The 142753-nt window shown below is 36.4% G+C and overlaps 3 protein-coding genes and 4 long non-coding RNA genes across 8 annotated transcripts in view; 4 read left to right on the forward strand and 3 right to left on the reverse strand.

Moving 5' to 3' along the window:
- LOC126830119 (uncharacterized) overlaps positions 1 to 4606 on the reverse strand; it is a 6982-nt gene extending 2376 nt beyond the window's left edge. The window contains exons 1-2 of the long non-coding RNA XR_007683722.2: positions 4508 to 4606; positions 492 to 729 (exon numbers count right to left, since the gene is read on the reverse strand). This is a non-coding gene — a long non-coding RNA (uncharacterized LOC126830119). The remainder of the gene's footprint in view (positions 1 to 491; positions 730 to 4507) is intronic.
- A 3151-nt stretch (positions 4607 to 7757) lies between these two features.
- On the reverse strand, positions 7758 to 13818 carry LOC126830111 (uncharacterized). The gene is made up of 3 exons (XR_007683716.2): positions 13579 to 13818; positions 10642 to 10868; positions 7758 to 8071 (listed from the first exon to the last, which is right to left on the reverse strand). It is a non-coding gene; the product is annotated as an uncharacterized LOC126830111 (long non-coding RNA).
- Positions 13819 to 24149: 10331 nt separating this feature from the next.
- LOC126830101 (uncharacterized) lies at positions 24150 to 44588 on the reverse strand. Its single transcript, XM_050560376.2, has 4 exons — positions 44276 to 44588; positions 43356 to 43745; positions 25121 to 25450; positions 24150 to 24377 (listed from the first exon to the last, which is right to left on the reverse strand). The coding sequence occupies exons 1-4, from the start codon at positions 44322 to 44324 to the stop codon at positions 24241 to 24243; spliced, it is 906 nt and encodes a 301-aa protein (XP_050416333.1). The 5' UTR covers positions 44325 to 44588; the 3' UTR covers positions 24150 to 24240.
- Positions 44589 to 46867: 2279 nt separating this feature from the next.
- On the forward strand, positions 46868 to 87576 carry LOC126830091 (uncharacterized). Of its 2 annotated transcripts, none has more exons than XM_056102884.1 (7): positions 46868 to 47130; positions 55435 to 55833; positions 75604 to 75933; positions 79715 to 80113; positions 84492 to 84890; positions 86374 to 86467; positions 87274 to 87576. In XM_056102884.1, exons 1-6 carry the CDS (start codon positions 47076 to 47078, stop codon positions 86451 to 86453), a joined length of 1662 nt encoding a protein of 553 aa, XP_055958859.1. In that variant the 5' UTR covers positions 46868 to 47075; the 3' UTR covers positions 86454 to 86467; positions 87274 to 87576. The 2 variants fall into 2 exon arrangements, with proteins under 2 accessions (XP_055958859.1, XP_055958858.1); XM_056102883.1 differs by lacking the exons at positions 46868 to 47130; positions 55435 to 55833 and adding exons at positions 65410 to 65888; positions 67702 to 68100.
- Positions 59910 to 61814, forward strand: LOC126830108 (uncharacterized). Its single transcript, XR_007683713.2, has 3 exons — positions 59910 to 60128; positions 60727 to 60841; positions 61489 to 61814. It is a non-coding gene; the product is annotated as an uncharacterized LOC126830108 (long non-coding RNA).
- A 687-nt stretch (positions 87577 to 88263) lies between the features above and the next one.
- Positions 88264 to 93844, forward strand: LOC130014054 (uncharacterized). Its single transcript, XR_008789012.1, has 5 exons — positions 88264 to 88891; positions 90183 to 90230; positions 90728 to 90775; positions 91269 to 91392; positions 92926 to 93844. It is a non-coding gene; the product is annotated as an uncharacterized LOC130014054 (long non-coding RNA).
- Positions 93845 to 112013: 18169 nt separating this feature from the next.
- Positions 112014 to 121895, forward strand: LOC126830098 (scavenger receptor cysteine-rich type 1 protein M130). The gene is made up of 7 exons (XM_050560374.2): positions 112014 to 112433; positions 114355 to 114672; positions 115153 to 115461; positions 116735 to 117052; positions 118890 to 119207; positions 120343 to 120477; positions 121736 to 121895. Exons 1-7 carry the CDS (start codon positions 112250 to 112252, stop codon positions 121864 to 121866), a joined length of 1713 nt encoding a protein of 570 aa, XP_050416331.2. The 5' UTR covers positions 112014 to 112249; the 3' UTR covers positions 121867 to 121895.
- The last annotated feature ends 20858 nt before the right edge of the window (positions 121896 to 142753 follow it).

Below are 142753 nucleotides of genomic sequence, written 5' to 3' on the forward strand. Positions count from 1 at the left end.
TTCTGTAGTTTTGTAATCGGAGTTCAGCATTAAGTTAATTATTTCGAAGATCATCTAGACGCTCTTTTATTCTGACGATGTGGATACAGAATATCCGACTCCAAATACCTTCGGACCAATAAGCCCCGGACCCATAGGTAGACACCAAAAGTCGTTACTTAATTATTTAATCTTAATTAAAATTATTAAATTAAAAGTCTTTCCTTATTGGATTTATATCATCGTGAGTAAACGTGATTAATAAAATATTTAATACTGTTAAATTAACAATATTAAATCAAAAATCTTCCTTCTCCGTCGGACCAACCGGCGGACCACGAACGTGATTAATGAAACATATTTAATATGTTATTAAAGTTAAAATATTAAATTAAAAAATGATTTTTAAAGATTTTTTTTACTGGAACGTATGGGTATTCACGAGACAGGAGTATGATTGCTCTATCCAAAAGACAAGATAACACTTTCTATAGTCTTGATCACTGACTTACCATCAGTGTCCAACTCTTTAACTATATCTTTAAATTCTTGAGACTCGGGATCCAATCCCAATGAATCGGCCAAGTCAATCAGATCAACGTCGGCCTGTCGACCAACAACCTTGCTTATAGCGGTTTTGATAACCGCTGGCTTAACGTATCGTCTCCATACTCGCCGCCCACGCCAGCTCTCAGTAGGTACTATCAGTGCTGTCACAACAACTATTAGTAAGGCAAATACTAACTTCATCTGGGAAAATGAAACAAAAGAAGTAGAGATATAAACATATTGCAAGTTTCAAACGTGCGCATTGTCCCAGATATATTTAAATTAATAAAAAAACAAAAAGCACTTTGCTATGATAAATCCTAACGCATTCCACATAATCGAGTGACGAGATTTCTACCCCAATCCTGTGTGTGAAAAGATTGAGGTCATCCCTCCCCCCACTACAGACACCTATATACAAGCGAATTATTGATATAACAAATATGTACCATGTATTAGTCCCGAAATGCGTTAGTTTGTATCCAGTTGAAGTTAAACCCCAAAACCTTGTTGCGTAGCCAAAAAGGTGTAGGGTCGTCCGTCCAATCTCGTGCGTTTTATCCGGGTCCTCCAGCTTCCCTACGCGCAAGCGAATTATTGAAATAAAATTGAACGATATGTTAGTCCCGAAATGACCTGGTTTGTGTCGAGTGGACGTTAAACCCCACTTCTCGTCCTCTATTGTAACCAGAAGTATGTTGACCAATACTTGATCAAAGTACACACTATAAATTAACTAAAAATCAATGTCAGCATTTATTCAATTTTAAAAATAGCAAACATAGCAAGGTTTTGAGCTCATATTCCAAGAACACCAGCTCTAATACATATTGCTAGAACAGAGACATAAATAGGTGCTCAGTGTCGCTTGTTTTACAATGGTGGTTGTAATGGCTGACCGTTACATTTAAAGGTACATTATGTAAGAGCCAATTCTGCCTATTGCAGTTCTATCTTTTGGCCTCTTATGTCATAAAAATTATTCATTAGACATTTATTCTCATAATCAACTCTAAAAAACATCGGATTGTGGTGTTTTTTTATTGGACTGAAACATTTTCTTTTTTAAAACTATTTTAGCGAGAACTGTCGGCTCGATCTAAATTTGGGACTCTAGATTCAAACATTTCTCGGAGGGAGAAGTCCATCCCAGAAATACTTATTCCAGCATTTTTGGCTTACCGGTTACTGGGTTGTAGTCATTTGAGTAATGGCGGCCACGCACATTTTGGGCGAAATTCCCAAAATTGGATGGACCGTATCTCAGGAACTATTAGTCGGATCAAGCTAAAATTGGGAATATCAGCTTTTTCAACCATAATAAACATATAAACCAAATTTCAGCAGAATCGAAGGGGGTGCGGTTTAACTCATTGGATGATAATTGACATGGAATGACCCAAACATGGACATTGAAAAAATCGAAAAAATTTTGAGATGACATGCGACAAGAATGGTTTTAACATATGCTAGAGACATTAGTACAAATTATAATTCCCCAAGTTTCAGATTTTTTAGATGCTTATCTACCGGGTTCTATCGGCTCGAGAATATGATTATTTACATAGATTGACCCAAATCACAGATTTTGAAAAAAAAAAATCGAAAAAATAAGTAAACGGCATGGGACAAGAATGGCTTTAACATATGTTGGAGACACTAGTACAAACTATTATCACACAAAGTTTCAGATTTTTAGGTGCTCATTTACTGGGTTCTATCGGCTCGAAAATACGAGGCAATATTCGAAAATTTCTGTCTCAAACCATATTCCAGGGCAATTGTCTGGGAATTTAGTGAAGACTGTTGGCGTTTTCATATGTTTTTCATGTAGTACTACCGGCAATCTCTGAATAGGCGAAGATTTGGGTCTATATCTATTACTTAGTATCTCCTGGGGCACTACAAAATCCAGAAAATAACCAATCACACCACATTTTTGTCGGTTTTTATGACAAAGTAGCATGCAAACCATACTACTCACATTGATACATATTTTGTTACGAAAACTCATCGGTAACTCATGGAACTCAAATGCCCGTATCTCAGTCACTTTCAGCATTGCACAGTTTGTAGTTTTTTACATGTACAATAACATATATTTTTTCCAGATTTTCCACCCTTGGCCCACTTGACATGTATTGACCCAACTATAAGAATATTATACTGATTTTCTATAAGACATAAAGTAAGTATTTAAAAAGATGGTTTTTGCCATGAACAAATCTGACTAATAGTACATTTTTTAATATGTTATTTTGAAAAGCCAAACGGTATGCGAAGGATTTTAGCGCCCTACTGGGCTAATAAAGCAATTGAACGATGTTTAACTTCCTACTGTTGCTCCGAATTGGCTAATGAAGAAAGGAATACGCTATGCGGTGTGCTATGAGGGATAATTTGCCCAGGCAGCGGCCTATCCTTATTTAGTTTACGTACAGCGGTCTACTCTTATTTTCTTTAGGCACGACTGACAAGGAGAAGTCACGCCCGAACATCCCTAGGAAATGTCCCCGCCAACACAGGGATCGAGCAAGCGCCTTACTCACCGAGCTACCGCGACTCTTGTTTTATCCGACACCACCTGCAAGAGGACTGGCATTATTGTCACAAAACCTGCGACGAGAACAGTAGTCTCCACCCTATACACTCGAGTGAATTATTGGAAGGGTTACCATTCGGAACACAGTGTTTTGCGTTCCCAGTCGTTTTTCGCGTAATATGTTTAAGGTGGACATAGAGATGAACATCCACTCGATACAAACTAGGTTATTTCGGACTACATATGGTTCAATTTTATTTTAATAATGCGTTTGCGCATAACGGTCTTTAGCAGAAGGGGGAAACCGGCAGACCCGGAGAAAACCCACGGGGTTAGGCATGCTACCCTACTCCTTGCCACGCGCAAGTCTTAGATCGAGAGCCGATTTGCATACAGGGCAATATTTGTAATACAAGCCAATAGTGAGGCTGATGTCCCCCGCCGAAATCCCAAAATAAATAGATGACACATATTAATTAATCGCACATTTATTTTTTACAAAAGTATCAAGAAATCAAACTGATTATCAACTATACACTAAGTTTCACCACACTCTATCAGATAGAATCAAGTTATCTTGTCTCAAAGCATCGGTCAATGAAACTGCTTAGCTCTGTTAATCATTGAACTTAGTCAAGACATCCACCTAATGAACATCTACATCAAGTTTAAACATTTACCTCAATTAAAAGCAGAGTTGTTGTGTTCCAAAGTCTTGGCGAATCAAATTGCTTATTATTCCTTAGCCTAAGCAGAAAATCCCCATCATCGAACTTAGTCATGGTAATGATATAATGAATCTATACTCGGAGTTTCATCAATCCCAAAGCATAAACCAATTAGATTGCTTATCTATGCTTACAGTAAGCAGACAATATTTATCATCGAACTCCACCAAGGCATTCACCTAATGAACGCCTACACCAAGTTTGAACATTCTACCTCAATTAGAAGGAGAGTTATTGTATTCCAAAGTCTCGACCAACCAAATTGTTTCTCGGTCTGCTTACCCAGCGCAGAAAGTTCTTATTATCAAACTTAGTCAAGGTATTGATGCGATAAAACCATATACCAAGTGTCCTCACTCTCACTTAATTAGGACTAAAGTTATCGTGTCCCAAAGCATCAACCAATCAAATTGCTTATCTCTGCTTACCCGAAGCAGAAAATTCTCATCTTCGAACTCATTCAAGGCATTCACCTAATAAACACCTATGCCAAGACTGAACATTCTAGCTCAATTAGGAGAGTTATTGTGTCCCAAAAAGTGTGACGGACGGACGGACGGACGGACAGAAATACAGAGAGACAGACGGACGAACACAATTTAATAGTCCCCTGCTTTCTTCGAAAGGCGGAGGACAAAAACAAAAAGTACTATGGTGTATGGCATAATAAATAAATCTGAATACGGAATATATTATAATACTGACTCACCTTGTGGATGTCTTCTTCCCTCTTTGTACGATAAGGTAACTGCTGTAAAATGGACGATTTCAGATGATCTTATATAGATCACAACTTGCTAAATAATTGCTGTTTTAATTATGAAAAAAAAAACCATCACAGGTTTCTTGTTTGTTTTGCAGCTGTTTGATAGAATATTTGTGTAACAGATTGTATTTTTATTTTTAAATTCACCATTTTATTAAACAAACAGGACACAAACACGAAATTTGACAGGGACACGCCTACAGTTTTCATTTTAAGTGTGAGAACCTAGGGCAATATTGTTACCACGTGTGTATGTGTTATATGCGTTTTATATTTTTCTCGATTGCCAACAACAAAAGAGTAAGAATGGACGAAATGATGTAAAATGCCACGGCAGCACCAACCTGGTCAAACATACAGTGACGAGCTAATTGTAATCACAAAATATTTTATATACATAAATAAAAACAAATATCATAGACTATTAAAGATGCATTATGTAAGATTTAGATAAAGAGCTGACCATTCGTGCTATAATTGTTCCCAAATAGATAATTCAAAATTAATACATTGAAAATTTCATTCAAATTCCTTTAATCTGAGCGATGTTATCACCGTTTGAAATTCTGGCTTAGATTGTCTATTATTGTTACCTGTTAATATTGGCTCAGTCACGTTGCTCCATTTCTAAATTAAATCATTAAATATCTATCTATCGTAATCTGTTTACATTGCAAGTTCCTATGGTCGCATGTCGTGTAAATATAATTACGGTCTAAATAATATTTCATATATCATTTGAAGCCAAAATAATAATAAAAAAAAATAGGTAGATTTGGCTCTTACATAATGCATCTTTAAATAAAATTTCAAACACATATCACATTATTTTAGGTATATAAATATTACAAATCGAAAAAATGAAAAACAGCGACCTCTACCGCAGCAGCAATTCCTGGACGGAGTAGGATCTCAGACTAGACAGCCCACAGACGGCTACGTGGAACCGGATTACGAGCCAGACGTCCCGTTAATTTGAAATACTCCGACACCGTCAAATCCGACTTCAATGGGTTCAGGCATACAGGGTATGGCCACAGCAACGCTGGAGAACAGTTTGGTTCAGCGAAGAGTCGCGGTTCCTGTTGCAACGAGGCAATGGTAGAGCGAGTGTATACCGACGACGAAATGTCACTATGCGTTTCTTTTTTTTTTTTGAAGAGTATACAAATGTAGCAGGGTTTCCTTAAGCAATGATGGAAACGCCTGTTGGGGTTTTAGCAGGTGGATCTATTAAAAAAGGATAATTATCACAAGTATACACTCTGCAATATACAAAGAAAGATGCAAATAGCTTGCATATGGAATATTATGGAATTAATAAGAAATGTGATCATACAACTCCTGTTTTATATAATTTAACTTTATACGGCTGGTCGAACTACTACATTCCCGAGTACACATTGGCGTGCACGTAAAAGATCCATTGACAGTTGGAATTCGATATGAAGAGTAGACCGTAGTGCCGCTGTCCGGGCAAAATTTCCCTCATAGCACACTGTATGGCGTATGCCCGTCTTCATTAGCCCAGTTCGGTGCAAAACAGTAGGACGTTAAACCCCATTTCATTTCGAACATTACGTACATCGGATAAACTATTTATAAAGCTCACAAATGTTCAACTACTCTCTTATGATCAGCGATCTTTTAGTTTCCAAGCACCTGGTTTTATGGAATAATCTACCTTTAGCTTAAAGGCGCAATACCACTCTTGTTGTAACTGAATAATGTGTCCCAATCTTTATTCTGGTCAACAAATTGTACTATTTTAGAATATTTCAATTAATTGATGATACAAATTTCATCTTAACACACCTTATTTAAAAATTTGGAAAAATTCAACATAATGGTTTGAATCGTCTAACGTAAACCTTTTCAAATGAAACTTCGATTTAAAAATATTTTCGAACCCTCTGGACAAGTAAAATAGGATGTAATGGATAATTTACACAACAGGTAGGACACTTAAACATCTAGTACTTAGATAGAGATATTATTTATTTTCTGGAGCTTTCAAGCCAGCAAGAGTGTTATTGTCCCTTTAACGATGCTTTACAACTTTATATTCTTTTAACTGATTGTGTGTATACAGCATTTAATATGTCCATAATTTTTCTTTATTTTTTTAAATTGTCTATTTTATGATTATATTGTCACTTTGTACAGCGCCATTGAACACGTGATGTGAAAGGGCGCACTAAGAAAACGGATAGATTAAAGTAACAGAAAATGGCGACCCAGTTCCCATGAGAGGGGCACGGAATCTAGCTGGGGCTGGAGGTGTGCCAAGTAATGTTTTTTTAAAATAAACAATTGTTAGTACAAGTACATTGTTAGTACAATTTTATTTCAATAAATCGCATTTATTTCAATAAATCGCATTTATTTCAATAAATCGCATTTATTTCAATAAATCGCATTTATTTCAATAATTCGCGTCCCATCTCCTTGTCACGTACAAACGGGGAATCGAAACCGCGCCACTTGACTCAATGTCAGGCCTTATGATACAAGGCGCACACGTTAATCATTCGGCCACACATTTTTACAATAAGCTCCATTACTGATAGAGTATATTATTATATTACAGTAATACACGATTATGATGCGCTGTTCTTTGTAACAAGGTTAGCTGGCATGTGAAGTTTGAAAAAGAAACGGAGTTTAGTGAGACCATAACTTTTATAAATACACTAACAGATCAAAATCGTCACTTTATATACATAATGTGTATGTATCGGTTAAAATTGTTAGTAATAAGGCAGTAGTCATTTAGTAAGTGTTTTGTCACTAAGATGTTTGAATGATATACACCACTATTGTCCAAATTTGTGTATTCAATATTGATGGGTGTTATAATTAGTCACGCTTTTACACTAGTAGTGACATCTTTTACAGCTAGTTATACACACCTGCCAATTAATGACAACTGTATAATTCTTAACCACTTTCTATACATACTAATCATTAGTTTATAATCATGGCCACTTATATGATTTAAATAATGACAAGAATTGTCATTACTAAAAGACCCAGTTTCATAAGTCAATGGTATCAGATTAGCAGTGATATAAGACTTGCTTCTGTGAAGAAATGAGTAACTAACGTAAGATCGGTTGGTCGAGAAACCATAAACATGGGTATATTTTATTTTATTCTGATTTAATTTCAAAACTGTAACAATTTCCCATTTTACATATTCTATGTGTCATTCGTCATCCTGTATGACGTTCACTAACCGATATTACATTCCTTATCATCTTTCAACAGCTTCAAAAACCTGGTTGCCTGGATCTACCAATGAGAGGTCCGCATTCAATAAAGGTGTTATTAACTGGCAATTGTCATATTTGTGTAAGGTATTATACACGTAACCAATACATGTTTGATACTTTACACATTCAATTTGACAGGTTATTCGATTTCGAGCCGTATACACCTCGTAAAGTTCACCATCATTGAATAGTTGATTGGGTCGACGAGCAAAGGTTACTTGTACTACTGGAACTGGAACAGAAACACACATCATTAAATAAATATACATGTATATATATACTATTCAAAAAAAGTAGGGGATATTTGATTTTTAAGTGTTATTAAAGTCACCTAATGAAACTGACGAAGAAACAAATGACAAAATGAAATGAAGTTCACATTCATCGATTTATTCCAAATGATCGTTAGACTAAGTAAGGCACAGACTGACCATTATAAGGGTAAAATGATACCCGGGGTCAAACAGCAAAGTTACCACAGCATCACAACCAAGTCAGTAACGGGTAAATCCTCCTCTGTTTGCCAAACAAGCATTGATCCGACGTGGCATACTCCTAATGAGACGTCTAAGGTCATTTTGGTCCAGATTGTCATATTCCTGTTGCAACGCAGCAGCAAGTTCTTGGACATTGGCAGGACGTTGTTGACGTTGACGTAACCTCTGTCCATGCATGTCCCAGACATGCTCGATGGGGGAGAGGTCGGGACTCAGTGCTGGCCAAGGTAATGTGGTGATGTTCTGTTGTTGGAGGTAACCTGTAACGATCCTGGCCCTGTGACATCTTGCGTTGTCATCCTGGAAGATGAAACGGCGGCCATGACGTCGTGCGAACGGCACAACATGGACTGCCAAGATGTTGTCCCGGTAGTACTGGCCTGTAACACGCCCTGCAACAACATGTAAAGCCGTTCTTCCAGCAACAGTGATGCCTCCCCACACCATAACAGAACCACCCCCAAATCGATCATGTCTGATGATGTTAACGTCTTGGAAGCGCTCGTTTCGACGACGCCACACCCTCCTACGTCTGTCCAAAAAATCAACAGTGAACCTTGACTCATCTGAAAACATCACATTGCTCCAGCGTCGATTATCCCAGTGTTGACGATCCCTACACCAACGACGTCTTGCCTGAATGTGATGATCTCTCAAACAAGGGATCACGCGAGGACGTCGGGCGCGAAGGTGACCCCTATGCAGTCGATTCCGAATCGTCTGGCCACTCACTCTCACACCAGTGTCTGTTTGAAGACGAGCGCTGATCTGATTTGCTGTGATGACACGATTTCTCAAGGCCAAGGTACGGATAAATCGATCCTGGGCTTGAGTTGTCGCCCTTGGTCGACCTGAGCGTGGTCTGTCCTGTACAGATTGTGTATCACGGTATCTGGACCATAGCCTGGTTATGACAGACTGAGAAACATTCATCGTCCGCGCCACAACCGCCTGTGTTGTGCCGATCTGTAGCATGCCAAGGGCACGTAACCTTTCATTTTGGGTAAGCCGACGCATATCAAAATTTGTTTTCTGGTCACTAAAACAATTAAACTGATGTTTCCACCCTGGAATTCAATGCCACAATGACTGTAACATTCAAAGTCAGAGTCGTGCAAATCTTGGGTTGGACCCCCATGATGATCCCAAGCATCACCTGCATTCCATGCGGTAGCTATTGGTGCGTTTGGGCGTCACATGTAACTGGAAATGTTTCTTCTGTTAGGTTTTATAGTGACTTTTTTCGTAGTCATTTGCATATTTTAGTATTATGCCCCCAAAATCAAATATCCCCTACTTTTTTTGAATAGTATATGTTCAATAAAAGTATATTGACTAAATGAACTCCTAGAGTGGGGAGTGGCATCACATGTTTATTCAGTCCTAATGCAAATATCAAAGCTGATAGAGAAATTCTATGAAGTCTAGATGAACTCCTCGAATAAGAAGTGACATCAGATGTTAATTCAGCCCCAAAAGAAAATATCAAAACAATGTAATCAATCTAAACGAAGAAACATATGTTTAGATTTACACACCAAACCGGGATTAATTTCTAAAAGTTTATTTACATGTTAATATTGTGCTGTGGTAAATAGGTCTATTACCATTGCACGATTTAGCTATATAGCTTGGCAGCATGGAACCTGGGGCCTCAAGATCTAGGGGACCCCCGTTTAAGGTGTATAGCAGAAATGAAAAGGAGTTGAACGTCCTACTTTTCTGTAAGAATAGGGCCAACGTGTAGATGAGGCTTCGGTTTTCGTATCATCCGAACGACTAGACACTGTTCCTTACCACATGGTAAGCCTCTTCTCCTGCTACTCGGCTCGAAAGAACCAGAGACAGTACCCCATGTAGCAGTACTTAATTGACAATCAATACTGGTATTAAATCCAAATTAGCAACAACCTTGCATTAGGAATGACACAGTCTTACAAATGGTAAGCCATACCCTGACAGTTTTATTTAAGATGCATTATGCAAGATAAATCTGTCTAATGCAGGTCTTTTTCGGACTGCAAAATTTAATGTTATATCAATTATTATCAACTCTTTAGATCATCGGATGGCTGAGATATTGTATGGATTAAACCATCCGTGTCATGTAATCGGTTAACGTTAAAATGACTGTCAATCGTGACCTCGTTTATAATGGCAATGGCACTTAACAAAAAGTCGATGCAAATTTACCTCATAGCACATTGTATGGCGTAAGCCCGTCTTCATTAGTCGAGTCGATGCAGAAAAGTAGGACGTAAAACCCCGTTAACATTTCATTTAATGAACAAAAATGCACACTGACGTGTTTGATAAAGCTGACAGATATAGTTCTCTCTGTTGTAACACTCATCATCGTGCCACAATTTATCTTCTGTCATATGGACACAAGGTTGATCGTTTAAATTTATATCATCATTCGGTTGTTTTTTGGTTGAGTACCAATAAAAATATGTAGCAGCACTGCCATCGGGATTCATAAACACACGTGAGGTTTCCTGATCATTAATACCAATCCAGTATTTCACCGACCTATTAATATACAATATTGAATATAATAAAATGAGGTTTAACGTGATAAACGCGATCTTTGTAATATAATGTACGGGGGTATGTGAGAGAGAGAGAGATAGAGAGAGAGAGAGAGAGAGAGAGAGTGAGAGATAGAGAGAGAGAGGAGGTTTAACGTCCACTCGACACAAACTTGGTCATTTCGTGACTAACATATGGTTCACCTTTATTTTAATAATTCGCTTGCGCGTAGGGATCTTTAGTCATGAGACGAAACCGGAGGACCCGGAGAAAACCCACGAAGATGGACAGGCGACCCGACTCTTTGTCACATACAACCGGGGGAATCGAAACCACGCCAGTTAACTCAATGGCAAACCTTATGATACAGCGCACACGCGCTAATCATTCAGCCATCCAACTCTCTCCCCCCCCCCAAACTATTGACATACAATGTTGACTACGACGTATATTAGTTTACTAGTATTTCACCGAGCTATACACAATCTTGACCATAGTAGGTTATTATAGAATATTGACTATAGCAGTTTATTAGTATTTCACCAACTTATTACAAACAATATTGGCTATATTAGTTTATTAGTATTTCACCAAGTTAATAATATACGATCTTGACTATAGTAGTTTATTAGTATTTCGCCAAACTAATAATATACAATCTTGACTATAGTAGTTTATTAGTATTTCACCAAGTTAATAATATACAATCTTGACTATAGTAGTTTATTAGTATTTCACGAACTAGTAATATACAATATTAACAGTAGTAGTACATTTATATGACATAGACCTACTCAGATACAATATTTTACCCAATCCAGAAAGATATATCAAAGTTATTTGCATTTTTTCGGAAGATATCAATTTGTCCATGCTAAAATTGAATATTTTACTAAAGAAATTAAAATAACAAGGGCAGATAATATCCCAGCTTAGATTTAATTGGTTTAAAAAGGGGACCATCAAAGAAATTGCAACGAAGATCATAGGTGGCTTATTACGGTGCTACCGGGATCCCCTTTCCGGCTAGAACAGTGAATAAAAATGTAATAAGTGTAAGAGGAACGCACTACACGCAAACAAAGCTGATAAGAAAAACCTGTAAACAGGGCAAACCACAAAGACATTGCCAGAAATATACAACAAATATCAAATGAATTGAATGGATCTGATGACCACCCGTACGCGTACACGTCGCGGTATGAATGCGTTTAAACGAAATATTAACGCGTTTAAACGAATTAGTTGTTTCGTTTTAACTAAATAATAAATTCGTTTAAACGAAATAATTAATTCGTGATAAGGAAATATTAATTGGCTTTAACGAAATATTAACTCGTTTTAACGAAATGTTAATTCGTTTTAACGAAATATTAACTCGTTTTAACGAATATTAACTCGTATTAACGAAAACTTAATTCGTTTTAGCAAAATATTAATTCGTTTTAGCGAAATATTAATTCGTTTTAGCGAAATATTAATTCGTTTTAGCGAAATATTAATTCGTTTTAGCGAAATATTGATTCATTTTAACAAAATACTTATTCGCGATGTTCGCGATTTTTAATGGATTAAAACACGATTACCATTTTGGTTTGTTTTGCCAAAATTTACAGACCTAATTATTAACAAAAAGTGGGTGGGTGTAACACCCCTCCCCCACCGCAGGGTGTCGGGGCATGCACCAAAATAAATAGTTGCTGTCTTTACGGTATAAGAAATAAACATGCCAAGTTCCAAGAAGATTCATTCAGAATTGCTGTCTGTAGACAATAAACACAAATATTGGGTGTGGCTCTAACCCTGGGTGTTGGAGATGGAACAATATAAATAAGTACAACCCTGTTATTGAAGCGATTGTTATGCTGAATTTGAACACAATCTGTTCATAATTGCAACCTGTAGAGTATTTACAGGGTCGGGCATGAACCAAAAATAAAAGAGGTTATCTCTAGGGTATAAGGAATAAGTATGAAAGGTTTTCAAGATGATCCTTTAATAATTCCAGCCTGTAGGCGACACAAAGAAAACAATGGGCGTGGCTCTGCCCCTGGGGTCGGGCATTCACCACAATAGGGATCATACATAGGGTATAAGGAATAAGTATGCAAAGTTTCAAAAGGATCTTTTAAGAATTGTGGTCTGTAGGCGATACACAGACTCACACAAATATCCCAGGGGATCGGGCATGCATCAATAATAATAGATGTCATCCTTAGAGTATAAAGAATAAGTATGGAAAGTCTTCAAGACGGTCAATTAAGAATAGCGGCCTGTAGGAGACACACAAAAAAATGGGCGTGACTCTGCGCCAAGGTCGAATGCATAAGTGTGCAAAGTTTCAAGTGAATCCGTTAAGAAATGAGACGTGTGCGTGGCTCTGCCCCTGGGGCTCGGCCATGCACCAACAACAATAGGGATCAGTTAAGAATTGTTGCCTGTAGTCGACACATAGACACGCTCACACACACACCCCCACACACACACACCTACACACACATTATCGTAGCAATGGTATTTGCCACCCGTGACTACATAATTTGATGGACATTTTCAATACATGTATATTCAATTTTGAACTATCATAGCAAGAAGGGCGAGCTCTTTCCTTAATATTACATAATGCATCCTTAATCTTAAATGAACAATGTCGTAAACATTAGAGTTGTTATACGACTTCTCTTACATATATTTGTAAAATGAAACTTACTTTGTGTTTGTATTCAAGAAAGTCTGTTCTGATTCACTGTTTACAATAGCTAGAATAGAACCCATGTTTTCACAATTTCTCTCGGCTACATCTCTCTGTACATTTTTATTTCTGATGATGTAGCATTTACCATTGACAGCATCGTGGATAGTACCTTGTAAACACGATGGCGGGGACAACGCACGTAAACCTTTTAAGAAACAACATGTATATATACAGCAATATTTCACAGCTTCCCGATAGAAAACACGTTTTTGGTAATTAATTGAATTAGTAAATCAAGGGGGTTATATTGTATTAAATTTACTTTCCCACGAAATTATTTATAGGGTAGTCATGTCCGGTAAAAGTATTTCAAATTTGGTATATATATATGGAAAGCAGAGACGCTCATGGGGCACCCACAGGACAGACATCTGAGGATTTCGCTAACCGGTCACCAATCTCCTCGAGTATGCGATATTTTGTATATTTGGAATATAGAGAAACTCAATCTTACTAGAATTAAGATATCTACACAAAACGTGGAAATACACCCACACCAGTTGAACTTATCCGAAAGGCACACCTAAAGTCGCAGAACTTAATATCGAAAGGGTTCATCCTCTCATAACCACAATGCTGTACACCAAATTTGAAAAGAATACACCAAAATCAGTAGCCTCTATCGAGCCAATTGTTGACGTATGGACCCGCGAACCGACGGACAGAGTGACGACATAATGGTTACAGTGATAAGTTTTAATATTTAAATAAGCGACATTAGTGCATTACCGAGACAATCTATTTTTACAAGTCGCTAAAAGCTGCACTGGAACCTAAAACGTCCACGCCTCATAAAACTACAGTTATCGGAAGCCGATAAGTAACCCTTCCATCCTGCTCGCGTTCCTGTTAACTAAATGCGAACCGAAGCCAAGAAGCCGCGACAAATGGTTTTAATCTCGCTCCGTCGCACCTTCACTTCGCTATGAGTTTCTGCGCGAAGGCGAGAAGACAGAACGTCGCGAATCTGCGACGGAGTGCAATTAGGACCAATTGTCGCCGCGGCGTCTTAGCTTCACCTTCGCACTTATTTAATGGTGAAGCATGAAGGAGCGGAAGGCTACTTTGCAGAAAAGGGGCCCCCATCTCCCCTGTATTTAAATACAAGTACAACAAAATAACAATCGATGATAGAGAGATTTAGTCCATAATACATAATTACTCCACATACAAATTATATATTTAATCCTTCTATTACAATTAAATACATACTATTACCCCGCATATAAATTATATCTTTAATTCTTTCATTAAAATAACATACATGCCATCCAGCGTCATGTAGTTAATCCTTCTATTACAATTAAATTCATACTTACACGCATATAAAATATATCTTTATATGCTTATCAAATATATAAATCATCTTTAATCCTGCTATTACAATATAATACATACTTTCCCTGTATTTACATTATGTCATTAATCCTAAAATTACAATATAATATATACTTAACCTGTATATCTTTAATCCGGCTATTACAATATAATACATACTTGCCCTGTATTTACATTATGTCTTTAATCCTAAAATTACAATATACCATACTACCCTGCATATAAATCATATCTTTAATCCCGCTATTACAATATAATATATATTTACCCTGTGTATAATTTATACCTTTAATCCTAAAGTTACAACCAAAATCATACTTACCCTGTAAATAATTTATAAATTATATCTTTGTCTATACTTACCCTGCACATAGATAGCAAGAACCAATACGGAAAAAACGAACATATTCAACAGCGACTGAACCCAATTAGAAACTGATAATTTTATACGAGTTTGTTTGAAACAGTTAATGTGTGTTTGGGGCATTTCTTGCTTCTGCGCGCTAGATGTAAATAAAGACATTTGAATAATTAATGAATTAAAAAGGACTAGAATTACTATAGTAATGCTTAAATATCGACTGAATACATTCCATAGCTAGGTAATGATCCAACAATTGACTTACACATTGATTAAAAATAATGATTAACAATGCATCAATATACATTATTATTATTAAAGCTGTGTTCCTGCGGTAAAACTTACGCGGTACCGGTTGGTAATGGTAACCAAAGTGAAGCGCACAACTGTTAATTCATTTAAAGATACATTACGTAAGACCTAAATTTACCCGTTGTAGGTTTTTTTTTCCTGGCTTCAAATTTTATATTAAGCATTATTTACAAGGGCTGGCTGAAAAGTTCTAAGTCTGAAAGGGATAGAAATAAGCTTTTGCCACCAATAAGTACAATCATTGAATGAATCATTCACATAAGACTCCAACTGTGGTGTTACTATTGTCTTCGTACTAGACCATCAGGTGAACCTACCCATTGAAATCATTAAAAATGGACAAAACTGGTTATATGGCAGTCATCAAGTACCTGCAACCGAAAAAACTAACCCCAACACGTTAGGGGAAGGCACCCCTTCTTTTTCACAATAAAGAAGTGTGCTGCGAAATTTAAGCGTGGCAGATGGGGCCTTTGCGATGTAACTATGATCAGATATGTTTCAATAAATGAAAAAGGAACTATCCGTTCATCATTGTCCTAGTAATGATGTCGCCATGTCAGCTGTGATCGATATTTTTTAGGGTGGCTGAAGAAAATTTCTTCCTGAACGGCATCCAGGCCATGCAACATTGTTGACAAAAGTGTGTACTCCTTAGAACTATTCCGCCAGCCCCATGACTGTGTTATTAAATGCATTATTCGATACGAATAAACTATTTTGAACGAAATATTCAATACATTTATCATTATATACTTTTAAACCGTTAATAGCGAGAACTGTCAGCTCGTTTTTTTTTTTCAATCTTACATAATGCATCTTTAAGTACATGTAGATATACTTCAGGGCGATCTAAGTGATATAGAATGGTGCCATAGTTTCCAGGGAGACTAACGGCAAATGAAACGTCAGGTTGGTATGTAACTCTGAATAGACGCATTGCATAAAATTTGCCAAATGTTTTTACTGAATATTTGTGACCACATCTCCAACTTTACCTGAGGAATAAGGCTCGTTCCCAAACACATAATTGAACCCAGGAAATGTTCTTAAAAACGCAACCTGACTTCTGCTATAGTAATGTGTTCTCCATGATTTTCATGTAACTCATGCTGCACGTGCTGTTCACCGGGAGCAGCCCTATAAAATGCACCCACATCCCTGGTTGAATCATTCACACTACAACGTCAGCGGCATTCCACGACTCACTACAGCTCAGAGGAACCAGGCGCTTAGAAGACTTGACGCTGGGCACACTGCCCAAGCTGTTGCCAATCACTTCCCGGTCAGTGTTCGGATCATCTACAGGCTTCAGCAACGCTTTCGGGCCACCAAAACCACGGATGATCGTCCCCGAACTGGTAGACCAAGGGTTACCACAAGGCGACAAGACCGCCATGTTGTGCGACAGCACGTGCAGAATCCCTTCACACAGGCATCTGAGACAGCACGTCAGACAGTGGGAACACACAGAAGACCCATCAGTACCGATACTGTGCGCCGACGTCTCACCAGAGAGAACATCCATTGCCGTAGATCTTACCGTGGACCTATCCTCACCCCTCGCCATCGAAGTGAACGTCTACAGTTTGCCCAACAACACCAGAACATGCGACACAGGCAATGGAGAGCTGTTCTGTTCACAGATGAGAGTCGGTATTGCGTACCAACTGCAGATGACAGGACCAGAATATGGCGTCGACGTGGCCAGCGTTAATCTGACCATTGAGCCATGGAGAGGAGGCGGCATAACAGCAGTGCGTCATCGAAACAACGTTTTCCAGCATGACAACGCCCGTGCTCATACCGCCAGAGTTACTCGGGACTTTCTACACCAGAACTGTGTCAACGTTATGCACTGGCCAGCCCTTAGTCCGGACTTAAACCCGATTGAACATCTTTGGGATGAAATTCTGAAGAGACTTATTAACGTCGTACCGAGACCAAACACAGCCGATGGATTGCGCAAGGCTTTTCTGAAGTGTGGTTCCAGGTGCCAATGGCGTTCATCAATCGTCTGGTCCACTCCATGTACAGACACTGCGCTGCTGTTATTGACACTCGTGGTGGACACCAGATACTGATGTATAGACTGTGTACAGACTCTAAACCTTCTCGAAATGACTTGGAATTGTGATAAATTAATCACTATAATGTGTCAACATACTGTTCACAAAAAATTCCTTTGTTTCATTTTCTAGAATGATTTGATTAAAGTGCCTCTCTGATCTTGAAATCGTACTGACGTTTTTTTGATGTTTAGTATATAATAATTATCCTTTTCTGAGTCTACTAGATAGTTATATTTATTGATATCACATATTCGTGACGAGTGGGATCAGTGATCACTATAAGTATTACTATATTTGTTGAGAGGTATAGCAAGTTCGATTGTACTACATGTATATGGACCAAAAACCGTTATTGTCATCACCATCTTGGAATTGTAACGTCTTATTGCCAAATGAACAGGAATGCCAAGTTTATTATCAAACCTTTAGTCTCTGTCTCCAAGAACGCCCTAGTCTTCAACGTAAGGGGGTCTGTGGATTTATAAAAAAACATAGATGTGATCATTGAAGACACAAAGAGTGTTGGATATTGAACAGGCAATGCAAACAGTTTTTTCGGAAATGAGAGTTCTTAAATTAATTTCATGGGCGTTGACATCTTCTTTAGGGTCAGTTACCCCCCCCCCCCCCTTAGACTTTCTATAAGCTAGCCAATGACCCAGTTATTCTCAAATGTTGACAACCCATACAGACTATTCGTATAATATTTGTCTGAATGACCACGGAGCCTTGTTGTCGGTGTGAAATCATGAGAAACCAATGTAAACTTCAAATACCTATAAGCTAAAGTCAGAATGGAATAAATGATGACATGTTGGATGTGTTATACGTACTAGCATTCTGCCTGCACTCGACACTGATCGAGGTCAAGTAATTATTATAAATAATTGACGAATACGATACTTCAAAAGAATCTATAACTTCCTTGTCTTTATTATCCATCGGTTTTGTAAAATGAAAGAAAGCAATATTGCGATCAATAAGTATTGTTATGGATATCGAAGATTATCTGTTTGTGGAACGGGTAGTATGACACATCTTATACATATTTAATATCGGGTAACTGAGAACAAAATGAGTACACAATTTAAAGTGGAATAATTAACAAAGTATGTTGTACCATATGGATGTTTTTAATAATGTTACGACCACAAGGCTCCTGTCCACATGGCCTACTCTTTCGTAACTCGTAGGGGTGTTACATGTTAACCGGAACCAGAGAATAATGATATAAATATAAAACAACATGATAACATTTCATCCCCATCTTTATTAGAGTCTACTCCACGTGCTACCCAAAATACAAGAGACTTGACAATCTCGACTAACATGGGAGGTTACTACAATAATGGACTTAGGTAATCAGACCAATATTTTCATACCGCGTTAGTATTTAAAGGAGAGAGAACTCAAACCAGCGGTGGCCTAAAAAAAAGTAGCAAAATTTATAAAACCTTCGGAATTTCTACCATAACCATCGGCATTTCCACCATAAGCTTCGGCATTTCCACCATATGTTACGACCACAGGGCTCCTGTTCACATGGCCCACTCTTTCGTAACTCGTAGGGGTGTTACAGGTTAACCGTAACCAGAGAATAATGATATAAATATAAAACAACATGATAACAGCTCATCCCCATCTTTATTAGCGTCTACTCCACGTGCTTCCCAAATACAAGAGACTTGACAATCTCGACTAACAAGGGAGGTTACTACAATAATGGACTTCGGTAATCAGACCAATATATTCATACAGCGTTAGTATTTAAAGGAGAGAGAACCATAACAATAAATGTAAACCAGAACTAAACTATGCAAGGTGTGTCGACTTGACATCGCTACATCACCCTCGCCTCAAAATTATGAGTTACACCCGAATGACGAAGCTGTAAGACAGTCGTTCGTTTCAAAGCCTGGAAATGGCATTCATTTTGATCAGGCATAAAGTGCAAATAACAGGTCTAACAATATCTCATATGATGTGATAAGTATCGATACAAAATAACGTATAAAGTAGAAACAATGAACGTGATAACATTCACAATAATTTTAGGATTCAAGGGGTTAATATTAACATATCAGAACTATAAAGAGTTAAACTTAACACTTTCAAATAATATAACATACAAAATCAACTATTAACATTTTTACGGTGTATCTACAGCGGGTGACAGTTATATTATAACAGGTTGTGGCTTACTATAAACCAGTGGAATAATGGGTTATCCAAGAATCCTACAGAGTACACAAGTTATGCCATCATCCCTTTACGTCTCATAATACTACTACACTACATTGTATGTTCATTCTAATTTTCACAAATATCAACCTGTACAGTGTGCATAGTTAAATGTTATTTTCACAACTAACATTGTAAACATTATCAGATTAACAAGTAGAGCTTATTTGGGCACTTTATATTTAGATATAATTTCGAAGTTTTTGTAAATTTATGATCAAATTATCACTTAATATCATAAATAAAGCTTGTGAAGTACTCAACTTGAACAATCATAAATAGCACATGTAACATCAAAACCATTCTTCAAATAACATAGGCCTCCCTAAAACATCATTTACAACGTATTTTAAATTAACAGTACAATACAAGACATTAGGAACACAAAACAATTTTCATCCATCGTCTTTTCCAGATAGGTATTTTATCATGGGTTTCTGTCACAAGCTTTCGTTTTGAAATAGAAAAAAAGTCTCAAGAAAAGATCACGCTTTGCTAAAAGCGCCGGGAATATATACTTGGTTACGATTCGCGAGATAACTCCTGGTGTCCGTCACGTTTGTGGTGCAATTTCACATGTACTCTACATTACAGAGTTTTTCGGTTTTTTTGGGGTTTTTTTAAAACTATATAATACGTACCAGGCCAAGGCCTAAGTAGCCATCTAGTCTGTCCAACTAAAAGTTTTAAAACATGTTTTTAGAAAAATACCGTGTCACCAACTAAAAATGTTGGGGCAACAGCTCCCAATTTAAATTTCTCTTCCTCCATAATCTGATTTTGATCCCGAAGCGTTGGTATCGAAGCCTTTCAAGCACTTTGAATTTATGTCAATAATGTTAAGTTTCTAAGTTCTCTTGATCACGCATGGTTCGACACCATAACTGCTGTTCAATCAACCATGAACTAGCTGTCTGTCTCGCAATAAAATGTTCCATAAAATGGTGATAGACACGAGCAGAATTTAATTTCACCTGTTCGGCCAAACCATTGAACCACAGCGGCGCTTCTCCCTGGAGTAACATTAGTAACAACATCATTGCAGCACCGATTAGTTCATTTCGGATACTTTGTAAAACGACCCATGCCTGGAATCGGTTCAGCCATATTCGAGCATCTTCATTTGGCGTTCCAAAAAACTCTCAATCTTTATATTTCCACCGGTAGCCAATTTGTTATCACTCAAACCAGCGGTGGCCTCAAAAAAAGTAGCAAAATTTATAAAACCATCGTAATTTCTACCATAACCATCGGCATTTCCACCATAACCTTCGGCATTTCCACCATATGTTACGACCACAGGGCTCCTGTCCACATGGTCCACTCTTTCGTAACTCGTATCGGTGTTACAGGTTAACCGGACCCAGAGAATAATGATATAAATATAAAACAACATGATAACAGTTCATCCCCATCTTTATTAGCGTCTACTCCACGTGCTACCTAAATACAAGAGACTTGACAATCTCGACTAACAAGGGAGGTTACTACAATAATGGACATCGGTAATCAGACCAATATATTCAAACCGCGTTAGTATTTAAAGCTGAACTCCGATTACAAAACTACAGAAATAATTAAATAAAAAAAATTAACACCTTAAATAATCGCCATACTTGTTTTCAAGTTGTAGAACAATCATGGACGATTGTACGGCGTACAAAAACAAGAGGCAGGCCACGGCCACACCCAGTTCATGCCTTGTCAACCACACTGTCCACATCCGGCTAGCAATATCTCAGCTGACTGATTGAAGTTTTTTCACTATCAGTTTACTGAAAATATTATTGCGACACAATTATTATGTCTGATCAGGTAGATATTATTTTACTAATTAGACAAAATAAGTAAACCACTGTGTGTTTTTGCTCTAAAAAATATGAGAAAAACTGCCTTACCCCAAACAATAACAAAATTACCAACACAAACAATTTTTTTCTTATTTCTTGAAATGTTTTGTACAACAGCGTGGAAACACCATATAATTTCTAGTATTATAAAGTCTAGTATTATCGTTCAAAAATGTATCCAAAGCAGCAATAAAACTGCTGTTCTCTCCATCAAAGAAGAATGTTTTCACTTCAAAATATTCACCATCTTGTGAAGTAGTTATGTCCCTTGATGTTATGTCAACAACATAGAATTCGTTGATGTTGTTGGTAGATTTGTTGTTATTTGGGGTAAGGTAGTTGTTTCTTATTTTTAGAGCAAAAGTGCACAGTGGTTTACTTATTTCGTCTAATTAGTAAAATAATATGCATCTGATCAGATATAATAATTAGGTAGCAATAATACTTTCAGTAAACTGTTAGTGCAAATACGCCAATCAGTCAGGAGGTAATTGGCAGTTGAAATATTGCTAGCCGGATGTGGACAGTGTGGTTGACAAGGCGTGAACTGGATGGGAGCGTGGCCTGCCTCTTGTTTTTGTGCGCCTTAAATCGTCCATGATTGTTCTACAACTTGAAAACAAGTATGGCGATTATTTAGGGTGTTAATTTTTTTTATTTGATTATTTCTGTAGTTATGTAATCGGAGTTCAGCTTTAAAGCAGAGAGAACCATAACAATAAATGTAAACCAGAACTAAACTATGCAAGGCGTGTCGACTTGACATCGCTACAATAGCTCAGCATTTTGAAACAAACATATGGTTCAATTATATTTCAATAATTCGCTTTAGTACTGAAAAAACCGGAGGACCCGGAGAAAACCCACGAGGTTCCCTCAAATTAGGAGCAATCAAAGTGTTTATCTCTGCCTAGACATGTTTGAAGGACTTAGGATTGGTTTATATTTTCTGAACAAGAAATATGAATGCCGCGATGCCTTAAATTAAAGTAAAAATGCGTGGGTTGCCTTATTACAAAGCGAACAGCATAAATCGATTAAAATTAATGAAATGGGGTTTAACGTCTCATTGTTCCCCTCCGACTGGGCTAATGAAGATGGGCATACACCATACAATATGCTATGAGGGAAATTTTGCCTGGGCAGCGACACTATGGCCTCGTCTTATATCGAATTCCAACTGCCAGGGGATCTTTTACTTGACGTCAATGTGTACACGAGACCCCGGTGTCCCTCCACGATTGACGTAGGGATCGATTCTTATGTGTTGATGTAATTGCTAACGGTTGTGAGAACATTGAGATAATTAACCGACCAGTAGACTCTGCGTTTAAACGGCGGGAAAATGAGTTAGCAGAGGATAATCCAGGAATTTACTTCGATATTTATGGTAAACGGATATCGACTAACGACAAATAAAGCTCACAATTGATTCACCCCCGATCAAGTCACGTGGAAAACGAGGTTGATAAAAAAACAATATATTCTCGCGTCAGGGAGTGTTTTTTTTTCGGCTTAAAACTTGTTTAGGGTGATATGAAGAAAACATTTGAGAAATATTAGTTTAAATAGTGTTTTAGTCCAAATATATCAGCAAATCACACAGTTTGTACGTGGAAAGGCATCTTTTCCTTGAGAGAGAGACACACAAACTAGGTCATTTTGGGCCTAACATATGGATAAATTTTTATTTCAATAATTCGCTTGCGCGTAGGGGGTCTTTAGCAGTAGGAGGAAATCGGAGGACCCGGTGAAAACCCACGAGAATGGACAGGCGACCTTACTCCTTGACACGGACAAACCGCGCCAGTTGACTCAATGACAGAAATGAAATGAAATGGAGTTTAACGTCCTACTGTTCTGCTCCTAACCTGGGCTAATGAAGACGGGCATACGCCATACAGTGTGCTATGAGGGAAATTTTGCCCGGACAGCGGCACTACGGCCTACTCTTATATCGAATTCCAACTGCCAAGGGATCCTTTACGTGCACGCCAATGTGTACACGGAACCTCGGTTTTTCGTCGCATCCGAACGACTAGACAGCTTTCCTTGTCAGCCCCTCCGTCCTGCATCACTGACAAGGGAGAACCACGCCGGAAAATCTGGATGAACTTTCTCGGCCAATGCAAGGATCGAACACCCGACCTCCAGGCTAGCGAGCTAGCGTCTTACCCACTTAGCCACGTGATCCCCAACGCAATGACAGACCATGTGATACAGCGCGCACGTGCTAACCATTCGGCAATAACCCCCCCACTCCCTTTTTCTTTTTTTCTTGAGGAACCAGGTAGATATTTAGGTAGTAATTGCCCCAGCTGTAGGAATATGTGTAAATAATTGAAACCACAGTTACAGTATGGTCGTGTATATTATTTTGACATGAATATATATGTTACTAATTTTATAATTACAACCACAGTTACAGTTTGGTCGTGTACAACTAATTACCACCACAGTTACAGTTTGTTGTATTTTGTGTTAAACACGATATTTGCAATTTCAGTTTTTGTTGTTCTAACTTGATCCGCTCAATGTCTGCAAGTAGCCATCTTTTCTGAACATCTTCAGTGGTTTCAGCTGGAAAATAAGAACAACGCAATAATTAACATTGTTAAGCCGATCTAATTATATACGTGGTTTTATTTCAACACAACGCCTCTCTTCACGCCAATTGATCATTTTCAACAAACTATACACTATATATATGAACAAAGGGACGAAATACCGAAGTCCAGTGTAAATATTGCCGTGCACTTAAAAAATAACCCTTGACAGTTGGAATTCAAAACAAGAGTAGGTCGTAGCGTCGCTGTCCGGACAAAATTTCCGTCATAGCACCCAAGCACATCGCGTGGAGTATGTCTGCCTTCGTTAACCCAGTCGGCACAGAAAAGTAGGACATTAAATCCCATTTCATTCTAATCGCTTTTACACTTCATTGATCATGAACCAAAGCCAGGATGTGTCTCCGCCAAGTTGTATATTTAAACCAGGGTTATCAGCCATTTTCAACACAAAATCATCAAATAAGCATCACGTGTAGGCGTCTTGAAAGGAAATAAGTGTACCACCAAGATACATCACTTGAATTACAGATCCTTTAGCAATGTAGTCGTGACAAAGAACTAGGTAGCGTACCATGTAGATTCGTTGGAAAAGTGACCGGTTATGTGACATCCTCAACTTCCGGTATTAACGTGACCTCCACTACAGCAGGATGCGAGCATGACATTTATTATTAATTTTGAGAGTGAGGGGTCGATGTAGGAGAAATAGTTTGTCATCGAAGTCCAACGGTATGCAAGTCTAAGACTACTTACCTTTTACATAGATGATTGTACTAAGAGCGTACAGCTGTGACGTACCAACACGACATCTTATTTCAGTACCATTATTAATGTCAGTAACAGAGTAAGTCAACACACTCGTAGAATTATAATCACACCCACTAGTTGAGGATGGAACTACCTGACCTTCTGTTAGATTTTCTATTATTGCTTTAAAAACGGAAGACTGGGCTAGTTTTGATTCCCATGTCCAGGACTGCGGGGGATTTCCAACTTCGCCACTACACGTTACTGATAACGTATCACCAACGTCATAAATTGATTTATCTGGAACTCTGGTCAGCTCTATGGTACCTGGGTTACCTGAGAAATGGAATATATTAATAGAAAATGTAACGCCCCGTCAACACAACTAGGTCTTTTCGAGAGACTTATATAGACTTATATTTGGTAAGTCGGAGAAAACCCGAGAGTCATGTTATGGGCCTGTCACGCTATAACGTTTTAGAAACTTATTCCGGCGTATGAAATAATTATCCAACACGCTGGCATACACTGAAGCTGAATTTAAAATGAAGAGGACGCTCCCTTTGGACGCATATATAACGTACATCTAACGCGCTGAACGAATATATAACCTATGTTTAACGTATGAGTAACTTATTCATAACTTATCCCCAACGTAAACAGAACTTATACAAGCATGAAAGCGTGTGCCCAGCGAATTTTTAGCGTACTTAATTGACTCATGCACAACGTTAGTCTAACTTATGCCTAACTTATGCATAGGTGTTGAAGCGTACTTCGACGACCATGTGACACCAGATAAAAGCGGAGCAAAGCCGTATATTATATAAAGTTCCGACGACTGTAAAGCCAGGAATTTCATATGACGTCATGCAAATATGAAGTCAAGTCTTAGTGTACAAAGACGCCATCGTGGGTCCCAAGTAACTCTACTAACTCACTATCTATTTATATGCCTATTATATTGTTGGCTGCCCAGACAAACAGGGATGTGGATAAATATGTCATAGATTTCCGCGAATACGTGTCTATAGGAGATAAAACATACATTTTTTAAACGAGAAGTGTAACTGAACATATTATTATTAGTATTATACAACAAAAAGCGCATATAGCCTTATTCTATAAGAAAAATCAAAATAAAAGATACACCAGATAAACGCACTATTAAGCATATTTAACATGCATTCGCTTTTAAAGGAGCTAAATCGCTAATATTTGGGACCTAGAAATTGTCACAAATGGGTCGAACTAACCGCGACATGTGTTTCGGGCATATTTGTTTCATCAGTGACACTTCTGGTGTCATCTGAATGCAACGACCACAGCCTGATTGATTGATTTGTTGATTAAAATTCGGATGTCATCATTAAAATGGACCACTTTCAGGTTGCCGTATTTACGGCCTGGCAAGAAAACGCGTTTTCCAGCTTGTAATAAATTTTTTGGGGGAGACAGGCCCGAACAAACCCCACGACGGCGCGTTTCACGACTTCGGCACTCGCCGAAAACCATTTAAAATACAGTAAAAGTCACATCTTATGAGATTATCGCTGGTCTTGTCGAAAAATGCAATTTTAAATTTGACAGGCATTTTGAAAGAAATGTTACACTTAGTGATAACAGAGATCAGTTTCGTAAATATAGGATTTATTTACATAGGAACAGAATATAAGACAACTACATGAATACTACAGAAACTAGACTACACTATAAACCTCAGAATGCCTCGTTCGGCATTTCTGTCCAAACGAGGCAAAAACGTGTCAAAGTTTTTGCCCCGATTTTGCCACGTTGTAACGAGGTAAAAAAAAATACCACGTTTGTCTGGAGATCCAAAAAGTGATTTTTAAAATTGCCCTGTTTCTGGAACGAGGTATTTTGTTCAGAACGAGGCTGGGTAAACTAAACGAGGTATTTTATCCAAGATAATTATTAGCTGTTTTTGCTGTCAACAAATATAGCCATACAAATAATGTTCGGACCATCATGTGACCAATTGCAGATTTACAAATTAGATTATTTATTTGGGACATGATATTGTTCATAGTTATGGCTTACTACACTGGAGTTCTATAATATAATAAACGCTTCCCAAGCGAAACAAAACATAACAATGTCACGTGACAATATTACATATGGCGGATACAAGCGTTCTTTGATTACATGCTGTTTGGTTTGATTTTTAAATAATACGGCGATCTGTATTTATGGGAAAAGGAGAATGAATTTCCCCAAATCGAAAACTAGATGACTGGATTATTTATTGAATGGAAAGTGAATATTTTATAAACAAAAATATTCGGATTTGCAGTTTTCTAGCTTAGGTGGATTTGTGATTTGAATCTAGAACTCAGTGTTTTATACATTTTATTATAAAATTGTAATAAATGTTTTTCATGAATGAATAAAATCTACAATTTAAAACAGTACAATAACATTATGATTCGACGCTCTACAAATCACTAAAAGTATAACAATTGCTTGTTGAAAAAGTGTTACTAAAATGATTTTTCAATGCAGCAAAACCTACTGGACTGTTTTACTTAACTTATTAGTTTTTAAACATACACTGAAAAAAAACTTGTGTTGAAACAACACAAACTTGTGTTATTTTCAACACAAGTTAGGTGTCTCTATTTAACAACACAATCTTGTGTTAAATGTTGAAACAACACAAAACTTGTGTTAAATGTTGAAACAACACAAAACTTGTGTTAAATGTTGAAACAACACAAAACTTGTGTGAAAATCTACACATTATTTGTGTTGAAATTTCTGAAACTTGTTTGTTGAAATTTCTGAAACTTGTGTTGTTTCGTACAAACTTGTGTATAACAAAAACTTGTGTTGTATTTTACCAATTTATATCCAGTATAACAACCTTTCGAATGCAACCCCTTCCATTCGTTCTGTTTAAACTGTAATTATTGATAAATGACATAATAATTTTGTTTGTTAAATTATTATTTATTCAATAAATTATATGAAAAAATAAATTAATGCCTAATTAATACCAATACAGACATCTCGAAGGTTAATAAACAAAGTTAATTCCAATACTAATAAAATTGTGTTATACAATGAAAAAATACCCCCCCCCCATTCCCAATTATTAAATAAAAAGTAGCTATTTAAATTGAAAAATAAAGCACCGAGACATTTGGAATATTAATCAAAAATGTTAATTTCAATACTAATAAAATTGTGTTCAATAATAACAATATCCCCCCACCCCTCAAAAAAAGCTATTTAATTTTTTTTTACAATTAACCTTAAAAAGAACTGAGAATATAATATATATGTTCACAATATCCCTACCCCATGGTCCCAAAACATACATTTTAAATATATCTAAATTTAATATCAACCAAACCAAGCACTAAAGACATTAATAATGCACTAAATTGAAATACTTTTAAGAAAAAATAGTCCCTTTAACAGATTAGGAATTCAAAATTTTCTACAGTATATAAATGGGAACTAATAGATAAAGCACAGGCAAATAATTATAGATAGATAAAATAAATATAGCATAAAAATCAAACAAAATGGAAAAAATTAAAAATTTGTAAAACAAAAATTGATTAATTAATAAAACCATTTTATATAAAAGAGGCATTAACATTCGAAATGTTCACTAAATGTTTAAAAATAAAGGTTGATTTCATCCTACAATAATACATTTTTATAATTATCGAATGTTACTATTAATTACTGATGATCCCTCTCTATATTATTTCAAATTTTCAGGCCAAATCTTTAGTGTTTAGGATTACACTGCATTCTATATAATGAAACAATATTAGAGATGGTTTGGTATTTGACATTAAAAACAAATATGTGATTAAAAAGGCAATGGTGACATATAACTTTTGGGTTTCCACAATAAGATCTGTAAAAGAATTTGATGACTTTATATTCAGAATTTAGAGTTGTTTTCTTTCTTTGGTATTAATATTCACTAAATAGATATAATTCTCCAAGGATGTTCAAGTGATTATTATAAATACACTTATCGACAAATGGGGTTTTGATGTGGATTTAACTTGGTACACCAGTCATGGGTATAGAGTTATTTAGATGGCAGAATAAAAGTAAAATAACTCATTGAGCAGGGGGCGGCGGCGGGGGAGTTCAAAAGAGCATAATTTCACAATATATTATATTACTTTGAGACTCATATGTATGACTACATGCGAATGCAAGAGGGGTGGGGGGTATTTTAGTCAGGTAGCATTATTGCTTACTCATGTACACCAAAAACACGTCATCTCGCCTAAACAGATGTTTTACGCCAAAACGCTTCAACTTGATTGATTGCCATGTTTTTGGTGTATATTTATATCTTTTCTTGGGCGCCGAATCGAACTACGGCTTTTAAAATGTTCAAAAATCGACGTAAATTGATTTTTTCAACGATAGTTGGTATACAACGATGAGCACATGAGTGAGTAGACTGTGGGAAAGTTACGACAACTCATTTCCAGGCGCCATTTTGGGTCCCAATTATGACGCCATAAAAGCTATGACGTCATGGCTTCATACAGGTTTACATACCAAAATTTGTTTTTTTCTTGCAGTATTGGGCGTTGAGGGATAATATAACGTTTTACCCTAAAAAAAAATGCAAAAGAAACCAATGCAGTTTGGTTCAGTGATAAATATATCAAACAAAATCATACCCAAAATCGGGGAATTTTCTGAGAGCGATATCTCGTAATCAGTGTGTTTTACTATTTACTCGTTGGATTATAAATGATTTCTTTTTAAATTCCTCAAACACAGAGTGGTTATGCAAGCGAAATGTGCCGAAAAATCGAATTTGACAAACGTCAAATTAAAAAAAAGAAGTATTTGTTATATGGTGTCGGGCGTTTCTTTCATAATGGCCGCCAAATTTGGTAATATTATTATTATTATTATTATTATTACAGCATATTTATAGCGCGCCCTTTCATAAAACATGTTCAGGGGCACTTTACAAAGTGACAATGTAATCATAAATAAACAACAAGATTATGGACATGTTAACAATTGTATACAGAGTCAGTTAAAAGCCTCATTAAATAAATGTGATTTAAGTTGTTTTTTAAAAGAATATAGAGATGTACAACATCTTAAACTAAATGGTAGATTATCCCATAAAACAGGTGCTTGATAACTAAAAGAGACTAGTTGAACAGTTTTGGGCTTTAAAAATAGTTTATCTGATGTACGTAATGTTCGACCATTATATCGTGGTTATGTACGCGAAATGTGCGGAAATCGAATTTGACAAACATCAATTAAAGAAATGTATTTGCCATGTGGTGCCGGGCATTTCTTTTAAAAGGGCTACCGAATTTGGTAATACATAAATTTGTTAGACTAAAAGGGCTTCTCTTAAGATACGTAAGATATGACTTTTGCAATGTCCTTTATATGGTTTTCGATGTCTCTGAATTTGAAGATAAATTTTGAAAATACAAAATAGCAGCAACACCAATTGGCGGATATTAAATTAATCGTCATTTTTCCTGTTGGATATTAGATAGTGTCTCTTAAGCATGATGTACACTGTAGTTCGATGTACCCTGTAGTTCAGATACAGTCTCCAAACCGTGTTTACACTGACTGTAGTTTAGATGTAGTTCGTCAAATGAAGATGAATTTTACGATACAAAAAAATGAATATATTGTAAACGCGCTTTAAATATCTGGATGCGATAGACTTCGTGATAATAAGATCCAATTTTAGTTTTTAGTTACACACTGTTAACCACCAATAGATGTTTTAATGACAATAAATCATAAAATGTATTCAGCTCGACGTAAGACATAAATAGTTGGTTTAACTTGAATAGAAGTTTTAATTATCTATGCTGCCTATATGCATATATCACCTTGCAGCTGAATCACATTACATATCTTTTTAGTTGATATCGTTCATATCGTCTTACGTATTTGTCAACATCAAGGTTAGTGCGACCCATTTGTGACAATTTCTAGTTCCCAAATATTAGCGATTTAGCTCCTTTAAAAGCGAATGCAAGTTAAATATGTTTAATCAGAGGCGGATTCAATGGGGGGCGCGAGGGGCGCCCCCCCCCCCCTAATTTTCAACAGTGCCCTTTTTTACGGCTGAAAGTGCCTTTTCTCAGACTCAAATATGTCCGTTCCCAACCCGTTGTAGGGATCCCAAATGACTCGAACCATCGACTCAAACACACCAGTCTGGGAAATAACTCTTGGAATGGCTACAGATGCAAGGAAATGACGGATAATTTTCTTGGGGACCCCCCCCCCCTCAGCGGCAAGCCCCGTCTCCGCGGTCAATGCCTTCATTTTGCAGCCCCCCCCCCCCTTTTCAAAATTCCTAGATCCGCCCCTGGTTTAATAGTACTTTTATCTAGTGTATCTTTTATTTTGATTTTTCTTATAGAATAAGGCTATATAACAATAATGTACGCTTCTTGTTGTATAATACTAATAATAGTATGTTCAGCTATACTTTTCGTTTAAAAAATGTATGTTTTATGTCCTATATACACTTATTCACTGAAATCTATGACATCCAACAATATAATAGGTCATATAAATAGGTAATAAGTTTGCATGACGTCATATGAAATTCCTGGCTTCACAGTTGTCGCAACTTTATCTATACACGGCGTTGCGTCGACCAACCATGCAATGTGAAGTAGATGTCAATATGGTTATGTGCATAGGCGTACGAGCTGGGGGGGGGCTGGGGGCGGCGCCCCCCCCCCCCCCATTTTGGGAACCAAATGCTGGGAAAATTTGGGCACACAATTGTACTTTGTACAGTTGTATAAAAAAATATTGTGTTCTTGAATGTGTCCAATTTAACAGCGAATTTATTATTATTATGTAACATACTAAGAACCTAACTACATTTTTGGGGCACCAACCACCACCGCCCGCCAGTCAAAAATTTCCCCGTACGCCTATGGTTATGTGTAAGAATATTCAGTTCAATATATTCACGGTGTATGATTTTATTCATACTTCAATTTTAGTGAGTTACTTCTGCAACGTTTTTAGAAAAAATTGCTATTAATTTGGCAAGTACTGTAATAGCAAGTGTATAAATATTTTCTGTTCAGTCTGTACACAGTAACATATCTGAGAACCATATTATCATTTCTGCCCAAGGCTCCCTGTGATTTATAGTTAGCAGTGATACAAGGCAATTACCAATTTTCCATGCTCTTGGCCTGAAGAAATAAAATAATAAAAGTCAAGTTTTTATTATTATGCAAGTGGAAAAATACAATTCTTCATGGTATGATTTGAATAAATACAACTGATTTGAAGTTGGAATTATTATTTGTCTAAGATGACTGGGCATTTACAAATTGAAATAGCTACTCTTCATCAAGAAAATACATGAATATTTTTCCCAATTCACCTGGATTTTATTGTAGGTCTTTGTACGTGAAATAGCTTTATTTAACGTCCGCTTCCACCAAAGTGATATTGCAGAAAATTAACAAATTCGGATTCCCTTTTAAAGGAATTAGACTACACTATCGCTGGATTGTATTATATTCAAAATGGCGCCCAGAACACAAAACAAACATTGCAATTCAGGGCGGACTGGTGTCGAGGTTGTATCCTAAGAATGATTTGTTGAATATTTAATCAAACAGAACACAATTATGCACATGCAGTTATGATATAATATTAAATTAGCTTACCTCAAATACCTCGAAATATACTCTTTGGTCAGTTTGTCCGCCCGTCATATTTCTATTAGTCACACATCCTTCGGCCAATTAAAATGGACGTATATTTTGTTTTAACCGAAACGAAAAATTTGCGTTATAAATACATTGTATTAAAAAATACCAAAATCACAAACCTGATATTCTTATTTTCTGAACAAACTTTTTTCACAACAATATCACTTTTTTCGATACTAATGCTTAATAATACAGTTAACATTTGCAGTACCACAGGGTTTAATACCGCAAAATTACTTCAATAAATATTTCTTTCTTTGTTTTAAGAGTAATTCATTTTAATTGGTCATTTACAGGTAAGAATAAAATTTCAATTAATGAACCAATTAAATTTAAAAAAAAGATTAACTCGACTATTTCCACGCCCATTCAAACATTTTTTTAAAACGTAGATATAACACAATTGTTATTGTCTTTGATGTGTCAAGTTTATTGGGGCGATATCAATCAGACACTTCCAAATGCAGACATTGTAATAACCCGTCTCTGTATATTGTCTGAGACAAGATGTGAAAATAAACAAAGAGTAGAATCAGAATAATCTTTTATTATATCTAATTAAATAAATAGTTTATATTTAGATAATAATTGACTAAAACTTTGATCTCTTATATCAGTATACTGTTATAAAATACGTTGTTTTAAAAGAGATATTAAATGCATCGCACGATACATACATTGCGATTTCTACTTAATGTTTATAATAATTAATATATCCTTTTAGATAATTAGAAATATTAAAAAATAAATCAAGTGAATTACTCGACATTCAAATTCAGGAAGAGTGGTTTTACATATAGGCTAGGCCAGATCCCTAATCCAGTTCCCCAATCCCATTCAGATTTTCTCAATAAATATAAAACATCATGTGATAAAGGAACATAATAAATGTTATCTTTAATGTCGACGTAATTAATTATATGGGAAGAAAAACCACATAAGATTTTATAAATGTACACAAGTTTGTGTTAAGACATTGAAAAGAACACAAATGCAATGCAATACAACACAAACATGTGTTAAATATTTTTAACACAAGTTCTTGTGTTGAGATCCAACACGAGGGTTTTTTCAGTGTATATTCAAAAAGAATGCGTCTTTTACAAATTTCAATATAACCACAAATGGTTGATTGTTTTAATGCTTAGATAAGTATTAATGCTTTGTATTTGAAAATCAAATTATATAAGCGAAAAATATTAAGATACATTATTTATATCTTAAAACAACGCCCTTACAATATTTATCAGTTCACTAGTTACAATAAAATCATGCATTATAGCTATTTTTATTTATTTATCAGTGGTGCTTCAAATTCAATTTAGGGTGCATCAACATATTTAAAAATATGTTTTAAAGCTTTAGCTCATTTTATTATATCTTTCTACCATAAATAATGCCCGAATTTAAGTATACCAAAAGTTAAAGAAGAAATATGACCAGTTTTTGAGTCATTCAGATATGACTGCCAAAATTGTCATCAGCACGCATGTTTTTTAGGCTAAAGTCTAACCAGAAAACTTAGTGTCAATATATAATAAAATTTATATTCCATTAATCAATTCCATTCCGCCATTGGTTTGTCTTAAACTCGTCATTTGTGTTCATGGGCATCAGGGTCGAGATGGCAACGTTATATGTTTTATTCGTCTAATTTACTATAAAACACCATTCGGTTCGCATCACGGGTTAACGGCATATTTTAAAGTATTTAAAGTGGGGGGGAGGGGGCTAAAAATAATAAGAGTAAAACAAAAATGAAAGTAAGAGTAATTAGATAAGAATAATAATAGTAGTAATTTACTGTAGAGTAAGATGAATCTGGAAGGTAATAATATTGAATGATGTTAGGGGTATTTAGGTTTTTAATACAATAGTAGTAAAAGAGTTTTAAAAGATACTTATTGAGTCATGGAAGAGACTGAGGCAGTTGTCGATCTTCCATGACTTTCCTATGTACTGTGGTGGTTTTTCTATCCCATAGTAATATTGGGCTGTTTCATATATTAATATTCGTATCATGTCCATTAGATTTTGGTGTTCCGTGTCGTTTAGGTGGATTCCGTCTGTCTGGAGCCAAAAGGATCCACCTTGTTCATTTATAGTCCGGCCCTGTCTTCAGTATTAAAATATTATAATGAACACAAAGTATATTTAGTAATCCGTATAGTAGTAATGTCAATCACGGATTGTGTTTTTTTTTTTGTTGTTTGTTTTTTTTGCAAAATCCAAAATAATTACGATGTTGTTTAACACTCAATTTACTTTGGTTACCGGCCATTCAGCCATTCGGGTCGTACATGTGTCAAGTATACAGTCATATATACAAACGCATAACTATAGAAGCCTATAACTCGATTCTTAATTTCTACTCTTCGCCCTCCAAAACACGAAAAGTCTTAAAGTAGCAGTCACGACAAAATGTGAGGCGACAACACGCTATACAAGCCAAAATCTTCTCGAAAATAGGAAATTAAGAAATAATACACTGCGATAATAGCGCCCCACGTTTTTTCCTAATTTCTTTTTTTCGACTTGCAGTTTAGCTTGTATACCGTCTTGTCGACTTTCGACTTAGTCATATTTTTGTATTTATTGATGTTAGGAAAATGTTACTATGGAGAACGTAAATTTCAGATTATTAATTCCAGACCTCGTAATTGTAAAAGTGCTCTAAACTTCCATAGATTTGTAATGCATATTTCACATAATCCGACATGGAGATGTGGCCATACTCAAGAAGACAGCGACCATTATTTTCTGCACTGCCCAAATTATTCGTCTCAGCTTATCTCAACATTAAATACCCTCCCATTTAAATCCATAAATACAAAAGCGTTCCTATATGGCGATACCAACGAAAGTAACTCGTACAACGAAGTGAGTTTTAGTAAAGTTCACAAGTGTTTAAAACTAACCGAGCTTTGAATAGATAAGGTAATTGGCAGGCGACGATGATTGATGTTAAATAGTGATGATGATGATAAAGATGATGATGATTTATTTATATATTTATTTATATATTTATTTATTTGTATAAATGTAAGATATAATACCTTTAAACTATTCATCAAAGTAGTTTAAAATCCATCAAACAGCTCAGACGAAGCCGAAGATGTAAAAATTAACTAACCAACGACTAACGAAAGGAGGAAGTACATAAGCTAGGCTACATCTACAGGTCAGATGAAAACATAAGGCTGGTAACAAGTTGTACAGGATGATTCTGAAAGATTAAGCATATCCTGCTTTGTACATGACACCCTTTATAACTTCGAGTTATGAGACAAATTAAGACCTTTATGAAAGTTCCTCTTGATTTTCCATTGTGGTTTCCCGTTTTTCAGAGGGGGTGGGGTGGACCTGGCAAGGAACAACGTCTAATTGTTCGGTTCAGACGAAAAATGTTAGTCCCTTATATACACTAGCGTATAACTTTACAGATGGAATTAAGAATACAAGTAGGGCAAAATTTCCCTCATAGTGAGAGATCCGGTTCCCACCTGACAAATATGTAAGACGATATGCAGCATCAGTCATAAAATATATAACGTGATTCAACTGAAAGGTGATACGAGAAATCCTATTCAAGTTAAACCAACTGTATCTATTTATCTTAAAGTCAGACGAGCTGTATAAACTATGTGATTTATTGTAATTAAGGTGTCATAAGATTGTACATACCTCTCAGGTAACACAATGAGCTCTAAGATCAAGGATGTAAGAAGATAACATAATTACGTTATACCTGCACCCTAAATTGAATTTGAAGCACCAGGGATAAATAAATAAAAATACATGTAGCTATAATGCATGATTTTATTGTAACTAGTGAACGGATAAATATTGTACAATTTATTTAAACAGTACGTTAGTCGTCAGAAAATTTATGAAAACGTGGTACTTTTCTGATATCTAGTTAAATTAACACTTACCCAGATCTTGGCATAAGCATGATTTAAATGATCACGACTAAAACAATTCAGTGCGGATCAAGAATTCTTTATGTAAGAATAGAGCTTTATAAGACCGTAAATGCACCACACATTATGTCTCCATAAGATGGTAGCTATAATCCTTCAATCCATTCCCCTAATTAAGTATACCCCACCCCATCATAAAAAATGATAACATAGCAAAACGGTGTTTAATGCTGATAATCTAAATTATCAAATGATATTCGCCGAAATAGTAACTGAGAAGGGCGTTGTTTTAAGATATACACAATGTATCTTAATATTTTCGATTATATTATATAATTTGATTTTCAAATACAAAGCATTAATACTTATCTTAGCATTAAAACAATCAACCATTTGTGGTTATATTGAAATTTGTAAAAGACACCTTCTTTTTGAATATATGTTTAAAAAATAATAAGGTAAGTACAACAGTCCAGTAGGTTTTGCAGCATTGGAAAAAAACATATTATTAACACTTTTTCAACAAGCAATTGTTATACTTTTAGTGATTTGTAGAGCGTCAAATCACAATGCTATTGTACAGTTTTAAATTGTAGATTGTATTCATTCATGTAAAACATTTATTTCAATTTTATAATAAAATGTATAAAACAATGAGTTCGAGATTCAAATCACAAATCCACCCAAGCTCGAAAACTGCAAATCTGAATAGTTTTGTTTATAAAATATTCACTTTCCATTCAATTAATATTCCAGTCATCTAGTTTTCGATTTGGGGAAATTCATTCTCCTTTTCCCATAAATACAGATCGCCGTATTATTTAAAAATCAAACCAAACAGCATGTAATCAAAGAACGCTTGTATCCGCCATATGTAATATTGTCACGTGACATTGTTATGTTTTGTTTCGCTTGGGAAGCGTTTATTATACACAATAGAACTCCAGTGTAGTAAGCCATAACTATGAACAATATCATGTCCCAAATAAATAATCTAATTTGTAAACCTGCAATTGGTCACATGATGGTCCGAAAATTATTTGTATGGCTCTATAGAGCGTACCCGATACATGACCTATATACAGGCCGCCGCCATGTTGGTGGACAACAACACGCCGCCTCTTCGTAATCATGGTAATAGATTTTAGTACCATCCAACATTGTTTTTCAGAGTAAATAAATATAAATACGCCAGAAAATAATTTACATCTTTGAAAAGAGCTATGAACGTGCTTTTCAGTGATACGTAATATAATATCTGGAATTTTGTATTAAGACCCATATTTTTAATTTAAATACCCTATTCCCGTCAAATAATACGAGTTTCGTACCACACTGGACTTTCATCGCTTTTCAAGGCATGTAAATATGACTGTCCTGGAAAATTATTTATATACTTGAAAGGGGCAATAAACATGCTTTTCAGTGATAGGTAACATGATATATTATGTAATTTCGTATTCAATCTATATCAAATCGAGCAACGTAACAGCGCTTCACGTTTGAGGCGATCGATCGCTGTCGCTCAAATGTCATTTTAGACGGGTTTTTCATCGCTCTTCCGTAGATAAAATCGCTCTCGTCATTTCTTACAAAATTGTCCCCCCCCCCTCAAAAAAACCCCAAAAAAACCCCGAACTCCAGACTGCAAATAAAGCCCAAGTAAACGAATCCACGAATATCGTCCAATGAAAATTTTATTTTTGGCACCAAAAATAAGTAGCCTATCGCTGAATTCGATACTCGGTCCTGGAATCACGATGCCTAAAGTAAATATGTGCTTGAAATATTTTTGTTAACGTGAAATTATTCTATTAGTTCCTTATTTTTTTTTTTTTTTTTTTTGTATAGGCCTTATGGCAAATTATATAGCAACTGCACACTATATATTCCTACGGTACTACATATTGGTCATTGAGGTTATCGATCTAAAATTAATTCCAGCCAATAATACTACAAAGTATGCAATATGCAAATAAGATTGTTCGCCTTTGTGCTTGCACGCTGTTAGCTAATAGTTACTGGAAATTTTCCGGCGTTTAGACGGCTCTAACCAATGATAAAATAGTTGGCGACGCAGCGGAAAGTCTGCATTTTTACGATATTTCCTCTTGATTAAAGATGAATAACATAAATAATAAAATGATTATATCGAATCAGTGAATAATTATTATACCTCAAATTAAAATTTACAAAAAAAGAAAGAAAATATATCCAGTGAGTCAGAACAGTTTTTCAAACGTTCGATTCATCATCACCCTACGTACGGTATCGAGCTTCTCACACGATTTTCTATAAGTGTGTGTGTGTGTGTGTGTGTGTGTTTAATTAATGGGTTTGTTTTGAAAAAAAATTAAATAAAAATAAAAACTGAATTTACATAGGTCTCGAAATGTCGCGTCAGCAACTAACCTATTAACTTATAATTTTCCACGTCAGACATTATCCATGTAGGTACACAAACACGATGCAGCTAGTTCGCCTATATAAATAAATATAATGGTAATTTTTTTAAAAATACTTAACGCCGTAGAAACAGAATTTTATATTATATCATATTAACAAACACAACACCGCTCTGTCGCTATAAACGCGTTATATGCCACGATCGAATTCGGATTTTAAATAAACAAATTATTTTATACCGGTTATAGCCTATAAAAAAACATCGTTTTGTCGCTATAAACGCGTTATGTCACGGTCGAATTCGGATTTTAATAGAAATTAAATATAAAATTTAAAATACATAGACAAAATCTTTATTCAACATAAAAATCACATGACAAAAGCGCAACAATCATAATTCCAACTGCAATCACATTGTAACTATCGGATCACGTGTAGTCTGGTTCTCCACCGAGATGGCGGCGGCCAATGTGTGTGACGTCATGTGAATTAACTCTATTTATTGACAGCAAATACAGCTAATAATTATCTTGGATAAAATACCTCGTTTAGTAAACGAGGCAATTTTACCCAGCATCGTTCTGAACAAAATACCTCGTTCCAAAAACAGGGCAATTTAAAAAAAACACATTTTGGAACTCCAGACAAACGAGGTTTTTTTTTTTACCTCGTTACAACGTGGCAAAATCGGGGCAAAAATTTTGAAACGTTTTTGCCTCGTTTGGACAGAAATGCCGAACGAGGCATTCTGAGGTATATAGTGCTATACTGGACCTATAATATTACCAAATTTGGCAGTACCATATGAAGAATACATTTTTTAAATTAATGTTTGTCAAATTCGATTTTTCGGCACATTTCGCTTTCATAACCACTCTGTGTTTGAGGAATTTAAAAAGAAATCATTTATCCTCCCACCAGTAAATAGTATCGCTCTCAGAAAATCCCCCGATTTTGAGTATGATTTTGTCTGACATATTTATCACTGAACCAAAACTTCATTGGTTTCTTTTGCATTTTTTTAGGGTAAAACGTTATCCCTCAACGCCAAATACTGCAAGAAAAAAATGAAACGTTTTGGTAAGTAAAGCTGTATGACGCCATGAAGTGGACGTCGATCGATCAGCATGCCTCCAAAAAATCAAGGAAAGTCGCAGGAAGGGGCCGACTTAAGCAATCTTCATCCTTACCACCTCCACGCCCACCCTCGTCCCCATCTTCATCTGACCACCATTCTGACAACGATAGCCAATATCGCCTTCTTGCGGATTCAATGCGTCCTCTCGGGACCTGCCATGATTGTAGACTTCTGCACATGCCCGTCTCTACATACGTTTCAAACACATTCAGTAAGTTCTAAGGACGTTAGAAGTACGTTGCCTATAGGTTAGCTGACGTATGTCAACTTATGAGTAACTTAAATGTAACGTGCGTGAACGCGTACATAACTTACATGTCGCGTACTTCTAACTTACGTCTAACCTGTAAGCAATACGTCGGCATTTTATGCATGCGTTCGGCGTACAACAACTTATACCATCGTATTTCAGCCTGCTCGTAACTTGTTAAAAATGTATCCATAACGTATTCAACGTACACCAGCGTGTTTGCTAAATTTCTCATACGTCGGTATACGCTGATGCTATACGTCAATGTGTGACAGCCCAATTAAGCCTAGCCCAGAACCCGCCGCACGTGTTTTGACAAGCACTGATCGTAGAGTTTGGTAGCTCGCAAACCAGAAGCAAGAAATCGTGCGAAAACTTTGTATGAGCAAGACCAAAAGTCACGACGGCCAATCTGCGATCTTCTACTGTGCCGAACACATGCGAGTGTCGCGTAAGTTTCACGCACAGGTTTACTCAAATTTCTCTGGTCGACTGCACGTAGTAGCACGGGTTGTGGGTTAGGCGTTCGGATGAGAACCCTACTTTTTGCAACGTACAAGTCTGAGATAAAACCACAATACTCGCTCCAATAAGAGACACGCGCAGTTCTGACTTTAGATGTGTGTGGTGCTCTTGATAAACCTTATACCCGCATTCCAGTCGACCTGGGTACCAATATACCAGTGCAAGATCAATTAAAGTAAAGATTCGTCCTTGGCATTTCTTTTCTAAAATATCATATTTCTCACGGCTTAATCCATGCTAATATGTCCTCGGATTGATTATTTAAATTTAATTTAGAAAACAAAATCAAAATGTCAGCGTTAGATAACCTCCCGGCTTGAATTCAATCGGATTTAGAATAGGTTTATCAATTATGTTGGTCCACATCAAAATGGCGGCGAGTGTATTACATTATATCAATTTAAAATTTTGTAAATACTGATGGGAATGGAACCATCTGTTGACCGATATCCCTGTTGTTTCAAACCGAATTTGAAAAAAAAAATCCAACCCATTGAAAACTTTAGCCTATATCACGCTCACGGTGTTCTGAAAGGCAGGGTCGCATAATGCTGAAAATCGATAAGGGTCCCCCTCTCATGACCCCAATGACTACAAACTGTAGCTGCCATCGCGTTTAAAATCCATTTGTCATGACCAACGACACAAAACGCCCACTCTGAAATATGGGTGTATTCAAATGTAAATAATGCATAATAAACAGGATAAGATTGATGATCAAATAAATTCGGGATTTGAATATATTAAACGTCCTTATTGAAGTAACTATAAACCCACTGCATATACCCTTGATAGTAAATGAGTTATTCCATTCACTGATATTATTCATGCGATTGCTGTTTAATCTCTAAAAAGAGAAATGCTGTTGTGTGCCTGAGTGGGTGGTTCAAACTGAATATACAATAGAATAACATCCTGAATGCAAGAGCGATCTAATTCAAAATATTGAGACTTTTTATGAATGATATGTCAAGAGTAGGGTCATTATGTAACTTTGGGGTGTCTTAAATAAAAAAATGGGTTAGTTTTACTAATAAATTGAATTCGATCCCTTCTGTTGACTATCATATACTGAACCAGTTACCACGCAAATCACTGCTTAACCTAAGCAGCAAATACTCATTATCGAACTTAAATTAGCACTGGTGTAATATGGAAGGGTATAGCTGCCAATTTTAAATGCTCTGCTACAATGTCTTTTCTATTGATTATATGTAAAAAGTACAATGTACAAAGTCATAATAACGGTAATGATATAGTCAAAATACCACTAAGGCAAGAGTTAAATGTAAAACGTCAAATGTTAAGTGTTAAATGACAAATGTTTTGTGGGAAAATGCTTTTTTTTGACGTGTCTACATTTTACATTTCTCTCATTACATTTTACATTTGCTCTCTGCCACATCCCATTTGTCCTTCACGCATTCTACATAGCATGTTTCGCACAGCATCAACTTGCATATGCAAATGTAGGATATCACGTGACTTATTAACATATATGGAAACCCGGCACAAGCACACTAGAAGGATATTCACCGCACGACAAAAGAAGTCATGCTGGCACACCATAAGGAACTATCTAGACGACCGTGCGTAATTTTGAATGTTCACAATCGCACATATTCAAGACATTTACATAACACAAAGCCATATCTAAATGTTATCCAGCTAGAAGCAGACTTATTTGGTTTCAAATGCTGTGGAAGAAACACGGACAGCTGCTTCAACGACGTATAAAGCGCACATCGGCGACCCCAACCAATCTAATGAACATCTGCAATGAACATTCTACCTCAATTAGAAGCATAGTTTTTGTGTCCTGACTGTTGTGAAACATACATTTACAACTGCTTCGAATACGCCTAAAACGCCAATCAGTGACCCCAGCCAATCTAAGAAACATCTACGCCACGTGAGAACATTGTACCTCAATTAGAAGTAGTTATTGTGTCCCAAATCCTTGATCAATGAACCTCATTACCTTTGCTTAGCCTCAGTAGGAAATGCCCACTATAGAACCCAGAGAACAACTACACCAGTGTTGAAAATTCTAGCTCAGTTGTTAGAAGCAAAGTTACTGTGTCCCAAATACTAAACCAAAGTTCAAAATTCTAGTCAGTTAGGCTACATTTAGAAGTAGCACCACTGTGTCCAAAAGTGCAACGTGCAAACAGACGGGCAAATAGACTAGACGGACGTTCACTCATTTTAAAAGTGTTCTGCTTGCTTCTATAAGACTATGTTAACTTACTTTGAATTGTAACATTTTTGTCTTGCTGTGAGAGTTTTGTAGTTGAGCCACTAACTCCGTTTGTAATACACTGATATTCCCCAGCATCGTTACAATCAGGATCGTGGATGATGATTTGTAAATACGACTGATTTGGTGACATTAGTTGATGATTCCCAGTAATATCATATTTTGGTTGAGATATTTTCGAGCCAGGTGAGAGCCCTAATATATCAATCATCCCCAGTAATTTTGTTTGGGGATATTGTCCCCGGAAGCGCCTCTTCATCTGTATAGTATAAATCGAAGAATAGCCCGAGGTAGCAGCTGGGGAACATCGTATAGTTAAAGATGTAGATCCTGCCTGTATAGTTTCAGATGGTGTTATATCAAGGCCGGTGGCCGCAAGATCTGAAAGTACAACAAATACACTTAGCTACGGAAATATGTCTAAGGAAAGTAGTGTCGGCCTCCTTCGGTTGTTGTTGTTCTTGGTGTTTAACATCAGCTTGTAAGACAGAGAGAGAGAGCGAGAGAGAGAGAGAGAGATGAAATTTAACGTCCACTCGACACAAACTAGGTCATTTCGGGACTAACATAATATGGTTTAATTTTATTTCAATAATTCTCTTGCGCGTAGGGATCTTTAGCAGTGGGATGAAACCAGATGAACTGGAGAAAACCCACGAGGTTCGACATGCGACCCTACTCCTTGTCACCTACAACCGGAGAATCGAAACCACGCCAGTTGGATACAGCGCGCACGTACTAATTACAACTAAATCGTCATCTACTTCTCCCGAGTTAAAATGGTCCGGATCTAATCAGTGTTACAGAATAAATAGCATCCAACTATATGGAATATAATTAAAGTTTATTTCTTAATAAAAACTAAAGAGGTGATGCTTAGGTCGCCTTAACTTAATGATATTCGTTCTTACCTTTAACAACACACAGGATAACACATACACTAAACAACCCAAGATACATGATCAGTTTCTCCAGAAAGCGACGTTAATTCAGACTGTTATACTATATCATTGTGAGCTACACTCCAGTGGTAGGGTGGCCAATGTACTCACAAAAATACAGTCCACCGCTGATAGTTCGAGACTACCACTGAAGCGTGCACATTCGCCGTGCCGAGACCAACTTTCTGACAGTATGATACTATAAATAGCCATGGCACGTGCAATTCTCTACAAATCTATCAACTATTACAGCCGTAAAAAATTTATTGTTGACGATTTTGGATAGCAGTTAAATTAAGCTTCCTGGTTATTACAGCAGATTTAGAAATTACGTTCGTTTCATTTTTTAAATCGCTTTATCATTAACTGTACCGTTAAGAGCGGCATCTTTTGGTTTAGTACAAATAATATATCTGAATCACTCGGGTTAGGCAGGAACATGATACTAGCAGTAGTTTCATTTTACTTTTACAAGCTTCTTAAAACGATTGTTGAACTACCTAACGTGCTTATTTCTAAATTCAATTTCTTGTTCTAGCTTTCTGTTATGTTTCGTAAAAAAAGTAGTCTTGATTATCCCGACATGTCAATCAGACGTAGAATGGTCGATAGACTGGTTAAGCGAGACTAATTTCAAAACAAGGGCACGTAACCTATCTTTTACTCAAAAGTGTCTGGATGTTATGGACGACTCTTGGAACCAGTTTTCAGTCTATTATTTATACTTGATTAATGGTCATAGCTTATTAAGTACAACATGATCGTTTATTTAGTGACTATAATTGTGTGAAACTGATTTGCGGCTTGGCATATATATAAATATTGTGGCGTAATTGTCGAGATATATGGAGATATTTATTTATGGTGGGTCACCCTACATGAGGCTTTAGGAGGTTGTTATTTAAAGGGCATTTCACACACCACCACCGACAAATCGCCATTAGGGTACCTTACATTATAAAGTCCAACGGATTATCCCTAAGGTTAGACGATCATCGGCTACAAACTACCCGGTTTGATAACTGTCTTCCAAAAACTTTGATTGTTTGATTAAGGGAGCCATGGTGGCTAAATGGAGGTCGCGTCCGGTGTTGGCCAAGAAAGTTCATCAGGATTATCCGGCGTGGTTTCCCCTTGCCTGTGGTGCAGGACGGATGGCCTAACAACGACAACTGTCTAGTCGTTCGGATGGGACGAAACACCGAGGTTTTGAGTACACATTGGCTTGCACGTAAAACAAACCCTTGGCATTTGGAATTCGATATAAGAGTGGGCCGTAGAGCCGCTGTCCGGGCAAATTTCCCTTATAGCACACGGTATGACGTATGTCCGTCTTCATTAGCCCAGTCGGAGCAGAACAGTAAGACGTTAAACCGTTAAGCTCCATTTCATTTCATTTTCATGTTTGATTAAGGTCTAGTAACAACATCTTTAAGAGGTTTATGTTGAGATGACCTTCCTTGATCTTTCAGTTCACCTTGCAAAGAAGTAGAGACTTTGGCTTGGAAATGAATGGTTAAGTTTGACAAGCCACATTGGCGAAAATTAAAATAAAACGAGAAAAATATTTGTAAATGAAATAATAAAATGTGTATGTGCAGTGTAGTGTTGGCCACCCAAAGTTAAAACCGGTCACTTTAATCACTAAAACTTAAAGGGGCATTATGTAAGATTTAGATAAAGAACCAGTCATTCTTGCTGTAATATGTCAAAAATAGATAACGTAAAATTACTCTATTCTGGGCGAAGATATTAGCCTTTGAAGGATTCACTAGATGTGTGCATTGATTGTAACCAACGTACTGGTTGTTTGAGGAAAAGTCTCGTTTCTGCATTTTTAAATTGAATCAAAATATGGCCGAAACATTTAATCTATTTAATATCGGAGATATCCGATGGCATTGAGAGTTGATAACGGTTTTGCCATGTTAATAAATGTCTCATTAATAGATTATGCAACATTTAAGGCACACATAAAGACCTGCAATAGGCAGCAGATTTGGCTCTTGCATAATGCCTGCTTAAAGTAAACAAAGATAAGAGTACTGATAGTTCATTTGCCGAGAAATAAAATCATAGCGCAATATTTAACTGCATTTTTTAAAAATATTTTGGATTTTAAAAAAAAAAAAAAGTTCCAGAATGAAATAAATACCTAATTGAAATATATTGGATTAAGGCATTGGAACAATGTTGACGCGATTGTAACCCGTGGAATATGGGTTATTCAACACCTTAATAGCAAGTATAATGAATAAATTAGGCATATTTAGACCAAAACCTTCTATTTAATATCACATTATTGTATGCCCCATGTGCGCTATCCTCTTCTGGTACATAACCCAGAACATTATTATAAGGGTTGAACCACCCTTTAATTTTCAGACAGCAAAATATATAGGTGATTGACAAAAAAAATGATTTTATATCCGGTTTGACTTCTGTGTTAAGTTATTCCCGATTGGCCACATAATGTGACCGTCATATTATTTATATGCTAGGCGTGCCCTTTATTCAATATTTGCACTCAGTTTACATCGGGAAAACTGAATGTTTGTTCATCACAATGCTCATAATCGGGTTGGGTTTGGGGCATGTGTACATAAAGTTTCAGTAGCGACACCATATACACCACGATTGCGCAATTTATAGACTTTATTAGATTATAGATATAAGTTTGGTATCACCATATCTCAGGTTAGGAGTATATTATAATACAAACATATACCGTACACGCAAGATACCATAATAGGACAACAGGTGTAACATAATGGACGGGAATAGTGTTTTAGCATTTGTAATGATTTATACTGCTGTGATTCAAGGTAAGATCACTTCCATAGGGTTAGTGTTTGATTAGGTCTAGTTATACCCCCTTCATACACTCACACCACGAGCTAAATATAGACCGGAGGCTCAGCGCGGGGGGTGGGGGTCCATCAAATGGGCACAAAACCAGACCCAACTTTTCTAGAGTAAAATTGTGCGAAGAATACTATGCCGAGTGGAAATCAGTCCGCCGTTGGGGTGTTTTCGAGATATTCGGGGTCAAAGGTCAAATGAGTTCATTTGCACTGAAAGTGAATGCTCAGCCATTCTTGTATTTTGAAAAGAAGCTAAAAATGATCGAAAGTTATCACACTTTCAATAAAAATGTAAACTTGCTAAATCCACCTTTAGTCTTAGTGACTCTGGAGGTCAAAAGGTGAAATTTACCGTTTTTGCACTAGGAAGATTTAAAGCAATAAAATGTCTACGAAAAATATAAAAACTAAAGCGAAACCTATTCTAATTAATAATAGGAACATTTAAAATTTATCTTTAGGGGATCTTAGCACCGAACTTTTACTTTGGAACGTCGAAAATGATCTTGCATAACAGAACCAACACACTTTGAAACCTGTTTCAAAAATACGTAAAAACTGTCAAATCGAAATCTCTCCGATTTTTTTTCACAAGGATTGTTATACATAACGATACTAGTTATCTGAAAAACAATTGAATAGTTTCAGTGTTGGACTCCAGCCTGCAGGCTGTGACGGGAAAACACGTATCTGACGACGAGATTAAAAGTTTGCAAATTTTTTATGAGTTTTTATGAAGTTCTCCGGAACATGGACGCAGATAAAACCGACGAATGCATTGCACATAGTAGTTCACAGGATATATATGTCGTATTGGTAAATTTTAGCGGGAAAAATTTTGGCAGGCTTTGTGACGCGACCTGCAGGCTGAAGTCCAGCCATGAAACTATTCAATTGTTTTTTCAGACAGCTAGTATCATTATGTATAGCATTCGTTGGAAAACTAATTCGGAGAGATTTTAACAGTTTTTACGTATTTTTGAAACAGGTTCCGAAGCGGTTTGGTTCTGTTATGCAAGTTCATTTTTGACGTTTCAAAGTAAAAGTTCGGTGCTAAGACCACCTAAAGATAAATTTTAAATTTTACTATTATTAATTAGAAAAGGTTTCGCTTTAGATTTTATATTTTACGCTGACATTTATTACTTTAAATCTTCCTAGTGCTAAAACGGAAAATGTGACCTTTTGACCTCTGGGGTCACAAAGAACAAAGGTGAATTTAGCAAGTTTACATTTTTATTGAAAGTGTGATTACTTTCGATCATTTTCAGCTTATTTTCATGATACAAGAATGACCGCGCATTCACTTTCAGTGAAAATGAACCGATTTGACCTTTGACCCCGAATATCTCGAAAACTCCCCAACGGCGGACTGATTACCACTCGGCATCGTATTCTACGCAAAATTTTACGCTAGAAAAGTTGGGTCTGGTTTTGTGCCCATTTGATGGACACCCCCCCCCCTCGCGCTGAGCCTCCAGACTAATACGACAATACAAATCAGACAAATCGTGGCTGATAGCGCTGGCTGTGACAGTGTCGTGACGAGGTAGGAACGTTGAGACGTGATAGTAGGGGTGTCACAATCGGAACAAAATTTGGGGTCGGGTTGTTTCTGAGGCAAAATTTGTCACTGAAGACGATTATGAGATTATTTTACTTCTGTGACGTCATTTTCGGTTGGGGTTTTTCTGATTTCCAAAATGGCCGCCAGAATTTGACGAAAAATTAATTTCCAGATAGTATGGGTGATTATCACGCAAGGTATGGCTTGTAATATATCATATATAAGGTTTTTTAGTAATTGAACTGAAAAAATAATCTCTAAAACTAGTTTCCCCAAATCCAAGATGGCGGAAATTCAAAATGGCGGCCAAAATTTACCTAAAATGGCTGATTTGCCAGATAAAAGTCATTTCACTCTTTGATATGATTTATAATATGTAATTTAAAGGATTTTCAGTGTCACTAAACTTAAAATTAATCTAAATATAACGGGGTTCCAAAATCCAAGATGGCGGAAATTCAAAATGGCGGCCAGAATTTCCCTAAAATGGTCGATTTTTCAGATAATCGTCATTTTTAAGTTTGATATAGCTACCATCTTATGGAGACATAATGTGTGGTGCATTTACGGTCTTATAAAGCTCTATTCTTACATAAAGAATTCTTGATTCGCACGGAAGTGTTTTAGCCGTGATCATTTTAAGTCATGCTTATGCCAAGATGTGGGTAAGTGTTAATTTAACTAGATATCAGAAAAGTACCACGTTTTCATAAATGTACTCTTTAGATAAATTGTACAATATTTATCAGTTCACTAGTTACGTGTTGACCTTTAACATCACACTTAGATCCTGTATGCTTTGTGTCTTACAGTCAATACATGTCATGAAGAACTCTTTAGACATAATTTCGTTTATAATACTTTACTCGTTTCTATTGAGTTGTTTAGCAGAAGTAACCCATGACAACAATATGTTGAGACGACTACGAAACAGAATAGGACGATTCAATGTTATTAAAATAACACAATGACAATTTTAATTTTATTACCAACCCTTTCACAATATTTGAATGAAATTCAATAAAACATTTAAAACATTTAATACATGTCTTGGCTTGATTCATTATTTACAATTTAATACGTTAATCGTGTATTTTAAATAATACAGTTCAAGAGATCAAAACATTTCCGAATTTATACATTCAACATTACACGTAGACCTAAATGTATTTTTCAAATACGTGTATAAACATTTATATGAAATATATTATAAACAGATATGCTATGACCAGCGTTGCCATTATCTTTATTATTCGACTGGAAAACTCCTGTCATTCACTCTGTCGTTCGACTGATCCATCATTCACGTTGTCATTTCCGAGTCTGAAATTTGGGGTATAGGGGTAGCTCATACCGGGGAGTAACATAGGCCAGGTGGCGTTAGTCTACCACTTCCGGTTTCGGAGTTATGACCCCCGAGCGAAGCCGGGCATTCTTCTAGTATATAAATAAATATATAAATAAATCATCTTCATGGTCATCATCACTATTTAACACCAATCATCGTCGCCTGACAATTACCTTATCTATTCAAAGCGCTTGTTTAGTTTTAAATACTTGTAAACTTTACTAAAACTCACTTTGTTGAACGGGTTACTTTCGCTGGTATCGCCATATAGGAACGCTTTTGTATTTATGGATTTAAATGGGAGGGTATTTAATGTTGAGATACGCTGAGACGAATAATTTGGGCAGTGCAGAAAATAATGGTCGCTGTCTTCTTGAGTATGACCACAACTGCATGTCGGGTTATGTGAAATATGCATTAAAAATCTATGGAAGTTTAGAGCACTTTTACAATTACGAAGTCTGGAATGTATAATCTGAAATTTACGTTCTCCATAGTAACATCTTACTGACATCAATAAATACAAAAATATAAAATGGCTGATTTGTCAGATAAAAGTCATTTCACTCTTTGATATGATTTATAATATGTAATTTAAAGGATTTTCAGTGTCACTAAACTTAAAATTAATCTAAATATAACGGGGTTCCAAAATCCAAGATGGCGGAAATTCAAAATGGCGGCCAGAATTTCCCTAAAATGGTCGATTTTTCGGATAATCGTCATTTTTAAGTTTGATATGGCGAGTGATATGCGATTTAAAGGGTTTTCTGTGTCACTCAACAACCTCAAAAGAAGAGTTTCCAAAATCCAAAATGGCGACCAGAATTTCCTAAAATGAACGATTTTTCAGATAATCGTCATTTTTTCGGTTTTGTATGGCTTGTAATAATGTCCTTTATTAGGTTTTCAAAGTCCACGAACTTGAAAATAACCTCAAAAATGAATTTTGAAAATGAATATTACCTCAAAAATGAATTTTGAAAATGAATATTACATCAAAAATGAATTTTGAAGATGGTAGATGATTGCTTAAAAATACAACAGGACAATCGTGAATTTTCCTATCGGATTGGCTTGTAATAGCAAAGAGTAGTAGTTATTTTGATGGTAACTGGAACTGTTATACTGGATCTCACATAAACAAGATTTAATATTATTCCAGCAAAACAGTGAGGTATATATATCCAGTTGTTAAGAATTTATCTATTGTTTATTCAGAAATGGTTCGAAATAGTGGTTCAGTGAGTAAGACTCGCTAAGAACGAGATCTGGGGTTCGATCCCTATGTTTGCTGAAAAAGTACCTTAGGATTTTCCAGTGTGGTTTCTCCATGTCAGGATGCAGCACCGGGGGCTTCTCGAGAAACCAGGTTTATATGTACACGTTGACGTGCGCATACAAGAACCCTAGACAGTTGGAATTCGAAATAAGAGTACACCATAGTACCACTGTCTGGGCCAATTTTCCTCATAGCACACTGCTTGACGAATATCAATATTTATTAACTTTTGTTCAGAAGACTTATGTCTGGAAACCGTTTGTGGTATCATCTAGACAGATGAATTCATATTTGTCAGTCATGTATTTCATAAAGTGAAAAGTGTAAAATGAATCATCGAAGTCTCTGTGTCCGCAACTTGTGTGGTATGGTATCCACAGATCATATTCGTCTGTAATGTAATGCACACCAAGTTCTAAGTTAAAAATAATCATCACGAAAATAATTGGAAATGCATTTACGACTAGGTATCCCAAAAGTCATCCCCCACGATTTCCTCTTTTCTTATGTGTTGTTCTTACATGTAGAACTTGTTGTGAAATACGTAACTGACGAAAATGACCTGTGGATACAACATCTAGACTATACCACAAAAGTTACTGGACACGGAGTCTTCGATGCAAAAACGGACCACATTACCATTTCTGAACGAATAGGAGAACTTAAATTCTTAATGACTGGATATACCACAAATGATTCTCACTCCGGTAAAATGGTGCAAAGACAAAGGAGATGAAATTAAAAATGCGTCAGTTGGCCCCGTTGTATTGTTATGGGGGTTTTATGCATAAAAACAATTAAGCTACATTTATTGTGTCTTAAGGTTAAATTCTTTGAAATTCTAATTAGCTGACTGGTAAGTTCTGCACATGGTTTATTTATTGACAGGTAGATTCCTGGGTCAGGTCAAATTAAGTTGCCCTTAAAAAAGTATTACAATTTGCTATTATAAACCAATCCAAGAGAAAGATTGATGATTGTCCCTTTTTTTTTCTGAAACAATCATCTTCAATTATCAAATTCAGAGAGAAAGAGAGAGAAATGGGGTTTAACGTCCACTCGGCACAAACTAGGTCATTTCGGGACTAACATATGGTTTAATTTTATTTACATAATTGGCTTGTGCGTAGGGGTCTTAAGCAGTGGGAGGAAACCAGAGGACCCGGAGAAAACCCACGAGGTTGGACAGGCGACCCTACTCCTTGCCACGTACAACCGGGGATTCAAAATCACGCCAGTCGACTCAATGACAGACTTTATGATACAGCACGCGCATGCTAACCATTCAGCCATCCAACCCCCCTATCAAATTCAGTGACTCTGAAAACTTAATAGAGGACATATTACAAGCCATATCAAAACAGAAAATTGACGATTATCTTAAAAATTGACCAATTTAGAGAAAATCTGGCCGCCATTTTTTAATTTCCGCCATCTTGGATTTTGGAAACTCTATTTTAGATTGATTTTAAGTTCAATGACATTCAAAACCCTTTAAATTACGTATTACAAACCATATCAAAGAGTGAAATGACTTTTATCTGACAAATCGGCCATTTTAGATAAATTTTGGTCGACATTTTGAATTTCCGCCATCTTGGATTTTGAAAACTCTTTTTTTCTTTAGATTAATTTTAAGTTCAGTGACAGTGAAAACCCTTTAGATTACATATTACAAACCAAATCAAACTGTGAAATGACTTTAATCTGACAAATCGGCCATTTTAGGTAAATTTTAGCCGCCATTTTGAATTTCCGCCATCTTGGATTTGGGGAAACTAGTTTTAGAGATTATTTTTCAGTTTAATTACAACAAAAACCTTATATATGATATATTACAAGCCATACCTTGCATGAAAATCACCCATCCTATCTGGAAATTCATTTTACGTCAACTTTTGGCGGCCATTTTGGAAATCAGACAAACCCCAACCGAAAATGACGTCATAGATAAAAAAAATTCTAAAAATCGTGTTCAGCTAGCAATTTCGCCTCTGGAAATTGCTGGCCTGAAATGATTTGTAAAAAAAATGTCTTATTGTGACACCCCTAGTGATAGGCCACGACTTCACTACGCGGGTATTATGGAACATGCTCCCGAACCGTGTAGTGAAGTTGTGGTGGAAAAGAAAGTGTAGCGAGAGTAGGGACTGTGCAGTGCCAGTGTAGCAAAAGCGGGGAGTACGTCCAGGTTACGTTCTTTCAGTAACCAACCAGAACGCGCTACTCTTTCACCGTGCCCCTACATTTTTCACAAAGTTCCTTAGAACGTAACAAAGTTCTTGCTGCGCGTTCAATACGTGCAAGATTCTATAGAATGTGGCATAGTAAGGGGTGGTAAGGTCGTGGCAAGAGGTGCACGCGGTCAATTTTTTGCCAGTCAGGTAGCGCTAAGTGGCACGGGCTATAAGCTGTGTCCACACTCTCCCTACTCTCATTACGCGTCTACAAAGCTGTCCCTGCTCTCACCAGACTCGCGTCTAGCCTTTCCGCCACGACATGGCTGCTTGGGTTATGGTGCATGTTCCAATTCCGCGTAGTGAGGTCGTGACCTATCTCGCTCTCATGTCCCGACTATGACTCCCCCACACCCACAAAGATCTCGCCATGCCCATGCCGCTCGCATGCACGATTTGAAGGATGTTTTAGGTCGCAGCGAAGTCGTGGCCTATGTGCGAATGTTTCTTGCTAGCCGACTTGATGGATGAAAACTATCTACGGTCGAACTAACTGAATCCGAGTTTCTTGCTAGCCGACTTGATGGATGAAAACTATCTACGGTCGAACTAACTGAATCCGAATTTCATTTAGAACAGACCATAGTCCGAAAATACTGAGCAATGCTATTGTGGTATGGTTGGAATAGTTTCAAGATGGAGGTGTCGATGAAACCAAAGTGTAGAATATTTAAAAATAATTTATTTTTGTTAAGTACATGATTTTAGGAAAGCTTGAATGACTTTTAAATGGTTGCTACCTCTATGATCAGATATTTTTTTTCTCGGATGTTATGTCGGAATCTATTTAAGTCTAAAAATTACGCATAATTTCAATACTTGCGCTATGCAAAAAGTAAAGTCAAATTACAAGGAATTTTGTCGTCTCTAAAATTAATTTGAGTGGCGCAAATTGAACTTCATGAAAGTATTATTTGTTTATTAAACTATATAACACAGCGATTCATTATCCTCCACATAGAGATATATTGAGCCTATAAGGTTTTATTAGGTTTATTGGCGAGGTCTAAAGCAGAATAAAATGACATCACCATGTCCCTGGGGGCAACCCTCTTTCAACAGACGATGGCATGGACCATGCCCTTTAGGTTTCTAGTTCCGACCACTAGTCGTGAAAAAACTATAACCGAAGGTCGACTAGAGTGTTGTGCCAACCCGGAGGGAACATTTGACTTTGTGTTCGCGTAGTGAGAACGTGGAAAAGGTTGAACATTTCTGCGATTTTGCATGTACTGAACGGGTATTTGGCTCATACCCGAATCAGACCGGGATGGCGTCCTTACCGCGATGATACGGCGACGGAAAATGGTCTCAGAGCGAGTTGAGATCGCCATAAGCGTGGGAAAAGCCAGATATCGTGCTGTGGTCCCTATGGTAGCAAATGGTCAAAACAAACGCCTAGGCTCTGCGATCTAACCCAGAAAACTCAAGTTTATAATTTTTGGGGACATTTTCTCGCAATGTGTTCACGTTTTCCACAATTCAACACAACCTCACCATGCTCTATACAATTTGGGGCGTAGTAGCGCGTAGTGAGATATTCTTTATGTGTAAAGGGGGCTTTATAACATGGCCTGGGAAAAGTTAAATTGATTTTGTATACTTTATACAAATATAAAATAATGAGCTCCTCTACATATAACACCTTCACAGAAAGTTGTAATAATTTCATAAAATTATTTTGTGTAGACTGCAATAGCGTCTAACTGGCTAATTGTCAATATTGTTTATACAATCTTAACAGATTTGATTGACTCACACATGACGTATTTACAAACAAACCCACGTAATCTATTGCACACACTATTCTGTAGTTGATATATATTTTCAGATGTCAAGGCTGCTAGACTCACAATAACACCATCCCAGAATCTACAGGCAGGTGCTACATCTTTAACATTACGGTGTTCACCTGTTTCTAACTCTGTTTATGATACACTATACAGTATACAGATAAACAAACGTACCCTGCTACAGAATTCACAAACAACAAACATGGCAGTAATAGATGGAAGAGGGACTACACCTGGAACAGGAATAACAACACCTAAATATACAGTGACTGGTAATTATGCTATAACCCAGCAACCAACCCAAGGCTTCCTACAAATTATTATAAATAATCCTGATTGTAATGATGCTGCTGAATATCAGTGTATAACAAATGGAGAACCTACTATAGCTACTAATCCAGGGACGTTACAAGAAGATAAAAATGTCACAGTTCAAAGTAAGTATTTTATGTATATAATGTATACCATAATCAGATGACATTTTACTGTTCAAAGTTAATATGTCATGTGTATAATGTTACATTATTGAAATTCGTAATATTATGTATAACATTATGTATTACACGGATATTAGAGTTATTACACGGAATTAAAATGTAACAGTAAATATGTCGTGTATATGGTTATTCTGCCTGCTGAGTAACGGAATTTGTAATATAAAATTAGTCTATTAAATCTTTAATAATACGTTAGTGATTTTATTTCCATGGGTACATCTAAAATTCGGGTTTGGTCGATACTTCACCTGATATCCAAAATTAACCGAGTTGACCTAGAACAAATTGCAAAAGAAGGTTGGTTTATTGGTACCGTTGTGTTCGTGGGACCATCATCTACAGTATAACCAAAGTTCTCTGATTTTCGTGGAGGGGAGCGGGTCTAATTCAAATTAATTCAAAATGGACACCAAATGTACCTTTGGAGTATAATAACTCCTTTAATATTGAGTTTTCACCATATTCACCATATAAAATTGTTGCAGATATTATGACCCCTGTGAGTCAGAATATCTTGTCAGAAATAATCACAAATCAGCCCCATGACGTCATCGGGTTTTATTTTGACGTTAAATCGTGGGCTGAGGATTAACTGGTTCTATGTCCAATTTTTGTCAAACTGAGAAAAATGGGTGTGAAGTTTTGCATCGCTGTATTTTGAAACTCATTGAATCTTTACCAAATTTTCACTGTTGTGGAAGCTGACAATATAAGCAGCTGGCAGGGTGTGTGGTGCTTTTTAGTGCAGTGGTATCCGATCTGGTCAAACCGAAATATGATAAATGGAGATAGGACTTTGTGACTTACAAAATTTTATGAATTTGTCAGGCACAAAGTTCAATATAGGAGATAGAACCTTGTGTCTCAAGACGGTCCGAATTACATAGTTCTATATCCAGACTCATTGTTTAAAAAAAAAACTACCCGTAAACTGGGGCAACTCTAGCCCAGGGATTACATTGTCACAGTTTAAGAATCCTTCTATTTGTGTAAAACATATTTAGCCTATGCCAAAGTAACCCCTTAGGTGACTAGGTCTAAAGTTACTCTGGTTTACAGGAAAACAAAATGGGTTTAATTCATGAAAATTACTATTGAAATCCATGCTACATTTTCGCCTGACGAAGATTAACCATGAGTGTCAATTTATTGAATAGCTACAAAAATATGATTTCGGAAAAAGTAACACATAACACTCTCAAGCATTAAACATAACAAAAAGCCTTTTCCGGCCCAAAATATAACGAAGAGAAAGCATTGTCCGCTGATTGGACATGTTACCTCACTCTTAGCTTACCGCCAAGGACATGTACATTTGATAAAGATCATAAATATATATATTACACTGTAAGCCTATGATGGTATAGGGAGCCACGGTGGCCAAGTGGGTGAGGCGTATGTACGTAAAAGATCCCTTGGGCCTTGATGTCAACTAGTTCCATCTCCATCATTATGCACTGAACTACTGTGTACGATCATTCAAAATAAAAATAGGGTTTCAACCAAACATTAGGCCTAAGCTGTCTTAAATTGCCTAACAATCTACCTTTCTAACATATTAAGAATTTAATTCTGGGACAATATTCTGAGGGCCTTACGGCGAGTTTTCTGCTCTAGAAATACAGCCATGCTGGTGTCTCTTTCGGCCATTTTGTCAAAAGACCACATGACACCATACCCAGGAATTATATTGGTGAAAGTGGACATAGAACTTTGTGAGAGGGAATGGATTGAAATTTAAACAAAGACCTATGTGTTTTTTGGCAATTTAACCTGGAGGGCGCTTCTGAATTAAATCATGCTCACAGTCTACCCAGCTGTAAATGGGTACCGGTAGGATGGTGTATGTATTATACAAAAAACTGTTGCGCTCCTTGAAGCAGCATATGTTGGGCTCTTTCTAAGAGTTCAGGGGTAAAGGGAGGTAATCAGGCTTTACCTGTATCCTAGAGACCGGGATAATAATTGTGTAGCGCTTTGAGCATAAACTTGGTTTATGGATATAGCGCATTATAAATATACTCATTATTATTATTATATATTATAGTACATAGCACTTGTTGATTCAAAGATAGTTTTTATGCAAGTATCTCATTTTTAGTGAAAAGTGGACATAGAACCAGTTAATCCTCAGCCCACGAAATGATGATTGATGATGTCAGCACACAATTTTCAAAACACTAACGGAATTCCTAGGAAGAAGTTAAATGATTTAGATTGAAATGTAAATAATCACATGCGCTTACATTAGATACAATACATTGTGGTTTATATTAGATTGGTTGACAAGATTTAGAATCCCAGCAATATTGTCTAAGTTTGTATGAGTAATACAATAATTATAGAGGCACACACACAATCATTTTATTGTTTAAGCTTAGAATTCATAAGTGTGTTACCTTGGGCGACGATATTTGTAATTTTCCTTCTACAATCATAAACTTACGGCATCCACACCATACATTAATGACATCATATAAAACACAATACGTATTAATCTTGATATGAATGTACTAAAATCCCATTTAATATTTTATAGGTAATCCCGGTACGGTAGAAATGGTCAGATTTCCAGAAAAGATGAATTATAGTGTTGGTGAAAAGATTGAGATTACTTGTCAAGGAGATGTTGGATATCCTGAAAAGCTTTGGTCCTGGGAATCCAAATCGACTGATGATTAATTTTTTAACCCAATAACAGAAAATATAACAAAAGGCACAGTTGATCCACCAACATTAATTCCTGGATGTGGATATTATTCTAGAAGTATATTGAGTTATTACGTTGGTCAAGATGATAATGATCTGGAAATCAGATGCAAGGTTGATAACTCAGTACTGTACAGTGTCAATAAAACTATCTACTTAACAAGTAAATAAATAATTACAGTACAATTAATTATTTTTAATTTCTGTCGTTATCTGATTAGACCTTGTATTTAGGATCGATTAAGCCTGATTGGTGTTTTTATGGATTCTCAGATAAACCAGAAGTGTTACTAAAAGACAATAACAGACAGCTTTATGGATAACATTCACTAGGTTTATTAACTGCAACGTTTCAGCGAGGATTCTTTCACCGTTATCAAGCAATGATATAATCAAACATGTTACAGAAGGTTATGTACAAGTGGATAACAATAAACTAATTAACAGTTTGTATCAGAAGCCATTATGTGACATGTTTGATTGTATCATTGCTTAATAACGTCGAAATTATCCTCATTGAACCATTGCAGTTCATAAACCTTGTGAATGTTATCCATCAAGCTGTCTGTTTATTACATATCGCTTTCACTAAATGCCTTTCAAATTCTACCTGCCTCGATAACTAAACATTCTAACACTTACACTGAGACAAATGGAAGTGCAATTGAAGAAGTGATTACAAGTAACGTTAGCGACTGGCCATCTTTTCCCTCATCAACAACTGTCATTAGAAAACATCTGATTACCAGCTGCGCTATCATCCGTTAGACGTACGCTCTTTTCTAAAGCAATTGTCATTAGAAAAGAATCCCTATTTTCTATTATTTGCCATTTTGAAATATGTGCGGTTTCAGTATGTCTGCCTTACATATTATGCCCGAACTCTTTAATAAGTATTATATACTATACAGAAACGGTAATGCTATAGTATACACGGACGATTTGGCTGCTGTGGGTATGTTACAACAGTTCTTTATGACCATGATTGATATTGCAAAAGTAGAATGTCGATTGAACCGGTTTTTTTTGCAATAAATCATATTATTTCAAACATGTACAAGACGCATAACTACAAAGAAATACAGAAACTGCAATTAATTACACAATATTTTCTTTTAAAAATCTAGAGCTAAGCAGAAAATTGATGTAGAATTTTATGTTATTTTAGATGTTGATCCTGGTAATGGCGAAAATCAAGGCATGACTACTGACGCAGGATCAACTACTGACGCAGGGAGGAGGTTTCATTATAAATATATTTTTTTCCAAAACAAAACCGTGAATTCTTCGTGTGTTAGGTGTGGGAGAGGGGGGGGGGGGCAGGATTGGCAGTTTCTTGCAATAAAAACATATTATTTTAAACATATACAAGATATATAATTACATAGCAGTACAGAAACGGTAGTTAATATACAATGTATTTCTTTAAAAATCTAGAGCCAAGCAAAGAATTGGTGTAGAATTTTCTTTTATTTTAGATGTTGATACTGGTAATAGCGAAACCCAAGGCCCGACTACTGACGCGAGTAAACTGTTTCATTTTAAATATAAATATATTTTCTGTTCTTTAAATCCAAATCACATGAATTTGTGGTGGGGGAATTACCAGAATCATTATTTTGGTATTCATCGTTCACGTTATCGTCAGGAACACCGTTTCTATGGCAACTTTTTTGAAAGTTACAGTGGTTTTTCACTATTTAAATTTTATTGTAAAAATGATAGCTATTGCAAATAACATAACATCGAGTGGACCATTTTTGAAATTAGAAAAACATTTTTGCAATGATTTCTTCTTTTGTAATTTTCATAATTGTCAGAATGATTATTTGGGTTTTCATCATGCACATTATGATCAGCAACCAACATCATTTGCATACTCATTTTTATCACAGTTACAACAGTTTGTCACGTGAATTCTTCTGTTTGTGGTTGGGAGTGGGGTGGGCAGAATTGGTAGAATCATTATTTATGTATTGGTCATTCACTTTATCATCAGCAACATCAGTTTCATAACCATGCTTTCCGAAACATTTTATCAGTCAATATATAATTGTAGTTCACGGTCTTTCTCCGAAATCGAGCTATACACCACAAGCTGTATACAGCTGCTAATAATTGTAGGTGAAGACAATATAGGAGACTCTGGTGGTTCTATTGTAAGTGGTACTATTGGTTTTATATGTGGTATAATAGTCATGGTAGTTGTTGGTGATGTATATTAGTGCTGCAAGAAAAGGTAACCAGTGTTAGCCATATTAAATTGTTTTCGTAAACAGCTCAGATCGGTTGGATATGGAACTAAGGCAGCTATCAGACTACATGTACTGTAACGTGACTGGAGCGACTCTAACATGGGATTGTCTTCAGTATGACTGTAAGCTTCCACTGGTAAGGGTTAGAGGTAATCTCCAAGGCCAGTCTTACTAAAGAGTGGACAGGTTTGCCGTGCCCAGCTTTGACAAGCATCCTCTTCTCCCAAGGCCAATCTTTATGGACGACAACGCTAGACCACACGTCTTTGGCTAGCCCCCGTCTTCATTATTAGCCCAGTCGGGACTCAACAATAGGACGTTAAACCACATTTCATTTCATTTCACCTTGGCCAGTCAGAAGCCCTGACCTGAATCTTATTGAATATATCTGTAGCGTTATTTTTGGGCGTATATTCCGTCAGAAGTATTCACCAGAACAGATTAACGCAGTCTCTGATCTGACGTCTCATGTAGTCAATGAGTCGGTGATCCAGGGTGGCGGATGCTACACGGGATATTGACCCTTTTCGCTGCTTTGACGGCTCTATGGACAACATGAAAATGAAATGGAAATGTTCCCATTGTTCCATATTGTTATATTACTTACATCAAGGACAATTGTGTATTTCAGACGTCAGCCGAGTAAGCCTGATTATGTTTATGGTAATACATCTTTAACATCTACGGCACCACAACCTACTTTTACAACATGTGACAGTCTTTAAATCACCTAGTATTCTTGGTTTTGTATAATACGTATTAAACAATCATATTATAACTTCTTTGGATAATTCTTTTTATGATTCGGTTATAAGCCTGCTATATGTCCCACAGACATGTTTGGGTTTTAGTCTGAGCTAGCTAACCGCGGGGATAGCGAAGAATTATATATTATTATGTTATATTTTATGTAATGCCTTTTTAAAATGTATACAGTAAAAACTATATAACCATGTTTATTTTGAGATTATTGTTTTACAACGTGACAAAGATTGCTGGTTCTAAAGATCTACATCTGGAACATAACCTGAAAGTCCCATGTGTCGATTTACTATTCTATGGTATAAATTGACTTCCAAACCATACGCAATCTAAATAATTTAAGTTCCCGGGTTCTGTTTTGAATCGAAACTTGTTATATAGTGGAGATTTAAATTAATTCCTGAACATTACCTAAGTCCAGCATTTACATGATGATTCAACGTAGTTTGCATTACAGGGAGAGTAAGACATCGAAATGCTTAGAGCGTAGAAAAATATAAAAATAACCAATTACTGACATGAAGAGGGGCATATGTTCAGCGTGTGACCTTCATTAATAAAATTGATGTAATAGTTATTAGACATCATGGAATTCAATGCGTTATCGTTGGGTCTGTCCATTATATCAACAAGGAAATAGCCTGATATTTTAGTACATGGGACGTACTGTAAATTTTCAGATGTAGAAGGGATGAACCTGTGGAACACAATAATAAAACGAATAATATAGAAGGCTATGGCATGATGCCCCAGTGTCAGAATACATCCGCGGCATGGGATTATGAAATAAATCAAGTTCAAGTGGCATGTCCTGTCGTATCCAGTGCAGCATTTACCTACCGGCTTGGCATCCTGACCATAACCAAAGAAGATGTGGTTTTATTCATGCCCATAACCAAACGGTTGATCGTTAAAATAAATAAATATTACGATTTGTCTGAATCGGACGAAAAATTAAGACCCCTGGAATGTCTGCAACCTTTGTACATATATCATAATTATACGTAAAAGGTAGGAGGTCGATTTGGTCCTGTGAACCAAATTGAAATACGTTGCACAAATATATATATATATATATGTGAAGTTTCATCAAAATCGGATGCAAATTGCTACCTCTAGATTGTTCACAATGTGAATGGACGTTAAGGCGTTCAGTCGCCACAACGTCCAATGGTGACATCATTATATGTCCGCTTAATCGGTCCCAAGGGTAATACTCTGTGACAGAAAAGCCGAAAATGGCAGCTAACATGGAAAATGAAATCCATTTGAAAATTGGCTAACGATATTTTCTTTATATATACACTAAACGGACATTTATGCAAATTTTAGTACTTGTATCCTGATTTGAAAGATCTTTACACTTAGCTGCATCATTATAACATTGGTATGGAATAGCGAGAGGTTATACCCTTAAGTCCCACTGGGCATTGTCTTTCTCCGGATATACTGCCGATGGAAATTAATGAGCCTCGGGTTGTTTGGTAGCGTCGCGGGCCATGTGGACCATCTTGAGGCCATGGGAGAATGCGAAACAATTTACCCGATGTTTTCCCGACTTTTTGTCGGGGAAACTGGCCGAAGAGGACCCCCCCCCCTCCCCCATGTGTCGCGAAAGTATCAGGGGATCTTCGATGATATTTGAATTCTCGGCGAAAGTTGAGCAACCATTCGATGACCTTTCGGTGACAAATCACTGATCTCAGGGTTACATCCCCGAATATTCGGCGACAGTTTATCCAGAAAGCAACGTTAATTCAGACTGTTATACTATATCATTGTGAGCTACACTCCAAGTATAAAATATCATGCCGCTTTAGGATGATGTTATTTAAAGGGCAATTCACACACCACCACCGACAAATGGCCATTAGCGTGCCTTACATTATCAAGTCCAACGGATTGTCCCCAAATTTCGACGATCATCGGCAACAAACTACCGGGTTTGATGAATATATCTCCAAAAAATTTAATTGTTTGATTAAGTGAGCTATGTTGGCTAAGTGAGTAAGACGGTGGCTCGCTAGCCTAGAGGTCGCGGGTTCGCTCCCAGTGTTGGCCGAGAAAGTTCATCGGGATTTTCCCGCGTGGTTTCCCCTTGTCAGTGGTGCAGGGCGGAGGGCCTAACAAGGACAGCTGTCTGCGTTTGGATGGGACAAACGCCGAGGTCTTGTGTACACCGTGTACACGTAAAAGACCTTTCCCTTGGCAGTTGGAATTCTATATAAGAGTAGGCCGTAGAGCCGCTGTCCGGTCCCAGTTTCCCTCATAGCACACTGTATGACGTATGTCTGTCTGAATTAGCTCAGTCGGAGCAGAACATGTTTGATTAAGCTCTAACAACATCTTTAAGACGTTTGTGTTCAGATGACCTTCCTTAATCTTTCACTTTGCAAAAAAGTAGATACTTTGACTTGGAAACGAATGGTTTAGCTTGACAAGTCACATTGGCTACAATTGAAATAAGAAAAGAAACAATATCTGAAAATAAAATAATAAAATGTGTATATGCATTGTAGTGTTGGTCACCCAAAGTTAAAACCGGGGACTTTAATCACTAAATTATATATAGAAGATTTAGATAAAGAGCCAGTCATTCTTGCTGCAATATGTCAAAAATAGATAACGCAAAATAACTCTATTCTGAGCGAAGATATTAGCCTTTGAAGGTTTGACAATATGTGAGCATTGGTTGAAACCAACATACTGGTTGTTCGAAGCTAAGCCTCGTTTTAAATTGAACCAAAATATGGCCGAACGATTCTAATCTATTTAATGTCGGAGATATCCGATGGCATTGAGAGTTGATTACGGTCTTGTCATGTTGATAAATGTCTCATTAACAGATTATGCAACATTTAAAGGCTCAATACCATTCTTGTTGTAACTGAATAATATGTCCCAATCTCTATTCTGGTCAACAAATTGCACTATTTTACAATATTCCAATTAATTGATGATACAAATTTCATCTTAACACGCCTAATTTAAAAAATTGGAAAAATTCAACTAAATGATTTGAAAAGCCTGACGTAAAGCTTTTCAAATGTGACTTGGATTTAAAAATATTTTTGAACCCTCTGGACAAGTAAAATAGGATTTAATGGATAATTTACACAACAGGTAGGACACTAACACATCTAGTACTTAGAATAAGGCTATTTTTTTATTTTCTGGAGTTGTCCCTTTAAGGCCTGAAGAAAGACCTGCAATAGGCAGATTTAGGTCTTGCATAATGTATGTTTAAAGTAAACAAAGATAAGAGTACTGATAGTTCATTTGATGAGAAATAAAATCATGGCGCAATTTTTAACTGCATTTTTTAAAAATATTTTGGATTATGTTTTTTTTTTTTTTTAAATTGTTTCCAGAATGAAATAAATACCTAATTGAAAAATTGGATTAGGACATTGGAACAATGTTGACGCGATTGTAACCCGTGGCATATGGGCTATTCAACACCTAAATAGCAAGTATAATGAATAAATTAGGCATATTTAGACCAATATCTTCTATTTAATATCGCATACTATATCTCCATGTGCACTATCTCCTACTGGTATATAACCCAGAACATTAAGGGTTGAATCAGCCTTTAATTTTCAGACAGCAAAATATATAGGTGATTGACAAAAAACTGATTTTATATCCGGTTTGACTTCTGTGTTAAGTTATTCCCGACTCGCCACATAATGTGACCGTCATATTATTTAAAGTCTATGCTAGGCTTGCCCTTTGTTCAATATTGCACTCAGTTTACATCGGGACATCTGAATGTTTGTTCATCACAATGCTCGTAATCGGGTTGGGTTTGGGGCGTGTGTACATAAAGTTTCAATGGCGTCACCGTATACACCACGATTGCGCAATTTATAGACTTTATTACATTAGAGAAATTTGATCGGTTATGAGAATATTGCACTTCAAAATCTGTGTTTCTTATAACGTTATTTCTTGTATAAAGACGCGACCGACGATCGAATGGTGCCAGCGCTGCTACCTTGCTACCAGATTTACCTACAGAAACTTGATAGCGGATTTATAGGTGTAGTCAGTTGTAACATATAGGTTAAAGGACAACAGGTGTAACAGTATCACCATAGACCCAGTTAGGGGTATATTATAATATAAACATATATATAGCGTACATACAGGAAGTAAATTGTACAATATAGGCTATAAGACAACAGGTTTAACAGTTGATATAATACATCATGGACGGGAATAGTGTTTTATTATTTGTATTGATTTATACTACTGTGATTCAAGGTAAGATCGCATCCATAGGGTTAGCGTTTCATTAGTTCAGGACTGTTTAAACCCTCTTCACACACTCACTACGACCGACATACGACAATAAAATGAACCCATCCGTGGCCAAGGGCGTCATGGCTGAGGTTGTGGTGAGGTAGGAACGTTGTTGAGAGCATGATAGGCCACGACCTCACTATGCGGGTATGGAACATCCGTGTAGTGAAGTTGTGGTGGAAAAGAAAGTGTAGTGAGAGTAGGGATTGTACAGTGCCAGTGGGGAAAACGCCCAGCGTCACGCTCACGCTACGCACACCACGTCCTGGTCACGTTCTTTCAGGGACCAATCAGACCGCGCTCCTAATTTTTCAAAAAGTCACTTCACACATAACAAAGTTCTCGCTGCACGTTCGCTACGTACAAAATTCTATAGCATGTGGCGTAGTGGGGTCGTGGCAAGAGGCACAGGTGGTCAGTGTCTTGCCAATCGGGCAGCGCTCAGTGGCACGGGCTGTAAGCTGTGTTCACGCTCTCCCCGGCTGACAGTCAGACCTATTCTACCTACCGTATATGATGGCAAAGCGAGTCAAACTGTGCACGCTCGCCACATTTACTTTCAATACCCGAACCTTTCTTCTTTAGACGAATTTCACATTGGACGCTTTCCTGCTAAGACTTTGTGTCTTACCCAAAAGTTCAATCTGGTTAAAACACAGATCATATTTCGTTCGTTTTTATAGTTCAAAATTTCGTTTTACTTGTCTTTACTACACTTAGATCTGGAAGACTTGTTATTTAACTCGTGTTCTGCTTGAAATGAGGGGTCAGCCAATCAAATGGTCTGTCGAATCGAGTGTTTGACCTTTTTTGCCCGGAACTGTGGGTAATCCACTAGTAACATCAATGCTGATTGGTTAATCAAATGCCTGACGTCATAGGTCAGGTCTTCATGTAGTGTAGGCCATCGAAAGTATAAAAAAACGAAACGAAATATAGATCTGTATTTTAATCAGATTGCCAAAAGTTGGACCAAGCCTATTTCTGTGGCTTCTTCTGTCAACTGTTCTAAACCCGCGTAGTGAGGTCGTGACCTATCCCGCTTGTCCCGACTATGACCCCACCACGCTCACATATATCTCGCCACGCCCAGGCCGCTCGCAGACACGATCTGAAGGGTGTTTTAGGTCGTAGCGAAGTCGTGGTCTATGTGCAAAACTTAGCTGTCTTGATAGATGAAAACTGGTATCTCTCCTATTCTAATATCTACATTTCCGCCAAACGAGGATAGGTGGTTGTGACGTTAGCAATCAAGTGGTATGAGCGTCGTTCCAGTGCGGTGCGATCTTTACAGTGTTGTGCCAACGTGCTTTAGCGCGGAGGGAACGTTGGGCTTTGTGTACGCGTAATGAGAATGTGGAAAAGGTTAAACATTTCTGCGATTTTGCGTGTACTGAGATCGTAGTTGCCTATACACTTGAGTTCTTTTTCCATATTTCACCGCAACCTCACCACGCTCTATATAATTTTGAGCGTAGTAAGCGGACAGCGAGAGGTTCTTTCTGTGTAAAGGGGCTTTATAACATGGTCTTGGAAAAGTTAAAATAATTTTGTATACTTCTATAATAAGCTCCTCTACATATAACATTTTCACAGAAAGTTGTAATAATTTCACAAAATTATTTTGCGAAGACTGCAATAACGTCTAACTGGCTAATTGTCAATATTGTTTATACAATCTTATCAGATTTGATTGACTCACGCATGACGTATTTACAAACAAACCTATGTAATCTATTGCACACATTATTCTGTAGTTGATATATATTTTCAGATGTCAAGGCTGCTAGACTCACAATATCACCATCCCAGAATCTACAGGCAGGTGCTACATCTTTAACATTACGGTGTTCACCTGTTTCTAATGCTGTTTATACTAGACTATACAGTATATTGATAAACAAACGTACCCTGGTACAGAATTCACAAACAACAAATATGGCAGCAATAGATGGGACAGGGACTACACCTGGAACAGGAATAACACCACCTAAATATACAGTGACTGGTAATTATGATATAACCCAGCAACCAACCCAATGCTACCTACAAATTATTATAAATAATCCTGATTGTAATGATGCTGCTGAATATCAATGTATAACAACTGGAGCTCCTACTATATCTACTAATCCAGGGACGTTACAAGACGATAAAAATGTCACAGTTCAAAGTAAGTGTTTTATGTATATAATGTATACCATGATTAGGTGACATTTTACAAAATGAAATGAAATGAAATGAAATGGGGTTTAACGTCCTACTGTTCTGCTCCGATACGCCATACAGTGTGCTATGAGGGACATTTTGCCCGGACAGCGGCACTACGGCTTACTCTTATATCGAATCCCAACTGTCAAGGGATCTTTTACGTGCACACCAATGTGTACACGGGACCTCGGTTTTTCGTCCCATCCGAACGACTAGGCAGCTGTCCTTGTCAAGCCCTCCGTGACATTTTACAGTTCAAAGTAAATATGTCATGTGTATAATGTTACATTGTTGAAATTCTTAATATTATGTATCCTAACATTCCTACGTATTACACGAAGATTAAAGTTATCACAAGAAATTAAAAAGTAAAGATGTTGTGTATATTATAGTTATTCTACCTGCTGAGTAACGGAATTTGTAATATAAATTATCCTATGTCGTTTAATATTTGTTTAACATAATACGTTAGTGATTTTATTTCCGTGAGTACATCTGACATTCGGGTTTATCCGAACGTATGGTTTTGATCCATGTATTTCACCTGATATCAAACATTAGTCTAGTCAAAGTAAGAGTTGAGCTAGAACAAATTGCAAAAGAAGGTTTCTTACCGTTGTGTTCGTAGAACCACCCTCTAAGTTCTCTGATTTTCGGCATACTATAAATTAATTAACTTGCTGATAATCCGGACCGTTTCAATGAGTAATATTAACCAATTGTCTCAAATTAATCATTAGTTGATTGAAATTTGCCAATGATATTTACAAAGTCTATCTCAAGTTATTATTTACTCCAAATAATTAATCCAAGTGATAATTATTTAATGTATGGTTTGCTATGGAAGCCTATAACTACCATTCATAATTTCTACTTTTCGCCCCTTCAAAACACGAAAGTCGAAAAGTCGAAAAGTAGAAGTTACGACAAAATGTGAGGCGACAACACGCTATACAAGCCAACATCAACTCGAAAATAGGAAATTAAGAAATAACACACAGCGATAATAGCGCCCCTCGTTTTTTCCCAATTTCTTATTTTCTACTTGCATTTTGACTTGTATACCGTCTTGTCGACTTTCGACTTAGTCATATTTTTGTATTTATTGAGGTCAGTAAGAAGGCGCCAACACGCATACCAAGCCAAAATGCAACTCGAAAAGTAGAAATTAGGAAATTAACACACCACGCTATTAGCGACTTTTCGACTTTTCGCCTCGGAATTTGTTTTAGTCTCAGTTTTCCAGGTCGCATTTGAATACGTGCAATCAGGGCTCACACTGTATTTCATTCTTTTCCGTCAATATGAATAATAATTTTTTACATTAAAAAAAAATGTTCATAATTTTTTTCCGCCAACTGGGATATTTTATCTGCCAAAAATGTGCCAAAAATGTCTGATAAAAAACACACACCTTAGGCCACAACAATTTAATTTATTATATAGGCCTATTTCCGCCGGAAAATCTGGATCGACCAATGCAGGGATCGAACACCCGACCTCCAGGCTGGCTTAACATATCCACTCGTTGCAAACTAAATCATTTCAATAATTCGTTTGCACTTAGGGGTCTTTAGCAGTGGATAGAAACTGGGGTATCCGGAGGTTAGACAAGCAATGCTACTCCCTTGTCATGTTTAAGCGGGGAATCGAAACCACACCACTTGAATCAATGTCAGACCTTGTGATTTCACGCGCACGTGTTAAACCACTGGACCACCCAATCCACATGTATGTTGTTATATTATTGTATATATCGGCACGGGAAATTTGTTTTATAATAGGCCTATATATTAAATTAAATTGTTGTAGCCTAAGGTGTGTGGTTTTTTTATCCGACATTTTTGGCAGATAAAATATCCCAGTTGGCGGAAAAAAAATATGAACATTTTTTTTATATAAAAATTATTATCCATTTTGACGGAAAAGAATGAAATACAGTGTGAGATCTGATTGCACGTATTCAAATCATGGATTCCACCGTGACGGAATTACACGACACCCCTTATAGTGCAGTCTTAAACATTCAGTGGCTGTTAAATATAGTAATAATATATTCCACTGGGGATTTTATAAGATGGGGGATATATGAGGAATAATTAAATATCCTCTTGGACTCTTTATATCAGATGCATTTTATGAACTAAGATCTATAACATTATGTGACGGAATTACCTACTTTGACATTACCCAAATGTGTTTACTATTAAATCTGCGAATCGAAAGATTTCATGGTGTGCATTTTAGAATATTTCAAAAATATCTAGCTCTGAAAGTAGGACAAAACCATTTTTATAAACAAATCATCCCGCAAAAGTGTGAATGGTTGCCTAAAACATGCGTGACGGAATTACGTTTCACATTGTAGACTGAATTACAGTGCAGAAATTCCGTCACGCTGAATATAACTGATCAGCAGGGAGATAATATCAACACAAATTAACAGTTTTTAACCGACGTTTACTTTCAATAAATATATTTTAACAATTGCGCTTCTTTTTTTATAATCCCAAATGAAAAGTCATGATTAAAGTTAATTTAAAATCAAAATAGTTCTATAGCGATATCGGAAGTTTTATTCATAAGCAACAACTGCAAGTAAATTGGTCACCATCGCCAAGTATTCCATATGTTTCGCCACAGGATTCATGAAACCACAATTTACAGGCTTGACACATGATCCAGTCCTCTGCTAATTTTGGGTCTCCCTTATCACCATAACCCCATCCACATTTATTACAATTCCAAACGCGACTGTCTCTCTCTGTCTCCTTTGAGTGGTACCTATTTTCCTTGTCTGTAACACAGTGTGCTACACCGATGTATTTAGCATTTACTTTTCTCGATTCTGGATCACTGGTGTAAAACTTCAATTCAACTGATCCATTTTCAAGTGGTCTCACATAGTGTGTCGAAATCGTCCCCGGAAATGTTTGAAGTCCGGTCCACAGGCTATCAACTTCAAGTACATGACATCTTTGAAGAATATCAGCACCAGTCACTGTAAGGATATTTATTTGACTCTTGGACGATTTAACTGCTTCGTTAAAAGTTTGTGCACCGTACACCACCGCTGCTCTGGCCATTATCAGTCTGTGGACGATACGCTTAACATTTCCACCTATTCCGTCATTTGGGCCTTTACTGTGACTTGTTGCAAAGTAGTTCCAGTTCAGCTGTACAGCATGGTGTTCCTGAAGTTTGGCAAGTAACGTAAATATATATTTGTTTTTGTACTGACTGGAAGGACCATCTGTCCATATGCAAATCTTTTTAACGGTCGGGAAGTTATCAGTAATGATATCGAACATGATAGAAGTGAAAGCAGCAACGGCGTTCTTGTCATGACTTAAGTTATCGCTGGCAATGACGTAAGACAGCTTCTCGTTTCAGTAAGTGATCATCACTGTGTAAACTGTAACCTGACGTTACTTCCAATGGGCGGACTGGATCTCGTCTTGCCATATACATGTGAAGTTTTCTGCGAAATCCATTTGGAGCAGACACTCCTCTGAGGTTTCTCCATTTGATATGGACTTGGTGTGTTTATGGGATCCTACTTGTTTATCCTTGATGTACGAGTGCCAGAAGAACTTGGGGAGCTGCAGAGCTAATTCGTAGAACGCGTCGTACGAAGAGTTTTCTTTCTTGACCTTTTGAACAAATCCATCAGTATCTTCCCACTGGTACCAAGAAAACATTTTGTCGACCGGAACAGCATTTTTAAATTTTTTTTCAAATAACTTGCCGTCGCAACAATCACTACAGTTGTTAGACATACATTTCTCATTGTTGACATCACAAACACAACGGGCTGTAAAATCTGTCTTGGAATACAAAAAGGGACAACAGTTGGGTATCTTCGATGAAGTGATTCTAATAGAAGCACGATGTTGTTGTGATATTTACAACCGCAAACATTTTGAGGCATCTGGGATGATAAGAGCACCCATCTAGGTCGAAGTGACGAAAACTTTGATTTACCAATCAAACTTGTAGCTGTAGGATTATCTTCCAAGAAGCACTCGTAGGTCTCAGTTAGCGTAGTAACTAAATGACGTTTCTGTTTGTGATATTTGTTGCCAAGTTGGTCTTTCAGTGATATATAATCTGCTTTACCCGGCATCATCCTCGAGACAGAGTCGTTCTCATAAAAGTCAACCACTTTCTGCTCCAGTTCGGATGGCACACTGTCCTTTGTTCTTGGTAGGCGAGTTTGAAGATCTAGAATTTCGCATGCCATTATCTTAACTAAAGATACTCTTTTCCTTGGACTTTTGGGTAGGGCCTTCATAACTCTTGAATTGGCTTTGCCTAGTGAAGCCATTGTTTTGTAACAGGTCCCAGTCACGGTACTATTTCCATCCACAATCTCTTCATTGGCATTGCCCATTCGGTGATTTTGTACAGCCAATCTATTTCTTTTCCTTAAATCACTTAGCTGTTTTGGTCCCATGGCGGATCCGGCATTTTTCTTCCCTTCCATATCGTAATCCACTTGATGTACAGATGACTTCAATTTCTCTCTCCGTTTCTGTTGTCTCTCTGCAGCAGTTTTGGCCATACCTGAAAGCAAATATGAATATATAAGCTTATACAATGATATATATACATAATAATACAATGAAATTTGAATTACATCTAAATAAGTTTATGAAATATTTACTAAAACCTTAGCTTGAATTTCGAAAAAATATGTAATTCCGTCACAAAGGAATGGGTAATTCCGTCACGTTGGGAAAATGTAATTCCGTCACACATAAATTTGGGAGCTTAGTTTCTTTAGCAGAAGCGTGACGTCATAGCGCGTGTAGGTCGCCGGTGACGCGCCAAAATTAAAACCCAGATAAAAATGGTCGCTTAGAATGATAAATTGTACATTACAATCAAAATCATATGAAATTACCCAGTTCAAAAAAATCATACCCATGTCCCAGTTATTGTGGAATTCATGAAATGCGACCAGGAAAACTGAGACTACAACAACTTCCGAGGCGAAAAGTCGCTAATAGCGTGGTGTGTTAATTTCCTAATTTCTACTTTTCGAGTTGCATTTTGGCTTGGTATGCGTGTTGACACCTTACTGACATCAATAAATACAAAAATATGACTAAGTCGAAAGTCGACACGAAGGTATACAAGCCAAAATGCAAGTCGAAAATAAGAAATAAGGAAAAAACGAGGGGCGCTATTATCGCTATGTGTTATTTCTTAATTTCCTATTTTCGAGTTGCATTTTGGCTTGTATAGCGCGTTGGCGCCTTCTTAATGACATCAATAAATACAAAAATATGACTAAGTCGAAAGTCGACAAGACGGTATACAAGTCAAAATGCAAGTCGAAAATAAGAAATTAGGAAAAAACGAGGGGCGCTATTATCGCTGTGTGTTATTTCTTAATTTTGTATTTTCGAGTTGATTTTGGCTTGTATAGCGTGTTGTCGCCTCACATTTTGCCGTAACTTCTACTTTTCAACTTTTCTACTTTCGTGTTTTGAAGGGGCGAAAAGTAGAAATTATGAATGGTAGTTACAGGCTTCCATAGTTTCCCCTGAAATAAAAAATAATAAATGGAAATAATCAAAATGGCCAAAATTTCAAATTATATTATCCCCATTTGTCGGAAACGTAAGAACAAGTCGAATAGCGGCGATTCTCATATGGGAAAAAGTTCTGCCATTTGCGTCATGTTACCGCTGCCAGAATGGTCTAAATAGTGAACGACGAGTGTAATGTTAAGCATATCTTTCAAACAAAATTGAGATTTATATATTACTAGCAGAATACCCGGCTTCGCTCGGGGGTCATAACTCCGAAACCGGAAGTGGTAGACTAAAGCCACCTGGCCTATGTTACTCCCCGGCCCGAGCTACCCCTATACCCCAAATTTCAGACTCGGGGCAGACCTAGTGTAGCCGCCATCCCCGAACAGACCGGCTTCGCTCGGGGGTCATAACTCCGAAACCGGAAGTGGTAGACTAACGCCACCTGGCCTATGTTACTCCCCGGTCCGAGCTACCCCTATACCCCAAATTTCAGACTCGGGGCAGACCTATAGTGTAGCCGCCAACCCCGAACAGACAGACAGACAGACAGACAAACGACAGTCACAAATATATATATAGATGTATTATATCATTCTGCACGGTACATGAAAAATGACAATATACCCAAATAGTGAACCACGAGTATAATTGTAAGCATATGTTACAAATAAAATTCAAATTCATATCATTGTATACGGTACATGAAAATGACATTAGGCCTACTTTATCATTTTATACGGTACTTGAAAATTTCATTAGGCCTATTGTACACGCAAAACATAAATTTATAGAACATTGGCAATCCTCCGATGCGGTTTGACGTATAAATACTGAAAATATATTGTGCAGTGTGCAAATACACTAAAGTCACCAAAAATAAAATCTGGACTAATGTATTATGTAAAGACGGATTTTTTAAAACTTGTATATTATATATACCGGCAATTGTTTTATAATAGCCCTACCTGAGAAATAGAATTGTTGCATGTTGTCTTTTTATCACACATATTTGGAAGATAAAATTTCAGTTCGCTGGAAAAATATAAATAGTATCATATATTTTTGTCTAAAAAATTAAAAGTCAGTGTGAGCCATATTCCTGAAGCAATGGCACGAAAACAAAACCTCTTTGGCCATTGCTCGATTGGCTCTGATACTTGAGCTTTTGAGGGAGTGTGTTTATTCTTCCCGTTCCATCAAATCTATCCCAAGTACAGCAACATGACAGCCCTTCGTTTAATCTGGGGTATTCCCTAAAACTTTGGACAGTGATTTAAGGTATTTAAAACGGTGAAAGTATTGTTCGTCTCCAAACAATATTATTTACATTGTATCCGTTTGTCAAGCAATTAGTTTTTCTGCAATATTCTGCTATGCACTGGTTAATTGGGCATAATTAATTCGTAAGTCATGACGTAACCTTTTTTAAACATATTTGGTCCAGTTTGGAGCTCTGTTTAAAGCGTAATGATATTGTTACGCAGTCAGCTATTTGTTTTTAATCGGACCATTGAACAGTCATAATTTGGAACAGAAATTTACCTGCTTTACAGCAGTGTAAAGTCGGATTAGCTCTAATTAAACAAAACACTGCGAGGAGTATAGAGTGAGCCCTGTATAATATATTGTGGTTTATATTAAATGGGTTGACTAAGATTTAAAATCCCATCAAGATCATCTAAGTTTGTACAATATAGAGGCGCACACAATGATTTTATTGTTAAAGCTTAGAATCAATAGGTGTGTTACCTTAGGCGACGATATTCGTAATTTACCTTCTACAATCATAAACCTACGGCATCTACACCATACATTAATGACATCGTGTAAAACACTCATAATTTCAGGAGAAACAAGAATAACACAATAAATATTAATCTTGATATAAATGTACTAAAATTCCATTTAATATTTTATAGGTAATCCCGGTACGGTAGAAATGACCCGATTTCAGGAAAAGATGAATTATAGTGTTGGTGAAAAGATTGAGATTAAATGTAAAGGAGATGTTGGAAATCCTGAAAAATCCTGGTTCTGGGAATCAAAATTAACTAGTGATTCCTTCTTTAACCCAATAAGAGAGAATATAACAAAAGGCACAGTTGATCCACCAACATCAACTCGATGTGGATATTATTCTAGAAGTACATTGAACTATTACGTTGGTCAAGATGATAATGGTCTGGTAATCAGATGTAAGGCTGATAACTCTGACCTGCACAGTGACAATAAAACTATCTACGTAACAAGTAAGTGAATATCACAATACAAGCAATTCTTGTATCAAATTTTTTGTGTTGTACCACTTGTTATTCTCAAATTTGATGATTGAATATAAAAGAGAAAAAAAACCTATGACTTAGTCTTTTCAGGAATCTAGCAACGCTAGCTAGACTTATATGAGAGAGAGAGAGAGAGAGAGAGAGAGAGAGGGGGGTAACGTCCACTCGACACAAACTATGTCATTTCAGGACTAACACATGGTTCAATTCTGTTTTAATTATTTGCTTGCGCGTAGGGGTCTTTAGTAGTGGGAGGAATCCGGAGGACCAGGAGAGAACCCACGAGGTTGGACAGGCGACCCTACTCCTTGTCAAGTATAACCGGGGAGTCGAAACCCCGCCAGTTGACTCAATGACAGACCTTATGATACAGCGAGCACGTGTAAACTATGTGTCATCCCTGCTTGTTGTGTTTGTTTATGACAAATTTAACATCCAATACATGATATTATGGACAGGAAGATTTAATTATGTTATTTACATATGAAGGCGTAATAAAAACAAAAACAAGGGTAAAAAAAGTTTTTTAGGGAGTCATTATATTCGATTTTTGTATATGGAAATGTCACTTTGGGAACAGTGTTAAAATTCGCTGTCGAGAGAAGAGAGGGCGGGTGTCTTCTCTCCGTTGTCATAATAAAATAAAAATAGATCAGGAGGTCAAGCTGATAGATTCCACGTAATAACAATGCGGATAGGAGGTCACCGGAGGGGAGGTGTTGGTGTGTGGGGAGGGGAATAGAATCCGCCGACTGCCTGTGGATTATTTACAAATTCAAAATTATTTCCAGATTAAATCTGTGCAAAGGGTTAAACATGTCTGATCCTTTAAAACAGTTCATCTTTAAAATACGTTTAAAATTATATTCACTCTGTAGTCCATTAAAAGCTTTTCTTGCTGTGGATGACTCTCTCGAGATAAAATTTAAACAAAAATAGAAAATAGTGTCAGCAACAGCACAGAACAGAACAATAAAATCATTTATAAGTATAATATACATTACAATTTTAAACACATATTACACATATTTGTATGCATTACTAAATGGTTGTGTAGGTCCATGTTTGTTTTTTATTTTTCCTTATATTAAATCAATGAGCAGGCTGAACCGCCATGTTACAACAGTAGTTCCTCCATGTGTAACTAGATACGTAAATCCCTACATCATTTTAAATTTATTCTGATATTATTAAAGCATCCGGGTTATCTTTTCCGTTACTCGTCATATAGTGCTGCAATTTGTGCGGCTGACTGAAATAGCTTATTAAACAATCTTTTATTCCTAGACGCGGAGATTAGATGTTCGTGGTACCGAAGTTCGGCAATACTATATACAGAAAAACACCGGAAAACAACCGGAAACTGATTACCGGAAGAACACTAAATACCGGAAAACAACTAAATACCGGAAAACACCCTAAATAGGTAACCCAGAGCCTAGCTGGTCCTCTGTTTGCGGGGAGTTAGGGTTAGATTTTCCGGTGTTTTCCAGAGGACCACCGGTGGGTTAGGTTTAAGAATTTGCTGGAGAGGTTTGGCCTCCACATAAGCAATGACCTAGGGTGATGAAAAATTAGTTCGTGATATTTCCTAGTTTTATTAAAACACATACAATACATTATACAAAGGTAATTTAACTGTTTTTGGTGTTGGTGGCGATGATGGTCTTCCTTGGATGGTGCTTCTGGTATTCTGGTATTTTTGTTTCTGAAGAAAAAAAGAATAAATTTGGGGCTCTCGGGGGAGAGCCACATTAGTGTGTTTCCTACTAAGAATTGGATTTAAAAGAAAGGGCTAGGGATTCTTATATCTAGTTGATTTTATTTACTAACGGTTAGGGATAGGATTTGATATATGGTTTGGTTTGGGTAAGGATGGAGACTGGTCTTATTTAATCTAATTTACTGTGCACTAGGATGTCGTTCAGATTTTTTATTTTTAGAATATGCAATTATAAGTGTCTGTGTGAAAATTCTGGATACACTTGCTGATGTTGCGCTAAATGGAACTACAAAAGTGGCTATTGCGCTAGCCGTATGAATATTCAAACCAAAGGGTAGTTTCCCGGTGTTTTCCTGTATATACTTTATGGTATTTTAAATTCAGGAATTTACATTGAATTCAGGAATTTACATTGAATTCAGGAATTTACATTGAATTCAGGAATTTACATTAAATTCAGGAATTTACATTAAATTCAGGAATTTACATTAAATTCAGGAATTTACATTAAATTCAGGAATTTACATTAAATTCAGGAATTTACATTAAATTCAGGAATTTACATTAAATTCAGGAATTACACTCTCGTTAGCTTGTTTTGATGACTTGGTGTCCTTAGTTAATGTGATAGCCTATTAAGAATTTAGAAGAAGTGGGATAATTCAGGACCGAGCTGTAATTTAATTCGCATGTGCTATTTTTACATTTAAGTAATCATATAAAGCTAAAATAAGACGTGATGACGTCATGAGGTTGATTTATGATAATTTCTGACAAGATATTCTGATTTGCAGCGGCCATATGTATATCTGCAACAATTTTATACGGGGAAAATATTAATATGGAAAAAATTACATTTGGCGGGCAATTTAAATTTATTTAATTTTGGTCCTTTCCCCGCCACGAAAACCACGCTTATAAACATCTCGCCACGCCCAGGCCGCTCGTACACACGATCTGACAGATGTTTTACTTAGTAGCGAAGTCATGGTCTATGTGGGAAGGTTTCTTGCTTTACTCTCTTGATGGATGAAAACGGGTACCTCTCCTATCTACTAAAATTCCGACAGTCGAGGATAGGTCGTTGTGACGTTAGCAATCACGTGGTTGGAGGGTTCTGCTAGCGCGGCGCGATCTTTAGAGTGCTGTGACAACGTGGTTTAGCACGGAGGGAACGTTGGGCTTTGTGTACGCGTAATGAAAACGTAGAAAAGGATGAACATTTCTGCAATTTTGCGTGTACTGAGAGGGTAGTTGTCTTTACACTTGAGTTGTTTTTCCATATTTCACCGCAAACTCCCCACGCTGTATGTAATTTTGAGCGTAGTAAGCGGGTAGTGAGAGATTCTTTATGTGTAAAGGGGCTTTATAACATGGTCTTGGAAAAGTTAAATTAATTTTGTATATTTTATACAGATATAAAATAATAAGCTCTTCTGAATATAACACCTTCACAGAAAGTTGTAATAATTTCACAAAATTATTTTGTGTAGACTGCAATAGTGTCTAACTGGCTAATTGTCAATATTGTCTGACAAGGAAAGCTGTCTAGTCGTTCGGATGGGACGAAAAACCGAGGTCCCGTGTACACATTGGCGTGCACGTAAAAGATCCCTTGGCAGTTGGAATTCGAAATAAGAGTAGGCCTTAGTGCCGCTGTCCGGGCAAAATTTCCCTCATAGCACACTGTATGGCGTATGCCCGTCTTCATTAGCCCAGGTTAGGAGCAGAACAGTAGGACGTTAAACTCCATTTCATTTTCATTTTGTCAATATTGTTTATACAATCTTATCAGACGTGACATATTTACAAACAATCCATACAACCTTTTACACACACTATTCTGTAGTTGATATATGTTTTCAGATGTCAAGGCTGCTAGGCTCACAATAACACCATCTCAGAATCTACAGGCAGATCGTTAACATTACGGCGTTCATCTGTTTCTAAATCTGTTTATACTGATGTATACAAAATCATGCAACCTTTTACACACACTGTTCTGTAGTTGATATATATTTTCAGATGCCAAAGCTGTTAGACTCACAATAACACCATCCCAGAATCTAAAGGCAGGTGCTACATCTTTAACATTACGGTGTTCACCTGTTTCTAACTCTGTTTATACTAACCTATACAGTATACAGATAAACAAACGTACCCTGGTACAGAATTCACAAACAACGCTCATGGCAGTAATAAATGGGGCAGGGACTACACCTGGAACAGGAATAACACCACCTAAATATACAGTGACTGGTAATTATGATATAAATCAACAACCAACACAAGGCTTCCTACAAATTATTATAATTAATCCTGATTTTAATGACGCTGCTGAATATCAATGTATAACAACTGGAGCTCCTACTATATCTACTAATCCAGGGACGTTACAAGAAAATAAAAATGTCACAGTTGAAAGTAAGTATTTTATGTATATAATGTATACCATGATTAGGTGACATTTTACTGTTCAAAGTAAATATGTCATGTGTATAATGTTACATCGTTGAAATTCTTAATATGTATTACACGGAGATTAGAGTTATTACACGGAATTAAAATGTAACAGTAAGTATGTCGTGTGTATGGTTATTCTACCTGCTGAGTAACGGAATTTGTTATATAAATTACCCTATTAAATCTGTAAAAAACATGGAATGTCGTTCAATATTTGTATAACATAATACGTTGGGGATTTTATTTCCGTGAATATATCTGAAATTCGGGCTTGGCCGAACGTATGTAACCGTATGGTTGATCAATGTATTTCACCTGATATCAAAAATGAGTCTAGTCAAAGTAGGAGTTGAGCTAGAACAAATTGCAAAAGAAGGTTTCTTGGTACCGTTGTGTTCGTGGAACCACCCTCTACAACATATCCAAAGTTCCCTGATTTTCGTTGCGGCAAAGGGCCTAAAGATGATGATGATAATGGTCTGGTAATCAGATGTAAGGCTGATAACTCTGACCTGCACAGTGACAATAAAACTATCTACGTAACAAGTAAGTGAATATCAGAATACAAGCAATTATTGTATCAAATTTTTTGTGTTGTACCACTTGTTATTCTCAAATTTGATGATTGAATATAAAAGAGAAAAAAACTATGACTTAGTCTTTTCAGGAATCTAGCAACGCTAGCTAGACTTATATGAGAGAGAGAGAAAGAGAGAGAGAGAGAGAGAGAGAGGGGGGTAACGTCCACTCGACACAAACTATGTCATTTCAGGACTAACACATGGTTCAATTCTGTTTTAATTATTTGCTTGCGCGTAGGGGTCTTTAGTAGTGGGAGGAATCCGGAGGACCCGGAGAGAACCCACGAGGTTGGACAGGCGACCCTACTCCTTGTCAAGTATAACCGGGGAGTCGAAACCCCGCCAGTTGACTCAATGACAGACCTTATGATACAGCGAGCACGTGTAAACTATGTGTCATCCCTGCTTGTTGTGTTTGTTTATGACAAATTTAACATCCAATACATGATATTATGGACAGGAAGATTTAATTATGTTATTTACATATGAAGGTGTAATAAAAACAAAAACAAGGGTAAAAAAAGTTTTTTAGGGAGTCATTACATTCGATTTTTGTATATGGAAATGTCACTTTGGGAACAGTGTTAAAATTCGCTGTCGAGAGAAGAGAGGGCGGGTGTCTTCTCTCCATTGTCATAATAAAATAAAAATAGATCAGGAGGTCAAGCTAATAGATTCCACGTAATAACAATGCGGATAGGAGGTCACCGGAGGGGAGGTGTTGGTGTGTGGGGAGGGGAATAGAATCCGCCGACTGCCTGTGGATTATTTACAAATTCAAAATTATTTCCAGATTAAATCTGTGCAAAGGGTTAAACATGTTTGATCCTTTAAAACAGTTCATCTTTAAAATACGTTTAAAATTATATTCACTCTGTAGTCCATTAAAAGCTTTTCTTGCTGTGGATGACTCTCTCCAGATAAAATTTAAACAAAAATAGAAAATAGTGTCAGCAACAGCACAGAACAGAACAATAAAATCATTTATAAGTATAATATACATTACAATTTTAAACACATATTACACATATTTGTATGCATTACTAAATGGTTGTGTAGGTCCATGTTTGTTTTTTATTTTTCCTTATATTAAATCAATGAGCAGGCTGAACCGCCATGTTACAACAGTAGTTCCTCCATGTGTAACTAGATATGTAAATCCCTACATCATTTTAAATTTATTCTGATATTATTAAAGCATCCGGGTTATCTTTTCCGTTACTCGTCATATAGTGCTGCAATTTGTGCGGCTGACTGAAATAGCTTATTAAACAATCTTTTATTCCTAGACGCGGAGATTAGATGTTCGTGGTACCGAAGTTCGGCAATACTATATACAGAAAAACACCGGAAAACAACTGGAAACTGATTACCGGAAGAACACTAAATACCGGAAAACAACTAAATACCGGAAAACACCCTAAATAGGTAACCCAGAGCCTAGCTGGTCCTCTGTTTGCGGGGAGTTAGGGTTAGATTTTTCCGGTGTTTTCCAGAGGACCACCGGTGGGTTAGGTTTAAGAATTTGCTGGAGAGGTTTGGCCTCCACATAAGCAATGACCTAGGGTGATGAAAAATTAGTTCGTGATATTTCCTAGTTTTATTAAAACACATACAATACATTATACAAAGGTAATTTAACTGTTTTTGGTGTTGGTGGCGATGATGGTCTTCCTTGGATGGTGCTTCTGGTATTTTTGTTTCTGAAGAAAAAAAGAATAAATTTGGGGCTCTCGGGGGAGAGCCACATTAGTGCGTTTCCTACTCAGAATTGGATTTAAAAGAAAGGGCTAGGGATTCTTATATCTAGTTGATTTTATTTACTAAAGGTTAGGGATAGGATTTGATATATGGTTTGGTTTGGGTAAGGATGGAGACTGGTCTTATTTAATCTAATTTACTGTGCACTAGGATGTCGTTCAGATTTTTTATTTTTAGAATATGCAATTATAAGTGTCTGTGTGAAAATTTTAGGGTGATTTTATATAGTATATATCAGTATATATAGTGTTTTCTGATGATTTTGGATACACTTGCTGATGTTGCGCTAAATGGAACTACAAAAGTGGCTATTGCGCTAGCCGTATGAATAATAAAACCAAAGGGTAGTTTCCCGGTGTTTTCCTGTATATACTTTATGGTATTTTAAATTCAGGAATTTACATTGAAGTCAGGAATTTACATTGAAGTCAGGAATTTACATTGAATTCAGGAATTTACATTGAATTCAGGAATTTACATTGAATTCAGGAATTTACATTGAATTCAGGAATTTACATTAAATTCAGGAATTTACATTAAATTCAGGAATTACACTCTCGTTAGCTTGTTTTGATGACTTGGTGTCCTTAGTTAATGTGATAGCCTATTAAGAATTTAGAAGAAGTGGGATAATTCAGGACCGAGCTGTAATTTAATTCGCATGTGCTATTTTTACATTTAAGTAATCATATAAAGCTAAAATAAGACGTGATGACGTCATGGGGTTGATTTATGATAATTTCTGACAAGATATTCTGATTTGCAGCGGCCATATGTATATCTGCAACAATTTTATACGGGGAAAATATTAATATGGAAAAAATTACATTTGGCGGGCAATTTAAATTTATTTAATTTTGGTCCTTTCCCCGCCACGAAAACCACGCTTATAAACATCTCGCCACGCCCAGGCCGCTCGTACACACGATCTGACGGATGTTTTACTTAGTAGCGAAGTCATGGTCTATGTGGGAAGGTTTCTTGCTTTGCTCTCTTGATGGATGAAAACGGGTACCTCTCCTATCTACTAAAATTCCGACAGTCGAGGATAGGTCGTTGTGACGTTAGCAATCACGTGGTTGGAGGGTTCTGCTAGCGCGGCGCGATCTTTAGAGTGCTGTGACAACGTGGTTTAGCACGGAGGGAACGTTGGGCTTTGTGTACGCGTAATGAAAACGTAGAAAAGGATGAACATTTCTGCAATTTTGCGTGTACTGAGAGGGTAGTTGTCTTTACACTTGAGTTGTTTTTCCATATTTCACCGCAACCTCCCCACGCTGTATGTAATTTTGAGCGTAGTAAGCGGGTAGTGAGAGATTCTTTATGTGTAAAGGGGCTTTATAACATGGTCTTGGAAAAGTTAAATTAATTTTGTATATTTTATACAGATATAAAATAATAAGCTCTTCTGAATATAACACCTTCACAGAAAGTTGTAATAATTTCACAAAATTATTTTGTGTAGACTGCAATAGTGTCTAACTGGCTAATTGTCAATATTGTCTGACAAGGAAAGCTGTCTAGTCGTTCGGATGGGACGAAAAACCGAGGTCCCGTGTACACATTGGCGTGCACGTAAAAGATCCCTTGGCAGTTGGAATTCGAAATAAGAGTAGGCCTTAGTGCCGCTGTCCGGGCAAAATTTCCCTCATAGCACACTGTATGGCGTATGCCCGTCTTCATTAGCCCAGGTTAGGAGCAGAACAGTAGGACGTTAAACTCCATTTCATTTTCATTTTGTCAATATTGTTTATACAATCTTATCAGACGTGACATATTTACAAACAATCCATACAACCTTTTACACACACTATTCTGTAGTTGATATATGTTTTCAGATGTCAAGGCTGCTAGGCTCACAATAACACCATCTCAGAATCTACAGGCAGATCGTTAACATTACGGCGTTCATCTGTTTCTAAATCTGTTTATACTGATGTATACAAAATCATGCAACCTTTTACACACACTGTTCTGTAGTTGATATATATTTTCAGATGCCAAAGCTGTTAGACTCACAATAACACCATCCCAGAATCTAAAGGCAGGTGCTACATCTTTAACATTACGGTGTTCACCTGTTTCTAACTCTGTTTATACTAACCTATACAGTATACAGATAAACAAACGTACCCTGGTACAGAATTCACAAACAACGCTCATGGCAGTAATAAATGGGGCAGGGACTACACCTGGAACAGGAATAACACCACCTAAATATACAGTGACTGGTAATTATGATATAAATCAACAACCAACACAAGGCTTCCTACAAATTATTATAATTAATCCTGATTTTAATGACGCTGCTGAATATCAATGTATAACAACTGGAGCTCCTACTATATCTACTAATCCAGGGACGTTACAAGAAAATAAAAATGTCACAGTTGAAAGTAAGTATTTTATGTATATAATGTATACCATGATTAGGTGACATTTTACTGTTCAAAGTAAATATGTCATGTGTATAATGTTACATCGTTGAAATTCTTAATATGTATTACACGAAGATTAGAGTTATTACACGGAATTAAAATGTAACAGTAAGTATGTCGTGTGTATGGTTATTCTACCTGCTGAGTAACGGAATTTGTTATATAAATTACCCTATTAAATCTGTAAAAAACATGGAATGTCGTTCAATATTTGTATAACATAATACGTTGGGGATTTTATTTCCGTGAATATATCTGAAATTCGGGCTTGGCCGAACGTATGTAACCGTATGGTTGATCAATGTATTTCACCTGATATCAAAAATGAGTCTAGTCAAAGTAGGAGTTGAGCTAGAACAAATTGCAAAAGAAGGTTTCTTGGTACCGTTGTGTTCGTGGAACCACCCTCTACAACATATCCAAAGTTCCCTGATTTTCGTTGCGGCAAAGGGCCTAAATTAAATTAAACCAAAATTGCCGCCAAATGTACCTTTGGAGTATCATATCTCCTGTCATATTTATATTTTCGCTGTATAAAATTGTCACAGATATATGCATGACCACTGTGAATCAGAATATTTTGTCAGAAATTACCATAAATCAAACCCATGACATCATCATATCTTATTTTGACGCTAAATGATGACTGATGATGTCAGCATACAATTTTAAAAAAAAAACGTCACGGAGCTCCTTGGAACAAGTTAATTGATCAGAGTCAAACACAAAATTGTAGATTTCAATTTTAATTCGTTCAACATTTTATGCCCATTACTAAGGTATACTTAACTGGCTTCTGATATTCAAAAATAGACCGGTTTGCCAATAAAAGATAAAACACATATAGCTTCTCCCATCTCTAATCGAAATAACGAACAAGATCAAGCCAAAATCAAAGAGGTTTGCTCATTTTAAGAGTTGTCACACAATGCCCTGCACAAAGGATTGGATGATTTATTAATAAATTTCTGACTTAAACTGTTGACTACTGAAAACAAAACAAAGGTATACCTTAAAATTTTGCTTACTTTACGGACGTCAATATTTTAATGTAGTTAGATTCCTAATATACAGGAACCTCCTGTATACTCTAGCGGCTCTACAGATCTCAATATTTTAATTTAGTTCATTTCCTAATAATTGTAGATAGTGGAACTCTAGTGGACTAAGATGGCCCTGTAATTCACATTTTAAGTGATGTTACTGGTTTGCTTCGGTGGACACAGACATTAAGCAAAGCTATTTCATTTGTCACACAGTGTTGTTTGTAGCGGTTATTGTTAAGGCAATCCTTAGCTGAAATGGCACACCCGATCATCTCTTTTCAATTGATTTGATCTCTAGCAAACAGTTTAATTGTCAATATTTTGTTACAGTTAATTTTCTTTCTCCGAAATCGAGCTATACACCACAAGCTATATATTGTTGCTAATAATTGTAGGTACAGGGGCTATTGTAAGTGGTGCTGTTGGATATATAAGTGTTATAATGGTCACGGTAATGGTTGGTGTGGTATTTTAGTTCTGCAAGAAAAGGTAAACGGCTCAGATTATCTCTCGTGTCATGCAACCACAAAACTGTGGTGGCTCTATCGTGATATGGGATTGCCTTCCACATGACTGTAAACATCCACTGGTAAAAGTCAGAGGCTATGTCTAAGACCAACAGTACCAAAGAAAGCATTTGGATAGGGTTGTAGTGCCCAACTTTAACAATCACCCTTTTTTCACAAGACTAAACCGTGCGCGTGCCGTTGTTCATTTTCTGTGTCAAAAGGGCATTGCTACGCTACACAATTGTCCAACCAGAAGCCCCAACCTGAATCCACTTGAGGATATCTTGACACTTCGTTAGCGAAACTCCCGTCAGTGGGATCCACCAGTGCCGAATCGTGACAATTGTGATCAGGCACTACACCAGGAATGGGAGAAATTAACGCAAATTCAGATTTGACGTGTCATGCTGCAATCAATGAATAGGAGAGTTGCCTTCTTTCGCAGCTTTGGCGGCTCTATGGACAATATGAAAATGAAATGAACTGAACTGTAAGATTTCATGTTGCCCTTTACCAGCCACATGTTTTTGTTCTTGGTTTCACCCATTTTCTGGCTCTATTTTTAAACTCGACAGAATCGCATTAATTCATCTACTTAAGCTTCAGTTTTGTCCTTCGTTCCTGATTCAGTGTTTGCTCTTGATAGTATAGGAAGATTGCATACGTTTCAGAATGTAAAAAGAGTTAACACATGTTGTCAAACATTAGTACTATATTCAAATAGGGTTTTGCGATACTTTTTATTCAGTGTATAATGTTATGCCTAAGAACATTTGTGTATTTCAGACGTCAGCTGAGTAAGCCAAAGGAAGATAATATTCCTGATTATGTTTATAGTAATACATCTTTAACATCTACGACACCACAACCTACAATTACAACATATGACAGTCTTTAAATCATCTAGTATTCTTGGTTTTGTATAATATTTATTAAACAATCATAACTTTTGATGCATTTTGCAAATTCTTTGGATGATTCGATTAGTCTGAGGGATAGCTAAGAGTATATATTATTATGTTATATTTTATGTAATTCCTTTTTAAAATGTATACAGTATAAACTATATAACCAGGTTTGCCCAAAATCACGAATTTCTAACTTCGCACGCAAGTTATGCCCCAGTAAAAGCACCGCTATGATCATACTAAACTAGCAGATTTTTAAAGAAAATTCAATTTCAATAGATTTCAATTGCAGTTATCGAATAGTGGTAGTATTATTTTAAAAATGTATAACGAATATAAAACAACATCTTAGCAATTATACACAGGGCCTTTTGGCTTTAAAGTTAGGCTGAACACATCATTAAATTATGTTTATTAATCTATCAGTTGAGAAATTCATAGAAATACTTCACTTTAGAATCCCAAACGCCTGGCATCGTTGAAGGTACATGACGATGTACGTGACGTTATTTTCTAAATGAAGAATGCCGATTAAAACGCAATAAGTAATATGTACAAGAAATTAATTGTAAAATATTGGTGGCACACTGCAACCAGCAATCATCATCATATGAATATTTGTAAATTTATTTACAAACGAAGACAAAAACATGTTAAAAACAATACTACTGCCAATTCGCAGCTAACTTCAAATAATGAGAGAAATTGTAAAAAGTACATCAGGCCTTGTTTCTCATGGTAGTATAAATGTCTGTCGAAATCTACAATAAAATATCAACACAGTGTCAGATTTTACAAATCAATTTAGCGCATTAAACTTTATTATAAGACAGTCGTGAAAGACATGAATAAGCAATACGAAAAGGATAAAATGATCGGAAAAAAAATATATCCTTGACCATCTCGGTGGTAGTAAGCTTATACACTATTACATCACTACAACATCAAAGCTGACGATGAAAAAGAAAAGTTTGAGGCCAGCTACGCTCGGCGACATTGTCTTTGTTTCAATCTCAATCCCCTAACTTTTAAAAACGCCATTACGGGCCTGCTACTACACTGTGTACTCCGGTTAAAAGAAGCCATTATAAGTTCGCTTAACTTTAAGGTACCTCCCATAGGTCACTTAAAGTTAAGTGGATTTTTCTCACTTAAACTGGCCTTTGAATACCGCTAAAAGACTAAACACTTAAAAGTTAAGGCACATTAACTTGGGGGACAATTTTATACTTAACATTGCCTTTGAATACCACTTACCCTTAACTTACAGGAAGTTACGTATATTTAAGTGAAATCTAGTAGTTAAGTGACTATCTTAGACTTAAGATATCCTTTGAATACGGACCCAGGTATACAATAATACAGAAACAATAATTAATTACACAATATATTCCTTTAAAAATCTAGAGCCAAGCAGAAAATTGATGTAGAATTTTCTTTTATTTTAGATGTTGATCCTGGTAATAGCGAAACCCATGGCCCGAGTACTGAAGCAGGTAAAAGGTTTTATTTTAAATATATTTTCTTTCTTTAAAACCTAAACACGCGAATTCTTCTATTTGTGGGTTGTGTCAGCAGAATTGTCAGAATTATTATGTTGGTATTCATCATGCACGTTATCGTCAGCAACATCTTTTCCGTAAACATTTTTATGGCTAGAGCTCTTTGTTCACGGTCAAACATGATATTGTAGATTTCATTTTTAACTCGTTCAATATTTTACGTCCATTACGAAGATACACTCGACTGTGCTCCTGATATTCAAAAACAGACCGACTTGCCTTTAATCTTTCCAATAAAAGATTAAACGCATATAGCCCACCCCCTCCCGTATCAAAGCAGTTTACCTCCTCTAAGATTTTGTACACCTTGTCCCGCACACGGTAGACGGTTTACTAATAAATTCCTGACATAAACAAAATCTTGACTACTGAAAACTAAATAAAAATAAACCACAAAATGTGTCTCAATCTACGGACGTCAACATGTTAATGTAGTTAGATTTCTAATAATTGTAGATAGTGGAACTCCAGAATATCATGTTTGGTTGCTTGGTGATATCACATCGGGGTCACGGTGGCTAAGTGGGTAAGACGATGGCTGCATTGGCCTAGAAAGTTCGTTGGGATTATTCGATCTGGTTTCGCCTTGTCAGTGGTGCGGGACAGAGGGCGCGACAGGAACAGCTGTCTAGTCGTTCGAATGAGACGTAAAACCGAGGTCATGAGTATACATTGGCGTGTACTTAAAAGATCCCTTGACACTTGGAATTCGATGTAAGAGTAGACCCAAGTGCACATTGTATGGCGTATGTCCGTCTTCATTAACCCATTCGGAGCAGAACAGTGAGACGTTTGATATCACCTCGGTGGAAACAGACGTTACGTAAAGCTATTTGAATCAGGAGCGGATCCAGGAATTTTTGCAGTGGAGGGTTTGCCAGGTTCCTGTTATGAAATTTGACAGCTGTTGATAATGCATGATGCCATCATCGTCTCCAAATTACGCAGGCATGCGTACATACTGAGGTTTTTGAAGAGAGAAATCCAACACCCCGTTTGACATCAATTTTGATATCAATAGGATCACATTGTGATTCAATTTCATTGATGCAAAGCATTAATTGTGATATCACAATATGTCCATATCATTATCTTGCTCTTTGAATGCCCATCCTATCACACAATATTATGATAAAGAATAAAACATATGACTGTGACACTTTTCTCATTTTTTTATGCCACTCCCTTCTGGATTCACCCCTGAGAAGCTTTTTTTTTATTTTAGATGTTAAGCCTACTAATGGCGGAAATCAGGATATAACTACTGGCGTAGGTAAGATGTTTCATTTTAAATACTTTTAATTTTCTTCAAAACAAAAATACGTGAAATCTTTCATTTGTGGGTGGGTGGGCGGAATTGGCAGAGTCATCATTTATGTATTCGTCATGCACGTTATTCTCAGGAACATCTTTTTCATAAAAAAACCCATTCATGGCTAGACCTCTTTGAACTCGTTCAACATTTTACGTTCATCACTAAGGTATACTCGACTGTGTGCCAGAATAGACCGGCTTCCCTTTAATCTTGCCGGAGTTATCCCCCTTTGTCGAAAATCTTTTGATTATGATAGATGCTATTAAACCCATACAGCTCTATATCTCCCCCACCTAACTTAATAACGCACAAGATTATGTCAAAATCAAAGAGCTTAACACCTTTTTCGAACCCTGCCCCCACCCTCCCGCTCTATCTCTAGACCGTGACACTTTTCTCATTTTATATGTCCCTCCCCTCTGGATCCGCTCTTAAGAATCCTTTTTTTATTTTAGATGTAGAGCCTACTAGTGGCGGAAATCAAGGTATAACTACTGGCGTAGGTAAGATATTTCATTTTAAATACTTTTAATTTTCTTTAAAACAAAAACACGTGAAATCTCTCATTTCTGGGTGGGTGGGCAGAATTGGCAGAATCATCATTTATGTATTCGTCATGCATTTTATCATCAGCGACATCATTTTCATAAACATTTTAATGGCTAAACCTCTTTGATCAGGGTCAGATATTAAATTGTAGATTGCAGTTTTATCTCGTTCAACATTATACGTCCATCACTAACGTATACTTGACTGTGTGCCAAAATAGACCAGCTTCCCTTTAATCTTGCCGGAGTTACCCCCCTTGGCCGAAAATATTTTGAATGCGATAGATGCTATTAAACGCATATAGCTCCCCCATCTAACCTAATAACGCACAAGATCATGACAAAATCAAAGAGCCTGCCCCCCCCCCCCTCTTTCTCTCAAAACAGTTTATCTGTCAATATTTTATCATAGTTAATTTTCTTGCTATACCGTCTCTAATAATTGTAGGTATAGGAAGACCAACAGAATCTGGTTGCTCTATAGACCCTATTGTGAGTGGTGTAATTGGTTTTATATGTGGTATAATGGTCATGATAATAATTGATGTGGTATATTATTGCTACAAGAAAAGGTAACCATTGTTAGTCACATTAAATCGGGTATTTTATTCTGTGCGTAATGACTCAAAGGGTTGGATATGGCACTAAGATACATATCAAACTACCACTCTTATCACGGGTACCTCTATCATGATATGGGGTTGACTTCCATATGATTATTAGCGTCCACTAGTAACAGTTTTTTTGTTTTTTTTAAACAATATTTTATTAAATATTAGGATTAGGAAACAGGCAAAGCCTATATAATCCCTCTCCCCAAAATTTTAACATATAAAGTAATAAAACAAAGGAAATATGTACACTATTTACAATATAATACATAAATATAACTATATTCAATCAATCAGTCAATTGCACATGCATTCAAAGTTAGCTAATAATATTGGTATTTAAATAATAACAATAATAATTATATATACATACACACGCACACATACATATGTATATCTATATACACACACATATATACATATATCCACCGTAAACAAAGAAGTACTTGTACTTTATCTACTTTAATATATATATACAGATACATACATATATACGCACACATACATACATAGAAATAATATTAAACCTATTAAAAATTAAAATCGTTTTGTAATTTCTATGAAATTATGAACTATTGAAAATATGGAGTAGTTGGTAGCATTGGTAAGTTCGGAGGATCCAGAAAGTAGTTTCTCTGCTGTGTTGGGAGAGTCTCAATTGTTATCCGTCGTTCATCCAAATACAAGGGGCAAACTAGTAGGTAATGATAGCTGTCTTCAAATTGATGTCCACTATTACAAGTAGGATTTTGATGAACATGTCTGAGGAATTTGTGACCGTTTAAATCGCTCATATTAAGGCGGAGTTTGGAATGAATTATTTGATGTTTTCTAGAGCAGTTAGAGGTAATCTCTAAGGCCAACGGTATCAGAAAGAGAATTTGGACAGGGTTGAAGTACCTCACTTTGACAATCATCCTTTTCTCACAAGCCCAATATGTTTGGACGACAACGCTAGACCACATCGTGCACATGTTGCATTAGGGGGTCGTTGCTACACTACCTTGGCAAGTCAGAAGCCCTGAAATAAATCCAATTGAGCACATATGGACCATTCTTAAGCTTAAAACCTTTCAGAGGGATCCACCAGTGCGGAATCGTAACGCTTGTAGGCACTACACCATATAAAAGGGTCAGATTAAAGTAGGCTCCGATCTGACGTCTAATACAGTCAATGGGGATAAGAGTTCAACAGGTGGTCCATGCTGGTGGAGGCTGCATCAGATATTGATTTATTTGCTGTTTTGATGGCGATATGCACAAATTAAAAATAAAATGAAATGAGCTGAACTGAACTGTAGGATTTTTTTTTAACTCAACAGAATCCCAACTGTCTTTCTTTGCTGCTTCAGTGTTTCATCAAGGCAGCACAGAGTGTAATAGAGCTAAGATATCTGTTGAAACATTAACACTATATTTAAATAGGGGTGTTACAATACCTTTTTTCTCAGTGTATATTCTTACATGCCAAAGAACATCAATTGTGTATTTCAGAGGTCAGATGAGTAAACCAAAGGAAGATAATATTCCTGATTATGTTTATAGTAATACATCTTTAACATCTACGACACCGCAACCTACAATTACAACATGTGACACAGTGTCATATACAAACCAATCCACAACTACGACAGTGTCAGATGTTAATGTAAGGAACGACCAATATGTAAACCAGCCGTTTGATCAACAAAATATAAGAAATGAATATGAAACATTAAATCACACCACCGATAATATAGGCAATACTTACTCTGCATTACAATCACATTGAAACTTTTAAGTTGCGATGAAATAGGTAATATTTGAGCATGCTTATGGATAGATTTGGCGCTCAAGAAATGAACATTTATTATTATTACTTATTTACTTACTTACTTACTTACTTACTTACTTACTTACTCTTCATTACGGTAGAATAGGTAATACTTACTCTTCATTCCAATCACATTAAAACCTTTAAGATTGGAAAGTCTTAAAATGACCCCATTCCATGTGACAGTCTTAAAATGACCGCATAATATGACAATCTTAAAATTTTCCCATCTTATGTAACAATCTCTAAAATGACCCCACCTCATGTGACTATCTCAAAATGATCCCATCCCATGTGACAATCTTAAAATGAACTCTTCCTATATGACAATCTTAAAATGACCTCTTCCTATATGACAATCTAAAAAACACTCTTTCCATGTGACATTCTTAAATTAATGACCATGCATTTTGCCAATTCTGTGGATGGTTCGGTTATTGAGATTTAAAAGCCCGCAATATTTCCGACTGATAATTGTTCAGAAAGACAAGTTTAGGTTTTAATCTGGGCTGCCAAGAATTATATACTATTATGTTATATTTTATGTAATGCCTTTTAAAAATGTATACAGTATAAACTATATAAACAGGTTTATTTTGAGATTATTGGTTTACAACGTGACACAGATTGCTGGTTCTAGAGAGAGAGAGAGAGAGAGAGAGAGAGAGAGAGAGATGGGGTTTAACGTCCACTCGACACAAACTAGGTCATTTCGGGACTAACATATGGTTTAATTTTATTTCAATAATTCGCTTGCGCGTAGGGGTCTTTAGCAGTGGGAGGAAACCGGAAGACCCGGAGAAAACCCACGAGGTTGGACAGGCGACCCTACTCCTTGCCACGTACAACCGGGGATTCGAAACACGCCAGTCGACTCAATGACAGACTTTATGATACAGCGCGCGCACGCTAACCATTTAGCCATCCAACACCCCCCTGGTTCTATAGATCTGCATCTGGAACATAACCTGAAAGTTCCAAGACTAACCATTTGTCTTAAATATTTAAATTTTTTATAGAACACATTTTAATTTAATCATTTACTTATATCTATAATTAGCGTAGGTTCACAATATGATTATCAATTTACTTTGTTTATATTAAAATTTATCATCAAATTACTTTGTTTATGTTAAAATACATTTACTTTTATTAATCCACTAATTCGTTTATTTAATTAGTTTAGTTTTAAGTTTTAGTTTAACATTAATATTTTACTTTTGTTTCATACTAATACGGGGTTGTAAAGCTTAGTCGATGGCATGATGACAATAAACAAACCCCTTAAAATAGAATGATGACATGCACAGTTAGCATTGGAGATCCTTCAACATAGGTGTATGGGCTCGAGAGGCGAGAGGCGAAGGAGCCGAGCTTACCGTGTAGACCAACCACCGGCGTCACCCAACCCCGCTAAAAATAATTCGGACAAATTGACGGCCGCAAACGCGTTTCCTGCTATTCCAGTCCGTGTATACAGCAACGTCAAAGTGGTCCAATATAGCCTAATGTAAATTTGAACTGCTTAAGCCTACTACGTATGCTGCAACACAGTCACAATCAAAATATCAACGGTAGATAATAACCTAGTTTGGTTTCAATCGGATTAAATGAGGCCCATCGAAGATTTCAGTCGTCCATCATATCCTTGTAAATACCGATCTTTAAGGGGTGAGGCTACGCGAAAAATGTTTCTGAAATTAAAGCTATTGAATTGAAAATGGCATTGTAATAAACAAGGGAAAACTAACATTAAAAAAAAGAAAAAAAAATTGTTGCCAGGTTAACACATATTTTTGGAAAAAGTATGGAAAAGGTAGGTACACCATATTTCTGGCACTAAAAAGATTAGGACTGCATATTCTTTAATGATAACACTAAAACAAGACAAATAGTTTTTATCTACAATTTTTATAGTTTCTTGTAAAATGGTGTTTAAAAACATTTGTTTCTTCACAATATTTTGTCTTTGGAGACATATTTTGATAACTTTTGAAATATTTGTGGTAGATATTTGTGTATATATCCTACAAATTTGGTGAAGATATCTTAATTAGTTGCAGAGATATAGTGTACCTACGTTTTTCATAATTTTCCCCAAAATAATAAGTTACCCTGACAATGACTTTTTTTAAATGCTAATTTAACTACTTGTACCATTTTCAATTCAATAGCTTTAAAGTTACAGAACAAGATATCCAAAAAGGAATTGCCACCCCCTCCCCAAATGACGATCAGGGAATTTATACAAGTTATTCCTGACTCGACAATAATGTAACCGTCACAGTATTTCACTTATATGCTAGACGGGAGGTTGGGTGTTCTAGCGGTGTGTGAAATCACAAGGTCTGTCATTGAGTCGATTGGCGTGGTTTCGATTCCCCTCTTGAACGTGACAATTAAGGAGTAAGGTCGTCTGTCAAACCGCTTGGGTTTTCTCCTGCTTCTCCGGTTTCCATACACTGCTAAATAATTTTTGAAATAAAATGGGAACTGAATTGTATCTCCAACCACAGGCAATTCCTTTACCAACAGCACGTGAAAGGGTTTATTGTTAATATTAAACATTTTTGATTTTCTTGAGTCAGTCAGCATGTGGATGTTAAGCGACTTGTTTGGCGACAATTATCGTAGTAATTTAATTGGAGTGCGCACACCACACAACGACTTTGGCGATCCAGCAGATTACAAAATATCACGTGAATCGTCAATATGGCAGCAGTTTCGGCGTCAATTAATGTTGTTTTTGTACATAATGATGAGGCGGCGGTGAAGTCGACTTTGTACTGCGACACGAACCATCTGGATAAAAGATTTTTTTTTGCGGAGGCGAGCCCATGGCGTTTATTATGATCTAATTGGGCGACTCATGTATGTACACAAAATACATGAGGATGAGCTTAGAAATATTCTAGAATATCCTAAATTTAATTTGTCCGCTCGTTATCAAGTAAACCGCCAGGATGAGAGAACCAATAAAACCAATAAAGTAAGGAGAGCGATTGGGTGTCAACCCCCACCCTCGTTTTCTCGATACAGGTAGGACAAAACGCTCATTCTATGTAACATCTATGAAAACTAGGCCTATATTATTATTGAGTGGCCTATAACATAATGTTGTTATATGGACGGAACAGTCCATTGACAGAATACCTACCGTATGTATTATTCATGTTTCTCTGTGACTCTATTCTGTGTCTGAGTAGGACTATGTTGGTTAACTATGTTTTTATATCTTTATAACATACATAATGCAAAGATTACATTCAGGAAACTACACACACACACACAGCTATGGCATTAAATATAAGCTAAATATAAGTTCTCTATCACTTAGCTTGTGTTTTTTGGTGAAAGTTACGCCCGTCTTTCTAAGTCTGTCTACATGATGATCTCCCTCGGCCTGTAAGCCTAGGCGGCTACCGGTATGATGTTCCCCAAGGAACTCCGAATGATGTCTGTATCCCGGCCTCTAAGCCGAGGCGGATAGTCGTACGGCTAGGAACGCCGGATGATGTCTCTCCTAGGGTCTCTACATGATGTCTTAACCCTAGTCTCTAAGCCGAGGAGGCTGTGGGTATGATGTTCCCCTAGGAAATCAAAAGTGATGTCTAAAGGGAAATATAACCTCGCTCTTCCTTATATAGAAAGTATAGATGTGTCCGCTATTAGGGCGGGAAATTACCATTTTTGGGTAAGTGTTTCGTATGGGCACCGTTTTACGTGAACATTATTCTATTTAATTTGACTAATCTGTGCACGAGATGACCGGACAATAGTAACCTACTTTCAGCAATTGATAGTGACAGGAAATGTCTGTAAGTTAGTCTAAGAAACATGAATCTTGAAAAATAGCTACTTAGCCGATTTTTAGTTGTCACCCATTTATTTAACCACTTCAATATGATAAACAGAGCACCTTTCATAGAACTATAATAACCCCTATAATATTGCATCTTTTCTAACGAATTTGCGGACAAGTTTAAGTTGTGTCTGAATCGCAAACTTATCTATCTCACATACTAACATGTACAATTCGATTCGTGAGAGCATGACGAACAAGGAACAGAACAAGCCCCATTGTCAATGTTGGGACAAGAGCTCAGTGACATTTTTCAACCAGGGACCCTATAGATCTGAAAGGCACACTTTCCGATTCTGTCCAACTTGGTCTTAGAATACAAATAACTTCAAATTTCTCATGTAAGTTCTCAAATTTGGCAAAATATTCTGTTCGCAGCCTTCCTATTCAGGTTATCTCATTTCGAATAGTGAGGACTTGTAGGCATATTGGATGAATATTATTCTGTAATTCTTCTGTGGTGTGAAATCACGTCATCCTATCTTTTGTTTGAAAGGAGAATCATTCAACAGTTTAGCCTTTTCATACAAACTCGGGACTATGACAGTATCAGAAATAGTAAAGGAGACATCTAAAGTCATTTATGGGAGCTTGAAAGACAGGGTTTGTTTCCTAGTCATCTCTTAATGATGCTATGGATAAAAATGTCTTGAATTTCCCTATCCCCAAAGAGCTTCCCAGAACATAGGACAAATGAGCATTTGACATAATTTGCGATGATGCCCCCCACCCCACCCACACCACCACTTACGAATTCATGTTATGAAACCTCCCCCCCCCCCCTCATGGATACAAACTAAGCACACAATTTAATATACCCGTACGTGGTGTAACTGCAGCTGTCCAGCAACAACTACATCTCTAATAATAATCTCCTAAAATGCAATAAGTACATCATCGCGCATTAAATAAATAATTACATCCCTTGGAATAAACATGACAGAAATGCAATAAAGATACCATTAAACAATTAAATATATATTAAAGATATCGTTAAGAACATAAAATCGAATATTCGACTTTTTGCGGATGGCACTAGCATCTATCTAAAACTTAATGACCCAACCGCATGCGCGACAGTCTTAAATAGTGATCTTGAAATGCTAAACAAATGGGCAAAAACGTGGCTGGTTTTCTTTAACCCGCTGAAAACTGAATCACTTGCACTGACTACTAAACGAGACCCATTGTTACCTACACTAAATTTGGACGGAATACCTATTAAAGACGTTTATCAACACAAGCATTTGGGATTGACTTTTCAGAAAAACTGCAAATGGGACAAACACGTTAACCTTATTTTGACTAAAACGATTAAAATAATTAATTGTCTTAGGTCTTTAAAACACCGCCTAAATAGAAATACTTTGAAAACTATATATACCTCTTTTATTCTTCCACATTTTGACTATTGTGACGTAATATGGGATGGGTGCACAGACGAGCTAAAACATAAATTAGAACACTTACAACTAGATGCACTCAGGACTATATGCGGGGCTGTGAAGGGTACCAGTCATGGGTTATTATATGAAGAAACAGGATTTATCACTCTGAAAGAGAGGTGAAGGCGTCACAAACTCATCCTAATGTACAAAATTATTAATGAGCTAACCCCTCCATACCTCCACAATTTAATTCAGTTTTCCCAAACTCCTTATAATATTCGTAATAGCAATAATTTAACTGATTACTTTTGTCGAACAACTTTATTCTCTAAATCCTTTATACCTTCTACCATAAAAGAATGGAATAACCTTGATATAAATAAAATACACCACCGTATTTCAACTTTGGCAAACGTACAAATAAAATATTACATAGTCGTCTTCGTCTCTCTTGCAGTGACCTAAATGGGCATAAATTCTTAAGTCATATTTCGGACAGCCCCGAGTGTGATTGCGGTCATTCCTTCGAAGATACCGATCATTTTCTTTTACATTGCTCCTTACATCCTGATGCACGCAAAATATCTATAAATATTTTACCACCGAATTTAATCAATACACATAATACGGTGTAAGCAGCAGTCATATTTCGTTAGCAATCTTTGAAAAGGTCCACATGTTTTTTGACAGCAGCAGAAGGTTTGAAGATCAGTGTAACATCTATATCGATGAAAATTCGAACATGAACAACTGCGTAGCCAATGTGTAAATATGCAATATAAAATGTTGATGATTAAGTATTCATTTTATTGTTTTGTTGTTTACTCACTTATTTCTTTTACATATCCATATTAATTCTTGTATTTAGCAGAGAGGTCATATAGGCTATGCCTGTTCCTCAATCCTTTCAATTTCTGAATAAAATATTTTTTTAAAAAAAAATATGAGGCTAATCAGTACAAATAATTGAACAGACATAGATATTTATCAACATTTAAGGTGTTCTGATTAAACAATGTCTACTTTTTTGTAATTACAAAACAAAATGTCGAAGCCTGTACACACATAGGCCACAAGTAAATTATTTGAAAATGATTGTACACGCCCTTCCCAAGCAGGTGATTATATATTCGTGGTTTTAGAAATATGGTTTGATCATGAAATGAGAATAATTTTATTAACACACCTGAAACATAAGGGATATATTTCAAATGATTTTTCCGGATAAATCGATTTGATTTCCCTGCAAGTAGAGTATAAATGCTTGATGCAGTTATCATCTTGATGCATATGTGACTAAATTGTCTATCATTATGTTAACTCAGCTACTAGTGGTGCTGCTTTTCGGGCACTTGACAGATGGCAACAAAATCAATTTTAAGGTAATGAATATTCTTGTTTATACCCATACTTTTTCTCGACTCATTGATGAAAATGGGAGGGTATACTCCGATACACGACCACTTTTCACGGCCACTTTTGAAACGTGGCCGTGTATCAGTTGAAAAGGGACAAAAATAACAAATTCATGATTTACATATTTATTTGAACATCTACAACCCGTTTTGAACATGTTATGGTTAAAGAGTCATCATTTTCAACTGTCTCAGCACTTTTCAAATGTGCGTCACTCTCAGTCAGATTCTTACATTTTGTCTCACATTTCTTTACATTTTGATATCTAGTCGCACTTTCACATTTTGTCGCACTTTCACATTGTGTCGCGGCTTATGCTCATCCGCAGCACATAATCCAAATATTTTACTATTATAAATTAATCTCTTGGCATTTTCAACACTAAAGACTTTCACATTTTGTCGCGGTTTATGCTCATCAGCAGCACGTAATCCAAATATATTACTAGTATAAATTAATCCATTGGCATTTTCTACACTACAAACTTGAGAACTCTACAATTCCAACTCGTCTTCATTTAATGGCTGTTCTTGTTTTTGTCTGTCAGTGGATGTCAATACTTCGCGAAGTTAATGAATTGATCTGTGCGGAAATTAGCAAATGTACCTTGCTTATCAAAAAAGTTAATCCAATCTTTTGTACTGATCTCGAAGTGTCACCATATTCCTATGCAATTGATATTTTTCCTCGTGTTTGGCAGAATTCGACTCATCTGCATGGCTTTAATTTCTTGTTCTGTGAAGGATCGGGCTTCTAAATCTTCGCGATCATTGAAATCTCTTGCAGAACTGATATTCTCGGTCTTAGAATTATATATGTGTGACATTATAAAGTAGGATTCTTCGACGAATTCCCGCATTCATTTCTGCCAGGATGTTTGGCAAAACAACAAGAAATGGCTACATGTATTGTACAAAATGACTGGATGACGTTTGCTTTTCTCAAACAATTAATATCCCTGTTATGAACATCTTCCCTGACCTGATTTAAACCGTGAAATGCACGTGCGGTGTACTGACATCATTTACCTGAGTAGAAATAAGCGTTTGCGATGAGATAATTGGGGGGGGGGGGGGGGGTCTAAATGGGAAACTTTGATAAATTTGTGAAATGAAAAATGCTTTTGAAATTGAGAAAAATAGAAAAAATCTCTATTTCTCGAAAAAATATTTAGGATAAAAGTATTCGCCTCGGAGCCCCACTCAAAAAAGAGACGGTGTATCAACCCATACACCTTGAAAACAAGGTATATAACTATTACATATTAAGTTTTACCTTCTTAAAGATATGTTATGCGAGATTTAAATACAGTGTTGACCGTTCTTGCAATAAAAGTTTAAAATAATAGATAATGAAAAATGATTATATTGAAAATTTCAATCTAATTACTGAATTCTGAGTAAAGTTATTAATGTTTGAAGTTTTGACAGACCATAGCCATATTTGATATGGAAATTCCGGCCCGAGTCCATACTGGTTTCAATATTTGTGGTGTTTTGGTGAACACTTTCCTAAAACGTCCCAACATAGCCACGCTCAGTACATGGTAATTTAAAAAGTATATTAACATTTTGGTTAGATAACATTTACCAGATATAATGATAAAAAGTTTGTATATTAAGAATCGAGCTATTGCAAACAGAAACATATCTGTGCTGTGTTCGATCTCTTGGACATCCGTAATGTAATAATGTGAAAACATGTGCTCGTTCGATCTATATTCCATGTATTTAATGTATTAGGTACATCCTATACATGTTCTCCAATCCGTTTTCATGCACTTGAAATACAATATTGTTTATACCAAAAAACCCAACAGTAGCTGGCGTGGGCAAAACATATTGCACACAGACCTCTGAACTCCTCCACCAGAACCAAAATCGGCTGGAATGTATCCAACTCAACTCGTAATGAATCTTCAGGCATCTTAGTGATGGACTATCCGGTGCAATTATTTCTCAAATTCTATATTTAATTGAACTCAACTAATGTCTTCGTAATAAAATCATGTTTCAGGTTGGAGATGGAAAACCTTTACAAAGACTAAAACGAAGTGGTAAGTTCAGCTACATTACAATGAAAATGTTGCTAAGGAAGAATCAATTTTTTTCTGCAACTTATAAACGTTCCAAAGATTTCAATTATTGTTCTACATAGTTCCCCTTCGAAGTGTACACATTTTTGCCAATAATGCTGCAAGGTATGGATGCCGGTCAGGAAGAAATTTTCTTCAGCCACCTCTAAATTGCTTTTCACAGCTGACATAACGTCATCATTACAAGTAAAATGGCGACCGATTAGCTTTTTTTTCCATTTTTTGAAGCAGGTCACATCCATGGTTACAAATTTGGTCAAAAAAAAAATACCAGGATCTGCTTCAGAACGGCGCGGATTGTTAGGGGACTTCCTGATTCGCACCCATCTTGCATAAACATTCAGATGTTGCGATACTTATTTCTCCATGTACAGCTATGATATAGTCAACAGAAGCCAGTGCCACATGGGTTCTATTTAACCCGCTTCACTTGCAGCCAGGATATATAGTTTTCTTTATTAAATGTTAAATAATCGATTTGAGTACATCGATAAAGCCGTGAAGAAATAAAACCTGCCCTCGAAATGCATATATCTAAAACAATTGCCGTTTTGCAGTTTGTACACCAGTAACAATGATGGGAGAATCAGTTGAAATAAACCATCCTGGTAGTGGTATAAATTATGGTAACGATGATAATTGTGTATGGAGAATATGTACGAATACAATAGAAGCTAATGTCAATATAAACAAAATGGACATCGAATCTCATACATCATGTACTTATGACTGGTTATCAGTACAAGATGTAAAATATTGTGGAATATCCAGGAGAAATCTAAATGGTAAAATATGTTGTATATTGCTTCTATTTTTGTCTACACGGGACCTCGGCGTTTCGTCCCACCCGATCGACTATACGTTGTCATTTTGCCAGGCATCCCGTCCTACGCCCCTTTCTTGGTCAACAGGCAACCTCCTGTTTAGCGACCCAATGTCTTACTCACTGAGCCACGGTGCTCAACAACTACACCGACTATAACTGATGCGGTACGGTCGGTACAGATTCGGTTTGTGGCTTTAGATGATAATCTCTCTCTCTCTCTCTCTCTCTCTCTCTCTCTCTCTCTCGGGGGGTTGGGTGGCCGAATGGTTAGCACGTTCGCGCTGTAAGGCCTGTCACTGAGTCAACTGACGTGGTTTCGAATTCCCGGTTGTACGTGACAAGGAGTAGGGTCGCCTGTCCAACCTCGTGGGTTTTCTCCGGGTCCTCCGGTTTCCTCCCACTGCTAAAGACCCCTACGCGCAAGCGAATTATTGAAATAAAATTAAACCATATGTTAGTCCCGAAATGACCTAGTTTGCGTCGAGTGGACGTTAAACCCCATCTCTCCCTCTCTATCTCTCTCTCTCTCTCTCTCTGATTGTGAAATGCCTATCCATGTTATGATATTTTACAGTGATGACAACTGACGGATGTGTCGCTGTGGAGTTTCGCAGTGATGGTAGCGTAACGAAGACAGGATTTAAACTGGTAGTGGAACCAATCCCAGGTACATTCTACATGTAATACAGATTTATTTTGTTTTACATCTCATGAGATAATAATCACTTATTGTATTATTCATATTGTATGGGTGCACGACAAGAGTAGATGGAAACGTTTCTATTCTGTCGGGAGTTTAGATGGCCGAATAGTTTGCGCGTGCGCGCTGTATCGTAAGGTCTGTCATTGAGGCAACTGGTGTGGTTGTACGTGACAAGGAGTAGGATCACCTGTCCAACCTCTTGGGTTTTCTCCATGTTCCCCAGTTTCCTCCCACTGCTAAAGGCCCCTACGCTCAAGCGAATTATTGAAATAAAATTGAACCACGAGTTAGTCCCGTAATGACCTAGTTCGTGTCGAGTGGGCGTTAAACCCCATTTTTCTCTATCTTTCTCCTATCCTGCCACACCCTCTCTAAGTTTTAACACGTAACCATATAATTGTTCACAAGGAAGTGTCTAAGTATGAAGTTGAAGAGACACCGGGTCCTACAGCATTTATATTAATGTGAACGTTTACAGTTAGTTTAACGTGTTATTGTCATGTTTGCATATAAGAAATAAAAGGAAATCGAATATACCCTAAAATCTTTTCAACATGACACCAAAAAGCTGCCCAGTCAAACTCGAGATAATGATGTCACATTCTTGTTTTTATCGAGAGCCGCTAAAACAATTGGAGGGGTAGCGCAAGCGTTGCATCATAAGGTCTGTCTTTGAGTCAACTGACGCGGTTTCGATTCCTCGGTGGTACCTGATAATGAGTAGGATCGCCTGTCCAACCTCGTGGGTTTTTTTCAGGGTGAAGAGGTTTCCCCCCCCCCCCCCTGCTAAAGAGCCCCTAAGTGCAAGCGAATTGTCGAAATAAAATTGAACGATAGTTTGTGTGGAGAGGACGTTAAACCCAGCTCTCTCTCTCTCTCTCTCTCTCTCTCTCTCGCTCTCTCTCTCTCATTTTTACCTGATACTGATTTAAACAGCGTCCATGGCGTTTTTACCTGATACTGTATAAAACAGTGTTCATGTAGCACTGTTTAAAACAACGTCCATAGCGTCTTTACCTACTACTACCGTTTAAAACAACGTTCATGACGTGGTTTCGTGATACCGTTTACGTTTAATACACGTTCATTACGGGTTTACCCGATACCGTCGGTCAAAACAGTGTTTATGACATGGTTACGTGAAAATGTTTCAAACAACGTTCTTATTATTATGGTGTTATGCTGTTTTAAACAACGTTCAATGTGTGATACTGTTTCAAACAACGTTCATGATACTATGTCACACAAGAGTCCATGACGTGCTTACATGATGCTGTTTAAGAGAGTTTCCATCTACTCTTTTTAGATTCCATCTATAAAGGTTATTTTACGTTCACCCCATACAACCCGAAGGTCTAGAGTGTTTTTATTTTATATGTATGATTATAATTTACATTATGTTTTGGTGGTGGGGAATAAGGGGGGCCTTACGCGTGCGCAGTCGATCGACTGAAGACTATAACGGTTATATTTTATTTTCGAAGAGCTGAAATTTGAAGGGAGAGAGAAATGGGGTTAACGACCATTGTTTTAATACATTGCGTACGCGTAGGGATGTTTAGTAGTAGGATGAAACCGGAGGGCCGGAAAAGAACCCACGGGGGTGGACAGGCAACTTTATTCCTTGCCAGGTACAAGCTGGGAATCGGATTAATTAATCACAAAATGACGATTCCTCGTATTTCCTTTTATTTTGCTTGTGTGTTCTATTTTTCTTCTTCAGATTACACAAGTTCTCCAGTATTATCTACAAGCGATTATTACAGCTCCCCGTACTACCCTAGCAACGATTACTACAGCTCCCCATACTACCCTAGCAACAATTACTACAGCTCCCCATACTACCCTAGCAGCAATTACTACAGCTCCCCATACTACCCTAGCAACAATTACTACAGCTCCCCATACTACCCTAGCAACGATTACCACAGCTCACAATACCCTAGCAATGATTACTACAGCTCTCAATACTACCCTAGCAACAATTACTACAGCTCCCCATACTATCCTAGCAACGATTACTACAGCTCACAATACCCTAGCAACGATTACTACAGCTCTCAATACTACCCTAGCAACAATTACTACAGCTCCCCATACTACCCTAGCAACGATTACTACAGCTCCCCATACTACCCTAGCAACAATTACTACAGCTCCCCATACTACCCTAGCAACGATTACCACAGCTCACAATACCCTAGCAATGATTACTACAGCTCTCAATACTACCCAATCAACAATTACTATAGCTCTCCATACTACCCTAGCAACGATTACTATAGCTCTCCATACTACCCTAGCAACGATTACTATAGCTCACAATACTACTCTACCAACGATTACTACAGCTCTCAATACGATCACCACAGCTCCCAAAATTACCAATACGTCACAGGAGTACACAATCGTGAGTATATTTTAAGCATTGAATCATTGAAATTCTAATTGAATATCGATAATTGTTTAAACAATTCGGTCTGGATAGCGGCGTGTGCGAGACATCGAATTTTGCCACCATTGACAAGAGGAGACCAGACTGGGCAATCGTGAAAACACAAACGGCTGGTTACCGAGTCAGAACCTAACTCACTGAGATTCCGCTGCTTCCTCAAATGGATTTTGATATCCAGACTAGATGTTCTATGTATTGTGTTGATGTAATTTATATCAAATCAAATAATAATATTGCACACGTTTCTGGTTATCTATTTCAAATATAGGTACAGATAGTTATTCTGCGATGCATATTTAACAACGATATCTTGTTTCAGATCAAGATGGGGAAGCAATGATCAATGCTGATCGTCAAGTTTTAGTTTATAAAAATGGTTTGTGGGGTACAATCTGCCCAGAACAGTGGGGTAAGGAAGAAACGGAAGTTGCTTGTAGAGAAGCCGGATATCAACATGGCTACGTTAGCCCATATTATGGAGAAAGTTCAAAACCTATGTGGCTGTCTACCGTAGAATGTAATGGTACTGAAACCAGTTTGAGATCTTGTCGAACCACAGATATTAACAGCAATTCGTACTGCCCTTCTCATACATTTGCTGGAGTATACTGTTATAATGATGGCGATCGTAAGTTTTTGTCATTACCTTCTTTTTGAAGCAAACGTAGTATCTGTTTGTGTATAGGTGCAGCTATAACCACCAACAGGACAGGTTTAATTAAAGTCTTTGATCGTCATTTGTTGGATTGTCAAAGCTATAATTTCATTTATTCTAAGACTATGAAAAAAATAATTATTTCTATTTTACTTTTTGGATTGTCAAAGCGATAATTTCATATTTTCTAAGAAAGTGAAAACATAATTATTTCTATATATGTTACTTATAATACAACAAAAGGGACCATTCTAGCTCTTAAAAAAACAATAACATAAACATGTGATGTACTTAGAAATTGTATAATTTGTCACTGGAAAACTAAATCTACATCATGAAAGTGGTCAATTGTCCAGATCTGTGGTTAGACAGATAAGGATAATGATACCTGGTTGACTCAGTAAACGGTTGCATCCATTGATTTTATGGCTAGAATCACCCTTTAAAAATCAAAGGTTTATTTTTAATTTTGTAAAATAATTTTTAATTTTGTAAAATAATTTTTAATTTTGTAAAATAATTTCTGATTTTATAAAATAATTTTTAATTTTGTAAAATAATTTCTGATTTTATAAATTAATTTCTGATTTTATAAAATAATTTCTAATTTTATAAAATAATTTCTAATTTTATAAAATAATTTCTAATTTTATAAAATAATTTCTAATTTTATAAAATACTTTCTAATTTTGTAAAATACTTTCTAATTTTGTAAAATAATTTCTAATTTTGTAAAATAATTTCTGATTTTGTAAAATAATTTCTGATTTTATAAAATAATTTCTAATTTTGTAAAATAATTTCTAATTTTGTAACTAAATTTTCTAACTAAATTAAAAATTGTTCTACAAAATCGAACATTAAAAATAGAGATTAGAAATTATTTTTCAAAATCGAAAATTAAAAATATTAATTGGAAATAAAAAAAAACCAACAAAAATAGTTCGTATTTGATCTTCCGTACTACTAAAAATCTTTTTTTTTTTAAGAAGTAGTTTCTAACCACAAAGCTTCAAGTCATGGAAGTTCAATATCATATTTACGTTTAAAGTAAACATTGTTACGAATATAGCGATACACAAGGAATCGAGGCAGACTTCTGACAAAAATAAAATACCATTATCACATAGTTTGGCAGAAATATTTAGATAATACCGATATGTCAATCGGTCCATTTTAATGTTTCAGTGAATCAGTTCCGATTGGTTGATGGTGATAAATCGAACAATGGTCTTATACAAGTGAAATACCAAAATACCTGGAATTATTTTTGTGATAGTAATGGTATCTACGATACAAAAGCCAAACTTATTTGTAAACAGATGGGATATAAATCAGGCGATATTTTTGATAGTCCACGTTTTGATAATATGACAGGAAGATATTGGTATAATAATTTTAGATGTAATGGTAATGAACCAGTTCTAGATTTATGTCAACATGGTAACTGGACTACTGGATCTTCTCGCTGCTATGACAATCACGGCATTTACTGTTATGGCTCAGGTAAAAACGACAACATAATTTGTTTCAATTTATTTTATATTTTATCCGGCCACTTTGTTGTCCACAATCTCTGAAGGTCCACTTGACACACAAACTGGGTCATTTAGGGACTAACATATGGTTCAATGTTATTTCAATAATTCGCTTGCCCGTAGGCATCTTTAGCAGTGGGAGGAATCCGGAAGACCCACGGGGTTGGACAGGCGACCCTACACACCTTCTGACCCAAAGCATACGCGTTAACCATTCGCCCACCCCTCCCCAAATGTTTAGACATACGGCGTATTGTTTACTGGGACTCTATTATAACATCAATGTATTTATAATCAAAGAAAGGATAATACAATACCATGCAATAGCAGAACTATTTTAAGAACTACATTGCTTATCCGTAGTTTCCGTAGTTCAATATAGAAAACTTGAAAAGCGCAATAGAAACTTTCGTTTTAGTATTATCGCGCTATATAATTAGAGTATTATTATTATTATCCTAAGACGACAGCGTCGCCATTTTATCAATGATTGTATTTTGGATTGTTTCAGTTCGTCTTAGTTCTAAATACAGCAATTCATCTGGTGCCCTCCTGGTTTACGAAGACACTGAATATAAAACAGTCTGTGGCGAAGATTTTGATCAAAATGCTGTTAATGTTGTTTGTAGAGAGTTAGGTTTTCCAACTGGTGGACGAATTCTTCCTGCAAACAATTTCAATATTCATCGTTCAAGTACCAATACACGATATATATGTACCGGTTATGAAGCTAGTTTAATGGACTGTAGTACTGACGATTCTAGTCCATATTGTGCTACCTCTATTACTACTATATCATGTTTCACTGGTGGCAATTCTACAGGTCAAGGTATAGTAATTTACAGCATTCTTCAAAGTTCAAAATGACGCACGATGTCGTTGACAAAGTTTAGCTGTGCATTTTGCCACTTAAAACTCAATGTTAATGTTCAATTATTAACATTAATGAAGATCACATTGTATCTCATTAAAATTTGCTAAAAGCGTACTCTGGTGTGTTTAGAAATTAAAATAATGAATTCATATTTACATTACAGACAGAAACATGGAATCAACACAAGATGGCGTGTCCAATCGTCACTCCAGCAGTTTTTCTTGACTTAAGCAATTAATCACTATACCCAGCAAGATATATATATATATATTTTTGCGCGAACATTTTGTATTTCAAAGAATAATGATATTTTGTTAGACTTTGCTTAGGCCCCAGAACGTGACGAAAGACGTTAAACTTACACTAAATGATACTACGATATCTTGTTTTAGATCAAGATGGAGATACAATGATCAATGCTGATCGTCAAGTTTTAGTCTATAAAAATGGTTTGTGGGGCACAATCTGTCCAGAACAGTGGGGTAAGGAAGAAACGGAAGTTGCTTGTAGAGAGGCTGGATATCAACATGGCTACGCTAGCCCATATTATGGAGAAAGTTCAAAACCTATGTGGCTGTCTACCGTAGAATGTAATGGTACTGAAACCAGTCTGAGATCTTGTCGAAACACAGAATTTAACAGCAATTCGTACTGCCCTTCTCATGCATTTGCTGGAGTATACTGTTATAATGATGACGATTGTAAGTTTTTTCATTACCTTTTTAAACAAAACTTCGGTATGAAGTCCGAAATGGATTATGGTGTACAAGCTTGATTTTAAAGTTGATAAATACGAAAAATATAATTAAAGGTAGCCATGTTTATAATAATATTACAACCGTAAAAACTCGATCTTCCTTGTAACATTCGATCATCACCTTAGTGCAGGGACTGCGATTACAGAAGGATATAACAAGGACGCTCATATTTCTTTGTAATGGTTATGTCGACTAGATTATTTTATTCTTTTTTTAATAAAAGTTTTTTTTGGTTTTGTATGTAAGACAATTAGGTCCAATAACAACGTTTCAATGCGTCCATTTAGCTCAACACGAACCCATGGCAAATTAAAATATTATGAGAGACGAATCTCTAATAGGAATCCTGTTCGTTACGTAAAGCACCAGGTACCGGTTGTTCGTGAATATGTATTGGTGGGATTTTACAAAGGTAAATTATGTAGAGAGGACGTTAAAATCAGCGTATCTTTACATTGTTGCTATTATACTTCTTATATTAGCTTTTATTTGTTCGTCTGCAGTGTTTATCCTACACGTTTTTTGTTGCTTTAAACAGTATCGTCACGACAAGAGAGAGAGAGAGAGAGAGAGAGAGAGGGGGGGGGGGGGTACCGTTCACTCGACAAAACTAGGTCAATTTTGGACTAACATATGGTTCACTTTTTTAATTCTATAATTCGCTTGCACGTAAACTTTAGGTGTAGGGGGACACCGGAGAAACCGGACAAAGCCCACAAGGTTGGACATACGATCCTACTCATTGTCACGTACAAACCACGTCACTTGCCGATTATACCACTAGACCCCCACCCCTACCTTTGAGGGAGAGAGGGGGGAGAGAGAGAGGGAAGGGGGGGGGGTAACGTCCACTCGACACAACTTGGTCAATTTTGAACATATTATGGTTCAATTTTTTATTTTTATAATTCGCTTGCGCGTAAACTTAAACAGTGGGAGGAAACCGGAGAAGCCAGAGAATACCCACAAGGTTGGACATGCGATCCTACTCCTTGTCACGAACAAGTGGGGAATTGAAACCACGGCACTTGAATCAATGAAATACCATACGGTTTCACGCTCGCGCGTTATACCACTAGACCCCACCCCTTCCTTTAAGTAATGTTATGCTATAGACAACGCATTATTACAGTAAATTAGTAATGGTAAAAATGAATAAGTAAGTTAGTTTAAATCTATATATATATTTGTGACTGTCGTTTGTCTGTCTGTCTGTCTGTCTGTCTGTTCGGGGTTGGCGGCTACACTAGGTCTTCCCCGAGTCTGAAATTTGGGGTATAGGGTTAGCTCGGACCGGGGAGTAACATAGGCCAGGTGGCGTTAGTCTACGACTTCCGGTTTCGGAGTTATGACTCCCGAGCGAAGCCGGTCTGTTCGGGGTTGGCGGCTACACTAGGTCTGCCCCGAGTCTGAATTTTGGGTTATAGGGGTAGCTCGAACCGAGGAGTAGCATAGGCCAGGTGGGGTTGGCGGCTACACTAGGTCTGACCCGAGTCTGAAATTTGGGGTATAGGGGTAGCTCGGACCGGGGAGTAACATAGGCCAGGTGGCGTTAGTCTACCACTTCCGGTTTCGGAGTTATGACCCCCGAGCGAAGTCTGTCTGTTCGGGGTTGGCGGCTACACTAGGTCTGCCCCGAGTCTGAAATTTGCACGGCTACAACGTCTGCGTATGAAACTTCTACCTACCCTACCAGTTTGTCTCAATGTGGCGTAAAGGTACCGCTCATGCAGACATGAAACTGTCGCAAGGTCAACAAGAAGCGAAATCTTGTCAGTGCTTATTTTTCTAGGGTCGTTCACAAGCAGAGTTAAGTTAAATCGGTTAATAAAATCATGTAGTTTACTATTAATTTTTGTAAGAAAACCAATACATTAAAATCACCAAGAATGATAACATTGTTTCTAATATTGTATCTGGCTTGCTAGTAACTATGTTGGATTAAACTCCAATAATCAGAATGGCTGCTTGTGGGGGTGGGGTGTGGTAAAAAAGTTCCCACAAAAATCTTTAAAAATAATTTCCAAACAAAACCTTAATATCTACGTTTCAAGTAAATATTGTTACGAATAAAGCGATACCACCACCCCCCACCCACACACACACACACACACACCCACACACACCCACACACACAACCACACACTATTATTTATATTTAATTAACAAGGCGAACGGAACCCACCAATTAACAGATTCATAAGCCATGCTTTTGTGAAACATAAAATATCATTATCACATAGTTCAGCGGAAATATTTAGATAATACCGATATGTCAACCCGTCCATTTTAATGTTTCAGTGAATCAATTCCGATTGGTTGATGGTGATAAATCGAACAATGGTCTTATACAGGTGAAATACCAAAATACCTGGAATTATTTTTGTGATAGTAATGGTATCTACGATACAAAAGCCAAACTTATTTGTAAACAGATGGGATATAAATCAGGCGATATTTTTGATAGTCCACGTTTTTATAGTATGACTGGAAGATATTGGTATAATAATTTTAGATGTAATGGTAATGAACCAGTTCTAGATTTATGTCAACATGGTAACTGGACTACTGGATCTTCTCGCTGCTATGACAATCATGGCATTTACTGTTATGGTTCAGGTAAATTTATTTTATATTTTACACGGCTATTTTTAATGTTGTCCACATTCTCTGAAGGTTTGAATCTATGGGGGAAAATGAAATGAAATAAGGTTAACGTCGAAACCACGCCATTTGACTCAATGTCAGAACTTATGATCAAACGCCTACGGGTTTTTCTTGTAGATATATGTATTAGGTCATTCCATGTCAAGTGGAGGAATTCTTAGAAAGATGTAAAGTGACCCCTCAGAAAAATATAAAAAACATAATCTTATAGTACATGCAAACTTATGTAAAACTACAAAGTAATATGACGCTAACTTTAATATTGACTGTGATATGACCATTTGAATCGGTGTACCCTTTCGCACGTTTTAAAACTACTATTTTATTTTTATGATCTGATTTTATTCCCTCTAGTCAGTCTATATTCTTGAAATTGTGGGATTTGTAAGAGAATGTTATACAGATTAAGAAATTACCATCAAATATTTCAGAACAAGTACCGCCAACTGTGTGTGGAGTACCTTAAGTGCCAAATATTGATACTTGTGGCAAAAAAAAAAAAAGATATAGTGTAGAAATTTGACTACAATATATTAGAAGTTCTTACATATCACATGCATAATGTATCAATATTAAAAGTCGTATATCTCGTAAAATTAGCTTTGAAAATCGACTCAAACAGGAAAATAACTAAAATCACTCTTTTCAAACGCTAACCATGTATAGGAGCCTACCACGAAAAATTATATAAAATTGCGAAAAACTTTGATATTTTACTCTTTCATTTTATATTTTCATTAAATTTTAACAGTAAATTATGAATTTGTTCATTTTTGCCGATTTGAATAGATTGATTATAATACTTCTATTTGCCTGATCATCATGAAACAAGACTTTTTAAGAACATGTTGTTCGTACTTAACAATTATACATCAATATCAGACCACGTGGGGGATGGGGGTACCATTAATTTATGACTCAATATTAAAAACATGGAAAATTCAAGATTTTTAACATGTTAATATATTTACATTTTTCGCCCATTTGAAAGGATATCACCTCCAATACTTTAATTATCTTAAAGAGCAAGCTCATGACTATACGCATAGCGTCTATAACCAGTATTTTAATTGTTTTCTAGTAATCACCTATAATCTATATAACATTCTCTTCCAAACCGCACAATTTCAAGAATATAGACTGACTAAAATCTGACGAGCGAACCTCGTCACCCTTGAGCGTTTAGAGTAATTCAAGATGGCGTCCAAGACGGCCGCCATTTCAAATAATCCCCTATAGCTCCCATAGTATGTATTGTAGGATGATAATTTTGGTGTATAACAGTATGTCAAGGAATACACTGACATCGCTCATTACGTTGTCGGGTGATTATATAAAAGTAAAATTCAAAATGCCAGACAATATGGCCCTTTAACTCGTTAGCATTCAGACATATAGATGCTATACATATTTGAAATCAGCGAAACATACTACATGTTTGGATAATATAATTAAATATAAATGAATTAGAAATATGTACATTATTTACATAAATCATTCAGTAAATGGACATGAATGTGGTTAGCTACCCATATAAAAATAAACGCGAAACGACTGGTTTGTAAACTGATTTTTGAATAACCTAGGGTATATGTCTTGAATAACTCTCTGAAGTGGCTTTCTTTCTAATAGATCAAAATATATTGAAATTGAGATTCGGTGCATACGCGTTAACCATTCGGCCACCTAACACCCCAGATTAGACATTCGGAGTATAATTTACTAGGGCTCCCTTATATCATCAATGTATTTATAATCAAAGAAAGGATAATACAGTAACATGCAATAGCAGAACCATTTTAAGAAACATATTGCTTATTCTAAGACGACAGCGTCGCCATTTTATCAATGATTGTACGTTGGATTGTTTCAGTTCGTCTTAGTTCTAAATACAGCAATTCATCTGGTGCTCTCCTGGTTTACGAAGACACTGAGTATAAAACAGTTTGTGGCGATGATTTTGATCAAAATGCTGTTAATGTTGTTTGTAGAGAGTTAGGTTTTCCAACTGGTGGACGAATTCTTCCTGCAAACAATTTCAATATTCATCGTTCAAGTACCAATACACGATATATATGTACCGGTTATGAAGCTAGTTTAATGGACTGTAGTACTGACGATTCTAGTCCATATTGTGCTACCTCTATTACTACTATATCATGTTTTACTGGTGGTAATTATACAGATCAAGGTATAGTAATTCATAATATTCCTCACAATTACCTACTGACACACATTATTACTTATATACATGACAGACAGTGGACGAAATGCGTGGTCGAGCTGTGATTGTTGGAGATAATCAAATATATAAATTTGCTGCATGTAGATAATTCAAGAAATTGCTCGTAGCGGAACATTTAAACTGCTGAGACCAATCGCTTTTTCTCATCTAAAAACATATTGCCATGCAGAAAAACATATGCCGACCACTATAGTTTTATCTCTCTTAGTGTCTTTAATAAAGGTAGTTTGTAATAATATTGCACATATTATCTAAATATATTGCGTAATACATGTAGCTGGCAGTGTTTTTGCAGTTTTTGCTCTGGTCAGGGTGTAACATCATCTTTGTCATTAAGAATGTTAAAAATTTGTCTTTGTAATACGCTCAGGTCTTGCAGGAAGACGTTAAACTTGCGCTAAATTTTACTTCGATATCTTGTTTCAGGTCAGGATGGAGATACAATGATCAATGATATTCGTCAAGTTCTAGTCTATAAAAATGGTTTGTTGGGTACAATCTGCCCAGAACAGTGGGGTGGTGAAGAAACGGAAGTTGCTTGTAGAGAGGCTGGATATCAACATGGCTACGCTAGCCCATACTATGGAGAAAGTTCAAAACCTATGTGGCTGTCTACCGTAGAATGTAATGGTACTGAAACCAGTCTGAGATCTTGTCGAAACACAGAATTTAACAGCAATTCGTACTGCCCTTCTCATGCATTTGCTGGAGTATACTGTTATAATGATGACGATTGTAAGTTTTTTCATTACTAGTGAGACAACTATATCAATCTTTCAAATTTTGGAAATTTATTTAGAAAATATCCTGAATTTTCCGAATGCCCTCATTTGCCAAGATATCGTCATTTTGAGTTTGTATTATAGAATTGTACCGACTGGACCAATTGAGAGGATTTTCCATATGTATTTCCATGTTTAAAACTATGGCAAAATCGAATTGTTAACTCGAGTGCCTCCTTATGCCTCTCAAACAAAGAATGTAATCATATTTACAAAAACACCGGGTAATTGCGATAACATTTATTATGATTCTGCACAAATAATATGATTCACACAATTCATACACGTCAGACCAAATCGATGGCATTTGTATGGCTCATATTCTGATTTAAATCCACCATAGGTAAACCGCTCACAACTATCGGCGATGGGTGAAAGGCTAGTCCAGACGATCTGCCGTAGATCATTTGTCTTGTTCCATCAGCAGGACCTGGTTTTTCTTGTTGGCGTACTGGTGACTGATCTCATATGCACCTCAAATGAGCTTTCATTTAAAGTGCCCATCATTTCAGCTCCATCGTGCTAATCGATGTTATTAGTGAAAGCAGGTCCTTGTTCTCTTCCTGAGAAGTCTTACCTAAATCCACCAATTAACACACCATCCAGACCAACTACTGTACCAGTGATCTTCAGTCACACTAATTGCCCCATGTTCAATCACACTAGTTAGCCTGATCATGGGTCAAGGCAATTACTATCGTTAAGAACACAGATTTATTCTCCATGCGGGAACTCGTAGACCACCAAGTTTAGCAGCACAGTAGTGTGGCCACTGAAGAGCACAAGCAGCTTCTCAGAGGTTAGGTTGTGGCTGACTTCTGAAACAAATCTGCAATTTTTACTACTATATCCGTACACCTCTAACAGTAACATCCACAACACCATGTACGATTGTATGATTTTCGAATGGCTTATTGGTCGTCTGAGATGCGAATGATCTGGTTGATGAGTGTCAAGATTCCACGCCTGTCTTTACAAGGCCAGGGGTCAACTGCTTAAGACCATGCTTTGTCTGAAGGTTTCCCAGGTTTCCATATCGGGCTAACAGACTAATCTCCGCATGAGCCGGTTTTTGAAGTAAAATATTTGTCTTTAAATGAACTAGGTTATGTTGGGTGCACGTTGGTTTGTTTGAATGCTACTATATTTCTTAGTCTTTATTTGTTTGTCTATAAGATTTATTTAAACAATAACTATATGTCAACCGGTCAATTTTAATGTTTCAGTAAATCAGTTCCGATTGGTTGATGGTGATAAATCGAACAATGGTCTTATACAGGTGAAATACCAAAATACCTGGAATTATTTTTGTGATAGTAATGGTATCTACGATACAAAAGCCAAACTTATTTGTAAACAGATGGGATATAAATCAGGCGATATTTTTGATAGTCCACGTTTTGATAATATGACAGGAAGATATTGGTATAATAATTTTAGATGTAATGGTAATGAACCAGTTCTAGATTTATGTCAACATGGTAACTGGACTACTGGATCTTCTCGCTGCTATGACAATCACGGCATTTACTGTTATGGTTCAGGTAAAACCTGTTCGAATTTGTTATTTTATACCCAGATGTGTTATTAGGATGCACATATATGCCCGGCACATTCGTCTATCCACAACTCTATAGGTTAGAGTGCGACGACATATAAATCTCTCATGAAAAATAGTATAGAGCTGAAATTTAAATTCTTATAATTACACAATTTCTATGTTATAAGCAACTTTTCAAACAGCCCACACGAAGTTTAAATAGCTCTTATTATCCATAGCAGATTGATAAAGATACATCAAGGGTTACATGGTTACCATTTGAATTGGTCGTCCTTTTAACGATTTCGTTTGGACTCTCTACAGGCCACGAATAATATTTTACGTCAACTACCGGATATTTTCTAGAGATGCACTTGCATGATTGTTGCATAAATACCGGTGGGGGAGGGGTAGACAGAGCGATGATTCAGTATAAAAACAAATCAGTGATGCCAAGATTGACACTGGAAGACGAGAGAGGTTTTTTGGTATGGCAGATGGTGCTTCTCAGCGGCAAATTGCAAGAACTTTCGACTGCAGTCCAACCGCCATAACATTGGGTCACCGCACCAGCAGACACACTGTCTCTCGACCTTAACACTGTCAACGCAGGCTACAATGGGAAAAAACTGTACGTCGATTTCAGCGGCGTGATTTGCAGCGCGTGCACTTCTGGGATGGAATGATGGCCGTGTTCGTGTTCAACTGCACTCCTTATGGTGGAGGTGGCATTATGATATGGGAAGGAATTTGTGACCAGCAGAAAACAAGGCTTGTTATCATCCGTGGAAACATGATTGGTCAAAGATATAGAGATGAAGTTCTGCAACATGGCAGTGCAGTTCATGCAACAGCAACACAGGGTTGCTATTTTGCAGCACGATAATGCCCGACCACATACCCCATTATGATGACTTGAACAATGCTAACGTCCACACATTACCTTTGCCAGCAAGTTCTTCTGGTATGAACCCAATAGAGCACCTCTGGGATCAACTTGATGGGCAACGGACACGTCCTCTCGCAAACCGACATCAGCTTGAGCAAGCTTTATTGCAAGAATGGCAAAAGATTCTCAATGACGTCTTAAGAGAGACTAACATATGGTTCTATTTTATTTCAATAATTCGCTTGCGCAGTGGGAGGAAACCTGAGGACCCCGAGAAAACCAACGAGGTTGGACAGGCGACCCTACTCCTTGTCACGTACGGTACAACCGGGGAATCGAAACCATGCCAGTTGACTCAATGACAGACCTTATGATTCAGCGCGCACACACTAACCATTCGGCCATCCAACTCCCCTGATGTCTTAAGCCGGCCGACGACATCTTTCGATGCCCACATCGGCTACACACACTATTAATTCGCGTCTTGGATCAGATTGCATAAGGATATATTCTAGGGCTTCTCCTTACATGATGTGTGTGTTATTATTTATCTAGACCCCCTTGATCTTGAAACCTGACTTGTGGCCAATACACTATTGTTAATGTTTTAATTTTTGCTCCAGACATCACAAAATTACTCCTTTCGATAAAATAGTCTTCGTTTAAATCAAGACTGTCTTTATCTTTCTGATGGAGCATGTACACGGAGTGCCAGCTTTCTTTAATCCTGTAGTTATTGCTTATAATAAAATTATAACCAGATTAAATATTCAAATAAAAAGCAGCACTTTGAAGAAATAAAGATAAAGTAACTATTTGAGACGACCCGCGTCCAACGTTTCATTGTGTGACCTATTTACTGTGCAGGCGTCTACGTTATAGTCTCGTTTAAACAGGCGCAAGACAGATCTGATAATATGTAAATCAATGATTGTATGTTGGATTGTTTCAGTTCGCCTTAGTTCTAAATACAGCAATTCATCTGGTGCTCTCCTGGTTTACGAAGACACTGAGTATAAAACAGTTTGTGGAGATAATTTTGATCAAAATGCTGTCAGTGTTGTTTGTAGAGAGTTGGGTTTTCCAGCTGGTGGACGAATTCTTCCTGGAAACAGTTTCAATGTATATTGTTCAAGTACCAATAAACGATATATATGTACTGGTAATGAAGCTAGTTTAATGGACTGTGTTACTGACGATTCTAGTGCATATTGTGCTACCTCTATTACTACAATATCATGTTTTACTGGTGGTAATTCTACAGGTCAAGGTATAGTATATACTATAGGCTTTAGGTTCGCCACACAAGAGACACCATAATAAAACTATTGACACCGTTATTTCTCGGCGTGGATCCCCCTTTGTCAGCGATGCAGGACGGAGGGCCTGCCAAGGACAGCCGTCTTGTCTTTCGGATGGGACGTAAAACCGAGGTACCGTGTACAAATTAGCGTGCACATAAAAGGTCCTTTCATTATAAGAGTTATAGGCCGAAGCCCCGCTATACGGGCAAAATTTCCCTCATAGCTCACTGTATGGCGTTTGCCCGTCTTCATTAGCTCCGAGTAGAACATTAGGACGTTAAACTGCATTTCATTTCACAAACATTTAATATTTTATATTCGTCAAGAAAGTCTGAAAATACATACAAATATAGATTCTGCAATCTACCCCGGTGGGAAGGTGGGTGCCTAGTGAAGATCTTACATACTAATGTCTTCTCCGGGGTCCAGTTAGTTACTTTAGCATCGGATTCTGACCCGGACTCTGCCCTCTACCCGTTACTGTCTCGCTCTATACACGTCTGGTATGAAAAAAAGGCTTTTCCCCGACCTCGGTTCTAAGGCTATTTTGGGATCCTTACCGTCGAATTTTCACAGTGATTCTTCTTTGTTCGCCAAAAGGAATCATTTCTTGCCACATTCGACGCATATTTATAATAACCCAGCACTATTTTCATGTAGAATTTAGCGATCTTAAAACACAAACAAGATTCGTTTGAATTGATACGCCATTATGAAACTGTTTTCATGTAGAATTGTGCGAAACAAAAACAGCAAGAAATTTCGTTCACAATAACATTTGGAATATTGGCTAACACAGCCCACAAACCCGTGTTTTGGATCGTTAAATTTGACATAAAACAAGTGTTATATTATTATAAATTTGTGTCGGATGTGGCAAGAAATGATTCCTTTTGGCGAACAAAGAAGAATCACGGTGAAAATTAGACGGTAAGGATTCCAAAATAGCCTTAGAACCAAGGTGGGGGAAAAGCCTTATTTTCATATTAGATGTGTATAGGGTGGGACAGTAACGGGTAGAGGGTAGAGTCCCCATCAGTTTTCGTTACTAAAGTAACTAGGGTCCATTAAATCATCTATATCGTTTTCTGTTTTATTCAGGTACAGTTGGAAATAACCACAACACCTCTCCAAACTATAGTAGTTACACACCATACTACACTGATTACTATAGCTATTCAAGCCCCAACTACTACAATAGTTATTCAAGTCCTGCTACCACGTCAACATCACAATGTGAGTATGTTAAAAATGTTAATGAACTAGAGACATTGACTACTTAATGTGACATATTTGTTATCGATGTGTTATAACATATAACGGCAGACCAAAACAAACATTACTGTAGTACTTTTTCAAACAAATAAAAGCGGTAAACATAATGTACCATAGCCGGTCGAATATGGAGGCTAAACCACAAGCGTACCAAATCCAACGTATACCGCTATAACTGTTACACATCCTTAGGTTTGGCCACTAATCGTCTAGGTATGACTGTTGCAGCTCTCTAGTTCTAGACTTATGGACTTGAATATTTGACTTTGGCACAGACTTCACCATGACGTCAAATACAAGACTCAGGAATACAATGTTCTTCTAAAATATGTTTTATATTAATCTGGATACAAAATTTACAACATAAATGTATGAACTCAAAAATAAATGTCTCTCAATTCACTCAACACGCGCTAGCAAGAGCAGCAAACGGCATACCATGTCCCCCGAAGAACTGCTATATAGGTCTAGCTCTGTCGGGGCTAGTTCTGGTCGTTTTTTTCCTGGCACCACGTCATTAATTAACTGATTGGTCGATTATGCCAAATGACGCACAGAATTAGCCAAATATGGATTGTCATACTAATATCGACAATCGGCCATGACTATATCCTGTTTTTGATCATAATTTGAAAACTAATTAATTGCATTTTAAAATTCAAAGTTATCATTTTCATATAAGTCAATAATCCCCAATTATATTACAATAAAAAAACTAGCCGGGTCCTATTTAACAATAACTATCTGATATGGTACAGACACATTTAAGTATCTGATATTGTTATATATTAAACTTCATTGTATGCCTGCTGGAGAAATATTTCAATATGACATTCTGATTTGTTCAGTTTATCGACAAGAATTCCACATAGGCGTCAAACAAGCGTTATATACAGAATGTACTTTGTTAGTATGTGTTAATAATGACTAGGACAGCATTTGCTTTAGATTTTCTATTATGAAGACATTATTGAAAATATGGGCATATTTTACACCATGATTTGAAAGGACCAAGGGTTTAATATGGACACACAGCAAATGAACATACATGTTATTCCGTTATACTTGTAGCGTGTTCTGTTATCCCGTATCATGCTGTCGTTTTAGGGATTTTTAATACCCTTTGTTAATTCTCAGGTAATACAAAATGGGGTTGTCAAGTTAAATATCGACTATTCCCTCACGAGTTAGTAACCATTAAGTCTATGTTTGTTTTCAGCCCAATCAGGAAATATGTCAATGATAGAGAACGAATTGGTAGATATCAGGAGCGAAGCTGCAGAAACTGTAAATGAAGCTGTCGACGTGGTTAATAAAGTGGACGTAGCACTGAGAAATATCCAAAATTAAGTGTAATTCATTGTTATTGAAAGAATAAAGGTGGCCTAAAGTGCAGCATGTATTTTTATGTATCCTTTGGGTTTGTTTACTTGCGTCCATTTGACAGCACAGTACGTAAGGGTACCCTATTAAGTCTAAGCGGCCTCGCATCCATTCTTCCCTGCAAGGTTGAGTGACAAGGAGTAGGTCACCTGTCCAACCTCGTGGGTTTTCTCCGGGTCCTACGCGCAAGCGAATTAGTGAAATAAAATTGAACGATATGTTAGTCCCGGAATGACCTAGTTTGTGTCGAGTTGACATTAAACCCCATTTTTCTCATTCTTCCCTGCTCATCTTCTCTCGTGGAAGTGCATTTGAAGCCTTACGTTTCGGTCGTTTGCGGACGCAGTTGGATGGCACAGACGTTCTTTGGAACATTGCCAAACCTTTACTAAGGCTTAATCTGATTCAGGAAATGGAAGGAGAAGACGAACCACTTGATGTATGTAAATGAAGTGTCAGTAGTTTATGTTTTCCCACTAACCTGTACAATCTTAATTTAAATCAACAAGATGACAATGGTACAGTGTTTTACGCACCAGAATTGATATATTATTCTGATCCATTAGCTATTAAAATGTACTTAGTACACGGTTTTATCAACACACAAAATGATCGTCACTTGGTGGGTGTTCAATTCCTTTTTGGATCTCTTAAAGATCCGTATTTACAAAGATATGATGGACGACTGAAATATTCGATGGAGTTCATTTTAATCCAATTAAAGCCAAACGAGGTTATTATTATTATCTACCGTTGATAATTTCCGAAAAATTCAAATTACGTCTTTAAAGTTTGAACGCAGCTATAAAACCCTGCTTCGTTCATCAGGCATATCATCAAACCTTTCTAGATCATATACTCTTCAAAAGAAAGTAGGGGATATTGAAATGCAAATACCTATGCAGGTTGTGATATTATAAATAGTCATGGGCACTTGACATGCTTTGAGAGTATGTTCACAGATGAAGAACTTATCGCCCCAACAGAACCACTGAGCTGCACATGCGACACGCAATAGCGCCACACACGTGGGAGGGGTTCATTGTCAAATTTGACAGTTCAAGGAAGGGTTGATGAAAACTGCCGTTTGCTGGTTTATCCTATCCATGTTTTCTTTCCTATCGGTTCTTGCATAAGATTTACTGTTTAGCGTATCTTTGCTTTAGTGTGTTACGTTTAATTTGATCGGGAGACGTGTTCTTCAACGTCAACCGACAACACTGCAAGAATTGGCCGTGGCACTGCAAGATTGCCCCAAATTGTGATTGTACGGCTGATTGGGGGCATGCCAAGACGAATTGCTGAATGTCTGAGGATTCGTGGAGCAATTACCCATTATTAAGACAAAAATCAAAAACGTCCATTTTTACTTTTGACAGTGTATCTCTTTGCGAGTGAAATTGGGCCGTCAGATAATTAGCCGTCCATAAGAACTGTTTATGTTCATGTGTAGGCAATTGGCCTGTTATTAACATACCTCTAATAAAAACAGCAGTGCATTTCCACAGTTTTGTATTGTTTCTGAATATCCCCTACTTTTTTTGAAGAGCATATTAGAATTTACCATTCTACCCAACAGGAGTTGTCTTTCCTTGCAGTTCACACTAACCTATGATAATGGATTATTTGACTACGCACCAACATTCTTGATAGAAAATAATAATCAAATCAGTGAAAATCAAATGAAAGATAATAACTTTATTTATGTTATGCTAGGTTCCCACTATCACGATTCGCGATACGATTGAAATAGTGGTTTTAATCGTGGAGTAATCGTAGTGATCCTATCAGGTCTTATCATACATTGAAGTCAGTCGTGACAATCGTATTGATCGTATCGAAACATATCATCCAAACGTATCTTCACGTACCAGATCGTGGACTCAATAGGGACGAACTTATCGTAACGCATCGCAAGACAGTGAGAACCTAGCACTAATGTGATAAAACAGAATATTAGAAAATACACAGGGAACTTCTTCACGAAAGATTAGAGGACTCAAGGGTCTTAAATGCTAACTGCGCATACCGTCATTTATTTTTTAAGGATATACAACTGTTATTAAAGAGCGATGTTATTCAACTGTGAGGTTTTGTTTTTTTATTATCATGACATCGACTTAGCTTTATAATCCGGTATTAATATGAACAAATCCTCCCAGCCACAATACTTATATGTCAGTTCGACAATCTCTTGTGTGCAGCACCGGAATTAGAGTAAGAGATGCCGTAGACAATTCCACTAAATTGTTTATCCCAATCCCCAACCCTCGTGACTAGAGGAATATGAATAGTATAGTTATATCTTTCTTTAATTACTAAAATCTAAAATATCAGTCAACCCATTTCATGGTCATAGATCAAAGAGAATTGGCCCGATTACATCTTTTGAAAATATATATTATTACAAAATAAGCTGATGAACAATAAACACGATAACGATATAATGTAGTTATATCTTTCTTTAATTACTAAAATATTATAATTATTTTATTATTATTATTAAGATGTGCCATATAGCGCCCCCCCCCCCCCTCAACAACCCCCCCCCCCCCAAAACAACACGAATGCATGACGTAAAAAAGGTGTTAAAAGTGATAGTAAAATACAAATTGACACAAGACGCACGATTGGCTTGTAATATTCCAAATACATGTCTTTAATATTAGATATAAATCTACATACACTAAACAAACGAATTAAGCGTGTTAAGTTGATCAATTAGTTAAAAAGTAAATGCATTTTAATATAAAATGTCAATATATTTTAACATAAAAAAGTCAATATATTTTAACATAAAAAAGTCAATATATTTTAACATAAAAAAAGTCAATGTATTTTAATATAAAAAAAAAAATAACTGCATTTTAATATAAAAAAAAGTAAATTAATAATTATAACGTGAATCTATACTAAATTATTTTTTAAATGTTCACAATTAGTTCGTCTTGGAACTTTCAGGTTATGTTCCAGATGTAGATCTTTAGAACCAGCAATCTCAAAATAAACCTGGTTATATAGTTTATACTGTATACATTTTAAAAAGGAATTACATAAAATATAACATAATAATATATACTCTTAGCTATCCCTCAGACTAATCGAATCATCCAAAGAATTTGCAAAATGCATCAAAAGTTATGATTGTTTAATAAATATTATACAAAACCAAGAATACTAGATGATTTAAAGACTGTCATATGTTGTAATTGTAGGTTGTGGTGTCGTAGATGTTAAAGATGTATTACTATAAACATAATCAGGAATATTATCTTCCTTTGGCTTACTCAGCTGACGTCTGAAATACACAAATGTTCTTAGGCATAACATTATACACTGAATAAAAAGTATCGCAAAACCCTATTTGAATATAGTACTAATGTTTGACAACATGTGTTAACTCTTTTTACATTCTGAAACGTATGCAATCTTCCTATACTATCAAGAGCAAACACTGAATCAGGAACGAAGGACAAAACTGAAGCTTAAGTAGATGAATTAATGCGATTCTGTCGAGTTTAAAAATAGAGCCAGAAAATGGGTGAAACCAAGAACAAAAACATGTGGCTGGTAAAGGGCAACATGAAATCTTACAGTTCAGTTCATTTCATTTTCATATTGTCCATAGAGCCGCCAAAGCTGCGAAAGAAGGCAACTCTCCTATTCATTGATTGCAGCATGACACGTCAAATCTGAATTTGCGTTAATTTCTCCCATTCCTGGTGTAGTGCCTGATCACAATTGTCACGATTCGGCACTGGTGGATCCCACTGACGGGAGTTTCGCTAACGAAGTGTCAAGATATCCTCAAGTGGATTCAGGTTGGGGCTTCTGGTTGGACAATTGTGTAGCGTAGCAATGCCCTTTTGACACAGAAAATGAACAACGGCACGCGCACGGTTTAGTCTTGTGAAAAAAGGGTGATTGTTAAAGTTGGGCACTACAACCCTATCCAAATGCTTTCTTTGGTACTGTTGGTCTTAGACATAGCCTCTGACTTTTACCAGTGGATGTTTACAGTCATGTGGAAGGCAATCCCATATCACGATAGAGCCACCACAGTTTTGTGGTTGCATGACACGAGAGATAATCTGAGCCGTTTACCTTTTCTTGCAGAACTAAAATACCACACCAACCATTACCGTGACCATTATAACACTTATATATCCAACAGCACCACTTACAATAGCCCCTGTACCTACAATTATTAGCAACAATATATAGCTTGTGGTGTATAGCTCGATTTCGGAGAAAGAAAATTAACTGTAACAAAATATTGACAATTAAACTGTTTGCTAGAGATCAAATCAATTGAAAAGAGATGATCGGGTGTGCCATTTCAGCTAAGGATTGCCTTAACAATAACCGCTACAAACAACACTGTGTGACAAATGAAATAGCTTTGCTTAATGTCTGTGTCCACCGAAGCAAACCAGTAACATCACTTAAAATGTGAATTACAGGGCCATCTTAGTCCACTAGAGTTCCACTATCTACAATTATTAGGAAATGAACTAAATTAAAATATTGAGATCTGTAGAGCCGCTAGAGTATACAGGAGGTTCCTGTATATTAGGAATCTAACTACATTAAAATATTGACGTCCGTAAAGTAAGCAAAATTTTAAGGTATACCTTTGTTTTGTTTTCAGTAGTCAACAGTTTAAGTCAGAAATTTATTAATAAATCATCCAATCCTTTGTGCAGGGCATTGTGTGACAACTCTTAAAATGAGCAAACCTCTTTGATTTTGGCTTGATCTTGTTCGTTATTTCGATTAGAGATGGGAGAAGCTATATGTGTTTTATCTTTTATTGGCAAACCGGTCTATTTTTGAATATCAGAAGCCAGTTAAGTATACCTTAGTAATGGGCATAAAATGTTGAACGAATTAAAATTGAAATCTACAATTTTGTGTTTGACTCTGATCAATTAACTTGTTTTATATTCGTTATACATTTTTAAAATAATACTACCACTATTCGATAACTGCAATTGAAATCTATTGAAATTGAATTTTCTTTAAAAATCTGCTAGTTTAGTATGATCATAGCGGTGCTTTTACTGGGGCATAACTTGCGTGCGAAGTTAGAAATTCGTGATTTTGGGCAGTGGCAGGCATTCAATCAGTTAGAAATCCATGCTTTTTGGCGATTGCAGGTATTCCATAATTTAAGTGTAGAGTTAAGTTTTTAACATAGCCAAGGAAATGTAAAATACAGCCTTTGAATACCGATCAACTTTAAGAAAACCTTTGAATATGGACCCAGGTATATAAAATAATATAATGTATAATGTATTACCGTTCCTGTATATATTGTGGCAAATAATAAAAAATATATAGGTACTCCAATAAGGTTTGTTTCTAATCCATTTATTTAAAGACAGTTGTTGTTTAAGGGGAAATTGTTAATATTTCAAATGCACTTCCATTTGTCGAGGTAGGTAGAATATGGTTCGTGATTTATCTTAAATTTATAAGAATCGATAAAACATCAATCAAGCTTCATCTAGAATCAGTTGTCAAAATACAAAGTCTAATCAAATAACGACAGACAAACGGCAGCGTGTAAACATGCAGGATCAAACCAAGTGATACCAGGCCCCGAGTTCCCAAAGCATTATTAGACTTACGTTAAGAATATACTCAAAATTGTTTGCTTTATTTTAACTAAAATATAGCCCTTTATAAAACTTTTGTTGTTTTAATGTATCAAATACATCAATAAGAAACTATGTGCGAAGTTTCATGATTCTGGATCAAAGATATTTCTCATAAACAGTGATTAATAGTTGAGTAAATTCGTAACTTAAGTCTTAGAATGTTTTGTGAACTCGGGGCCAGGTGTTTTCAAAACAAGTGATACCAGGTGTTCATAATAGAATAAATATAATAATTGATGGTACTGTGATATTCACTTACTTGTTAAGTAGATAGTTTTATTGTCACTGTGCAGGTCAGAGTTATCAACCTTACATCTGATTACCAGACCATTATCATCTTGACCAACGTAATAGTTCAATATACTTCTGGAATAATATCCACATCGAGTTGATGTTGGTGGATCAACCAGGCCTTGTGTTATATTCTCTCTTATTGTTGTATAAAATGAATCGCCAGTTGATCTCGAGTCCCAGGACCAGGATTTTTCAGGATTTCCAACATCTCCTTGACAAGTAATCTCAATATTTTCACCAACACTATAACGTATTTTTTCTGGAACTGGGAACATTTCTACCGTACCGGGATTACCTATAAAATATTAAATGGAATGTTAGTACATTCATATCAAGATTAATATGTATTGTGTTATTCTTGTTTCTCCTGAAGTCACATTCTCTATAATTATATCTAATATAAATCACAAACCTGATACAGAGGGACAGGTTAGAATCACTCTATATTGACAAAATAATACCTTTAAACAAATTTCTTGTACATGCCATCAGTCATTAGCTTAATTAAGCGGTGAAAATGGTGCCAAGTTGTTCAGTTGGGACGAAAGCCCAACAGTTCACTGTTAAATAAGAGTAGTCGCAGAAGACTTTGTGCAAGCAAATTGCTCATACCTCGAATTTGAGACGTACCCATAGAAATAAAATCACTAACGTATTTTGCTAAAGAAATATTAAACCGCATTACAAATTTATATAATGCAACATTCTCTAACAAAGGCAGTACAATAAGCATTATACAATTATATACACATGGATTAATACTTTTGTGCTGTCCTATTTTATCAAATCATGGTATACAATAATATTATACACATATTTAATTTGAACCCTCGTTAATTAAATGTATACTAAATTATGGTACACTTGCTTTACTTCATACTGTCGAATGTATAAAATACTTACTTTGAACTGTGACATTTTTATCTTCTTGTAACGTCCCTTGACTAGTAGGTATAGTAGGTATTCCAGTTGTTATACACTGATATTCAGCAGCATCATTACAATTAGGATTATTTATAATAACTTGTAGGAAGGCTTGGGTTGGTTGTTGATTTATATCATAATTACCAGTCACTGTATATTTAGGTGTTGTTATTCCTGTTCCAGGTGTAGTCCCTTTCCCATCTATTACTGCCATGTTTGTTGTTTGTGGATTCTGTACCAGGGTACGTTTGTTTATATGTATACTGTATAGTGTATCATAAACAGAGTTAGAAACAGGTGAACACCGTAATGTTAAAGATGTAGCACCTGCCTGTAGATTCTGTGATGGTGATATTGTGAGCCTAGCAGCCTTGACATCTAAAAATATAATCACTACAGTATAGTTTGTGTAATAGGCTGCATGGATTTGTTTGTAAATACGTCATTTGTGAATCAAGGATACATTATGTACATTTGGCCAGTTAGACGCTATTACAGTCTACATGACATAATTATATGAAATCGAAAGATCTGTATAAAGTATACACAATAAATATTGATTAACTTTTCCTAGTCGAATATCTTGTAGAATGTGGAACCACACAGGCATATAGGTGGATTAAGGAGAAATTTAAAAAAAAAATTTTTTTTTATCTAAAGACCAATATCTTGTCTAATTCGAAAATCTTGTGGAATATGGTACCACACAGGCATATAGTGAGGTTTGAGAAGAATATCTTTAAAGGGCCAATCCCGATAATATTTTGGAGAATAAAACTGCTTAATTTTGGGTTAAAATCCCATAAAAGCCTCTACCTTAGGGCCGATCGAGCAACTAACTAAATATATGTGATACGTTTTCAAACAACTTAAACCCGTCAATCTTCATCTGGAAATGGAAATCAGCGTCCCAAGCTGTATTATGCGGTGTCTGGATAAAAGCAAGACTTTTATTTTATAAAAAATAATGTGTCGGTGTAATTTACCTTTCGTTATCAAGATCTCGCACATGGGTCATTCACTGTATAAACCTCAAAAGGATCAGGAATCGATTATCAGGTCACTCATTGAAAAATTGACCCGAAATCTTAAAAGGGTTACGTGTCCGGATAAGCAGTTTCGAAGTTCACGTCCAAACAACTCAATATTTTGAGCTAAAATTTTGAGATGGGGTATATACAACATTCCTCTATATTTTGGCGTTTAAATTTCATACGTACTTGGACTTTTATTTTGTAGACTCTGTTCAAATCGGGATAGTCACTTTTTAAGAATATCCTGTGGAACACCACAGACCAAACCATTCTATGCAAATCTTGTGGAATGTATTCATTTTCACAAGTTCAGTATCTTGTAGAACTCATGTGGTGAAAAGTTACATACAAAGGCCCCCAAATATTGCCATAAATGCATGTTATAACCAATCTCATTAACCTCGTGAGTTTTCTCTGAGTCCTCCGGTTCCCTCCCACTGCTAAAGACCCCTACGCGCAACCGAATTATTGACATAAAATTAAACCATATGTTAGTCCATATGTGTCGGGTGGACGTTAAACCCTCTCTCTCTCCCTCTCTCTCTCTCTCTCTCTCCCTCTCTCTCTTCTCGTCATTGGTGCAGGGCGTCGTTTGGATAGACGAAAACTGAAGTGCACCTAAAAGAACCTTTGCCAGTTTAAATTCGATATGACCGTCTTCTCAGGCCGATCGATTCAGAAAAGTAGGACGTTAAACCTGATTTCATTTCATTGAACTAATTAAACACTTACCCTAAGGATGCGATCTTACCTTGAAACACAGCAGTATAAAACAGTACAAATAATAAAACACTATTCCCGTCCATGATGTATTATATCAACTGTTACACCTGTTGTCTTATAGCCTATATTGTACAATTTACTTCCTGCATGTACGGTATATATATGTTTATATTATAATATATAAGGGGGTATGATGACACTAAACCTATATCCACTATTACACCTGTTGTACTAAACATCCACCATCAAGTTTTTGTAGGTCGATCTGTTAGCAAGGTAGCAGCTCTGGCACCGTTCGATCCTCGATCGCGTCCTTACACAAGAAATAACGTCTTTAAGAAACAGAGATTTGAAGTGCAATGTTGTCTTGACATGTCTCTAACGCAATAAATGCTTTATAAAGTGCACAATAGTTGTCTACCCATTGAGGCTATTTAAAACTTATATACGCATGCCCTAAAACCTATTACGATCATTGTGATTAAACCATTTAGTGTTTAATAATTAAACGAAACCCATCCTTGTCAATTAAAGAGAAACTCGATCATTTCGGGACTAACATATTATGGTTCAGTTTTATTTCAATAATATGCTTGCGAGTAGGAATCGTTAGCAGTGGGATGAAACCAGAGGACCTGTGGCGAACAAGATGGGAATGATAGCCCGGGGTCTCAGTGCGGAGAGAACCATCAAATGGGCACAAAACCATCGTAGAATACGATGTCGAGTGGTAATTAGTCCGCCGTTGGGGCGTTTTTGAGATATCAGTTATGGGTCAAACGGAATATGATTAATGTTTAGTATCTATGTTGACTTTTTTTTTCTTAAAGATGCATTATACTAGAGCTTAATAATAATAATAATAACTAGATCTGCATAGCAGATATCAAAGCTTTCATATAAACTTCAAAAGGGGTTATTAGAATCTATGAATCATCAACCACTCTGACGGATGTAGAAAGGAATATATTGTTACTAAATCTGTTGTACTGTTTCTTGTTATGGTAAAGAAAACATGAATACAACTATGAGATTTGTATAGAATTGGCATTAATCAATATATTTATTGTTTAATACTACATGTATATTATAGATACAAAGTGAATTAAATGAACCCAATTACATGTACTTTATATAAGCAATGTTTTTTTATTCATCGTTACTTTGAAATCACATTATTTTCATTGATGATAAAAAGGTTGTATTTGTACCGAATCCAAAAAGTATGTTGTATGACATTGCATTATCTGTACCAATTATTTATTTGCAAACCAATATACAATGTTTATTTCTACTCCAATATATTTGTTTCAACCCATGATAGTTTATTCACTCTTCTCACTTAAATACAAGAATAACACACGATTAAATTACTGAAACAAGTAATGCTGGTAGATTATAATTTGATATTGTATACCATTTACTCTCTGTTAGATAAGGCGACGTGGTAATCTGTTAGATAAACATACATGGAAGTATATGTTAGATAACTACAATTTATGATATATTTTAAACCAAGGAAGTGGCCTTTCTAAAAATAAAAAAAAATAAAGGAAAATATATTTCATACAATTGTTATACTGTTACTGTTATCGTGAAGAAACATGATTGTTTATTTAATGTTGTTTATGACAAACATGTAATCATGTACATTTTTTAAATAAGAACAATTATGCTACATGTATGAATAACTCTCAAAAATTATGTTTTCATCAATCCAAGTATTTTTTTATTTGTATTACTTGATTTATACTGAATAAAGATTACACAAACATACAAAATGGTGTTGGCTGTGTGACTGAATTCCTCGTTGAGAAGTGGTATCGGGTGTCCCATAGAGAAGAAGCAAACCCTCCTTGTGATACACTTGTGAACATTTTAAAAGACCCATTTCGCTGTGTTCCAGAAAAATCCCCATTATAGCTAGTGCATTACATGGTTGTTGTTGGGGGAAAGGTGGGTCTTTTCTATTGGCAATGATTTACTTTTTATAGGCCCACATTGAAATGTGGTCGTATATTGTCGTCGCCCCCCTTTTGCTGTTAATATCCGATTGACTTTAAATTTATACGCAGTGTTTAAGGTCATAAGACGAAGAAGCCTTTGATTTGCTCTGCCCAGGCAACGTTCCTGTGCTCCGATTGCCTTCAAATATGCACAGAATGTACCTTGGGATTCTAGCTATCACATATTAAAAATAGAAGAGTGTTGGATTCCGAGAACGTTCAAAATAAATTCAAAACCCGCTAGAAATTCCAGAGATTTGGATGCCTCAGCAGTCAAAAAAGGTCAAAATAGGCGATTTCGGTTTCTAGTGTCGATACATCGTTACGGTCATTTTAAAAAATTGTCTTTTAAGGATAATGTGTATAGTACCAGTACCTATCACATACGGAAGAGGCGATAAAATCTCTTTGCATTTGCAATTTCAAAATTAATTAAAACCAATATTAAATTCCGAAAATCGTTTTTTTGCTAAAACTTTTTTTTTTTTAATCGGATCAAAATGGGAGTAAGGCACAGAGTCCGGGGTGGTAATGGGCGTATTGTGTCCAAATTTCATGGTTTTCGGACAATCGGTGCCGGTGTCACGGCGAAATTCCACTTTTTTCCCCTCATGGAAGCCGTAAATTGACTTGAAGCCAGGGTCCCTGAAGTTGTACAGCTGCACCCGGTGACCGATATTTATTTAACGGGGAATAATTGATAATTCATATTATAGCAGTAAATAATTAAAATATTTCATAGGGATTATAATAATATCTATATCTTGTCTGGGTACAGGGTTAAAACCAATATTAAATTCCGAAAATCGTTTTTTTGCTAAAACTCTTTTTTTTTAATGGGATCAAAATGGGGGTAAGGCACAGAGTCCGGGGTGGTAATGGACGTATTGTGTCCAAATTTCATGGTTTTCGGACAATCGGTGCCGGTGTCACGGCGAAATTCCACTTTTTTCCCCTCATGGAAGCCGTAAATTGACTTAGAAAAAAAACGACGAAAGGCAGGTGACAAGAACAAACGACATGAACGAATGCAGGTATCACCTTGAAATTTTCAGGGTACCTAGGTACCAACGTGAAAAGTTGCTCGCCGGAATTTAGTACTCATGGTACCTTTGGTTCCAGCGTAGCGCATGCGCGAAGTCAAATCCAGCTAAACTCGAAAACAACCTTGTCGGCACGGAAAACATCAAAGGAGAAATTCGAATAAAAAATGATACAATGATTTCACACAACAGGCCAGCTATTAGCCTCTCGATTGACAAGAGTTTCATCGCCCTCCATTCATTATAACCAATGTCATCGTGCCCTAAAGAATCAACAAATCAGCTTGCTTATCTCTGCTTACCCTAGGCAAAAAATGCTCATCTTTGAACTCAATCATGACATTGACCTAGTGAACGCCTACACCAAGATTGAACATTCTAGCTTAATTAGAAGGAGAGTTCTTGTGTTCCAAAGTCCCGGCCCTTCAAATTGCTTCTATTTTTCATTTTCAATTCAAAATGGTGACCATCACGTGACGGAAATCAAAATTCTGATCCGATAGATTTTTAGGTATTCCTTCCAGGATTCCGAAAATATGACGCCCGAGTCTGTAAGTAAAATAGCAAAAAAGCCTTTTTGATTTTTCACGTTTAAAGATGGTGGCACTTCCGGTTCGATCGACAAACTCCATATTTTGTGTACGAATCAGTAATTACTTGTCTAGTATCGAATTTTTTTTTTAGGTCATTCTGACCTATATTTCGACGATTTTTTTGAAAACTTTGATCCTTAATTTCACCAAGGGGAGATAATTTAGAAAATTTCCAAGGACATCATTGAAGTCGCATTGACAAGATCTACTAACATTCTAAATTTCACGAAAATCGCACAACTATTAAAGAAGTTGTCAAATTGGTAATAACTTCCGGTTCGAAATGACAGCGACGAATTTTCGAAATGCCAAAATCCGAAATTGCAGATTTGAAGTAAATGTTTCAAGATACTCAAAGAAAAAAGAATTAGTAAAATAGGTCAAATAGTCACAGAGTTACAGCATTGTAGGTCAAATGCATTCCTTCGTAAAATTCGGTGATTTCGGATTCGTAAAACGTTTTGAAAATATATTTAATCAACAGCCACCACCAATTTTTGGGGGGATAGGTAAAAGTTTCAGAACGATCCTATGGTTAGATTCTGAGAAATCCGATTTGTGGACAAAACACAAAAAAAAAATAACAATAATAATCTTAACAGAAACAATAAGCTTTCATATGTAATATGAAAGCTTAATAATACTTTATTACATATAGCATTAAGTTAAACAACTTATAGCCTTAAATTATACAATAATACAATCAAAATGAAAAAACGTGTCATTAAGAAGAAAAAGAAAAAACAAAAAACAAAAATAATAATAGTTATTCACAAACAATAAATATACAATAAAATTAACTTTCAAGTTTAGGAAGGTAATGATGTACGTTGAGCAAAAGCGAAATATATAAATTTAGCTGTAGATATAATAAGTTTTTGATCAGTTGACGACATCAAAGAGACAAATTTATAGATATTTGAACTAGTATAATACTTAGATGGTAAATACAATTCTCTTAAGGCATCATATGCAGGACAAATTAACAAAAAATGGTATTCATCTTCCAACGTCTTCAGTGTACAATATTTACATAATCTCTCTTTCCTGGGTGTATTTAAATATCTGCCAGTTTCTATGCAGAGCGAATGCGACGAGCATCTAGATTTACTGAGGGCTACTCTAAACTTCAGTTTGAGGTCATCAATGCATAGATAAAATTTAAATAGAGGTAAATCTGTGAACGAATTATATGTGCTTAACTTAGATGAAGCAAAACGTGAAGAATTCCATTCTTGGATAGATTGATCAAACAGTTTAGCTTTTAAGACATTAAAATAAGGAAGATTAGAATCTTGATTCGTCCAGTAAAAGGAACAGCCAAGATTATCCAGTAAACTTTTAACATTGAACACCCATGTTTTATTACTGTATTTTCTGTCCAAATCCGAAACCCGTGAGTGGTTGTAAACAATATATTTTAGACTACTCTTATCTGATAAAACATTTATCCAATATTTTAATTTACAATTTAGTCTGGAGTAATATTGAGTTGTTCTTCCAAGCTCTCCATACACCGAAGCACTATGCGTAGAGGATTTTAAAAGTAATGTCCGTTTACAGAACAGTAGGTGTAGTTTTTCAATGTCTGGAGAACTATGGAAGCCCCAACTCGCACAGGCATAATTAAGAATTGATCCTATATAAGAGTCAAATAGAAAAAATTGCTGTTTTACATCAAGATTTACTTTGTTAAGAACATTATATAATTGATACAGGGCTTTAGATGCTTTAGATGCAATAGATTTCTGACATCTGTTAAAATTACCATTGTAAAACAGTCCACACCAAGATAATTAAAAGATTTAACATTTTCTACATTTTCATTAGCATACGTAAAATGAAATTTACCAACATTTAAGGAAGAGTTTTGAAAAATCATAATTTTTGTTTTTTCGGTGTTAACAGTTAAATTCCATTTTAAGCAATATTCATTTAATCTAATTAGCAGATGCTGTAAGCCATTGGCGGAAGTGGACATTAATGTCGTATCATCGGCATACATTAAGGATGTTAATATCAGAGAATCAATAATGACAGGATCAATAACTTTATAATTCATAAATGAGTTAAAATCATTCAAATAAAATAAAAATAATAATGGTGATAGGTTATCTCCCTGTTTCACGCCTGCATAAGATGGAAAACAATCTGAATAATTATTATTAAATTTTACACATAAATTTACATTACTATACATAGACTTTATACAGTTTACCATTTTTTCAGATATACCCAGTGATTTTAATTTTATAAACAATAGATTTCTATCAATTTTATCAAAACATTTCGAGTAATCTATAAAGCAACAAAATCATTTTTGACCTTTTGACAAGTACTTATTAATGATCAGATGCAGAATAAAAATACAATCTTCAGTGCTTTTGTTTGCTTGAAAGCCAAATTGGTTTTGTATAAGGATATTGTTATTGATAGCCCAAGACATTAAACGTTTATTAACGGTAATTGAAAAAAGTTTACTAAATACATTCATTAAAGTTATGCCACGATAATTATTTACATTATTTACATCACCCTTTTTAGGTACCGGAACTACTACACACTGAGACCAGTCTGATGGATATAAACTTGAGTTAAACAATAAATTATAAAAATTACATAAAGGAACAATTAAAATGTTACAGTTTTTAACTATTTCTGGAATAATACCGTCCCTCCCAGCGCTTTTACCATATTTCAGTTTTGAAATAGCTTGTGTAACCTCCTGCGTAGTAATAACTTTATCTAAAACAGATTCGTTAGTTTGCGACTGGAATGACTGTGTATAATTTTCAATTGTACTTGTAGACTCATTACTTGTTTCATAGCAAACTGCGAACATACTACTGAAGTGGTCATGAAATTCCCCTAAAGATATGTTTGGACATTGATTAATCGCTGTGTTTTTTTTAGGGATTTGATGTGGGACCAGAACTGTTTAGGTTTTTCATTTACTTTAACACATAGTTCTTTCCCCTTACGTGATTTGTATTCTGATTTTGTATATTTTATAACATTATTGTATACTGTTCTGTAATGCACGAAATTAGTATGATTTGTTTTGCTTTTAAGTTTATGGAATAAGTTTCTATGATGGATAAACATTTCGCGAGCATTTTGACATTTATAATCGAACCATACTTTTCCATTAGTTTGTTTTTTATTACGATTGATATTGCGATTATCTGTACGATTTATAACCCCTATATTCCTGTAGCTATCGTCAAAGATTTCACGACAAAGATTGTCATTTAATTTGTCTATGACACGCTGGTTAACACTATCAGCTTTAACATTCTTGAGTACAGCTGTACTCTTAATGTTTGAGAGGACTCTGTTTAGGTCGTCAATTTTCAATCCATCCCATCGTAACTTTCTTATGCATGTTTGAGGGTGAGTTATGCGTTGAGAACTAGTTGTAATTAAAAATTCATGCTGTTTGTCCGAGTGAATACCAAAGCACACAGGTGCGTGATCAGAAAATACATCGAAATGACCAATTTTGAACTCACTAATAATACGAATATTGTTCCAATTAATCAACAGGTAATCTATGACACTAGAACCATTAGCGGTACAACAAGTAAGATTGCCGGGTTCTAAGCGGCCATTTAAGATACATAACTCTGTGTTTTTACATGTCTGTATTAGCTTTTTACCATAGTTATTTACCACTTGGTCGCATGTTTTTCGTTCAGTATGGTGATACTTGGAGCTAAGATAATTATGAACGATATCATCACAGATAAGATAATCCTCTAACGAGCCTGTTCTGGAGTTTAAGTCACCACATACTATGAAATTTCCCTGATCCGAATATAAGGAATTAAATGATTCGATTGATTCGAAAAAGTTTATATCATAAGTATTATAGAATTTAGATCTTTCATGTGGTAGGTATACAAAACAGATGAAAACGTCTTGATGGTTACTAACGAGTGTTTTATCAATTTTCACGACAGCAAAACCATATTCCTTTGAATCCACTATGGTAATTTCTTCATAGAGTTCTTTCTTTATGAAAATTACGATACCACCGCTGTCCTTGTGTCTTTTTCGTTCTATGACATGTTTAAAGTAGCCAAGAAGTTGGGCTTGAGTGGTATATTGACCAACATGTAAGAGGGCGATAACATCATAATTAGTTATAAAGTTAACAAAATCGACATCATTTAACTTGCGTGTTAGACCGTTATTTATGTTCCAGCAAATAAATGAAAGATTACCTCCCTTTATGTCCTATTGTTGACTAACTCCACAATCTTTGTATTCTATATCATTAATGAATAGTTTATCTTTGATAAAGGAGACTTTGCGACCCCTTTCCTTCTCTTTCTTGAAGGTTGGCATTAACAATTTTCTTTTCATGACAATATCCCTGGGTAGTTGTTCCGAAATCCCAAAGTTTGAATTTATTAAAAGTTTAGATTTAGATTTTATCTCCTATCTTGATAGTAGTTAAATTTCACTACGATAGGTCTGACACTCTGCCACCATGCTGTCTTACTGGTTTCCCGATCCGATGGGCTCTGTCGATTTTGATTCTCTCCCTGCTATCTCTGATCTGTAAGTGCTCTACTATGAAGTCATGAATTATGTCTGTACAATTTTCACCATTCCTTTCTGTTAATTCCGGTGGGTTGTCTATTTCACTTTGTCCGTCTTTGTTCAAAAACTCATGGGGGGGTGGATGGCCAAATGGTTAGCATGCGCGCTGTATCGTACGGTCTGTCATTGAGTCAACTGGCGGGCTTTCGATTCCCCGGTTGTACGTGACAAGGAGTAGGGTCGCCTGTCCAACCTCGTGGGTTTCCTCCGGGTCCTCCGGTTTCCTCCCACAGCTAAAGACCCCTACGCGCAAGTCCCGAAATGACCTAGTTTGTGTCGAGTAATGTTTCCTATCTTATTAGTGGGAAATAAAGAGTTTTATTCCTTATATGGCGTGGAAATTTATGTCAATGTTATTGAAGACCTGGAAAAAGTAGGGGGTATAAATTAGGGTGTAGAGGAGAGCTAGATTAGAGCTCACCCAGAAATTCTTACCAGTCATTATATATTTGAGAACGAGGAACCTGCAAAGTTATTTCCAGTTTACTAATAAAGCTGTGAAATCATTGTTGCTGTAGTATTATTTACGATCACAAGGGACACAACAAATAAAGAAGTCCGGTAGTACTACAGTATTCATTTGGTGCTGTGATTCCAGAGGCAGATAGAATTAGACAAAATTTTTTGTGAGTATCTCTTTTTCGATTTTCACTAATTTCTATCTGTAATAATGGCTGAGGAATTTTATAGAAATTTAGGTTCCCAGTTGATAGGCTTGTCTTCCTCTATTTCCACAAATTCGGTAGCGAATATAATTGAACCATATAAAGGGGATCCCAAACTATTTAAGGAATGGATCAAAAATATCGAAAAATACTGTGTTCTTGCCACAGTGCCTGAAGACCGGGTAAAGTTAGTTGCATTTCAATCTAGTAGGGGGGGGGGGGGTGAGTCATTTTATTCAAAGAAAAATGATAGCAGACGAGAATGTTACGTGGGCTGCTTTAAAACAAGATTTAATTGGTACTTTTTCGGAAATTACGGATACACAACAAGCATTGGCAATACTAACAAAAATCAAACAGAAACCCGAGGAAAACGTGCAAGTTTTTGCTGAAAAAATTCTATCGCTAGCCGCTGACGCATTCCCAGGATATGCCGGACAGCGGGAATTTGACAGGCAACTAATTAATTTCTTTGTAGATGGACTTCAGCACGAAAATCTCAAAACAAAAATTTTACGGGACGACCCGCAGACGTTCACCGCAGCCGTAGATTTGGCCAGTGCCGAACAAAATATTAGGAAAAGATTTGCGTTAAGATTAGGTGGGCAACACGCACAGGTATATACACACATGAACCCATGGATGTCGATTATGTAAGAAACCGCACGTGTGGAATATGTTTTCGTCGTGGTCATGTAAGTCGTGAATGTCGACAAAGACGAGGCGTAAATGAGGTTAAGGCGAGTTTTCAGAGAAATTTGACTTGTTGGTTTTGTGGCATAGAAGGACATTTTAAACGTGACTGTAAGGAATTTGCTGACTATCTTAAATCAAATCCAAAATTTAAACGACGAGATACATTGGTTAAGCCTAAGACACTACGAAAACGGGAAAACTAAGATACTATTTTCGGGCGGCCTACGGAAGGAGTAGATATCAAAGGCCTTTGTCTGGTGTAAATGTTTCTGGCTCTTCTAGTTCGTGTTTGATTAAAATAGAAAAACGAAATTTTCGATCATTAGTTGACACCGGGGCTCAAGTATCTTTAATTAGTAAACAGGTGTATGATTCTTTAAAATATAAACCAAAACTGGACAAAAGTAAAATTATATTACAGTCAGTAAATGGTATTTAACTCAAATTGGGAAGTTCTGCACACTTGGAATTTAAAATTAAAGGTAAAAATTTAAAACATGTGTTTCATGTTGTTTCCAATATGAATAGAAATGTAATTTTAGGTCGAAATTTTCTTGTTTCGCATGGCTGTAGGCTTTTCTTTGATTTAGGATGTATGAAAATAGGTAAAATGTATGTTTCCTTGGATAATGACGCAGTGATATCTTCTCTTTTGCGAGTAGCAAACGAGGTAATTTTAAAACCTCAGACAAGGTATGTCATTAATGTGAAATTGAAGAAACATAGTTACGATAGTGGGCAAGATTTATTCTTATTCATGGTTGAACAAGCAAGTAAAGGGTTTGTGAGTAGTGAACCAGGACTTATGGTCAGCAATTTATTGTTCAGCATGAAACGTGCTAAAAGTTTAGGCAGTTTTTATTGTAAATGGTACGAACAAAACTTTTCGACTAAAAAGCGGGTGTGTTATTGGTCGCACTGTCGAGGCGATTGACAGTTCGATAGCGTCGGTAGATGAGGTTTTACGGGGAACTTCGGGGTGTACTGATGCTAATTTAAATGAAAAATTTGCTAAGATTAATGTACCAGATACGGAACGCGTTAAGTTATTTAATCTTTTGAGGAAAAATCATGATTTATTTGCTGTAAGTGACTCAGAGTTAGAACATACAGATACTGTAAAAATGACTATTGACACGGGTCACCATTTCCCCATCAAACAACGGGCATATCGTACTCCGTTAACGTCTAGACCTATTGTTGATACGGCAATTGATGAGATGTTACGTAATAATATAATAAAAGAGAGTAATAGTCCTTGGTCGTTTCCTATTGTCTTAGTAGATAAGAAAGATGGAACAAAAAGATTTTGTGTTGATTTTCGGAAGCTTAATAAAATCACTAAAACTGTTAGTTGGCCCCTTCCATTGATTGAGGACATGTTAGGGAGATTAGATAAGTCAGAATACTTCACAACTCTGGATATGAAATCAGGGTATTGGCAAGTTTTGGTAGCTGATCTTCTCTCTAGAGTTCCGTCAAAACAAGTGGCAAATGATAATAACGTTTCCAGTGAAACAATCGGACCACGCGCAAGTGATAATATGTTTGAGATTAGTGCATTCAATTCAAATGAATTTGATCCACATAATTATGCGAAATGAACTGTTCCGGATAAAGATTTGCCGGATAAAATAGATTTGAATGTGGATAATTTTGACATAGAAAAAGAACAAAATGACGATCCGGAAATTGTAACTATTATTAAACATTTCAAGTCAAATACAGGTGGTAATAAGGCAAAAAATAGATTTCTTCTCATAGACAAAGTATTATATTTTATCTCAACTCCTGATGATGATCCGACACTGAGGTTATACACCCCTCAACACCTTCAAAATACGGTTATAAAACAATATCATGATGATAACGGACATTTAGGCGTAGATAAAACACATGATACCATCAAAAGACATTATTATTTCCCAAACATGTATGTCCGTATCCATAATTACGTAAATGAATGTGTGTTATGTCAATCGAGGTCTTTAACTAAACAGAGACCTCCTATGCAGTTCTATGATATACCACCTTATGCTTTTGCGAAGATAGGATTAGATCTATCGGGGCCGTATCCCACAACTCTGTCCGGGAACAAATATATAATTAGTTTTGTTTGTCATTTTTCTGGTTTTGGAGAGGCATTTCCAGTGAAAAGCAAATCTGCCGAGAATGTCGCCCACTTACTGATAGAAGAAATTTTCCCTCGGTATGGTGCGCCGTTAGAATTGGTTACAGACAACGGTAGTGAGAACGTAAATAAAATAATGAAGAATACACTTAAACACGTCCTTACCTCTTTCTACCACCCGGAAAGTAATAGTAGGGTCACGCGCTTCCACAGAACGCTGCATGACGTATTATCTAAGAAGATCGCAGAAAGTTATAACACTTGGGATTTATACTTAAACCAAACTTTGGCTGCTATTCGATTTAATGTCAATGAATCTACAAAATTTTCCCCTTTTTACATGTTGTATAATCGCGATCCCGTGTTGCCATTGGACAACATTTTAAAACCTCGACGGAAATATATGGGGACCGATCCTCACGAAATAGCATTGCAAAATCAGCATCAGGCTTTTCTTTTAGTTCACAAGAGGTT

The sequence above is a fragment of the Patella vulgata genome, chromosome 8 (assembly GCF_932274485.2).
Source record: "Patella vulgata chromosome 8, xgPatVulg1.2, whole genome shotgun sequence".
Lineage (NCBI taxonomy): Eukaryota > Metazoa > Mollusca > Gastropoda > Patellidae > Patella > Patella vulgata.

Excerpts from the sequence above, each read along its gene's own strand:
- LOC126830101 (XM_050560376.2), bottom strand. The coding sequence starts at position 44,324 with ATGTATCTTGGGTTGTTTAGTGTATGTGTTATCCTGTGTGTTGTTAAA. Across the intron at positions 43,746-44,275 it reads TATCCTGTGTGTTGTTAAAG|ATCTTGCGGCCACCGGCCTT; the intron begins GTAAGAACGAAT and ends TTGTACTTTCAG. Across the intron at positions 25,451-43,355 it reads CAAAAATGTTACAATTCAAA|GTAACCCAGGTACCATAGAG; the intron begins GTAAGTTAACAT and ends TCCATTTCTCAG.
- LOC126830091 (XM_056102884.1), top strand. The coding sequence starts at position 47,076 with ATGGACGGGAATAGTGTTTTAGCATTTGTAATGATTTATACTGCTGTG. Across the intron at positions 47,131-55,434 it reads TTATACTGCTGTGATTCAAG|ATGTCAAGGCTGCTAGACTC; the intron begins GTAAGATCACTT and ends ATATATTTTCAG. Across the intron at positions 75,934-79,714 it reads TAAAACTATCTACGTAACAA|ATGCCAAAGCTGTTAGACTC; the intron begins GTAAGTGAATAT and ends ATATATTTTCAG.
- LOC126830098 (XM_050560374.2), top strand. The coding sequence starts at position 112,250 with ATGGGATATAAATCAGGCGATATTTTTGATAGTCCACGTTTTTATAGT. Across the intron at positions 115,462-116,734 it reads CTGTTATAATGATGACGATT|TAAATCAGTTCCGATTGGTT; the intron begins GTAAGTTTTTTC and ends TTAATGTTTCAG. Across the intron at positions 120,478-121,735 it reads TACCACGTCAACATCACAAT|CCCAATCAGGAAATATGTCA; the intron begins GTGAGTATGTTA and ends GTTTGTTTTCAG.